The sequence below is a fragment of the Ornithorhynchus anatinus genome, chromosome 3 (genome assembly GCF_004115215.2).
Source record: "Ornithorhynchus anatinus isolate Pmale09 chromosome 3, mOrnAna1.pri.v4, whole genome shotgun sequence".
Classification (NCBI taxonomy): domain Eukaryota; kingdom Metazoa; phylum Chordata; class Mammalia; order Monotremata; family Ornithorhynchidae; genus Ornithorhynchus; species Ornithorhynchus anatinus.
Genome location: NC_041730.1, coordinates 109471852 through 109590918, shown reverse-complemented (window position 1 = coordinate 109590918; position 119067 = coordinate 109471852). Strand labels below are relative to the sequence as shown.

General features: G+C 46.6%; 1 protein-coding gene across 1 annotated transcript; it reads right to left on the bottom strand.

Annotated features, from left to right (window-relative positions):
- Positions 1-8642: 8642 nt before the first annotated feature.
- PAPSS2 (3'-phosphoadenosine 5'-phosphosulfate synthase 2) lies at positions 8643-98772 on the bottom strand. Its single transcript, XM_029060655.1, has 12 exons — positions 98594-98772; positions 35234-35339; positions 33235-33470; positions 32287-32425; positions 31292-31410; positions 29541-29654; positions 27843-27954; positions 19392-19597; positions 16227-16362; positions 12863-13131; positions 9720-9949; positions 8643-9298 (listed from the first exon to the last, which is right to left on the bottom strand). The coding sequence occupies exons 1-12, from the start codon at positions 98618-98620 to the stop codon at positions 9157-9159; spliced, it is 1836 nt and encodes a 611-aa protein (XP_028916488.1). The 5' UTR covers positions 98621-98772; the 3' UTR covers positions 8643-9156.
- Between the last annotated feature and the right edge of the window lie 20295 nt (positions 98773-119067).

The window sequence follows — 119067 nt, the reverse complement described above, 5'->3', positions numbered from 1 at the left end:
AGGGCCACCCCCGGCTTACCAACCAGACAGACCTGGCCACGGGCCCGCCGTCCCGGGCTCCCGGTCCAAAGAGCCGTCAGATAATTTGAGAAAATAAACATCACGGGAACGTGCCGGCCCCGGCCATGGATCCAGGGGGGAGGTCCTGGTGGGGAAGGGAACGGGGTCATTCTGTCTGCGGTCTGGCTGTTCCTTGTTCCCGCTCTCTCTCTGCCCTGGGGCACGTCACATCTTCAGCTCAAACTTTGACCACTTTGTTTTCATTCATGCCTGGGTTCCCGATTGGAAACCTTCTGAAGCAGGACCTGCAAGGTCTCAGAAGAAAACCTCACCCGTCCGACTTCGGCTTACTGCTTTTCCACCCTCCCCTGCTGAATTGCAGCCCGATGAATCAATTGAGCACTTACTGTAGGCAGAGCACTGCGTTAAGTGCTTGGGAGAGTGCAATACAGCAGTGTCCTGCCCAATCCTCCTGTTTTTCGAGTCAGATATAGTCAGGGAAACGTGCAGAATCTTTTATCAATCCATCAGTTGGTGCTACTTATTGAGCGCTTACTGCAGAGAGAATAACTATACTAAGCGCTTGGGAAAGTACCGTACAACATCAAAATGGCTGGATTCCCCTCGTTCTTCGAGTCAGAGCCGTTCAGAGACATGCGGGATCTGTGATGATGATCACTGTGGCATTTGTTCAGTGCTTATTGTGTGCCGAATACTGTACTAAGCACCTGTCAAAGCTTGTCTTCCATACAGGTAGCTGTGGCATCTGTGGCCTTTGTGTGTGGAGCCTCTGTCCTGCCAGTGTGTTTTGCTGTCTTAGAAGCATCACCACTAGTGTTTGCTTAGCTCAGCACCATGGCAGACGCTTGGGATTCTACCAGAGTTGGCTCAAAGACAGTCACAGAGGTAAGAATCCCTGTCCCTCACTGTAGGATGTGCCAAATTGTACATTCGAAGCACTTAGCACGGTGCTCTGCACATAGCGCTCAATAAATTTGATTGAATGAATGATCAGCAAGTGAGTGGTCGGCCCCCTTAGCCGTGTTGTTGCCACAGAAAGGCCCAGAGAGGTGGTGGGCCTTGAGCCTCACCCGTGGGTGATAATGATGCTATTTGTTAAACGCTTACTACTTGCCAAGCACTGTTCTAGGCGCTGGGGTAGATACAAGGTTATCAGGTTGTCCCACGTGGGGCTCACAGTCTTAGTTCCCATTTTACAGTTGAGGTCACCGAGGCACAGAGAAGTGAAGAGACTTGACTAAAGTCACAGAGCTGACAAGTGGCAGAGCGGGGATTCAGGCCCACCACCTCTTTCCACTAAGCCACGCTGCTTTTCAGCATGTGTGTCCAGGGGGACAGTGAGCGGCCAGCTGGGGCTCCTTGGCATTTTCCCATACGGTGGGGGGCAGTGGGCAGTGGACAGGGGATGGGTATGGTAGCGAGAGAGAGGGAGTGAAAAAGCTGGTGATGACCAAAGACCAGATAGTGAACAGATTGGCTCTTATCTGGGCTGTTCCTTTCAGGACAATGTTTGGGTTTTTTTAAGGTATTTGTTAAGCACTTAATATGTGCCAGGTTCTGTACTAAGCATTGGGTAACAATAATAATAATAATTGTGGTATTTAAGTGCTTACTATGGCCAAGCACAGTCCCTGTCCCACTTGGGGCTCACAGTCTTAATCCCCATTTAACGGATTAGGTATCTGACGCACAGAGAAGTGAAGTTATTATTATTATTATTATGGTATTTGTTAAGGGCTTACTATGTGCCAAGCACTGTTCTAACTGCTCGGGTAGATACAGGGTGATCAGGTTGTCCCATGCGGGGCTCACAGTCTTAATCCCCATTTTGCAGGTGAGATAACTGAGGCCCCGAGAAGTAAAATTGTTTGCTCAAGGTCACAGCAGATAGTGGCAGAGCTGGGATTAGAACTCACGTCCTCTGACTCCCAACCCCATGCTCTTTTCACTAAACCACAATGAAATGACTTGCCCAAGGTCACACAGCAGATGTGTAGCGGAGTTGGGATTAGAAACCAGGTCCTTCTGACTTCCAGGCCCGGGCTCTATCCACTAGGCCTTGCTGCTTCTCTGCTGGGTAAAGTCTAATGAGGTTGGATGCAGCCCATGTCCTGTGGTAAATCATCAGCATCATCAGTGGTATTTATTGATCGCCAACTCTGTGCAGAGCACTGTACTAAGCGCTCGGGAGAGTACAATTACAAAGAGTTGGTAGACACATTCCCCACCAATAACAAGTTTACAGTCTAGAAGGGGAGACACATTAACATAAATAATGTGCAATATACAATTTATATGATAAGTAAATGAGTGTTGTGGGGTGAATATCAAACATCCAAATGACACAGGTCCAGTTGCAAAGGAAGAATTCTACTGACCTCAAAAGATGCCCCTGAGGGGTATTAAACCCAATCTCCTTTGAGTTCATCGCAGGAGGTTTGTGTCGTCAATTATGTAACCCTGTCCTGAACTGAGATGGCTTGATAAAATGAAGAAGATCTGTTACTGAGACAGCTTGCTCCTTTTTTTTTTCCTCACCCCGTAAACAAAGATGTCCCAATGACCGTCTACACAGCTGTTGGGCAGGTGGAGAAAGTGAGAGAGTGAATTTGATGAGAGAGGTCTCACAGCAGCGTGGCTTATTGGAAACAGCACCGACTTTGGGAGTCAGAGGTCATGGGTTCGAATCCTGGCTCCGCCACTTGTCAGCTGTGTGACTTTGGGCAAGTCGCTTCACTTCTCTGTGCCTCAGTTACCTCATCTGGAAAATGGGGACTAAAACTGTGAGCCCCACTTGGGACAACCTGATAACATTGTATCTACCCCAGCACTTAAAACAGTGCTTGGTACATAGTAAGCGCTTAACAAATACCATTATTATTATTAGTCCCCATTTTCCAGGCACAGGCAAGGTGACTCGCTCAAGGTCACAGAGCAAACAAGTGTGCAGAGTCGGGTTTAGAAACCAAGTCCTTCCGAGTCCCAAGCCCGTGCTTTATCCAGAAGGCTGCGCTGCTTCTCTGGCTGGCCCCTGGGATCCTTCTCCCTTCCCTCAGGCCCAACAATAATAATGTTGGTATTGGTTAAGTGCTTACTATGTGCCGAGCACTGTTCTAAATGCTGGGGTAGATACAGGGTAATCAGGTTGTCCCACCTGAGGCTCACAGTCTTAATCCCCCTTTTACAGATGAGGGAACTGAGGCACGGAGAAGTAAAGTGACTTGCCCACAGTCACGCAGCTGACAAGTGGCAGAGCTGGGATTCGAACCCATGACCTCTGACTCCCAAGCCCTTGCTCTTTCCACTGAGCCACGCTGCTTCTCACAAGCAGCCCTGGGTTGGAGAGATAGAGGTGAGAGAGAGAGCAGGACACCCTTCCCACCTGGAAGAGTTCCAGATAGAGGGGGAGCTGGTTCCTGGCAGTCATCCTGCTCTGTTCCGCTCTGGTTCCTGGAATTTTCCTGGCTGCAGCCCGGGATCTGCCGGCTGTGCAGTGACAAGGAGAGTGGCACACCCTGACACGCAGTCTCTGTCCCACCACCCGCCCTGGCCCCCTCTTCCATCCCCCTGCCTGTGCCTCTGCCTCAGCAGGACCGGGAACTATGTCCACATCTGCCCCGTGGGAGAAGCAGCCTGGGAGGAAGGAAGGGAGGAAGAAAGGAAGGGAAGAGCTGGAGGATTCACTCACAATCCGGGCAGTGCAGCTCGAGGCCTCATCCCGTGTTCCGGAGTCTCCAAACCAACTCACCTGCTGCTCCCCTTCAACCCCGGGGAGTGCGGAGGGGCAGAAAAGGGCTGGATAGTTAAAGAGGTCAGGTGGCCTGTTCTGGGGCTGCCCTAGGGACTGACTGCTCCAGGGATTGATTACTCCAGGACTGCTTCAGGATTGTTCTGGGATTGCTCTGGGGACTGCTCTGGAGACTGCTGCAGGGACAGCTCCAAGATTGCTCTGGAGACTGCCCCGGGGGTGCTCTGAGATTGCTCTGAAATTGCTCCGGGGATTGCTCCAGGGACTACCAGGGGACTACTCCAGGGTCTGCTCCGGGATTGCTCTGAGTTTGCTCTGGGGGCTGCTCCAGGGACTACTCTAATATTGCTCCAGGACTGCCCTGAGATTGCCCTGGGGACTCCTCCGGAGACTGCTCCAGGGATTGCTCTAGGATTGCTCCGGGGACTGCTTGGGGACTGTCCCGAGACGGCTCCAGGATTGTTCTGGGATTGCTGTGGCGATGGCACCCGGGACTCCCCTGCTCCAGAATTGTTCTGTGGACTGTTGATGATGACAGTGGTATTTGTTAAGCGCTTACTACGTGCCAAGCACAGTTCTAAGCACTGGGGTTCACAGTCTTAATCCCCATTTTCCAGGTGAGGTAACTGAGGCAAGGAGAAGTGAAGTGACTGCCCAAAGTCACACAGCTGGCAAGTGGCAGAGCGTGGATTAGAACCCATGACTTGTGACTCCCAAGCCCATGATCTTTCTGCTAAGCCACGCTGTTTCTCATGCACATTCTCGTGCTTCTCATGACTGCTCGGGGATTGCCCCAGGGACTGCTCCAGGATTGTTTTGGGATTGCTCTGGGGACTGTTCCAGGGATTACTCCGGGTACTGCTCCAGAATTGCTCTAGGATTTCACTGGGGACTGTTTGGAGACTGCTCTAGGGTTGTTCTGGTATTGCTTTAGGGACTGCTCAAGGAGAAGCCATCCTTGGGTGCTGTTGGGAAGGGAAAAGCATCGATTCCACCTTTTCTACTGCTCTGTGTGTGTGTGTCCCATCGGCTCTTATCGGGACAGGAAGAAGAGGGAAGCGGACATGGGAATTCTTATAACTCCCCAACCTTGTTTTAGTAAAGAGTTGCAGTATCTCCCCCACCAAAGTTTTCTTTGAAACAACCTGCAGAAGTCAGTGCTTTCTGTGAATCAGTCAGTCATATTTATCGAGCACTTACTGTGTGCCGAGCACTGTACTAAGTTTATGGGACATAATGCAACAATAAATAGATGCATCTCCTGCCCACAGTGAGCATCCAGTCAGGAGGGGGAGACAGACATTAATCATAGTAACACTAATAATTATTATGGTATTTGTTAAGCGTTTACTATGTGCCAAGCACTGGTCTAAACGCTGGGGTAGGTACAAGGTAATCAGGTTGTCCCACGTGGGGCTCACAGTCTTAATCCCCATTTTGCAGATGAGGCGCAGAGAAGTTAAGTGGCTTGCCCAAGGACACACAGCAGACAAGTGGCGGAGCAGGGATTAGAACCCATGTCCTCTGACTCCCAAGCCCGTGCTCTTTCCACTAAGCCACGCTGCTTACATTACTATAAATAAATAAATGACAGATATGTAAATAAGTGTTGTGGGGCTGGGAGGGGACATGAATAAAGGGAGCAAGTCAGGGCAATGCAGAAGGGAGTGGGAGAAGAGGAAAGGAGGTAAATAAGTCAGGGAAGGCCCCTTGATGCATTCATTCAATCGTATGTGCCTTCAATAAGATTTTGAAGTGGAGGAGAGTAATAGATATGGTTTTATTTCCTTCTTTTTCATCCCCCGACCGTGGGGGCTAGAGGGCAAGAAGGATCATAGCCAAAGTGGCAAGGAGCAGTCAATGATGAGTTTGGGAGTGAAGGACTGGATGTCTGCAAACTGGATAATCAGGCCCAGGCGGGGCTGGAGGGATTAGGCATTTTAGAGAGGACCCTCAGCAGGCCAGGAATTATTCTTCAGGTTTTTCCAATTACCAGGTAATTACTGCTGACTCCTCCTCCCTCCAGCCTTTCCCAGGTGGGCCCAGGGAACCCCCGCCCCTGGTCTCAGAGGGGCGAACCAGTCCTGCCACATTCCCTAGAAGACAGCCATGAGGGGGTCTGAAACCCGGGATGGGCAGGGATTGTCTCTTTTTATTGCTGAATTGTACTTTCTAAACGCTTAGTACAGTGCTCTGCACATAGTAAGCGCTCAGTAGATACAATTGAATGAATGAATGAAGAAAATGGACATGCCACGACGGGGGGCGGTGGGCGGGAGGATGACGATTTTGTCAGAAAAAATGTGTTCATTTGGAATCCAAAAACAAGTTAAGCAACTTCGTTCATCTTCTCCTCAGAAAGAGACGGCGCGGCTTTGTGAACTGCCAGAGGAGGAGAAATGAAATCTGGGCCGAGGCTCCTCCTCAGGTTGCTGTGTGTACATTTATACGTGTACACACACACACCAAAAAAATATACTTTACCTTGCCAGTTGACCACCAGCCTGGAGCTGATTTTTGCATGGCTAAATTCCATAAACATGGATGAGAGAGAGAAGCTGCCTCTTAATTAGGGTGTTTTCCTACTAGGCTGCTGCTCTACACCTTCCAGTTCCACAGATTTACAAAGGCTGGTAGCTCAAGATGCAAATCATTCAGAACCAGTTGTCCATTTGAGGCTATTTATTCAAATATTAAAAAGCAAGAGTTTTGAACAATGAAGTAATCATTTGCACTAAATACAAGTGCTAATAGAACAGATTGCCAAATTCTTAATATATTATAAATCATGAGCTCTATCAGTTAAGGCACTAAATCCAGTCTCAAGTTTTCAATAAATACATTATAAAAAGATAGTACTGAATGTTTCCGTTTAAAAGTGTACAATCACAAGGCGAGTTTAAGAATGATAAACAATTATACTTTGCTGGTAACCCTAGATTTCATACAGCCCCATGAGAAAATCCATTCATTGAAAGATTAGACGCGAGAAAGCCAAAGGGAAAGCCTGAAAGCCTTCCCCATAGGACGGGGCATTTGCTTTCTGGCCCAGGTCAATGCCGGAGATCCCACAGGCCTGCTGAGGGTTTATTTCAGCTTCTCCCCACAATACCCTAAGGCCTGGGGTTCAAAGGCAAAAGAATATCATTAGTCCCTTTACAGAAATAGTTTTGAAGCCAAGCAAAAAGGTGGAAAGACCCAAACGCCAACAGTGCTGTGCACACTGTGGGCACTCGATAAATGATGATAAACATAAACAAGTGTTTCCACTTCACCCAAAGGCCGCAGCAAAGGAAAAGCATCTAGAGAGCAAGTTTAGCATCTGCCTTAGCCCCGAGCCTTTCGTTCGAAATCTGGCACAGCCACAGAACAATGGCTAATATTAGCCAAATTTAGCGCTTCTTGTTGACAAGGTTCAATGTATTTGTTAAAATCCATTCATTAATCTCTGTCTCCTCCTCTAGACTGTAAGCTCCTTGTGGGCAGGGAACATATTTACCAACACCGTTGTATGGTACTTTTCCAAGTGCTCAGTATAGCGCTGTATACACAGTAAGCGCTCAAAGTAAATGGCATTTTCCCCTTTCTCCCAAGTGTTTAGTACAGAACTCTGCACATAGTAAGTGCTCAATATAATTGATTCATTGGAAACATTGCCTGGGATCAGACGTGTTTTCTAAAAAGCGTTGCGTAGATTTCTAAGATTAAATTAGGCCTGTGGTTTGGTGTGAACGTTTGCCTTTTGGTTGTCTCTATTAGGTTTTAAGAAACCTTCCTCTCCCTAACACCCTGAGAGTAATTCCCTCTGGGTTCTCAGAGTCAGCAAACCCTGCAGAGCCAGCTTGGAGGCAAACTCCTTGTCTGTTTTCCTGTAGTGACTGCTGCCTGATGCCAGCAGAGCAATAAAGAGTGGGGATGTCTTTCAGTCATCAATCAATTGATAATAATAATAATAGAATTTAAGCACTTACTGTGTGCCAAACACTGTTCTAAGTGCCAGGTAAGTACAAGGTTATCAGATCAGACCCAGTCCCTGTCCCACATGGGGCTCACAATCTTAATCCCCTTTTTACAGATGAGGGAACTGAAGCACAGAGAAGTTAAGTGACTTGCCCAAGGTCACACAGCAGACACGTGGCGGAGCTGGGAATAGAACCCACGTCCTCTGACTTTCAGGCCCATGTTCTTTCCACTAGGCCATGCTGCTTCTCTAATTACTGCATGCTTACTCTGGGCTGAACACTGTACAAATTCTTGGGAGAATACAATAGAGTCGATACAATCCACAAGTTTATGCTGTAGTGGAATAATAATAATAATGATGATGATGATAAGAATGGTAGTACTTGTTAAGCGCTTACTCTGTGCCAAGCACTGTAATAATAATAATGTTGGTATTTGTTAAGCGCTTACTATGTGCAGAGCACTGTTCTAAGCACTGGGGTAGATACAGGGTAATCAGGTTGTCCCACGTGAGGCTCACAGTCTTTATCCCCATTTTACAGATGAGGTCACTGAGGCACAGAGAAGTGAAGTGACTCGCCCACGGTCACCCAGCAGACAAGTGGCAGAGCCAGGATTCGAACCTATGACTTCTGACTCCCAAGGCTGGGCTCTTTCCACTGAGCCACGCTGCTGTACTAAGCGCTGGGATAGATTCAAGATAATCATATCCCACTTGGGGCTCACAGTCCAAGTAGGAGGAAGAACAAGTATTGACTCTCCAATTGCAATCGAGGGAACTGAAGCATAGAGAAGGTAACTGACTTGCCCAAGGTCACACAGCAGACATGTGGCAGACTGGGTTTCGAACCCAGATCCTCTGACCATGCTACTTCTATAATTGTTATTTTTATAGTATGTGCTACACACTATGTGCCAAGCACTGTACTACGCACTAGAGTAGGTACAAGATGATTAGGTCAGGAAGTCCTTGTCCCACGTCGGGCATCTGGTCTAAGTGAAGAACTCTGTCCGTGTAGGAAAGCCAATGGGGAAAATGTAAAGTAGTAAGTAGTATTTACAGTTTGTCCCACTTGGTGTGGGGCAAAGAATTAGGCACTTGAGAAGTACAGCTGTAGCAGTGACCTGAAGTGAGGGCTGATAGATGTTCTGGGCTGACTGACAAGACTGCAGTTAGCCCTGAAATGAGACGCGGGGCCCTAGCATAGCACCATTTAAAGAGAATTAATGAAAACAGAAATGTACGAGAATGTGGTTTTCCACAGGACAAAAGTTGGTTGTCAGTTGTGAATTTTCCTTTTGGATCTTTCATTTGATTTGGAACTGCAGGCCCGGTTGGAGCCAAGGAGCAAACAATGAGCTATAATTAGAAGAGAGAGGGGAGAGGAGGGCCAGGCTGGGCGAAGCTGCTGGGGCCAGCCACTTTAGCTGTTCTTTTCCAGGGATTGGTAATATTCAGTCAGGACTTTCCAGGCTTTGGGGGCCATGAAACCATCTGGAGGGTTTTCTCCTTCCCGGGCGAGTTTCCTCATCCGCGTTCCCGAGATGAAGTCAAATTCGCTGTGCCTGTTGCAAAACGGTGACTGGGTGAGCAGAATCCGCCCGAGCGATTCCTACCGCACACCTGGCTAGCTACCTGGGAGTCACGCTTTCCCCATCAGCTCCCTCTAAAACCTCCTCAATCGTCGGGAATGGGTCCCTCGGCCCCTGAAAACCCCCCAAAACAGAGGAAACCCGGGTAATCTCACCACAGCCGGCCTGGTAGTCCCATGGCAACGGCTTTCCCAAGAAGAAATAGAAGGCCAGAGGGGTTACTGCTGAAGAAGTTTGTTCTAGGGGGTAGACCTTTCCCACTCCCTCCTTCTGCACTGTCTCTTCTTCTTTCATCTCCTTCCAGTTCTCCTCCCCGTGTCTCCCCACCCAATCTCTGCCTCCACTCCCCAACCGCAGGAGGCCGGGTGAAATTCCGGCGCTCCGAGAGGCTCACCTGGCTGGGTCGTAGAAGGCCATGGATTTCTCCACTTTGTTGTACGCCGCCACTCGGAAGGGGATGATTTCCACCGAAGTCAGGCCGGGGGCCATGCTCAAGACCTTCCCCCCGTGGGTGGGCTCATACAAGTCTTTCTTGGTCTCGGGATGTGGCATGCCCGCAGGGTCCCGCCCCACGATGTAGAAATTGGCTCCTGCGATCATCCGGGCCCTGCAGTGCCACTGGACCTGAGAGGAGGTGACAAACACACTCGTGAAGCACAGACCTGCAGAGCTCCCGGGGAGAGCTGGTCACGCTGTGTTGGACCGAGCAGCGTGGCGTAGTGGATAGAGCCCGGGTCTGGGAGCCAGAAGATCACGGGTTCTAATCCCCGCTTCGCCACTTGTCTGCTGCGTGACCTTGGGCAAGTTGCCTCACTTCTCGGTGCCTCAGTTACCTCATCTGTAAAATGGGGATTAAAACTGTGAGTCCCATGTGGGACATGGACTGTGTCCAACTCGATGATCTTGTATAGACCTTTGTGCTTAGCGAAGTGCCTGGCAACCAGAAAGCACTTTAAAAATACCACAGTTATTATTATTATTGTTATTATTATTGCATCTACCCCAACAGTGCCTGGCACATAGAAAGCTCTTAACAAATACCATCTTTTTATAAAAGCTACTGACCTAGCCTGGGTTTTTCTGACAGTCTCATTCTGCCCCTTAGAGGCCTTTCAGGCAGACAGAGGAACCAAATAGACCTGGAACCAAAAATGTCTGGTTCACAGTGACAGATTTCCCTGTAGGTCTCACTCTTGAGTGGCATATTCGGGTGAAGGTGGTGATTTTTCCAACAAAAAATAAACCGAAAACGTTTTCCACGGGGAAGCCGAGGCCCTTGGATGTGTTTGTTTTCCATTGCAGTCTGTGCCCTCCAAACTGTACAAAGACCTTGCCGTTGGCCGCCAAGGCTACAGCATTTCTTGTGCACCCGAGGTGGCTCGCAAGTCGCAAGTGCTTATGCAAGAGATGCTTTTTTTGCCAGATAAGGAGTGGTGATAAGCTAAATGCCTGTGGAGATCACATGACTAAGCCACCCATAGTAAAGACCAAACTTCAGCAGCAAACCACCTCTCTACTTTTAGTCGCTTCGACACTTACCTGATGCCCACATCCCCCCTTCGAAAGCCAATCCTTCAGTGGGTTTCTGGAAGGACGATCATAATACTAATAAATTGTGGTATTTGCTAAGTGTTTATGTGCCCACCACTGCACTAAACGCCAGGGTAGATAATCAGGCTGGACACCGTCCCTGTCCCACACAGGCCTCACAGTCCAAGTGGGAAGGAGAACAGATATTAAAACCCTATTTTACAGATGCGGTACCTGGGGCAAGGGCAGTTAAGTGACTTGTCCAAGGTCACGCAGCAGGTAAGTGGCAGATCGGGGATTAGTACCGCTCAGTATGGAGTGAAATCCCCAGCCCATAGATTGTAAGCTCCTTGTGGGCAGAGGTCATGTCTCCCAACTCTGCTGTATTGTTCTTTCCCAAGGATTTAGCATAGTAGTGAGCACTCAGTAGGTACCATTGATTGATAAATACTAGTCCATTCATACTCTTGTAACAAGGGGGGAGATAATTCTTCCTGAATCCCACATTAAGGAAGCCGCACCAGCCGGATGCATCCATATAACTGTTTTTCCCAATAAATCAATAAATATCAATAAATATCATTTTCCCCAGAGAGCCTGGCAGAAGATGTGGTAGGAAGAACCACCCTATCAATCAGTGGTATTTATTGAGCGCTTGCTATGTGCAGAGCACGGTACTAAACACTTGGGAGAATATGATACAACAGAAGACGCTTTCCCTACCCTTATTGAGCTTACTGTTGTGGAGACAGACACTAAAATAAATAATTTATAATATATCATTTCAAGATATGTACATATGTGCTACGCTGGAGTGAATATCAAAGGGGGAAGCAGCATTAGAGAAGCAGCATGGCTCAGTGGAAAGAGCTCGGGTTTGAGAGTCAGAGGTCATGGGTTTGAATCCCGGCTCTGCCACTTGTCAGCTGTGTGACTGTGGGCAAGTCACTTCACTTCTCTGTGCCTCAGTTTCCTCATCTGTAAAATGGGGATGAAGACTGTGAGCCTCATGTGGGACAACCTGATTACCCTGTATCTACCCCAGTGCTTAGAACAGTGCTCTGCACATAGTAAGCGCTTAACAAATACCAACATTATTATTATGGCCTAGTGGAGAGAACACGGGCCTGAGAAGCAGGAGGACCTGGGTTCTAATCCTTGCTCCACCCCTTGTCTGCCATGTGATCTCAGGCAAGTCACTTCACTTCTCTGTGCCTCAAACTTCACTTCTCTGTGTCAGCCCACACAGTTTGCTCCTCTCATGCTAGCCTTCTAACTGTGCCTTCATCCCATCTATCACGATGCTGACCTCTTGCCCTCGCCTACCTCTGACCTAGAACGCCCTCCCTCCTCATAGCTGACACTGACAATTACTTTTCCTGCCTTCAAAGCCTTATTGAAGGCACATCTCCTCCTAGAGGTCTTCCTTGACTAAGCCTTCCTTTCTTCTTCTTCCACTCCCTTCTCTGTTGCCATCACTCGCTTCCCCTTCCAGCCCCACAGTGCTTATGTGCATATCTGTCATTTATTTATATCGATGTCTGTCTCCCTCTCTAGACCATAAACTCATTGTGGGCAGGGAAAGTGTCTGTATATTGCAATATTGTACTCTTCCAAGGCTTAGTACAGTGTTCGGCACACAGTAAGAGCTGAGTAAATACGATCGACTGACTTGTCCGTTGTGTGACCTGGGGCGAGTCACTTCGCTTCTCAGTGCCTCAGTTATCCCATCTGCACAATGGAGATTAAGATCGTGAGCCCCATGGGGGACAGGAACTCTGTCCAACCCGATGAACTTGTATCTACTTAAGTACGGTGGCTGGCACATAGTAAGCGCTCAAAAATACCATTAAAAAATAATGCCTAAAGGTCAGAGATCCAAATGCCTAGATGAGTTTCAAGTTCCCCACCAGGAATCTATCCAAGAGACAGAGGAGACGGTAGAAGCGGTTTTGGGGGGGAAGGGGCCAAGAGGACATAGTCTGCCCCGAGCAGGGTCCGCCTCACCTCAGTCGGGCCGGCGTAGAGCATCGGAGACGGGAAGATGGCGATGGCGGTGGAGCTGGGCTCGAGGACTCCCTCCTCCAGCACGGCCGCGTGCTGCTTCATGCGCCACTCCAGGGGCACGTCGTCGTCCTTGGTCCAGCCGCCCAGCGGGTGCAGGAGGAGCACCGGCTGCTTGTAGCCGCGCTCCAGCAGGCGACGCCGCGTGTCCTGCATCAGCAGCGCGTGGCCGTTGTGGACGGGGTTGCGTAGCTGGAAGGCGAAGACTGCATCTGCAATGAGAAGGGGCACGGCGTCCCAGCGGGATGTGGGCGCGGAAGGGAAGACGCGATGAGCAGCGTGGCCTTGTGGATGGAGCATGGGCTTGGGAGTCAGAAGGACCTGGGTTCTAATCCCGACCACACCACTTGCCTGCTTTGTGACCTCGGACCAGTCACTTCACTTCTCTGGGCCTCGGTTACCTCATTTGTAAAATGAGGGTATTAAGGCTTTGAGCTCCATGTGGGACAGGGACTGTGTCAAACGTGATTATCTTGTATCTACCACATCGCTTAGGACAGTGCCTGGTATAGTAAGCGCTTAAATATCATCACAAAAAACCAAAACAACAGTCTTCCCCCAATTGGTCACTTCTCCAAATCTACCTCTCAAGGAGGAGGAATCGTAAAAAGGGCGTGATGCCCAGCGTGGCCTTGTGGAAAGAGCTCGGCAGTGGGAATCAGGAGGCCTGAGTTATAGCCTTGGCTTTGCCATTTGCCAGCTGAGTGGCCTTGGGCGAGTCACTTTACTTCTCTGTGCCTCTGTTTTTCTCCTGTGTAAAATGGGACTTAAATACCTGCTCTGCCTTTCCCTTAAACAGTGACACCCATGTGCGGGGCAGGGACTGTATCTAAACTGAAGTGCTTAACGCAGAGCTCTGCACATAGTAAGCACTCAGTAAATACTGTTGGTGAATTAACTTGTATTTGCCCCAGCGCTTGGCACGTTGTAAATGTTTAGGTGCCACAGTTGTTATTAAAGCCTGCTTTCTGGACCCTTCTCACAATAGCTACTTGAAACATGCTTTCTTAATAGCTTGAGAAGCTTTGGATTGCCCCTCCCTCAATTCAATAAAACGGCAGTTCCAATAATTATAATAATTGTCATATTTGCTATGCTCTTCATATGTGCCAGGCACTGTATTAAGCGCTGGGGTAGATACAAGCTAATCAGGCTGGACACGGTCCCTGTTCCCTCACAGTCTTAATCCTCATTTGACAGATGAGGGAACTGAAGCACAGATACATGAAATGACTTGTCCAAGGTCACAAAGCAGACAAGTGGCAGCAGCGGGATTAGACTCCAGGTCCTTCTGACTCCCAGGCCCGTGCTCTATCCACTAGGCCGTGCAGCTTCTCAATAAAATGCCAGTTCCATCTTTTCATAGCAGCATGGCCTGATGATACAAATCAGGAGATCTGGGTTACAATCCCACTCTGTCACTTGTCTGCCACGTGACCGTAAGCAAATCACAACTTCTATGTTTCTTAATTTTTTCCTCTGCATAATAGGAATTTAATTGCTATTCCTCCTCCAATTTCGACTATGAGTCTCATTTGTTTTGTTCTGTTTTGCTTTGCAGTCTGTCTCCCCCGTTCAGACTGTGAGCCCGTTATTGGGCAGGGATTGTCTCTATATGGTGCCGAATTGTACATTCCAAGCGCTTAGTACAGTGCTCTGCACATAATAAGCGCTCAATAAATACGATTGAATGAATGAATGTGGGAACAGGTGCTGTATCTGATCTAATCGTATTGTACCTGCCCTTGTGCTTACGGCACAGTGCTTGGCACATAGCAAGTGCTTAACAGTCAATCAATCAATGTTATTTATTGAGCACCTACTATGGGCAAAACAGTCAGCCAATCATATCTTTGAATGCTTAGTCTGTGCAGAGCACTGCACTACACGTTGGAGAGTATACAATGAAACAATAGAACAGACACATTCCCTGCCCACAGGGAGCTTATTAAGAGACTTACAACAGACTTGGTAGATGCAATCCTTGTCCACAGGGAGCTTATAGTTGACGGCAGGGGGGGAGGGGGGGACACAGACATTAAAATACATTATCGATAGGGGAAATAGTAAAGTGTAAGAATATTTTTACCTATTTGTGGCGAGCATTGAAGTACTTAAGGGACACACAGTCAAATGCATAGTAAATCAGTCATATTTATCAAGCGCTTACTGCGTGCAGCACACTGTACTAAGTGTTTGGGAGAGTACAGTATAACAGAGTTGGAAGACACATTCCCTGCTCCACACTAGGCTTACAGCCTAGAGGGGGAGACAGACATTTACATAATTAAATTACAGATATGTACATAGGTGCTGTGGGGCTACAGGAGGGGTGCAAATCCACGCAAGGGTGACACGGAAGACAGTGGGAGACGGAGAAATGAGGGGTTAGTCGGGGAAGGCCTCTTGGAGGAGATGCGCTTTTAATAAGGCTTTGAAAGTGGGGGGAGTGATGGTCTGTCGGTTATGAAGAGGGAGGGCGTTCCAGGCCATTGGCAGGACGTGGGCGAGAGGTTGGTGGTGAGATAGATGAGACTGAGGTATAGTGAGTAGGTTGGCATTAGAGGAGCAAAGTGTGTGGGCTGGTTTGTGGTAGGAAAGAAATGAGATGAGGTAAATAAATAATAAATAATGATGGTATTTGTTAAGCACTTACTATGTGCCAAGCACTGTTCTAAGCACTGGGGTAAACAGAAGGTAATCAGGTTGTCCCATGTGGGGCTCACAGTCTTAATCCCCATTTTACAGATGGAGTAACTGAGGCACAGAGAAGTTAAGGGACTTGCCCAAGGCCTCACAGCAGACAAGCGGTGGAATCGGGATCGTAACTCACGTCTTCTGACTCCCAAGCCCGTGTTCTTGCCACTAGGCCTTGGAGGGGGCAAGATGATTGAGTACTTCAAAGTCAACGGTAAGGAGTTTTTCTTTGATGTGGAGATGGATGGGCAATTACTGGAGGTTCTTGAGGTGAGGGAGATGTGGAATGGATGTTTTTTTAGAAAAATGATCCGGGCAGCAAAGTATGGAGCGGAGTGGGAAGACACAGGAGGCAGGGAGGTCAGCGAGGAGGCTGATGCAGTAAACAAGGCAGGACAGGAAAGTGTTTGTATCAACATGGTCGATGCAGAGGGAAAGGTGGACAAGGGAAATAAAGGACTTAGTCTGGGAAAGCCTCTTGGAGGAGATGTGGGTTTCTTAAATTTTCATTATTATTCCTAGTTTCAAAAAAAATTAAGCAAAGCTTTATAGGTGAAGAAAGGCCTTGGCTGGGGAAGATAGTGGATCCAGTTGGAACAGTTCTACCCACCGGCATTCATTTCTTTAAACTTCTGTTTGAGTTCCAGTGGTGTTAGACGGTAAAGATCCAAGCCGTCGTTCCATCTGATCCTCTCCAGCACATGCAGGTCTCCCCCAACCAGCCAATCTCCGCTTGCCAGGACCATCTTGGAAGAAAGGAAGGGGTGTTGTCAGGGAAAGGCAGCTGAATGCAAGAATCCCAGTGATCCGTGCTGTAGGCAAAGCCCATTATTTTCTAATGTGCCCAGTTGGGTTCCCAAGAGCTGCAGATGATGTTATTTGTTAAGCACTTAATATGTGTCAAGCACTGTTCTAAGCGCTGGGGTACATATAAGCTAATCAGGTTGAATGCAGTTCCTGTCCCACGTGGGACTCACAGTCTTCATCCCCATTTTACAAATGAGGTAACTGGGGCACAAAGAAGTTAAGCAGCTTGCCCAAGGTCATACAGCAGAGTGGTGGAGCCAGAATTAAGACCAAAGTCTTTCTGACATCCACTGACATAAAAGGGAACTTAGAGAGAATCAAGCGGGGATGTATTTTCTGCATTTCTCTTGTTGGAATTTCACTGATCCAAGCATTGGCTTAAGAAAATCTCCCCCCAAAAGATACTCTGGATGGGGAAGCAGTGTGGTCTAGTGGTAAGATCCCGGGCCTGGGAACCAGAGGACCTGGGTTCTAATCCCAGCTCTATCACCCTTGTCTGCTGTGTGACTTGGGCAAGTTGTTTGATTTTTCTGGGCCTCAATTCCCACATCTGCAAAATGGGGATTCAACACCTGTACCCCTCCTACTTGGACTCTCAACCCCATGTAGGACCTGCTCATTTAGTATCTACCCCAGTGCTTAGCACCTAGTACTTAGTACCCCAGTAATATGTGCCTGGCACAAAGTAAGCGCTTAACAAGCATCATTATTATTAGTAGCAATATTATTATGCCACAAAGAAGGTAATGTTTTAAGAATGTGAAAGAATGGAGCTAGATTTCCACTAAACCATCACCCTCCCCCCGCCAACCCCCTGCATGCCCCCCCCCACCCCACACACCTACCTACTTTTCAACTAAATCTTTCCACCCCAGTCCCTCCTCCCTTATCCCAAGGTGAGGTGATGCAAGGAAGTGAGGAAGTCGATCTTGATCCACTGGACTTCTCAAACTGGACAATGAGTTTCTTTGGACAAAACCGGCCTAAGATTTCCCTGCATCGCATGGTCCGATGGACATCGAGTCCCCCTCCCTTAGTTGTGTGACACTTGGACTGGATGGAGCCCCATCCCAGAGTGAGGTTATTTAGGGAGACCCCTCTGGAGACACCAGGCTTCAGTCCAGGGTAGCTGAAAATAATAATGATAGTGATGTTTGTTAGGTGCTTACTATGTGCCCAGCACTGTACTAAGCACTGGGTTAATTTTATTTTTTTTAATGGTATTTGTTAAGGACTTACTGTATGCAGGCACTGTACTAAATGCTAGGATAGATGCAAGATAATCAGGCTGGACACAGTCCCTGTCCCCTATGGGGTTCACAGATTAAGAGGGAGGGTTACACCTGGACACTAGTGCTGAGTGACCAGAGCATCCCAAACAGGCCAATTGAATTTTTAATTTTAGATCCTCCTAAATGATCAGCTCAGATTTCCTTAGCCAAAGTGAATCTTCATTGGAAAAAAATCTAAGCACTTCAGTCACCTTGAAAATATCCTAACACTTTCTGTGGTTGGGTTTATCAGTGTGTCCTATCCTACCTGGGCTTCCCTGCTTTTGGAAAGACCCTGTATTAGACTTTCTGCCCTCTGGGAATGGGGGGCAAGGCCCAAAAGCCCTGCCAAACGCTACTGATGTATCTGTGGAGGCGTGCCTGGCACCCTCCCCAGCTCCAGTCAACCAGTGACCTCTCAGGCTCCAATGAAACGAGTAATTGCCTTCCCTCACCGGCCCAGGGCTCCCTGCCCAGCTCAAATCTAGATATCTTTTGGAAGGAAAAAACAAGACCATGTGTCATCGTGCTTTCAAGGAAATAAGGCTTTGTTTTTCTCAAACCAGTGAGATTGTGAGTTAATATGTGTGTGTGTGTGGCGGGGGGTGGCTTGTGTTTGTTTCCAAATGCTTCTTCATAAGCTTTCCCAGAAATAAAGTTGGCAGATTTTAATACCATCACTCTAGAAATGCAGCACTTCCTCCTCTGAACTATGGGATCTAGATCTTAACTTTGGTGGTAGACGTGAGAAGTAGCGTGGCCTAGTGGAGAAAACACAGGATTGGTAGTCAGGAGACCTGGCTCTGCCACTTGCCTGATGTGTGACCTTGAATAAGTCATTTGACTTCATTGTGCCTCAGTATCTTCTATAAATGGGGATTAAATACCTGTTCTGCCTCTCCCTAGACTGTGAGCCTTGTGTGGGATGGGAACTTTGTCTGACCTTGATTACCTTGTATCTAACCCAGTGCTTAGTTCAGTTCAGTTCTGGGCACATAGTAAATGCTGAACAAATATTGTTATTGTTATTATTATTATTATTATTATTATTGGAGTGAGGTGAGGGTGGATAGGGGCTCGGTAATCTATCTGGGGAATCATCCTATTTTCAAAATTTCTGGGCTGATGTGATGGAGAAAGGGAAGAGGGAAAGATGAGAGGGAGGGAAAGAGAGAGGGAGAGAGAGAGGAAGGAAAGAAGAAAGGGAAGAAGGAAAGAAGAAAGGAAAAGAGGAAGGGAAGGAGGGAGGGAAGAAAAGGAAAGGGAAGGGAAGGGAAGGGAAGGGAAGGGAAGGGAAGGGAAGGGAAGGGAAGGGAAGGGAAGGGAAGGGAAGGGAAGGGAAGGGAAGGGAAGGGAAGGGAAGGGAAGGGAAGGGAAGGGAAGGGAAGGGAAGGGAAGGGATGGAGGAAAAAAGCAAGGAGAGAACATGTTCTTTTGGGCAGGAAGTCACTCCTCCCCCATTGAGTGGAAGTCCACCATAGAGCAGACTGGTGAGGTGGATGACAGGCCAGGGTCAGGGCCATCCCAGATGACTGCCTGGGAATACTGTGGGGAAAGAGAAGCCTAACAGCTTTCCACACTGCCCTTCTCCTGCCCTGCTCCGCGACTGCTCTCCACAGCCAGCCTTCCCCTTTCACTGGCTCCATCCTCTAAGAGCTGAGGAAAGACCTGGCCTTGCCCGGGCCCCCCGGACTTACTTTGATGTGAGGGTGCTTTTCACAGGTAGTCCCCCAAACCCGGGCACAGCGTTCCTCCTTTCTGTGTTCAAAGAACTCGGGGTCTCGGAGGATGGCCACTTTCCGCCCATTGTACTCCAGGGCGAACTCGGAGGCCCCCTCCAGCCGCTTTCTGTCGTCCTCAACGACCGGCAGCACGATGGGGATGGTCAGGTTAATCACGCCGTCTGTGGGAAGATGGGGTGCCACGTTAGTTGATGCCCTGATTGGAGGGGTGGGAAAAGGTGAACGAAGCAGGGAGGCCGAGGGAGTGAAGACTGGCAGAGGAATAGGCCAGGATGGACACCACACACTTTCAGAGTGTTGGCCAAGGCTTGAAAGTTGGGGGTACACCCCTTCCGGACCCTCCACCCTATGGCACCCGCCACATCCACTTCCTTCCCCCTCAGCGGCTGTCTTAGTTTTGCATGGCATCATTTGACTGGGGTGGTGCCAGGGCACAGCGGAGGGCACAGCTGCCCCAGGGCTCCTCCCACATTGCCTAATACCACACAGCTCACTGATTCTGACACTTTAGAGCAGCAGTGTGACTAGTGGAAAGATCCTGGCCTGAGAGACAGAGGACCATGGTTCCAATCCCGGTCCTGCCACTTGCCTGTGTGACCTTGGGCAAGTCACTTCATTTCTCCGTACCTCAGTTTCATCTGCAAAAACCTCTTCTCCCTCTCTCTTCTACTGTGAGCCCCTTGTGGGACACGGACTGCATCCAACCTGCTCATCTTGCACCTGTTCCAGCACTTAGTGGGGTGCTTGGCACATACCAAACTCCATAATTACTGTTATTAAAATGGGAATTCAAAACCTGTTCTTCCTCCTTTGAATGAAAGCCCCATGTAGGACAAGGACTGTGACTGGCAGGATTATCTTGCAGCTACCCCTGAGGACGGCACACCCTAAGCACTTAACGAATACTACAATTTCTACTGGCTTTATCCCAACGGTTCAAAAGCATCTCCCAAAGCATAGACCCAAGAAAAAAAATCGCCCTATATCAATCATTATCATCAGTGGTATTTCTTGAGTGCTTACTGTGTACAGAGCTTGTAAAAAAAAAAAAAAAAACCAACAGAGATGGTATTCCCGTTTCCTGCCCACAAGAGCTTACATTTTGCCCTTTTCTCTAGTTTCTCTCCACACCCCTAGCCATGTATCAGACTTTTTTTCTTCCAAGAAAGACTTGGATGGTCAATTTCTAGATCTGATTCTGACTGGGGAGAGAGGGGAAAACTGAATCCCTCAGTGACACCCTTTTCCTCAGAGTAGGCACTTGGGGCCGTAAACAGCTATTTGGTGGGTGAGGCCAGGAGCGTAATTTTTCTCCCTCCTCTGATGGGTCTATAGCCCAGGGGTTGCCCCGCTGCCTCAAAGGCGGCCTTGGGGACGTAGCAGCGGGAGTCCCGTATCAAGCTGGCCATCCTGCCCAACTCAATCTACAGATGACACGATCTATCTGCATTGTGGTCAGGGAGCATTCTGTCCGCTGCCCACTGTCTCTCTTCCACCTCAGGCTCCTGGCAGCCTAGGACAGGTGGTGGGTGTGATCCCTACAGCTTTCACTCCCCCCATCTCCATTCTGCTCCTATGCGCAGGGGCCAGAATCCCCTGGCTCCTGTGGTGCCTTATCCCTACACGGCTCCCCATCATCCACAGGGAGGGTCAGTTGAGAAGTCTGGGCCTAACTTCAGTGGATAGGCAGGCAGGTAGACAGGCAGCTAGAGAGGCAGGCAGGCACCCAGAGGGTGGGCAGGTAGGTGGAAGACAGGCAGGGAGGAAGGCAGGTAGGCAGGTGAACAGGCAGGTAGGTGAGCAAGCAGGCAAGCAGGAAGGGGAAAAGGCAGGCAAGCAGGGAGATAGGTGGGCAGGCAGGCAGGCGGGTAGACAGGCAAGTAGGTAAGCAGGTGGGCTGGTGGACAGGTGGCAGGTGAGTGGGCAGGCAGACACGTGGGCAGTCAAGCGGGCAGGCAGGCAGAAAGATGGGCAGGCAGGCAAGCAGACAGACAGGAAGGCAGGTGGGCAGGCAGGAAGACAAACAGGAAGGTGGGCAAGTAGGTAGGAAGACAGGTAGATGGGTGGGCAGGTAGCCAGGCAGACAGGCAGGTGGGCGGGGCAGACAGGCAGGTGGGTGGGGCAGACAGGCAGGTGGGTGGGCAGGCAGACAGGCGGGCGGGCGGGCAGGCAGTGCCATGGCTCTCCCTGTGCTGCGGGGAGGTGTTAGCCTGGGCCTGCTCCACCAGGAGCCTTGTCTGCCTTGGAAGTGAGTGCCTGCCCCCTTCCTCCCATCCATGGGCTCTACTAAGCCAAAACCAGGGGACCCGCCACATGACTTCCACAAGGGCAGAGTCACACCTCGATTCCGACTTGGGCTGCTTGGCCGAGCAGTGACATAAACCTTGTGGAGAAAACTAGCTCAGATTTTCCCCAACCCTGCTCCAGGCCAGGCAGGGCCTTGGTTATCGGTGGGTGGTTGAGGAAGGGGAAAGCTGCTGGACTTTTTCACTTTTGAAATTTGGTGATGCTAGATTGTAGGCTCCTCAAGGGCAGGGATCTTGTCCACTAACTTTTTATTTTATTCTTCCAAGTGCTTAAGCGCTTGAGGGCAGGGATCGTGTCTACCAACTCTACTGCACTGTATTCTCCCAAGACCCCAGTACTCGGCACATGTAAATAACATTTTCGATTGACTGCTCAGCACGGTGCTCTGCATCCACTAAGAGCTCAATGGAATAGCACTGATTGATTGAAAAATAATCCCTGTGGCTGGGAAGGTGGAGAGGATCCAGTGTGAATTCTGGCAGAGGCAAAATGAAGAGAAAACCCAATACGGCAATAATAAAAAAAATAATAATAATATCGACTGTGGTATTTCTTAAGTGCTTACTGTGGGCAAACCACTCTAAGCGCTGGGGCAGGTACAAGATAATCAGGTTGGACACAGTCCCTGTCCCAAATGGGACTCACAGTTTAAGTAGGAGGGAGGGCAGACATTGAATCCCCATTTTACAGATAAGGAAACTAAAGCACAAAGCAACCAAGTGACTTGCCCAAGGCCCCACATAAGGCAAGGGATGGAGGAGAGCCTAGAACCCAGGTCCTCAGACTACCAGACCTGTGCTCTTGCCACTAAACAACACTGTTTCTAATGGGAGCCTGGAAATGTAACTAAAGGGAATTCTCCTCAAATATGAAATATCCAAAACACTGGACAAAAATGGCATTCCTTCCTTCAGTAGAACTGATGAAAAATTCCAGAGCTTGGAATTCACGTCTGGGGTAGGCTTCTGAAAGCAAACTCTTCAGTCACTGCCCACTTTCCTGTAACAAAGCTCTACAAAATTTAAGAGTGCCCTAAAGAATCTGAAGGATTGAGAGAGCAAGGTACTAGTGGCCAATAAAAAAGCCAGACCTAACACAATGTCTGAAAACTGTGCCAAAGTGAACTTATAAATTCTCAGTCCAGTACTGCACTTGATAATCAACCAGTTAATATTTCAATAGTTTTATTTAAGTAAAAAAAAACACCCAAATAAATTATTTGAGTCAAATTAACCTTATCATCTAGGTGAGGAAAGGAGCAGGACAAATCGGGAAATTCAGGTGGTGTGGAAGGCTGTCTGTCTGTCTCTCTCTTTCTCCACCCCACTCCACCCCACCTAGACCCCTTCTGAGGTCTGGAGGGACTTTACGAGATAGCCAGGAAGAAGGGGCTGAGAAATATTCCCAGATATATTGAACCTGATCATTCATGGCTTTGAGGAAGAGCTCAGTCTGACTCCTTATTCAAGAGGGACAGGTAGTTTTCCCACACTGAAATCAGGTCTAGCAATCTCCCCCTCCCACCCAATCCTCTTCCACACCTCTTTTTCTCTCCTTAAGAGGTTTATTTTTCCATCAAAATGTGCAATTTAAGCCTTATTTAATTCATGTTTTTTATGGTATTTGTTAAGTGCTTACTATGTGCCAGGTACTGTACTAAGGGCTGGGGTAGATACAAGTTCATCGGATTGGACACAATCCATGTCCCACATGGGGCTCAGTGTATTAATCCCCATTTTACAGAAGGGATGACTGAGGCATAGAGAAGTAAAGTGACTTGCCCAAGGTCACACAGCAGACAAGTGGTGGGGGTGGGATTAGAACCCAGGTCCTTCTGACTCCTAGACCCATGCTCTATCCACAAAGCCACGCTGCTTCTCATGCCTTTCCTCTATAAAATTTACATTTTTTATTCTGCACTCAGTCTCCCCTTTCCAACATGTACTTTACCTTTGATATTCAACAACCATTTTTTTCTTAGTGGATAAGATATGAATCCCACTTTTTAAACAGAAGTTATTCTTTTTCACAGTTGATCCATCTATTTATGCACTACTTTAGACTGCTGAGTTACACATTACAGAGGGCTATATTTTGATTCCAAGAGATTAATGAGGGATGTCACAGATTAACAAAATTACTCCAGGTACCAGTGAGGGTCCATTAAATGAAAATAAAAGTAAAGGCCTGTCACACCCATGAATTCTCATTTGCTTCTTTGAGAGTATGCAAGGCAAACACAATCACTGTCCATTTCCATTATTTCCAATTCTATAATTGTCTACTAAACATTCCATCATTAGCACCGAAATTAAACTCATGCACAATTATGCATCTCAACCAAATATTATGGTTCATGTTCAATGCAGTCAGATGCTTATTTAACTTTTGTCTAAAATGGAGTTGTCCTTAATGCATCAAAACTCTTTTAAAATGTTTCAAGAAAATTTCTCTCAGATGTCAATTAGATGAAACACAGGCCGAACAATGAAAAATTTGCTGCAAAAAATTAAAATGAAAGTTTTCTCCTGACATCCAAATAGATTGGAATGACCATCAGCTGCATCTGCTTCTACAACTTCTATTCCAGCCAGGATTCAATCAGTAAAAAAAGATATGGGGGAAGTTAATTCATTTTAACTGGTTGGATCATGAACTGAAGGCAACTTTAATTGGCTAATTTGGCTTTAATTTGCCTCCAATTGATATGAAACTAAACAATTTATCTTCCACAGGGAAAACTATTAAAATACAAACCATGCTGGATGGTACCTGAAGGAATACAAACACAATTAACAAGCCTGTTTGCTTCCCACCAAAACAACTTTAAAATGACAGTTTTAGGAGTCAAATCCATTAAGAAACTTTATATAACATCTAACACGTTTCCACCTTATTCTTTGTTCCCGGTGAAACGGAAATATATTAAGACACAAAATCACTAGCGACAGGGTGGACAAAAAGTTGTCAGTTCCCTTGGCAGAGATTGTGTCACCAACTCTATTTCTTTTAAATGGTATTTGTTAAGTGCTTACTGAGTGGCAGACACTTCACTAACTGCTGGAGGTAGGTACAGGATAATCAGGTTGGACACAATGTCCCACATGGGGCTCACTGTCTTTATCCCCTTTTTACAGATGAGATAAATGAGGCCCAGGGAAGACTTGCCCAAGGTCACACAGCAGACAGGTGGCAGAGCCAGGTTTAGAGCCCGTCCCTCTGACTTCCCGACCTGGGTCTAAAGTACTAGGTCAAGCTGCTTCTCATTGTTTTGTTCTCTTCCAACCACTTTGTTGATCTGCTCCACATTCACTAAGGACTCAGTAGCATTGATAGGAATATCAGGTTTATGTAGCCACATCCTAGCCCAGTGTTCCCACCTCAGGGAAAAGGAAGAAGGCAGCAGAGCATAGTGGATAATAATAATAATGTTGGTATTTGTTAAGCACTTACTATGTGCAGAGCACTGTTCTAAGCGCTGGGGGAGATACAGGGTAATCAGGCTGGCCCACATGAGGCTCACTGTCTTCATCCCCATTTTCCAGATGATGTAACTGAGGCAAAGAGGAGTTAAGTGACTTGCCCACAGTCACACAGCTGACAAGTGGCAGAGATGGGATTCAAACCCACGACTTCTGGCTCCCAAGCCCAGGCTCTATCCACTGAGCCACGCTGCTTCTACAGGCCTGGGAGTCGGTGGGACCTGGGCTCTAATCCCGGCTCTGCCACATTTCTGCTGTGTGTCTATTGGCAAGTCACTTAATCCCGACTCTGCCCCTTGTCAGCTGTGTGACTGTGGGCAAGTCACTTCACTTCTCTGTGCCTCAGTTTCCTCATCTGTAAAATGGGGATAACTGTGGGCCTCAAGTGGGACAAGCTGATTACGCTGAATCTACCCCAGCACTTGGAACAGTGCTCTGCATGTAGTAAGTGCTTAATACCAACATTATTATTATTATTATTATTAATTATCTCTCTGTGCCTCTGCAAAATGGGACATGGGCTCTGTCCAACTTGATTAGCTTGTATCTACCCAGCTCTTAGTACAGTGCTTGGTACATTGTAAGTGCTTAACAAAAACCTCAGTGTGGGCAGGGAATGTCACTGTTTATTGTATTGTACTTTCCCCAGCACTTAGAGCACAGTGCTGTACACATAGAGTATAGTGCTCTGCACACAGTAAGCACTCAATACATACAATTGAATGAGTGAATGAACAAATACCATTAAAAAAAAAGGGCTAGAGGGTCTCCTCCAGGCCCTTAAGCAGAATGTGTATTATCTATGATTTATTTATCTTGATGATATTTACACCAGACTACTTGTTTTGTTTTGTCCTGTTTTGTTTTGTTGTTTGCCTCCCCCTTTTAGGCTTGAGCCAGTTACTGGGCAGGGATTGTCTCTATCTGTTGCCGAATTTACATTCCAAGCGCTTAGTACAGTGCTCTGCACATAGTAAGTGCTCAATAAATACTATTGAATGAATATCCCTGTCATACATAGACCAGTGTGCAGTTAGGATTTCCAGAGCCCAGGAATGGGACAGGGCGAAGGGTTGGAGAGTGGGGACAAGATGAGGAAAGTGAAACCCCTTTGGATCTCAAAAATGCACCTGCTTTGCCTTTCTGCTTTTGTAATTTTTTTTTTCCACACTTCCCAGTGCTGTCTGGGCCTCAAACTGGACCAGAAACAAAGACAAAGCTCACTGGAAAGACATATTAGGCTAAATTTAAGATTGTGAGCCTCCTGAGGGATAGGAACCATGTCTAATTCCCTCCTATGTATCCTCTCACAGTACAGTACAGTGCTAAGAGAGAAGCAGTGTAGCTCAGTGGAAAGAGCCCGGGCTTTGGAGTCAGAGGTCATGGGTTCGAATCCCGGCTCTGCCACTTGTCAGCTGTGTGGCTGTGGGCAAGTCATTTCACTTCTCTCTGCCTCAGTTCCCTCATCTGTAAAATGGGGGGTAAGACTGTGAGCCTCATGTGGGACAACCTGATGACCCTGTATCTACTACCCCAGTGCTTAGAACAGTGCTCTGCACATAGTAAAGCACTTAACAAATACCAACATTATTATTTTTATTATTAGTGCTCTGCACCCAGTAAACACTTAATAAATAGCACCACTACTAACTACTACTGCAGATACAGGGCCTGTGTCATTGAGCTGTGATATTAGCTTGGTTTCGTGGAAAGAGCACAGTCTTGGGAGTCAGACCTCATGGGTTCTAATCCTGACTCCACCACTTGTCTGCTGTGTGACCTTGGGCAAGTCACTTGACTTCTCTGTGCCTCAGTTACCTCATCTGTAAAATCATAGATATATACATATCAGCGAGAAGGGGAAATGAATGGATTAGAGCATCTCTCCCAGGCTGTGTATTATTATTATTATTGTTATTATTATTATTAGTGTATTTGTTAAGCAATTACTACATATCAAGGCACTGTTCTCAGTGCTGGGTAAGATAAAAGTAAATTTGGTTGGACACAGTCTCCGTCCCACATAGGGCTCATAGTCTGAATTGGAGAACTGTAGTTCTCGATTTGGTCCTTGACCAAAAGGAAGCAGCATGGCCTGGTGGATAGACCCCGGGCCTCGAGTCGGAGGTTCTAATCCGGGCCTCGAGTCGGAGGTTCTAATCGCTGCTCTGCTGCTTATTTGCTGTGTGACCTTGAGCAAGTCACTCAACTTCTCTGTGCCTCAGTTCTCTCATCTGTAAAATGGAGCTTAAGACTGTGAGCCCCATGTGGGACAGAGACTCCATCCAAACTGATATGCTTCTATCCATCCCAGTACTTAGTACAGTGCCTGGCACAAAATAAGTGCTTAAACAACACCACAATTATTAGTAGTATTATTATCATCATTATAAGGAAAGCTGATGGAGAACCCAGTAGCAGACCGGGCAGCTCCCCCAAAAAGGTGTTTTTTAGAAAACCAAATCTGACCACAAGGGATCCATCTGTTTTCCCATTAGCCTCCTCAATATATTGGCTAAGGAACACTGCCTGGATAAACCTTTTCAAATGGCCTGGCAAGGCTGGGAGAGAAATGTATTTCCTTTTCTATGAAGCTTTAGGAAATAAAGAATCATACCGTCGAGCAAAGTGCCAAAGTGAATTGCCTGCAGGTACTCTTTCTCTCGCATAAAGCCCTTGAGGGGTGAAGCCCATCCTTCGCTCAACACTTGAACCCACTGAAGATCCAGCTGCAAAACAGAGTTAAACACATCAGCATCTCAGGCCGACCAGCTGTTTCTGACAGAGAAGAGGGGACGCGTTAGTTAGCCTTTCCCTCCGAGCGCCGGACACAAGTGCTAAGGGCCATCGGAGAGATCCTGAAAGGACACAACAGTAAAGGACACATGCCTTAGACCCTATATGGTTCAAAAATTGAGCCTCCTGAAAAGACAAATGCACTTTTGCAGGCGCCTCAGAAACGCTTTGAAAACCTAGGCCTAAATCCTAGTTTGTGGAACCTTCTCATTTCAGGGCAGAGAAAAGAGAAAAAGAAGTTGGGGTATTTAAGTGTTTATTATATGCCAAATACAGTATTAAGTGCTGGTGGGGCACAGTCTCTGTCCCACATGGGCCTTATAGTTTAAATGGGAGGAAGAACACATACTTAATTCCCAGTTTTCAGCAGAGGAAACTGAGGCCCAGGGAAGGTAATTGACTTGCACAAGGTTACCTAGCAGATAAATGGTTGATCTAGGATTGGAACCCAGGTCCTCTGACTCCCAGGCCTGTGCTCCTTCCACTAGGCCATGCTGCTCAATAGACAAGGTGAAGCGGATTGATGAATTGACTGATTGAGGATCAGGGCCCCCTGAGGACCCCCCTCCCAGGCAGCTGCGTTTCTCTGCACATTTCTGTCACCTTGAGAAGCAGCGCGGCCCAGTGGAAAGAGTACGGGCCTAAGAGTCAGAGGACCTGGGTTCTAATCCCAGCTCGGCCACACGTCTGCTGTGTGATTTTGGCCAAGTCATCTAACTTCTCTGTGCCTCAGTTTCCTCATCCGTAAAATGGGGATTAAATCCTGCTCCCTCCTATTGAGATTATGGACAGGGACTATGTCCAACCCGATTATCTTGTATTAGAGAAGCAGTGTGGCTCAGTGGAAAGAGCCCGGGCTTGGGAGTCAGAGGTCATGGGTTCGAATTCCGGCTCCACCGCTTGTCAGCTGTGTGACTGTGGGCAAGTCACTTAACTTCTCTGTGCCTCAGTTCCCTCATCTGTAAAATGGGGATTAACTGTGAGCCTCACGTGGGACAACCTGATTACCCTGTATCTACCCCAGCGTTTAGAACAGTGCTCTGCACATAGTAAGCGCTTAACAAATACCAACATTATTATTATTATGATTTACCCTGGCGCTCGGGACAGTGCTTGGCACACAGTAATCGCTTGACAAATACCTCTGTGATTTTCATTATCACCTACCGTTTCTCAGGTTGGTCCCATCAGTTCTCTTGGGGGTTCATGGGCTGGACTGCTCAGTGGGTGGCTCACCCACACCTCTCTGTTTCTGCCCCTCGCTGCCCTCCCCTCCTGCCACAGGGTGAACAGGAGAAGGGATGGGAAGTAGCTGGCAGTTTGGCTGGCAGCCTAAAGGAAACATTGAGTTGGGAAAGAGGCTGCTGCTATTAGCCAAAATGAGGGCCGGGATTGGCTGGTGGATTTCACTTGGCCTTGTCCATTCCGCTGTCCACTTGAAATATGGCCCAGATTTCAAGGCAATCGGGAACGGTTTTAATTTGCTGAAAATTATTTGATCAAATCTGAACGCTCTCACCTTGGAAATGATCAATGATGGCAGCTTTTCAGCTTCACCTCGGGCCAGATCAAGTTTGTTTTCGGGTACAAAAAGTTCATGGATGCCCTTTATGATAGAATGTGGGACGATGCTCTGCAGTTAAAGAGAAATGATCCAGGTTAATTAGAAACCGGGTAATGTCCTCTGGGGGTCTGAACAGTGGTCCATTCGACCCAGGGCTCTGTCTCTGACAGTGGACCAACGATGCTCTGAACTTCATTCTAACCACCGGTGTGGTCGAGGAAGGGAAATGATCACAAAATGGGGCTAAGCTCGTTAAAGACAAGTGAGAACAACTTCCAACGTGTAACTTCAGAGGTGTGGATCCTGCCTGGGTTACACTACTGACATTTTGCATTACACAAACTTATATGAAAGCTTCAAACAGAAACTCTCGACCATTAGTTTAAAAGTGATTGACTCCCACCCTCCTACTTTCCACTTTCTTCTCCTACTAGACTCCAGGTCGCAATCTTCCTTCCCGTCAGGCTAGCCTAGTTACTGTGTCTGGTTCTCATTTCTCCTCCAACTGAACCTTGCTCATGCCCTGCCCCTTGCACGAAACTACCTCCTCCTTCAAATCCACCAGACACCACTCTCCCCATCTTCAAAGTCCTAAAATCACAACTCCCCCAAGATGCCTTCCCTGATTAATTTTCCTTTCCCCACAGATTTTATCCCAACTACCACTTAACTTCCAACTACATACTTGTGTGCTCTCCCAAGTGCTTAGTACAGTATTCAGCACACAGTAAGCTCTAATATAATTGGTTGATTCTGAATATATCAATTTATCTACCTTGTTATTTAAACCCAAACACATACAAACACACACTTCTCTTTCTTCCCTCTATTTTTAATTTATTTTCGATTCTGTCACTCCCGACTCAATTGTCAGGGCCTTGAAAGCAGGAATTATATCCACTGATTCCACTATCTTCTGAAGGTTTTTCATTCGATCACATTTATTGAGCACTTACTGTGTGCGGAGCACTGTAGTAAGTGCTTGGAAAGTACAATACAGTAATAAAGGGAGACAATACCTGCCCACAGTGGGCTCACAGTCCAGAGGGTCTAAACTAGTCTGGAGGTGCTTCACACGTTAGGTTTACTATCAATACTACTGATTAATCAATCGCTTGATCGAACCTAAGGGGTCAGGGTGCAAAGACTGATGAACATCCCACGGTCCTGTAACGCCCTCCCTCCTCACCTCCGCCAAACTAATTCTCTGCCCCTCTTCAAAACCCTACTTAAAACTCACCTCCTCCAAGAGGCCTTCCCAGACTGAGCTCCCCTTCTCCCTCTACTCCCTCTACCGCCCCCCCCCCCCCGTCACCTCTCCTCAGCTTAACCCTCTTTTCCCCCCATTTCCCTCTGCTCCTCCCCCTCTCCCTTCCCATCCCCTCAGCACTGTACTCGTCCGCTCAACTGTATATATTTTCATTACCCTATTTATTTTGTTAATGAAATGTACATCGCCTCGATTCTATTTAGTTGCCATTGTTTTTACGAGATGTTCTTCCCCTTGACTCTATTGCCATCGTTCTTGTCTGTCCGTCTCCCCCGATTAGACTGTAAGCCTGTCAAACGGCAGGGACTGTCTCTATCTGTTGCCGACTTGTTCATTCCAAGCGCTTAGTACAGTGCTCTGCACATAGTAAGCGCTCAATAAATACTATTGAATGAATGAACATAGCCAGAGTTTCCTTTTCTACCATCCAACTCACCTGTTCCTGCAGCAGCTCCACTACCTGGCTGATACAGTCACTCACTGAGGACAAGTTGGTCTTCAGTACGAGTTCAGGCGTTTCGGGTTTCTCATAGTCGGAATCGATTCCCGTAAATCCTGCAAACCATGAGAGTGGAAATGGCTGGAGATTGGATGCAATAACAAATTGACTCGAGACTGTTAAGTCAGAGAGGGATGGCGATCTCCCAGTTGGAGAACATAGATTGGGAAATGATTGACGGGTGGGCCCGAGTCCCAGCTGAAGAGATTCTCTCTCTCAAAGATGTTCATGTTGTCGCAATGTCGGCAGTGTCATCCCTGAACAGAAGGTCCAATATTCTGTTCTGCTCGGAGGGCTACAGAGGGAGATGCTTCACAGAGTGCCTAGCACAGTGCCTGTATAATTAGGAAGGGATTTTGAAGGACTTGCAAAGTAGTGTGGCCTAGTTGAAAAAAGTACCAGCCTGGGAGTCAGAGGACCTGGGTTCTAATCCCAGCTCTGGTCCTGTCTGCTGTGCGACCTTGGACAAGTCACTTAATTTCTCTGTCCCTCAGTTACCTCATCTGTAAAATGGGATTAAATCCTCCTCCCTTCAATTTAGACTCTGACCCCAGTCTTGGACAGGCACTGTTCCTAACCTAGTTTATCTCATATCTACCCCAGGACTTAGTGCAGTTCCTAGAAACTACTAAGTTTATAACAAGTACTGTAAAAAAAAAAAAAAAGATTAAAAACCCCTAAAAAAGGGCAGTTTCAAGTCCTTTTTCCCTCCTGGCAACCGGACATTCAACTTTCAGATGAGCATGTACCTGTCCTGATTTTAACTGACATTATCAACTCGCCTTCGGACATAAAGCAATTACGATCATTAACAAAAATTATCAACCCCATTTACTTTGGGGCATCCGTGACAATATTGTTCATATGTGGTTATCGGGCAGGGATGAGAAAGAGACAGTAAGAATAGATGTATTACCAGTTGTTTGTCATACCTTTGATTTCTCCTGCTCTAGCTTTTTTATAGAGGCCTTTCACATCTCTGCTCTCACAGATATTGAGCGGAGCATCTACAAAGATCTCAAAGAACGGGAGCCCTGCAGACTCATGAATTTTTCGGGCATTCTCACGATCCTTTAAAACACAACAGAAAATCATGGAAATTGAGGTACTGTGAAATTCTTAATGTGTTTTTGTAACCTGTGGCTCTCCTCTAGGTCAGATTGTTGGCTCCTGTTGGGCAGGCAAGATGTCCAGCAATTCTGTTATATCATACTTTCTCAAGTACTCTGTACACACTAAGTAGTCAATAAAAAAACATTGATGAATTGACTAATTAATCAGTCTATTCCTTAAAGGGAAATGTAGAAACATACACTAAAGGCACAGGGTGCTCCCTCTGGGATTTTCATGGAAACCTTAAAAAAAAAGAATATCATCTCTTTACTAGAACAGCAGGGTCAACCCTCTTTTAATTCAGCTCTCTAAAGCACCTGCAAAAAGCAAGCCCATTACGGAATGCATCTGCAGCCTGTTGAAATTCCTTCAGAGAAACATGTCTCTCGAATTTTAAAAGGATGAGGGCCACGCCTTGAGGGCCACCTCATAAAATAAAAAATCGGAAATTGGCCACTACAAAACTTATGTCTTTCATTCTTCAGTTTTCCTCCAAATTGAAATTAAAGAACTCTAGTGTGTTTTCCCAGCCCAACTTTTCCTTCCTTTCAAATGAAGCCAAATGCAGAGGCACCTCTGAACATGAGAGATTACGGCAACTCCTTCTGGCACCTGGAACGAAGGCATTTTCTCTTAGCTCTTAAGGAAGAGCAGAGGGACGGGAAGGGAACCAACAGATTGGAAAATGCCCCCCTAGAATTCCACTCTCAGCTACGGAAGCGTTTGGATGACCAGGTGCCGGTTGGGAATTCCAAACTTAAACTTACCTTCGCGAAAGGGGAAATAAAGCTGGTAATGCAAACCAGACCGGCGTCAGCAAACAGCTTGGCCACCTCGGCTATCCGACGGATATTTTCCTCTCGGTCTCCCGAAGAAAAGCCAAGGTTTTTGTTGAGGCCGTGGCGCACGTTGTCGCCATCCAGCGAGTAACAAGGAATGGCGTGAGACACCAAGTACTCCTCGAGAGCAAAGCTGATTGTTGTCTTTCCAGCACCAGAGAGACCTTTTAGAAAGGACAGACAAGGCAGTCTGAGTTAGACGGGAACCCAAAGTGGAGCCGGATCTAGGGATGCTTTATTGGAGCAAGATATCTGTTATCCAAAGAAAAACACTGAGAACTCACCAAACAAAATTAGTCTCGGTGCCTGGTGTCTACACTGCACAGCAAAAGAGCCCAAAATGGTACTTCTGGTATTTAGTTTGGAATAGCAGTAGTAGCAATAATACGATTTTCTTATTATTTTATTTTATTTTTGGTATTTGCTATGCACCCTAAGCACTAGGGTAATCAGATTGGACAAAGTCCATGCCCTACATGGGGCTCACAGTCTTCATCCTCATTTTACAGATGAGGTGACTAAGGCACAGAGAAGTGAAGATCACTTAGACAGACTTGCTTCATACCTTCTTATGAAGCAAAAGCTCCTCACTATTGGCTTCAGAACTGTCCATCACCTTGCCCCCTCCTACCTCACCTCCCTTCTCTCCTTCTACAGCTTAGTCCGCACACTCCGCTCCTCTGCTGCTAACCTCCTCACTGTGCCTCGTTCTCGCCTGCCCCCCCGTCAACCCCTGGCCCCCGTCCTACCTCTGGCCTGAAATGCCCTCCCTCCTCACATCCAACAAACTAGCTCTCTTCCCCCTTCAAAGCCCTACTGAGAGCTCACCTCCTCCAGGAGGTGTTCCCTGAGTCAGCCCCCCTTTTCCTCTGCTCCTCCTCCCCTCCGCATCATCCCTACTCCCTTCCTCTGCTCTACCCCATTTCCCACCCCACAACACTTGTATAAATTTTTTATATATTTATTATTCTATTTATTCTATTAATGATGTGTATATATCTATAATTCTATTTATTTATTTTTATGCTATTGATGCCTGTCTACTTATTTTGTTGTCTGTCTCCCCCCTTCTAGACTGTGAGCCTGTTGTTGGGTAGGGATTCTCTCTATCTGTTACTGAATTGTACTTTCCAAGCGCTTAGTAGAGTGCTCTGCACACAGTAAGTGCTCAATAAATACAATTGAATGAATGAAAGACTACACAGGTCTTTTCAAGGTGAAGTTGGACACTCTGAACTCTAGGCACTGACGGCCTGTCTAAACTCTGGGCACTGTTCTGAGGCCACCAGGATGGTAGTGGATTTGGCGGGATGGGAAGGAAAGAAGCTAAATCTAAACTGGTCCCCTTCAATAATGTGATCCATCAGGATTCCTGGGCCAGTTCTGAAGCGGGGCTAGTGACTCCTAGCTCCAAAATTGTTCATCTTGGCTGCTTGTGCAATCCCCAAAATGTCAGACTGGCTAATAGCATCAGATTTGCCCCAGGGCAAAGTGGATATTCAATCTGAAAACAAATCCATAAATGATTGTGCGCTTTGACACAAAAGGCCACTGGCTATGTAACCTTGCATAAACAGATGTTTAAATTATGGCTCATGCCCATCTAAATGCATGGGCATACAACAATATAAATCCCAAGTTTATAGACCTCATGAAAATTGTGCTTTCCTTGATCTGCAGGGGTGTCTTTGAGGTGGAGCCTCTTAATAAGCCACAAAACAATTTACCAGGATGTGAAAACATAAGGCTGTGGAGAGCCCATCTCCGAACATCTAAAATCTGCTGGGTTGCCAAATGTTTGATGTCTTAGCTGGCACTCGGTTCGCTTGGGCTCCTGACGTTACTCCTTAAAGAAGGTTAAAATTAAACTCAACATTGTAAACACATTTCCCAGGTGGATTTTTGGTGAGAAAGGGATATGAGGTACCTGTCAACCAGACCGTACATCCTCGAAATCCTCCCCTCGTGCCCACCACCTGTCCTCTCTTACTCCTGCTCACGTGATGAGCTTGGTACACCACATTGGTGGATTTCTGGAAAACACAAACAGACAAAAAGATCTCTGGTCATTCAGTACATGAGTGAAACACCAAGTAATAGAATCGCCCTTCACCCTAATACCCTCTTCCTCCTCCTCTCCCCTGTCTCACCCCCTGTAATCCCTCCTCAAGCCTATATTTGATAGGCTGAATATGCATTTTTTTAATTCCACTAGTTTAAAAACTAAAATTGTGAATTTTTTTATGGTATTTGTCTGTTCCAAGCATGGAGTAGGTATAGGTTTATCAGGGGGAATACTGTCCCTGTCCCACATGGGGCTAAAAGTCTAAGTACTGTGAGCTCATCCCTGGGCAGGGATTGTCTCTGTTGCCGAATTGTACATTCCAAGCGCTTAGTACAGTGCTCTGCACATAGTAAGCGCTCAATAAATACTATTGAATGAATGAATAAGTAGGAGGGAGTAATGTAATGCTCTGAAAATTGAAAGACAATTCAAATATTGCATAGATGTCATTGACAATGCTTGGCTGATTGAGTTCAAGAAAAGGCAGTTTTTACAATCTGCAGATTTATTGTATTTGCCTATGTCTTGAAAATTTTATTAACCACTTCCCCATGCCCAGAAATGTCCTCTCATTCTCCAAAGATGCCCCTGGCTAAGGCCAAAGGAGGAATTATTTTAAGGCAAAGGGCCTGATCCCACTCCTTGAAACCAACCCATGGCTCTACATGTTCACAATAAAGGCTTATTAATAATAACAACAGTAGAAACAATAATAATTATGGTATTTGTAAAGTGCATACTTATGTGCTAAGCAATGGGGTAAACCCAACACAATCAGATCAGACACAATCCTTGTCCCATGCGGCCCTTATGGTCTAAGTGGGCAGGAGAAGAGGGATCATCTTTATTTTATATATAAGGTAACTGAATCCCAGAGAAGTTAAGCAATTTGCCCAAGGTAACAGAGCAGGCAAGTGGAGGAACTGGGATTAGAACCCAGGTCCTCTGACTCCAGGTCTGGGTTCTTTCCACTAGCCCACATTCAAGCCCTTCTGCTTGCTAGCAGTCAGGCTAGAGTGGAATTATCTTTTTATCCAACAGGAGCAATATGGTAATAGTTATAGAAGCAGCATAGCTTAGAGAAACAGTGTGGCCTAATGTGGTCTCCAGGCCTGGGAGTCAGAGGACCTGGATTCTAATCCTGGCACCACCTCCTCAGGCAAGTCACTTTTCTGCGCCTCAGTCACCTCATCTGTAAAACGGGGCTTAAGACTGGTAGCCCCATGTGAGACAGGCACTGTGTCCAACTGATTAGTTTGTATCTTCCCCAGTGCTTAGTACAGTGCTTGGCACACGCTGAGTGCTTAACAAATACCATTTTAAAAAATAGCAATGGTATTTCTTGAGCTCCCATTGGATGCAATGTCTGTGTTAAGGGAATGTGTCTGTTTATTGTTGAACTGTACTCTCCCAAGCACTTAGTACAGTGTTCTGCACACAGTAGCTGCTCAATAAATACCACTGAGTGAATATTAAGTGCTTGGGACAGTATAAGAGAATCAAGAGATCAGCTCCCTGCCCAGAGAGAGTTTACAGTCTACTGGAGGAGATGGATATACAGCTGTTTACAAATGGACTCAAAGTCTGGTGATAAACTAGATCTGTGTACTCCGTAGAACTTCAACACTCACCCCAGCCCCACAAAACTTATGTAAATATTCTTACACTCTACTACTTCCCCTAATCCTAATCTATTTTAATATCAGTCTCCCCCATAAATGAAAAGCTACCTGTGCATCTGCCAACTCTGTTGTATTGTACTTTCCCAAGCATTTAGTATAGTGCTCAGTACCTAGTAAGCACTCAACCAAGCAAGGGTATTTATTGAGGGCTTAGTATGTACACAGCGCTGTAATAAGCACTTGGGAAAATACAATAGAGTTGGTAGGAACATTCCCTGCCCAGAAGGAATTTAAAGTCTACAGTCAATAAATACCATTGATTGATTGACTGCATTGCCTTCAGCGGGAAGTGTCATTATTGATATTCTGTGAATCAACCAAGTTCAAATTTTGGAAAAAAAAGGGGGGAGAGTTGAGCTTTCCATAGATCTCCAAAATGAGATATCTGCAGATCTCTGCCAAGCAAATGGTATGGACCCTCCCCCAGGCTGCCCTCCCCCGATCTCTCTGGTCTACACGTCTAGTAGGGATTCGTGTACAATTCCATAATTCTTTTTATTACTCACAGTTTGTCGTATTTGCAAATTCCAACCAAGCTCAATAGATATCCTGTGCTTACAATATAAGCACAAACAAATACGATCTTATAAACCGTCACATACCACTCACTGACGGAAGGCCCGAGGGAGAAGGAGCCTTCAGTTGTCTGGGGTTTTGTGAGGGGAGGCTCTGCTAAGTAAGAGCTTAAACAAATGGAGGCTCTTGGTTTCTGACCTTTTGGCTCTTCAAAATAGCCGATGGGTGACAGTTTGAGGCAGTTGCTCAAGAATCCTGGCTTGCGAAGAGCTCCGAAATGTTATTGTGAAATCTCACTACCAGCCAGTAACCTGCTTCAGACTGCCAGGACTCCCTCCCCCTTGATCAGATAGTAGTTTGTCATCTTGACGTTTTAAGGGACTCTTCTGGCCCTGCACAGTTACCTCAAAAAGTTTGAAATATAGGCTGCTACTTTTCTCCCCTCGGCTCCACCTCTTCAGGACCTCAGTGGAGGAGGCAGAGCCCTCGCTAAGAGAGCACACACCCAGCTGAGGAAAGCGCAAGCGTGAGTGTGAAACACATATTTTTTCCTCAAAGTGTGAGATGGACAGGATATGTCAAGATTAGACACCTTCTGACCCAGGAAATTCTGAATCCACAAGAGTTTGAAATTGAACACTGCCAAGGGACAGCGGGTCTGCAACTCTCTCAAACTCTGGGTAAAGCCAAAAACAAAAAAATCCAGCAAAACATACCCTGTCATCGTGAGGGAAAAAACCTTGAAAAGCAGGGCAATCTGAAACATCCAGTGGGGGAGAATGAACTCTACAAGACCTTTCTCTTTGTGGAAATGACAATCCCTAGTTAATTTTTCTTCTACTGAAACATAATGTTCACTAAACCCAACACGTGATTCTTTTGGAAATCCAGTCTTATAAACCCAGAACCTTTCTCCCTCCACCTCCCCGCACCTCCACCTCCTTTCCATACAGTTGTTTAATGAAATAATTGTTTTTAGCACACTGTAGAGACAGGTCTGAGGACCTGCAACTCCAAAGATCTTTCTGCTGGGAAATCTATCAGACACACCAAACATCTGACAACCACCCAGTGCTTGGTTTTTGGAACAGAATCACATTCTAAGTTAGCTGGAACTGGGTAACTCACATGAAAAGAGCAGTCACATGATATCCCAGAAGCATAAGTAATGAAAGGATGTCACATTGTTCACCGCCTAATCTAATTAGACATGTGCTAATGTAACCAGGCTTTTACCATTAAGCACTCAGAGGGTCTGACCTCAGGGATATTATCAAGAGGCTTCCTGATTGTCTGGAGGGGACAGAAGGATTTAACAAATTCTTTAGTTCTCTCTGGGCCTTGGTGTTTCTGTTTGCCATAACTGGAATGAATCTCCTCTGAAGTTTAACCCATTCAAAGGAGGGGGGAACACAGTATCGTATTTGTGATAAAACTGTCTTCACTTTGTAGATGCCCCACCCTGATTTTTGAGGTGAAAATACGAGGTTATTTTTGTACTACATAATTGTAGAGAGAGCTGTGCATGCTGGCGAAAGAGGAAGAGCAGAAGGGTGAGAATGAGAAAACATAGCAAGAGGGGTAGTTAATTCATTAAAACTGCTAATGGAGAGGAGAAGCAGAAGGGTAAAATCTGATAAGGTGGGGCGAGTTAATTCGTCGAGTGCTTACTGAAGGCAGCATTTAGGTGACTGAAAGAGAACTAAGAAACAGTCTCAAGTGCCCCTTTAACCTTCCTCTTCCTCGTCCCCTTCTTTCTGCCTCTTCCTTTTCTTCTCTTTTCTCTCCTTCCCTTATCACTAGGCTTAATTATGAAATCACCAACTCATATTAGCCCCACCCTTTTTAATGATACAAAAAATGTGAAAAAGGAGGGCAAATGTGCAAGTAAATCAATTTTTTACAACAGTATTTGTTAAGCACTTACTATGTTCCGAGTACTGTATTAAGAGCTGGGGCAGATGCAAGTTAATCAGACTGGACACAGTCCATGTACCACATGGGGCTCCCAGTCAATCCCCATTTTACAGATGAGGTAACTGAGGCACAGAGAAGCAAAGTGACTTGCCCAAGGTCACACAGCAGACAAGTGGTAGCACGTGGATTAGAGCTCAGGTATTTATTGAGCGTTTACAGTGTGCGAGAGCACAATATAACAAAGGTGGCAGACACGTTCCCTGCCCACAAGAGGTAAATACGGTATTTCACATGCTCTGAGAGATCTGCTGGATACCAGGCGTTCCCGGTTCAACATCTTTCCTTCTCCACTCTAGAGTTGCATCCCCAGCCTTTGTATATTCCAGATGCTCGGGAGTATTCTCTCCGGACTCCCCTTCTCCTGCCTTAGCCCCTCCCAAGGTCTAGATAAAACCCCTCAAGGACCATCAAACTGAAGTGAGGTCCTGGATAAGTCAGAAGCCTCTTTGGAGGCCCCCTTGGGAGAGTTTCGGGAAACAGTGCATTCTGCTACTTTCCCATCTTCCTCTGGGCTCCTTGCCTAGTCCACAGTGCTCAGCTGGAAATGCAGTGTGACCATGAGGGGATAGCGGGAGCCTGGCACTGGCCCTGCCCAGAGCTCTGTTGGGACCAGTATTAACCCCTTTAAAAAAAATCCTTTACAAGCAACGTATAAAGGCTGGGGAGAGCTGAACTCATTGTCAAGGGAGGGTTGGAAATCTTGTTATGGGCAGGGAATGTTTATTGTTATACTGTACTCTCCCAAGTGCTTAGTACAGTGCTCTGCACACAAGCACTCAATAAATTCAATTAAATGAATGAATGAGGCTGCCCAGACGGCCCCCTCCCAGATGGGTTGGGTGGAATAGGGCTGTTTAGGGAGTGGGGGGGAATCTGTCAGGTGAGTACCCCCCCCACACACACTGGTGTTGATGTGGCCTGCTAGAATGGCTCGAGGAGCTCTGAAGCGAACACCATTTCCTATGGCTTGGGCACATCTAGTTTTCCTGGTCGGAGCTCCATGGACAGGCCCGACCGCTACAGCAAGCCTGTGCAAGAGCCGAAATATCCATAACGAAATATCCTGAATAGGGAACGTCCTTTGAAATTCTACTAGATGCATATCTCTTCGACGAAGCCTTTCCCAAATTGCCACCCGCTGCCCAGTCATACCATTCACTGCTGCTACTCCAACAATTATGTCTAATCTGAAAATCTCTTGTATATAGATTTCCTTTATTATGTACTCTTAAGCTTTTATCTCTGGCATTTGCTTTTTGCTTAACTGTTGTTCGTTTAAATCCTGTTTAAGTCCTGTTTCTCTCATTAGATTGTGAATTTTTTGAGGGCAGGGGCCGACTTCTTCTTGGAGTGTTGCTTGTTCAATTTATTTTCCCTTCACTTTTCTCTTCACTCGTAAATTATTCTGTGCCTGCTCGCCATCACCCCACCACTCCTCCTCCAAAAGCACTTCCCTCTCATTAGCCTCTTACCCTCATGACTGCACAGAGAAGCTACTCAACAGAGTTTATGGTGGGGTAAGACAAGCGCTTAGTACAGTGCTCTGTGCATAGTAAGTGCTCAATAAACATGAATGAATAAATTAGAGGAGGTAATTACTGATGAAAGTTGAATACAGTGGAAAAAGCCTTTGCTTTCTTTTTAAGTTTTCAAGATTGGCCCTCAACACTTCCCTCTCCACTGAAATCAACTTATCTCCCCCACCCTCTGCTGATCTCCATCTCCTACCACTAACCCGTTACCCTGGATCACCACCACAGTCCTCTTCCTCTGCTGCCGAGCACAAGCCGCAGAGGGCTTCTGGTGGAAACCCAGATAGCACACCAACTATATCCTCACCTACTTTAACTCTGCCCTCTCCTCCACCCAGCAACATTATTTCTCCATCCATATTGACTCCCGGCCCCTTGACCCTTGCCACTTGTTTCAGAAGTTTAATTTCCTCCTCAAACCTCCTGTTATCTCTTACCCTCCATCCCTTGTCCCTAATGACCTGACCATTTGTTTTATTGATAAAATTGAAACCATCAGGTGTGGTCTCCCTAAAATCTCCCTTGCTCCTCTCCAGTCCCTCCCTTCTCCTGCTCCTTCTTCAACTCTCCCATCTTTCCCAGCAGAATCTCTAGATGAGATTTCCCACCTCCTCTCAAAATCCATGTCCGCCACCTGCACTTTCAACCCCACCCCTTTACACCTTATCCAAACACTTGCCTCCTTCCTTCCTCCTTCCTTGACCCCCATCTTCAACAGTGCACTCTCCAGTGGCTTCTTCCCCACTGCTTTCAAACATGTTCATGTTTGCTCTAACCTAAAAAAAACCCCTCCTTTGACCTTAAGGCTCCCTCCAGTTACTGCCCCATCTCCCTTTTACCATTCACCTCCAAACTGTTTGGGCAAGTTGTTTACACCTGCTGTCTCTACTTCTCCCTTCCCTCCAATCTGGTTTTCACCCCCTTCATTCCTTGGAAATTGTCCTCTGAAAGGTCACCATTAACCTCCTACTTGCCAAATCCAGTGGCCCCTACAGAGCACTTTACTAGGCTCAGTGGCAAGAGCCTGGGCTTGGGAGTCAGAGGGCATGGGTTCAAATCCTGGCTCTGCCACTTGTCAGCTGTGTGACTGTGGGCAAGCCTCTTAACTTCTCTGTGCCTCAGTTACCTCATCTGTAATAAGGGGATTAAGACTGTGAGCCTCACGAGGGACAACCAATTACCCTGTATCGACCCCAGCGCTTAGCACAGTGCTCTGCACATAGTAAACACTTAAATACCAACATTATTATTATTACTAGGCACTTGGGAGAGAATTATCAGACACGTTCCCTACCCATAATGAGCGTACAGCTAGAGTAGGAAATAGACATTAATATAAATAAAGTTATAATATGTAATTGAAAGGTACATATATAAGTGCTTTGGGGTTGGGAGTGGGGCAAATATCAGATGCCATGTTATTTCAAATGTCTTCATCTGTAACAGACTGGCACCCTCCCCACTTCCAAAGCCTTATTAAAATCACATCTCCACAAAGAGGTCTTCCCCCACTATGCCCTCATATCCTCTCTCCCTTCTGTGTCATCTATGCCCTCGGATCTGCATCCTTCAAGTACTTGATATTCACTCAATCGTATTTACTGAGCGCTAAACTACGCGCTTGGAAAATACAATTTGGCAACAGAGACAATCCCTACACAATGGGCTCAAAGTCTAGAAGGGGAGAGACAGACAACACCACAAAACAAAGCAAGTGGACAGGCATCAATATTGTCAATGTAAATAAATAGAATTATAGATATGTACACATCATTAATAAAATAGAATAATAAAATAATAAATATGTACATTTCTACACAAGTGCTGCAGGCCAGGGAGGGGGTAGAGCCAAGGGAGGGAGTAGGGGCGATGGGGAGGGGAAGGGGAGCAGAGGAAGAGGGGAGCTCAATCTGGGAAGGCCTCCTGGAGGAGGTGGGCTTTCAGCAGAGCTTTGAAGGGGGGAAGTGTGCTAGTTTGGCAGATGTGAGGAGGGAGGGCACTCCAGGCCAGGTAGGATGTGGGCCAGGGGTTGATGGCGGGACAGGCGAGAACGAGGCACAGTGAGTAGGTTAGCAGCAGAAGAGTGGAGTGTGCAGCAGAGTGTGGGGGCTGGGCTGGAAAAGGAGAGAAGGGAGGTGAGGTAGGAGGGGGCAAGGTGATGGAGAGCTTTGAAGCCAATAGTGAGGAGTTTTTGCTTGATTTGAAGGTTGATAGGAAACCACCGGAGATTTTTGAGGAGGGGGGTGACATGCCCAGAGCGTTTCTGTAGAAAGATAATCTGGGCAGCAGAGTGAAGTATAGTCTGAAGTGGGGAGAGACAGGAGGTTGGGAGATCAATCCCACAGCACTTATGTACATATCCGTAATTTATTTTAATGTCTGTCTCTGCCTACCAGACTGTAAGCTCCTTATGGACAGGGAACATGTCTACCAACTCTGTCGTACTGTCACTCCCAAGTGCTTACTACAGTGCTCTGCACACAGTAAGTACTCATTAAATATCACTGATTGGCTGATATTCAGCCAGCCCTAAACATATATTTACTAAGTCACCTAAGCAGTTGGTTACACATTCCTCCTTCCCTTCTTCCCACAGCACTTCTGTATGGAAGTTTCAATTCTTGCTTCCCTCTACTTGTAATTTATTTTAGTGTTGTCTCCCTGTACTAGATTGTAAGCTCCTTGAGGTCAGAGATCATGTCTCCTAACTCAACTGTACACTCCCAAGGGCTCAGTATAGTGTTCTACATAAAGTAACTACTACTGATTGATTTGTTGCATTACTGGAAAATGTACTGGATCACCACAGACCACTGGCAAGTCTGCCTTAATTTCTCACACTGTAACAACACAGCACTTACTATGTGCAGAGCACTGTACTAAGGACTTGGGAGAGTAAAACAGAATTAGCAATGTCCTTGCCCTTAAGTGCCTGTGAGAATACAATATAACAGAGTTGGTAGACATGCTCAATGGTTCCCAATCCAATATTGTAACATAGAGGTCCCCAGCTTCAAGCCCTGGAATGCAATTATTATGAAGAATTCTCTCTCATCCTCTTCCACTCCCAAGACCATGAACATCTGCCATTTCAGTTCATGTTTTTTATAGAAACAAAGTCCTGGAGATTCTGAGTGTTCTTCAGACACAAGATGAAAATTATTTGGGCTTTTGAGAACTCCTCAAAACAGGTAATTTTAGAACGGTAAATAGTACTGACATTTCTGAGTGTTTTATGTAAAGCACTGTGAAGTAGCCTGGCCTAGTGGATAGAGCCCGGGCCTGAGAGTCAGAAGGACCTGGGTTCTAATCCCGGCTCTGCCACTTGTCTGCTGTGTGACCGAGAGCAAATCACTTCAATTCTTTGGGCCTCAGTTTCCTCATTTGTAAAATGGAGATTAAGACTGTGAGCTCCATGTGGGACAGGGACTGTGTCCCATCCAATTTGCTTATATCCACCCCATCACTTAGTACCGTGCCTGGCATGTAGAAAGCACTTAAATACCACAATTATGATTATTATTATCGCTAAGTACTGAGCAAGGGTATTACCCATTAGGGTCCCTGTTTCATGAGGAGTTCACAGGCTAAAAGGAGGGAACTGAGGACAGTCACTAAGGGAAAGAAATAACAGGGTACATTCAGTAAAAATGACCTCTCAACCATAAAAAGAAGCACCAGCAAAGCAATGGTACCTCACCAATCAATGGTATTTGAGTGCTTACTGTGTTCAGAGCACTGAACTAAACTTTATCACTGCTACCAAGAAGCCACAACCTTCTCAACACTGTAAAACTTGTTACAGGGACATCTGTCCACTCTTCCCCTCAGAATGGGCCTGCCCCTGGTGAGGGCAGGGAGGGTGATGTCAATCATCAGTCGGTGGTATTTACTGAACTTACTGTGTACAAATCATTTGGCACAATACAATACCACAGAACTGGCAGAGTCCCTGCTCACAAAGAGGTTACACTCTACAGGGCAATACAGACATTAAAATAGAATAGGGATAGGGGAAACGGTATATTTATATATGTATTGGGGGGCTGGGGTGAATATCAAAGTGCTTAAGGAGTACAGCCAAGTTCAGAGTCAGTGTAGAGGGTAGAGTGGAAATAAAGGGTTTGGTCTGTGAAGGCCTTTCAGAGGAGATGAGATATTAAGAGGGTTTTGAAGGGGGGGAGAGTAGTGGACTGTTGGATGTGAAGGAGGAGGATGTTCCAGGCCCATTGGCGAATGTGAGAAAGGAGTCAGTGGCAGGATTGAAGAGCTCGAGGTACAGAGAGTAGGTTGGTGTTAGAGGAGCGTAGTGTGCGGGTTGTGTTGTGGAAGGAAATCAGCCAATTCAGGTAAGAGAGATAATCGTCTGTCTTAAAGCTAGTACTAAGGAGTTTCTGTTTGATGCAGAGGTGGATTGGGAACTGCTGAATTGACTACCAACTCCATTATATTGTACTCTCCCAAGCACTTAGTATGGTGTTCTGCACACAGTAAGTGCTCAAAAAAAACAATTGATTTATTGATTGACTGATCGACTGGAGGTTTAAGGGGAGACATGGAGTCAACAGTTTTTCAGAAAAATAATCCGGGCAGCAGAGTGAAGCATGGACTGGAGTGGGGGGAGATGGGATTCAGAGAGGTCAGTGGGGAACTTGTTGCAGTAACCAAGATTGGATGTGATGGATCAGCTTGGTAGCAATACAGATGGAAAGGAAAAGGTAGATTCTATAGACGATGGAAATGTAGAACTGACAGGATTTGGTGACAGATTGAATGTGTGGGTTGAATAAGAGAGATGAGTCAAGGATAATTCTAAGGTTATGGGCTTGGGAGCCAGGGAGAGTGGTGATACTTTTTATAGTGAAGGGAAGTCAAGAGGGAGGACAGGGTATGGGTGAGAAGATGAGGAGTGGGGACAGTCTTTATCATTGGTATTTATTGGGCATCTGCTATGTCTGAGCACATAATAATTCCTTGGGAAGGAGTGGAAGACCTATATAGTCCCCACCCTTGAATCATTTAGAAACTATTTCGGAGAGACCAGCAGACACAAATTAAAAATACACACTAGGAACATAAACAGAGAGTATAAACAAACTGAGAAGTGGGCAATTGAATATATAAATATGCATGAGGGTTAAGAATATCTGATGGGATGACATGGGATGCGGTGGGATGATGGAATCATCTCATCCAAGAGGCCTTTCCAGACTAAGCCCCACTTTTCCTCATCTCCCGCTCACCTCTGCATCACCCTGACTTGCCCCCTTTGCTCTCCCTCCACCCCAACCCCACAGTACTTATGTACATATCTGTAATTTAATTTATTTGTATTTATGCTGGTCTCCCCAACTCTAGACTATAAGCCCATTGTGGGCAGGAAATATGACTGTTTATTGCTGTATTGTACTCTTCCAAGCACTTATTACAGTGTTTTGCACACAGTAAGTGCTCAATTGAATGAATGAGTGATCAGGTAGATGGACAGACATCTGTTCTCCCCATCAGCAAGGCCCTTCTCAAACCTCATCTCCTCTAGAAGACCTTTCCTAATTAATCTCTCATCTCCCCACCCTATTTTTCCCTCCTGCTGTCACTTCAGCAGCTCTGTATCACCTAAGCATAGGGGTACTCAGCTCTCCTTCTTCCTGTTTATTATTGTATTTTGCTCTCCCAAGCACTTAGTAGAGTGCTCTGCACACAGTAAGTGCTCAATAAATATGATTGATTGACTTACTACTGACTCCACAGGACCTATGTACCTATCTTTGCATTTTATACTCTATTTCTTTTCCCCTACTTGAAATTTATTTTAGTGTCCATTTCCCCTGCTAGATTGTAAACTCCTTGAGGACAGGGATATCATGTACTCCTTCAAGCACTTTGTAGAGTGCTCTGCACAAAGTAAGTGCTCAATGAATGTCATTGATTGATTTATTAACTAGGAAGGAAAATGAGGCACTCAGCTTTTCATACTTGAGTTTGAAGTATATTCAGCTCATTCAGATGGAGGAGGAAATTGAAGATCGTAAAACAGGTAAGAGGATACGGTTGGAGATGTAGTTTTGGAAACCATCCACGTAAAAGAATTAGTTGAGAGCGGATGAGTGGATAGCTCCCAAAGGAATAAAGTGTAAAGCAAAGTGAGTAGAGGACCAAGAATAGAGCCTTGTGGGTCAATTACAGCTAAAGAGAAAGGGGAGAATGAAAAGCCAGCAAAGGAGACTGAGAAAAAGCTTTCAGGGAGATACTAGTAAACCAGTATTAGCACTGAGGAAAGAGTATTAAGTAAAAAGTACTGTGTTGGGTAAACCTAGGCTGGAGAGAGTTTCTAGGGGGAGAATGATTAACCAAATCAAACCGAGAGATCAGGGGCATTGGGGCAGAATAGGTAGGGCCCATTAGATTTAGCCGAAAGAAAATCATTGGAGACCTTGGTGAGGGTGGCTTCCTTTAGAGTAAAGGAGGCAAAAACCAGATTACAAGGAGCAAAGAAAAGTGCTGGTGGAGAGGAAAGAGAAGGCTGTGCAAGAAAGCCGTGCACGGCCTCAACTATCGTCTCGACACAGATGACACCCAAATCTACATCTCCTCCCCTGTTCTCTCTCGCTCCCTCCAGGCTCATATCTCCTCCTGCCTTCACGACATCTCCATCTGGATGTCCTCCCGCCACCTAAAACTCAACATCTCCAAGACTGAGCTCCTTATCTTCCCTCCCAAACCCTGTCCTCTCCCTGACTTTCCCGTCACTGTAGACAGCACTACCATTCTTCCCATTTCACAAGCCCGCAACCTCGGTGTCATCCTTGACTCCGCTCTCTCATTAACCCCACACATCCAATCTGTCACCAAAACCTGCCAGTCTAACCTTCACAACATAGCTAAGATCTGCTCTTTCCTCTCCATCCAAACTGCTACCTTGCTGGTACAAACTCTCATCATATCCCAACTGGATTACTGCATTAGCCTCCTCTCTGATCTCCCAACCTCCTGTCTCTCCCAGGAGAGTCTCTCCCCGCTTTAATCTACACTTCACTCCTCTGCCTGGATTATCCTTCTACAGAAACACTCTAGGCATGTTACTCCCCTCCTCAAAAATCTCCAGTGGTTGCCTGTCAACCTTCGCATGAAGCAAAAACTTCTCACTCTTGGCTTCAAAGCTCTCCATCACCTTGCCCCTCCTACCTCGCCTCCCTTCTCTCCTTCTACAGACTAGCCCCCACACCCAGCTCCTCTGACGCTAACCTCCTTACTGTGTCTCATTCTCACCTGTTCTGCCTTTGACCCCTGGCCCACCTCCTCCCGCTGTTCTGGAATGCCCTCCCTCCTCATATCCGCCAAACTAACTCTCTTCCCCTCTTCAAAGCCCCACTGAGAGCTCACCTCCTCCAGGAGGCCTTCCCACACTGAGCCCTCCCTTTCCCTCTGCCCTTCCTCCCCTCCCCATCGCCCCTACTCCCTCCCTCTGCTCTACCCCCTTCCCTTCCCCACAGCACTTGTGTCTATTTGTAGATATTTATTACTCTATTTATTAATGATGTGTATATCTATGACTCCATGTATTTATTTTTAAGGTATCTGTTTTGTTTTATTGTCTCTCCCCCTTCTAGACTGTGAGCCCATTGTTGGGTAGGGATTGTCTCTGTTGCTGAATTGTACTTTCCTAGTGCTTAGTATGTGCTCTGCACACTGTAAGTGCTTAGTAAATACGAGTGAATGAATGAATGAAAGCAGCCCATTCGAAAGATAGGTTAGGAACAGAAGGGAAATGGAGTGATAGCTGGAGCTGCAGGTGATTCACGGAAAGGCTTGTTTAGGAGATTTAAGCGTGTTGAAGGCAGGCGACAAGGAGCCAGAGGAGAGAGGAAGAGGGTCAAGGTAGTGGAAAGAGAGGAGGGGATGGTAGGAGCAAGTGCTTTTCAGAGAGGTGAGAGGAGACAGGGTTCAGAACATAAGTCGTAGATTGTAAGTACACTGTAAGCTCATTGGCAGGGATTTTGTCTACCAACACTGTTGTATTTTCCCAAGTGCTTAGTACACTTCTCTGCCAACAGTTTATTAAGAGCCGAGTTGTTTCCGATTCATAGCAACTCCACGGATGTACTTTCTCCCGAACGTCCTGTCCTCTGCAAAAATCTGCAACCTTTCTAATGGTTCTTCTGTTATGGTTGTTATGGTCTCTATCCATCTAGCTGCCTGTCTGCCTCTTCTACACTTTCCCTGGACTTTTCCTAGCATTAGTGTCTTCTCCAGAGAATTAGTCCTCCTGATTATGCATCCAAAATATGCTAATCTAAGTCGAGTCATTTGGTCTTCCAAAGACCACTTTGGTTTAAATTTGCTTCCAAATCCATTTGTTTGTTTTTCGGGCAATCTATGGTATTCACAAAAGAATCGATGTTCTTTCTATCCTGTTTTTTCACTGTCCAGCTTTCTGATCCATACATTCTCACTGGAAGGATGTTGGAAAATATGGCTTTGGAAATCGGAATCAAGCTGGGGAGCGACTGATTTCTGTGAATGACATGATTTTTTATTGCCAACACCTTTATCTAACCTAAATGACAACTGTAGACATGGACTTTCACCCTGATGGAGTAAAAAGAAATCAAATAGACTATATTATTTGAAGAAAGAGATGGAGGAGTTATATTTTGGCAGCAAAAATGTGGCCTGGAGCTGATTGTGGAACAGATTATGAGCTGTTAATGTGTAAACTCAGGCTAAAACTTGGAAAGATCAATCATGCCTTACAGCTGCACAAATATGACCTGCCAACAGTAAGTGCTCAAAAAATATCACTGATTGAATGACTGGTCAGGTATATCGTTATCCCTCTCCAGCCAGCTGTCCCAGAGTGCCTCCCCTCCCCTTACTGCCACCCTCATCTCCATGGCTTAGTGGAAAGATCATGGGTTCAGGAGCACATCCTGGCACATCCTGAGCCACAGGATGTGGGTTCTAGTCCCAGTTCCGCCACTTGCCTGCTGTGTGACCTTGGGCAAGCTGCTTAATTTCTCTGCACTTCAGTTACCTCATCTGTAAAATGGGGATTAAGACTGTGAGCTTCACGTGGGGCAACCTGATTACCTTATATCTACCTCAGTGCTTGGAACAGTGCTTGGCACATAGTAAGTGCTTAACAAATACCATTATTATTATTATTATTATTATTATCTAGAGAATGGGAGGGAATGCCATGAACATAACTGCAGATCAGTCTCAGTACAGGAAGCCATGGGACTTGAAAGTTCAAGTTCAATAACAACTGTGGCTATTTACCAAGCACTTTTGTGTCAAGCACTGTACAAGATAATCAGACCCCACATAAGGCTCACAGTTCCCATTTTCCAGAGGAGAGAACTGAGGCACAGAGAAGTTCAGCCTAAGGTTACACAGCAGACAAGTGGTGGAGCCTGGATTAGAACCCAGATCCTCTGGCTCCCAGGCCCATGCTCTTTTCACTAGGCCTCACTGCTTCTCAAGGCAAAAGGTTGAATTTCAGGATGGAGGAGGCACAGCTTGACCAGACAAGTGTTCTGCCTGATGGGGCCTGAAAGAAGATCCAGGTCAGGTGAGGGTCCCAAGCGGGACCCAGATGAGGGGTCAGCACCAAAGCAAGGTCGATACATGAGGAGTAGCCCAGCCTTTGCAACAGCCTGAAAGGAAGGGAGGAGACATAGCAGAGGGGTTTGAAACCCTTGGGGACCATAGGCCAGGGTCCGGGCGGGGGGGGAGGGGGGTGGGGAATGAGGAGGGAAAGAGACAAGAAAGCAGGGAGGGAAGCTGGGACAAAGCAACAGACAGAACAGGGTCAGATGAAGACCACACCCCTCGCCCCAACATACAGCCCTCATTGTTGAAACCGTTCATTCTACACAGTATTTCTGATGGCATTTCTAAAGGGAGGACCCAGCCTCCAAACAGAAACAGAAGTCTGTCTAAGGAAGGTAGATTGACCAGTCTAAATGGCAAGTCAACTCTGTTTCAATTAAGAACTCAAATTACGGCTCATCGCTGGGAACCAACAAACTTCACCCTGCGGAAACACTATCTTGTTCCAGTCGATAAGCAGTGCTGGGTGCCATCCCACTGAATAAGCCAGCAATTCCTTCAAATTACCACTTAGCTGATGTAGAAGCAGTCTGGATCAAATCCAGAAAATATGCCTTTAAGCAAAGCTGCTTTGGTGAGCAAGTCTGTGTTTGGCCCATTTACACCCTTCATAATTTTGTAAACTTTAATTATATCCTCTCAGTCTTATATTTCCAGGCTGAAGACTCTAATCTTTTCAGTCTGTCTTGACACAGAAGCTTTTCCATACTCTTGGATCACTTTGGTTGCCCTTTCGTGTAACAGTGACAATGATAATAATAATAATGATATTTGTTAAGACTTACTATGTGCCAAGTACTATACCAGATACAAAATAAACAGCTCAGAAACAGTCCCTGTCCTAAGGGACTCGCAGTTTAAGTAGGAGGGAGATCAGGTATTGAATCCCTCATTTTAATTGAATTCCTCATTTGTAAAATGAGGAAACTGAGGCACAGAGAAGTTAAGTGAATGCCCAAGATCATCCAGCAGGCACGTGGCAAAAAAGGTGTCTGTCTAATCCCAACCCTTTCAGGGTTTTCCTATTCACGATGCAGTATTCTGTGGTATTCTGGTTTGGATGTGTCCTATAGTTCAGTTGTTATTTTTCTACAATTCTGAAGCCTCCTGATTGTCAAGTGTTGTGGCACAAGACATGGCCAATTGTCCCAATTAACTCTGAGATTAGTGAAGGTTATGTCATCACTGAAACTGAAGAGAAGGCACTGACTGAACTGGGCTTTCTTGTCTGACACATAGCTCTGCAGCCAACTTTGTAAACCACACACATACTTCCTGGCCCAAGCTCAATTTTCAGTCAACTTTAGCTCTTTTTGCCATGAATATAACCTAGACGATGCTCAGGAAAGCAGAGAGTGTCCGGGAAAACAGCTGTGTCAATCTGAGAAACAAAGAGACTTTCAGCTTGGAGACTTTTTTTGCAGTCTGAAATGCTAGAATCACTATTTGCTTTGAAAAGTCTGTGTTAGAAAACCAGCCTCCTGGCAAGCATTTCCAATTCTGTCCCGGGGATATTTGGAAGTAAATTTGGAAGTAAATATCCATGGTGTGCTCAACTGTCACACACATTGTACCCAATGAGGACTGGCTAGAGATTTCTGAAATCCATAGGGCTTCGTCTACCATAAAACACTCTCCCCCTATGATGTCCAGGGCAGGAAGTGGAAACCTGAGCAATGTCCCACAGAATTTAGAAAGCAATCACAGTCATTTTCTCCAGCACCACTATGATCCTACTGCTTCCCAATGAGGAAAGAAGAGGTTTTTCCCCAAAAGCTGACCCAAGGCCTTGTCGACGGCCTAGCAAGAAGCCAGACAAATCACTGCTTGCCCACACAACCTAGAACCTCATAGCTTCCCTGGCACGAGCACGGATGGTGGGCGTGGACAAGGCAGGAGCTACAGGGGCCCGTCAGCCCTGGTCCCAGTGAGAAAATGGGATTTAGGGAGGGGAACTGGTAGCTGGGAAACAGGGGCTTCCTCTTCTTTTGCCACAGCAGGTTCCAAAGGCCAGACAGTAGCCTGGGTCATTGACTCAGATTTCCCTCAGTAAGGGCCTGGGTGATCACCCAGAAGAGATTGGGTTGGCTAGGGATTGTCGCTTTCTGTTGCCGAATTGAACTTTCCAAACACTTAATACAGTGCTCTGCACACAGTAAGTGCTCAATAAATAGGACTGAAAGAATGAGTCAGAGAAAACCTGATGGCTCTAAATAAGAAACAGTGTTTTCTGTGTGTGGACTCTGATCTCTGCCCTAATCTATTCTGCTCTGAGTTCTTTCCTCCCTAAACTGGTGGGGGTCAAGTGTATTTTTTGAAGATAGTTTTGTTCATTCTTAGGTAAATATCAACCCAGAGTACACTCAATAAATGCCATAGATAGTTCAATATAAGGTGAGTGGGGTTTGGGCCACACAAGAGAGGCTAACATTTTTAGAACTAGTGTCTATTAACCCCAACCTGATAGGCAATATTTTAGGCCCCCTCCTCCTTCCCCACCCCCCTCTATGCTGACAATCTCACTCTGGAAAACTGGAGACAATGGAGAGTGCTGGAGATAGTGTAGGTTGATCAGAAAGGTAATAGCCTCTGTCATTTGCCTGCTATGTGACCTTAGGCAAGTCACTTAACCTCTCTGTAACTCCCTTTCCTCATCTGTAAAGTGAGATTTAATACCTCTTGTCCCTTCTACTTAAGATTGCATGCCCCTTGAGGGTCAGGGACTGCATCCAACCTGATTATCTTGTATCTATTCCAGAGCTTCATACAGAGTAAGCATTTAGCAAACACTAGTCTTCTTAGACTATAAACTTGCTGTGGGAAGGGAACGTGTCAGTTATATTGTAATTTCCCAACCACTTAGTACAGTGCTCAATAAATGTAGTTGTGACCACAGTTATAATTATTAAAAGAAGAAAAACAAAAAAATGATCCCAGTCTCAGAATTCTTCATCAAGCATGAGCACACTTCTCAGAAGATCCAGAGAAGAATGGGGGATCCCTCTGAACTGAATTTAGGGCTGCTCTGTTGTATATACTACCAAGTTAGGGCTGACGGGATTCCCCAACCCAAACTCAACATCACCCAGGGCAGACGTGCAGTTAGAAAGCAAGCATGGATGGAGGTGAGGCCATCCACTATCCACTCCCCAATAAGCCCCTATAAACCTCAGAAACTGCAACTGAGCTGCGCTCACAAACACATGAGAGACAAACAAGATTTTAAATAACACAGACTACTGAGGTCATTGCCTACAGTAGCTCCTGAATGTTTTTCAGACTGATCAGAGGAACATCCTCCTAAAAACCAGTGCTAATCAGATGGCCATGGGGATTAGGGCTTGAGTCACTTGAGAGATCCTGGATAACCTGAGTTTAAACAGAAATTTTCCACCCGTGACATCTCTAATCAAATTAACCCACTTGACCCTTTGTTTTTATCCCAGCTGTAGCTTAGGGAAAAAACATAACTTACCATAGGTGATGGACCCTTCCTTAGGCCTCTCAGTAAGGACTCAGATTCCAATCTCAGCTCAGCCTAGCTTCCAGTGAGAGTTAAGCTTTGGGGTTTTTTTCTATTTAAAAAAATGATATTTAATAATTATAATAATTTTGGTATTTCTTAAACACTATGTGCCAAGTACTGTTATAAGAACAGGGGTAGATACAAGGTAATCAGGGTGTCCCACATGGGGCTCACAATCTTAATCCCCATTTTCCAAATGAAGTAACTGAGGCAATGAGAAGTTAAGTGACTTGTCTAAAGTCACACAGCTGACAAGTGGTGGAGCCAGGATTAGAACCCATGACCTCTGCCTTCCAAGCCCGGGCTCTTGCCACTGAGCCACGCTGCTTCTCAGTGCTGCTTCTTTAAAGCTCTTACTATCTGCCTGGCACTGTACTAAATACTAGGGTAGATATAAAATTACCAGATTGGACACAGTCCTTGTCCCACATGGGGCTCATAGTCTTAATCTGCATTTTCCAGATGAGGTAACCGAGGCACAGAGAAGTAGAGTGACTTACCCAGGGTCATACAGCAGACAAAGGGTAGAACCAGGACTAAAACCCATTCCTTCTGACTCCTAGGACCATGCTCTATCCATTAGGCAATGCTGCTTCCCTTTTCTTCCTCACATCCCATCTCTGAAACACCTGGGGACTTTCAGTCTATTGGCTAAGAGCTAATTCCTTTCCAGTCATTCTAAAACCCCCTGGAAGGACTGTATCATCACTCCAAACAGCAGGTGGCTCTTCTTAGGTCTCACTACCAATTTCCTGGTATTCCTCAAAAAAACTGTTGTTATCCCCAGGTTCTGAGAGATCTTTCCTTTCTTCTTACCTGTTTGCCTCCATGTAAACTTTAATTACAGTCTGTGTTTCTTCTGGCCCGTTTCCTCTCCAGAATTAATTTATTTTTTTCACAATTAGAATTGCCCTGTTGCTCTAATTCAAATCTCTCACATTTGTTTAACCAGTTTGCTTTATTAATATGTTTGGAAATGAACTGACTTCATCGAGCCCTGGCCATGTCGTGGTTTTTGGCCTCAGGTGTTCCCAAGCTGCTTCTTGGGTGTTGGCTTAGGCCACTCATGCTTTCCCTAGCCCTCTTAATGCTCTTGGGCAACTTGTGCCTGGTTTCTTGGAATCACGGATCTATTCTGCCTCTACAGCCAAGACTCTTTGCCAGAGTTGAGCAGTGGGACTCTGGGGGATCAAAGCTACACATGTTACCAACTCCATTGGTCAATTAAACAGCACTGAGTGCCTGCTGTAAGCAAAGCACTAAGTGCTCAAGAGAGTACAATAGAGTTATTAGACAGGTTGGTTTTTTTTGGGGGGGGGCGTTTAATGGTATTTGTTAAGTGATCACTGTGTGCCTGGCACCAACTAAGCACTGAGGTGGAGACAACTAATCAAGTTGGCAGATAATCAAGTTGGACACAGTCCATTTCCCACATGGGCTCCTAGTCTCAATCCCCAGCTTACAGGTGAGGTAACTGAGGCACAGAGAAGTTAAGTGACTTGCCCAAGGTCACACAGTAGACAAGAGGCAGAACCAGGATGAGAACCCAGGTTCACTGACTCCCAATGCTCTTTCCACTAGACCGCACTGCTTCCTAGAAACCTCTGTTTTAAAATTTAAAATTTTAAAACATCCGAGTTCATCTCCCTCTTGCTAAGGAGGTGTAGCCTCTAATGAATAGATTTTCACTCTTTATTCACCACACCCCTTAGGTATGTATCCATAATTAATTAATTAATTAATTTAATATTTAACTGTAAGCTCCTAATGGGCAGCAAACATGGCTACCAATTCTGTCAGACTGTACTCTCCCAAGTGCTTAATACAGTGTTCTGCAAATAATAAGTGCTTAATAAATGATTAATTGATTGACTGTCAAGCCCCCACATGGACTTGTGCGATGGGGAGAATGGACGGGCCTCCTCCTCCTTCCCCCAAGGCCCTACTGCGGGACACACAGAGCCATTTGAGGGGTTCCTGAGGCTGGGAGCCACTCACATGAAAGCAGGAGTGCTTCCACTCTGCACCCCTTGCAGCTGCATGGGGAGGAAGTGGACCCTGGGGTAGCGAGTCTCACATTTGCTCTCTCCTCTGCACTTTCAAGGGGGGGGCTGAAAAAGCCTAGCCGGCATGCCGGTGATCCCTGCCGTCCATAGGGCAGCTGGTTTCTGGGAAAGGGGAGAGGGGTATTAGGGCAACAACCATGGTGGCGAGCGAGTGGGCATTCTGGAGTGGGACAGGTACCTGGCCAGTCACACAACTCAGGGTCCCAGAGCAGAGTAAAAGAGGAGGGACGGGCCTGTGGCTGCTGTTGCCCGGACAGCAACCATCCACTACTGAATAAGCCTCTATAAACCCCAGAGACCACACTTGAGCTGCACTCACAAACCAGCATGAGAAACAAATGAGGTTTTAAACACAGAATATTGAGGGCAAAGCTTGCGAAGTCACTGTCTACAGTAGCTCCTGAAGGTCTTTCAGACTGATCAGCTTCCCTATCTGATCTAGCAGACTGATCTGCTACCCGCAGTCTCCCCTCACCCGTGCCCCACACCCTGGAACGTGTGTTCCAGGGCTTGTTAGGCTGGAGCTGAAGTCCAGTCCATTCCAGCTTCCTTGCAGCTCAACAACTGCAGCGGATGACCATAGCGAGCAAACTACAGTCATCTGGGTGAAAAAAGATGACGTGCATAGTGTCCCACAGGGTCGACCTGATTAACCCCAAAACTTAAGCTGACATCCTTTGTTAATCTTCCTATTCAGGGATGAGGAAATGTCACCCCTAAGAATTTAGGATTTGGAAACTTAATCCTAACTGGCAAGAAAAATAGGGACATGTCAAACGGTTGCAGTAAACCAGAACCAAGAGTAGGAGAACAAAGAAGCTTTTCTTAGAAAACAGACAGGGTCCACGTCTTCACTGCTTGAATGATAAGAACATCTGAAGCAGGCTTTGTGGTGGTCTGATTTAAGGATTCTTTTTTTTTTCAAGTTGATCAGATCATAATTTCATTACAGTGGAAGTCGATCAGATCATAATTTCAGTACAATGGAACACCACTTCTCTACTGCAACTTGGAGGTGAGGGTTTCCACAGCATTTTCATTTGTTCATTCATTCATTTGTATTTATTGAGCTTTACTGAGCAGAGCACTGTACTAAGCACTTGGGAGAGAACAATACAACAATAAATAGATACATTCCCTGCCCTTAACGAGCATACAATCTAGAGTAGGGGAAACAGATATTAATATAAATAAATTACAGGTATAGACATGTGTTGTGGGGCTGGAAGGGTGAACAAAGGGAGTAAGTCAGGGCAACACAGAAAAGAATGGGAAAAGAGGAAAGGAGGGCTTAGTTAGGGAAGGCATCTTGGAGAGCTGTGCCCTCAATAAGGCTTTGAAGCAGGGAAGAGTAATTTTCTGTCAGATTTGAAGAGCGAGGGCATTCCAGGCCAGAAGTAGAATGTGGATGAGAGGTCGGTGGTGAGATAGATGAGATCAAGTGAGAAGGTAGTATTAGAGGAGCGAAGTGAATGGGCTGGGTTGTAGTAGGAGAGTAGTGAGGTGAAGTAGGAGGGTGCAAGGTGATTGAGTGCTTTAAAGCCAATGGAGAGGAGTTTTTGTTTAATGCGGAGGTGATTCATTCATTCAGTAGTATTTATTGAGCGCTTACTATGTGCAGAGCACTGTACTAAGCGCTTGGAATGTACAAATCGGTAACGGATATGAGCAATGACTGGAGATTTTTGAGGAGCGGGGAAACATGTTCTGAACATTTCTGTAGAAAAATGTTCTGGGCAGCAGAGTGAAGTATGGACTGGAGTGGGGAGAGGCAGGAGGCCGGGAGGTCAGCAAGGAGGCTGATGCAGTAATCTAGGCAGGATAGGATGAGTGACAACATGGTAACAGTTTGGATAGAGAGGAAAAGGTGGATTTTAATGATGTTGTGACAGGATTGAGTGATGGATTGAACATGTGGGTTGAATGAGAGAGAGGAGTCAAGGATTATGCCGAGGTTCCGGGCTTGTGAGACAAATAGGATGGTATGTGCTTATGTACATATTTGTGATTTCTTTATATTAATGTATGTCTCCTCCCTCTAGACTGTAAACTCACTGTAGGCAGGGAATGTGTCTACCAACTCCATTGTATTGTTATACTGTACTCTCCCAAGTACTTAGTACAGTGTTCTGCACACAGTAAGCGCTCAGTAAATATGATCGATTGATTGGTATGCAGGCTTAGCTTGAGAGAGCTCTTCTGAGCTCCACCCTGCTCTATTGTGAAGAGAATCCGAGCTCAGCTTGGGGAAGCAAAGGGATTATCATCACTGCTCTAGTTTACCACACCATTGTCTCGCTCAACCCCACTGACTTGGCCTTAAATGTCTTCAAGTTGGTATGAGAATTGGGAATTTATTTATTTTTTAATGGTATTTGTTAAGGGCTTACTATATGCCCTGAGGCACTGTATTAAGTGCTGGGGTAGTACAAGATAATCAGGTTGACATAGTCCCTTGTCCCACAGTGGGCTCACAGTATCAATCTCCATTTTACAGATGAGGCAACTGAGGCACAGAAAAGTGATTAGCCCAAGGTCACACAGCAGATGAGTGGCAGAGCCGGAATTAGAACCTAGGTCCTCTGACTCCCGGGTCCATGCTCTTTCCACTAGACCAGGCCATGTTTCTTGTTACAACTGGGACTGTTTAATATATATAAGAATTAAATGGTAATAATAAGAATAATGATAATTGTGGTATCTGATAACAGATTGGACATAACGTTTATTCCACATGGGGCTCGCAGTCTAAGGAGGAGGGAGAACAGGTATCCCCATTTTATCCTCATTTTACAGCTGTGGTCACTGAGGCACACAAAAGTTAAGTGACTTGCCCAAGGTAATTCTGTTGTATTGTACTCTTCCGAGTGCTTAGCACAATGCTCTGCATAGAATAAGCACTCAATAAATACCACTTATTGATTGATTGGTTACACAGCCAGTAAGTGGTGGAGCAGGAATTAGAACTCAGGTGCTCTGACTCCCAGGCCCAAGCTCTTTCCATTAAGTCATGCTGCTTCTCAATAAAATTCTGATTAATTCTGATGAAAAATAAGATGGCCATATGGCCCATTAGACTTTCTGCTGAACATTTCTGCAGTCAAATGTGGAATTCCTTTCCCATGTTCAGTTAATGTTTGCATTATTCTAGAAATTCCAAGGATAAACAAAACCACAAAAAAATTCGCTCATTTTAAATGTTCTGACACTGCCTTCTGGATTGAGTTAACCAAAGGACTTTTCACGTGGGATTTAGAAATCTATTTGCTCACTTCCCTTCTCTGAAAAGATTCACAAAGGGAATTCCACATCTCAAAATAGCAAGCCCTTTCTTCACTCTTCTTCAAGTTGCCATCTGTAATTAGGATGCTTCATTTCTGGGGTGGAGTTAAATTTAGGGGGAAAAAACCCCTTGGTTTAACAGTTGAGTAATTAAAATAATGCACCTGAAATTTCATTTCTCTGGGTTGTTGTTTTGAAGAGAAGATCGGGTTGGAAGATTGTGCAATACAGTGAAGCAATACTTAAGTCTACATTGCAATATTCCATCCACCTCTCCTGACCTCTCCATTTTGTAACATAGTCCCGAGAGCTAAGGAAGCAGACTCTAGATCTGACCTCTCATTTATTCTAAAACTATACGGTCCAACTCATAATCTGGTGTTCTCTCTTTGAGGCAGATAGGTATGCTTAAAGCAAAACTGCCAAATTGCGGAGATTTATTCAATAGTATTTATTGAGCGCTTACTATGTGCAGAGCACTGTACTAAGCGCTTGGGATGAACAAGTCGGCAACAGATAGAGACAGTCCCTGCCGTTTGACGGGCTTACAGTCTAATCGGGGGAGACGGACAGACAAGAACAATGGCACTAAACAGCGTCAAGGGGAAGAACATCTCGTAAAAACAATGGCAACTAAATAGAATCAAGGCGATGTACAATTCATTAACAAAATAAATAGGGTAACGAAAATATATACAGTTGAGCGGACGGGTACAGTGCTGTGGGGATGGGAAGGGAGAGGTGGAGGAGCAGAGGGAAAAGGGGAAAATGAGGCTTTAGCTGCGGAGAGGTAAAGGGGGGATGGCAGAGGGAGTAGAGGGGGAAGAGGAGCTCAGTCTGGGAAGGCCTCTTGGAGGAGGTGATTTTTAAGTAAGGTTTTGAAGAGGGAAAGAGAATCAGTTTGGCGGAGGTGAGGAGGGAGGGCGTTCCAGGACCGCGGGAGGACGTGACCCAGGGGTCGACGGCGGGATAGGCGAGACCGAGGGACGGCGAGGAGGTGGGCAGCAGAGGAGCGGAGCGTGCGGGGTGGGCGGTAGAAAGAGAGAAGGGAGGAGAGGTAGGAAGGGGCAAGGTGATGGAGAGCCTTGAAGCCTAGAGTGAGGAGTTTTTGTTTGGAGCGGAGGTCGATAGGCAACCACTGGAGTTGTTTAAGAAGGGGAGTGACATGCCCAGATCGTTTCTGCAGGAAGATGAGCCGGGCAGCGGAGTGAAGAATAGACCGGAGCGGGGCGAGAGAGGAGGAAGGGAGGTCAGAGAGAAGGCTGACACAGTAGTCTAGCCGGGATATAACGAGAGCCCGTAATAGTAAGGTAGCCGTTTGGGTGGAGAGGAAAGGGCGGATCTTGGCGATATTGTAGAGGTGAAACCGGCAGGTCTTGGTAACGGATAGGATGTGTGGGGTGAACGAGAGGGACGAGTCAAGGATGACACCGAGATTGCGGGCCTGCGGGACGGGAAGGATGGTCGTGCCATCCACGGTGATGGAGAAGTCTGGGAGCGGACCGGGCTTGGGAGGGAAGATGAGGAGCTCAGTCTTGCTCATGTTGAGTTTTAGGTGGCGGGCAGACATCCAGGTGGAGACGTCCCGGAGGCAGGAGGAGATGCGAGCCTGAAGGGAGGGGGAGAGGACAGGGGCGGAGATGTAGATCTGCGTGTCATCTGCGTAGAGATGGTAGTCAAAGCCGTGAGAGCGGATGAGTTCACCGAGGGAGTGAGTGTAAATGGAGAACAGAAGAGGGCCAAGAACTGACCCTTGAGGAACTCCAACAGTTAAAGGATGGGAGGGGGAGGAGGCTCCAGCGTAGGAGACCGAGAATGATCGGCCAGAGAGGTAAGAGGAGAACCAGGAGAGGACAGAGTCCGTGAAGCCAAGGTGAGATAAGGTACGGAGGAGGAGGGGATGGTCGACAGTGTCAAAGGCAGCAGAGAGGTCAAGGAGGATCAGAATGGAGTAGGAGCCATTGGATTTGGCAAGAAGGAGGTCATGGGCGACCTTAGAGAGAGCAGTCTCAGTAGAGTGGAGGGGACGGAAGCCAGATTGGAGGGGGTCTAGGAGAGAATGGGAGTTAAGGAATTCTAGGCATCGATTGTAGACGACTCGTTCTAAGATTTTGGAAAGGAAGGGTAGTAGGGAGATAGGACGATAACTGGAGGGGGAAGTGGGGTCAAGAGCGGGTTTTTTTAGGATGGGGGAGACGTGGGCGTGTTTGAAGGCAGAGGGGAAGGAGCCCTTGGAGATTGAGTGGTTAAAAATAGAAGTTAAGGAAGGGAGGAGGGCAGGGGCGATGGTTTTAAGAAGGTGAGAGGGAATGGGGTCCGAGGCGCAGGTGGAGGGGGTGGCACTTGCGAGGAGGGAGGAGATCTCCTCTGAGGATACTGCAGGGAATTTATAAATTCTCACCTATTTTGGTATTATCGTGGGAAATATTACAGGGCTGTGATCAATTCTGTGCTAGCGAACACTTCAATCATCCCAACCCCAACAAATTCTTTGGCCATTATTTCAGGTCAAAACTGCAAAGATCCATAAGGTCCAAATATATGGGTCAAATTACATTTTGAGGCCTGAATTTTCAGGATAATTTGTTAGTGGAAGACCTGTGCTATCTCCACAGCGGGGCATTGTTGGAAATGTATTCGGAAAAAAATCCTATATGCGCTCTTCCCATTTCAGATTCTTCACGTGGGAAACTGAAGGGCAGTTCAGGTGACCTCACCAGAATCCCAGGCCTCAAGGCTATCTGGTGTACATAAACTCGAACCGCAACATTAAGCAGTGTGGCTCAGTGGAAAGAGCCCAAGCTTGGGAGTCAGAGGTCATGGGTCCGAATCTCGGCTCTGTCACCTGTCAGCTGTGTGACTGTGGGCAAGTCACTTAACTTCTCTGTGCCTCAGTTCCCTCATCTGGAAAATGGGGATTAACTGTGAGCCTTCCATGGGACAACTTGATTACCCTGTATCTACCCCAGCGCTTAGAACAGTGCTCTGCACATAGTAAGCGCTTAACAGATACCAACATTATCATCATTATTATTATTATTATTCCTCAGGTAACGTGAGATTATCTGGTCAGCTGCTCCAGAGTCCTACAGTTTCGAGGCAGGGCATGGCTCATTTTGAAAACAGGCTCAGTTCTGCCATTTTGAGTGATTTCACTGCACATTTGGTTTAGAATGCAGATAGGGAATCAGGCAACCCTCAGCCAATCGCTTTGGCCTGTTGGTTCCTGTGGTACCGCCAGAAATAGCTTGTAGGGATCCAAGCGGCGTCAGAAATGGTGAGTATGACAGCACAGAACTTCCTTAGCTTGGCGTTTTGCAAAAATGTTACCTTTATGTTGGAGGAGATCTGGGCGGGCGCAGGGATGTGGGGGGGCTTTTTGAAACTGCCAAAGACCATCCTACTGAATGTCGAGTAAATACAGTTTCTCAATCTGTGCAATTGCCTTGTGGCTGCTCCAGAAATGGGCAATTTTGGTGAAAGAAGACATGGGTATTTGGCCACTGTCCTAACAGGAAGCTATTTTATCCCTTCCGAGGATTCTTGTGTCCCTTTTCTGTTCCCTGAGACAGGTGTGAAGACCCTGTAGTGAGGCTAGGGGCTGGGTCTTTTTTCTATGAGAATTCATTATTCTTGATGCCAAAGTCAAGAAAATTGTGCCGATTTTTCTCAGGATGGGGTGTTCATGCCTTATCACAACGGTCTAGTCTGTGGTTGATTTCACCAGTGAAGTAGAACACAGGAAAAGGGTGAATCAGTAGAGGTTTCTGCCCAGGGCTCTTGAATGTATCTCCCATCTCTAAACTGTCAAGTTAAACTCAACAGAAATGCCTTAAAAACATCAGGAGCTACTATCAGCAGGGCAATCTCTTGTCTGCCTTCTGTTGCTAATGAAATGGACTTATCTTTATCCATGCCAAAGAAAAGGAACAGTTTGAAAAACATATGCTTCATCTCTCTGCAAACAGTTTCCATTTCTTTACATGCATTTTAAGGCTGCTTTGGGAAGCCCAACTGCTTACGATCCCAGTATACAGGAAGCTATGCAGGTCAAGTGTGTTTTTTTGTGGGGGATGAGGGGCTGGATTTTGGTGTCCATACCACTAGGCAACTCTTCTCTCCCTCCTCACCAGGTGCTGGAAGAAAGCAAACAAGTAGTCTCCCCTTTCCTACTCCTTCTCCCCACCCACTCCCCTGCAGGTGATCTGGTCGATTTGCATCCTGCCCCTCCAGATGGAACCAGCCAACCAGCTAAGGGCTTCTGGGCATCCCCTCTTCCCATCCCTGACCCAAGAAGGATGAAGGAAGGAGTGATGAGCATTGTACCACTATTTTACAGCTAAGGAGGCCTAAGCTAATACCTTTAAATTCCTACTCCCAACACTCTCCGCCCAAAGTTATGCCACCTCCTGCCTCTTCTCGCCCCTTCCCACTTCTGCTCCCTCCCTCCCACCTCTGCTTCCCCTCCTCAGCTTGCCCCTTCTTACCTTGGCTCGCTCCCTCTCCCTCTCCTCCCCATCTCCTATCTCCCTTTGCCACCTAGGGTCTCTGCTGGCCTCTAAGCTCCCTGAGGGCAGAGGGCACAAAGTAGAAACTCAGTAGATGCTAATCTCCTCACTTTATATCCAATTCCCATATCAACATTTTCACACCACCTAAACCCTTGAGTACTCTGCAATCCCTCCAGCTTCTCTCCCTTTCCCCTCTCCTGCCATAGCATTTGTGTATGTATCTCTAGCCTCTATTACATCCCCTTCTCTGTCATTTACTTGTAATAGTAATAATAATAATAATGATTGTTCAGTGCTTACTATGTGCAAAGCCCTGTTCTAAGCATGGGGGAAAGGGGGAAGAGATACAAGGTGATCAGATTGTCCCAAGCAGAGCTCATAGTCTTAATCCCCATTTTACAGATGAGGGAACTGAGGCACAGAGAAGTTAAGTGACTTGCCCAAAGTCACACAGCTGACAAGTGGCAGGACTGGGATTAGAACCCATGACCTCTGACTCCCAAGCCCGGGCTCTTTCCACTGAGCCATGCTGCTTCTCAGGCCCCTCCCCTCATATTCAGGTACCTTGAAGGCAGGAATCATGTCTGTTAATTCTAGCACACTCTATTAAATGCTTGGCTCCGAGCTCTGTCCATAGCAGGTGTTCAATATTTTTTTTGGGGGGGGGGGTTTAATGTAATTTGTCAAGTGCTTATTCTGTACTAAGTGCTGGAGTAGATACAAGCTAATTAGGTTTTAGCTACTCCATAGGGCTGATAAACAATCCCCATTTTACAGATGAGGTAACTGAAGCACAGAGAAAGAAGTTAAGTGACTTACCCAAGGACACAGAGCAGACAAGTGCCAGAGCCAGAATTAAAACCCAGGTCCTTCTGTCTCCTAGGCCTGTGCTCTTTCCAGTATACCATGCTACTGACTGCAGAGACAAAAACTTACCAAAACAAATGGGCTCAAGCTCACAAAAAAATCCTGTCTGCACAAACGATAATAATAATAGTAATAATCAAGTAATCAGAGGTTTTTAATGACTGCTTACTGTGTGCATCATCATCAATGATATTTACTGAGCACTTTCTATGTGCAGAGCACTGTACTAAGAACTTGGGCATGTGCAGTACAACGCAGTTGATTGACACATTTCCACCCATCTTCTTCTCCCTGCGGAAAAACGATGAGCCTACAGTCTACAGGGGCAAAAATAATAATGATATTTGTTAAGTACTTCTTTATAATATTTTCTCTCACTATATGTCAGGTGTTGTACTAAACGCTGGAGTACGTATAAGATAATCGGGTTGGACACAGTCTCTGACCCAAATAGAGCTCTTTAGGCATTTGGTATTCACCCCACCCTCAGCATTTATGTACATATCTGTAAATTTTGTATTTATGTTAATATCTGTCTCCCTTTCTAGTCTGAAAGTTTGTAATGGGTAGGGAATGTGTCTATCCACTCTGTTCTATTGTACTCGCTCAAGCACTTAGTACAGTGCTCTGCATACAGTACTCAATAAATATCACTGACTGATGGATTGATTAATGCCTGAGTTTCTTGATGGAGGGATTGAGTTTTTTCTTCTTTTTACATTGTCCCCTTCTCCTTCCTCTTCCCCAGTGACCTATTTACAAGAATACCTTAAGAAGGTTCAAGAAGGGTTTGAGGAGATTTATAGTTGATAGAGGCAAGAAGATGATTGCAGAGGACAGTAAGAAACACTAGATGTTTCATCCACACTCATAAAAGCCAGAGGTCATCATTGCATTTTAATTCCAAGCTTCCTTTGGTGCCACGGCTGAAAACAAATGATGAGGCTGGATGGACCATTTATTTAACTAAGGATGGCACTGCTTAGGACACATGATCCACTGTTCAATACCAATGACAGAACAGTCACACCTCACCCCTCTGGTACTAAAACATTCCAAACAATGGACAATGCAAGGGATCCTTCTATCCGAAACCATTCTATGTCCGACTAGTGAAGGATTGGAGCTTGTCCAATATCAAAGGCCATAAGCGTATGAAAAATGGGTCCTTGCCTATATTGTGATTCTGGGGCCAGATCACCTGGGGCCGGCAGGAACCCAGACAAGGAATTGTGGTGTCCAATCCTTGATAGGTTTGTGGAGAGAAGCTGTGAAGACAATTTTCTGGCCATGAGCCAGCACTGAGGGATCCAGGAAGTCAAACCCTCCAGGGCTTTTATATTCAGATCTAAATTCCCTCTAGACTGTAAGATCATAGTGGGCAGGGAACGCATTTACCTACTCTGTTACATTGTACTCTCCCAAGCACTCAGTACAGAGCTCTGGTCACAGTAAACCGCTCAATGAATATGATTGATTGATCCAAGTTTGTCCATTTGGGCTTGAAATGTTATAGGTACCAGGCTGGGTGTCTGGGTTAGAGAGAGTTTTAAAACCTACCCAGTGGTAGATGGCTGGGAAAGGGACGCTGGATCTCTTTTTTCCTATGCCCCTATCAGTGCTAAACCTAAAGGGCTTTTTCCTTTTTCCATTCTGGATAAACCTTCCAAGAACTGATAATCCATTCCTGAAGTCGCTGAGGGAAACAGTCTGTGTGAGCTATAGGGTGGCCTACACTAGAGGCAGCCCAGTAGGCTCTAACAGTGGAGCAGACTGTTTCAGTCAATCAATGAATCAATTAATCAGTGGTATTTAGTGAGCTCTTACTGCATGTGAACCACTGTACTGAGCACTTAGGCGAGTGGTCAATCAATCGTATTTATTGAGCACTTACTGTGTGCAGAGCACTACTCTAAGTGCTTGGGAGAGTACAATATAACAGTAGGTAGACACATTCCCTACCCGCCGCGAGCTTACAGTCTAGAGGGAGATGATGACAGCGAGTTGGGGAATAGCGAATTCATTCAATAGTATTTATTGAGTGCTTACTATGTGCAGAAAACTGTACTAAACGCTTGGAATGTACAAGTAGGCAACAGAATGAAGCAAATGAAGAGAGCAGGATGGTAAGGTAAGGCCAGATGTTTGAAAGCCTTGAGCTGATTAGAAGGAGTTTGATGTGATGACACAGGGAGACAGTGGAGGGTTTTGAGGAGAGAAAAGATGTAGGCTGGGCATTACTTCAGGATGATGATCCGAGGAACGGCATGTAGTACGGATTAGAGCTCGTCGTGGGCAGGCAATGTGCTAGCCAATCTGAGAAGCACAATACAGTAGGGTCGGTAGACATGATCCCTTCCCTCGAGGAGCTTACAGTCTACAGGACCGTAAAATGTGCACCAGGGAGATGTGAAACAGCTATGTAAAATAGACAGATTCTGTTCTGAATTTGCTTTGGGTTTTGTTTTTTCACCTGCAGGGGAAAATGTGAGCTTCGAGAGCTTTGTCAAGTAGGTCTCTCGCTGATAGGAAGAATGATCACGCATTTTTAAAGCAGGGTTTTCCCTGCCTAAAAATGTTGCTTAGCATAAGTAACAGAGAATGCTAAATTCATTTCTTTTTATAATGGGAATCAACTAATTGCTTAATCTGGTCGTTCAGTGCAGCTCTTCTTAGTCCATATTGTGATGAACTACTTTTAGTGGTTCATAAACAATTTCTGGCCTTGCCTGAACAAAGCTAGTAGCAAGTTCAAAAATTCCACAGAATGTACCTGCTCCTAACTGGGTCTCCCACTTCAGCCTGCTAATAATGATAAGAAGGTTTACTACTATTTATGCTGCAAATTAAGTCAACTATATTAAGATATAAAAGTGCTTACAACCTGTTCTCCTTCTTACTTCACCTGTGAGCCCCATGTGGGATAGGGACTGTATATACCCTGATTATTTTGTATCTACCTCAGCACTTAGTACAGGACTTGGCAAGTGGTCTAGCGGAAAGAACACATCTCTGGGAGTCAGAGAACCTTGCTTGCAATCCCAGGTCCACTACCCGTCTGCTGTGTGGCCTTGGCCAAGTCACTTCACATCTCTATGCCTCATTTACCTTATCTGTAAAATGGGGATTAAGACTGTGAGCCCTTTGTGGGGGGGATTGTGTCCAGTCCAATTAGCTTGTACCTACTCCAGTGCTTAGTACAGCACCTAGCACATAGTAAGAGCTTAACAAATAGCATAAAAACTGCTTAACAGTTCCACTATTATTATTGGTCCTGTAAACTGTAAACTCTTTTTTTTTTTTGCTGGGGGAATGTGTCTATTTCTGTTGTACTGTACACTTCCAAGTTCTTAGGACAGTGCTCTGCACCAAGCAAGTGCTGAGTAATACCATTGATGATGATGATGATGATGCTCTGCACATGGTAAGCAGTCGATAAATGCCATTGATTGATTATTACTATTATTATTGAGTTTGGGCAGATGGTATTTTTTTGTGAGATTGTGCCCACGTGTCTAGATAAGTTCTTGTCTCTGCAGTACGAATTTTGTGGGTTATTAGGGCTACAAGATCCTTAGTTGATAGTGGCCAAACTCACTATGTCTCTGCTGAGGGTCCAGCCCCTGGGATACTGAACTGATGAGATCTGCAGAGGCCCAAATTTCTACATCCAGTCTGGCCAACTCGGGGCCTTCAGAGGGCCTATGCCAACTCCTGCTTTTAGCTTGGGTCTGTATATTTCCCAAGCACTTAAATGTAGTGCTCTGCACATAGTAAGCACTCAGTAGATAGGATCATTTGACTTATAAGTATGCCAGGCCAAACCAGAAGCCCACACCACTCTTCCACACTTCCACACCCACTGTGCCCAGAAGTAAGTTTGGGATGCCTTCTGAATTGGCTTTGCACACTTCCACTTTAGGGGTGCTGTGGGCCGACCCTTCACCCTGTAACCTGGAGTGTGGGACTGTGGGACTGGGGAGGGGGAGGGGGGCATGATCACTTTGCCCCTGTTCAGCTGTGCTCCTCTTCGTGCTGATCCATCCTGCATTGGGAGCTCAGGACCTGAATGGTTGCTGATCTCTACGGAATCCATCGGTCCCGGGACCAGGCAGCAGGAGGGTAGTGAGTAGGGGAAGACCTTCTTTCAATCAGTAGTATTTATTGAGTTCTTACCATGCACAGAACACTGTACTAAAAGAGCTTGGGAGAGAACAGTACGATCCAGTCGGTAGACACGATCCCTACCCACAAGGAGCTTTACAGTCTTTGACCTTCTTGTCTCTCTACTGACTTAGCACAAGAATGGTGGCTTGTTAGATTGTGGGCAGCATGAGGGACAGGGACCGTGTTTAATTCCCACCTGTGTATTTTCTCAGTGTTTAGAACAGTGCTTGGCACATAGTAAGTGCTTAACAAATACCATAATTATTAATTATGATTATTATTCTCCCAGAGCTTAGTGCAGTGCTCTGCACACAGTAAGTGCTTAATAAATATTATTATTACTACTACGTAAGAAGCATGGTCCTTCTGGTCCTGACTTTCTGGTGGTTTGGTGGAGACTGTGTGGTTTTAACTTTTTAGGTTTTATTATTATTGTTATTATATTTGTTAAGTGCTTACTATGTGGTAAGCATGAGGGTAGATAGAAGATAATCAGGAGAGACACACTCCCATATGGGGCTCACAGTCTAAGTAGAGGGGAGAATAAATATTGGATCCTCATTCTAAGGAAGGGGAAACTGAGGCAGAGAGAAGCAAATTGACCTGCCCAAGATCACAGAGCAAGGAAGTGGCAGAACTGGGATTAGAACCTAGGTCCTCTGACTCCCATGGTCTTTCAACTAGACCAGACTGTTTTCACAATCTCTACCCAACTCGTTCACTAACTTCATTCATTCATTCATTCATTCATTCATTCAATCGTATTTATTGAACGCTTACTGTGTGCAGAGCACTGTACAAAGCGCTTGGAAAGTATAATTTGGCAACAGATAGAGACAATTCCTACCCCACAACAGGCTCACAGTCTAGAAGGGAAAGAGAGACAACAAAACAAAATGGGTAGGCAGGCATCAATACCATAAAAATAATACATAGAATTATAGATATATATATGCATCATTAATAGAATAAATAGAATAATAAATATGTACAAATATACACAAGTGCTGTGGGGAGGAGGGGCAGAGGGAAAGGGGGACTCAGTCTGGGAAGGCCTGCTGGAGGAGGTGAGCTCTCAGTAGGGCTTTATAGGGGAGAAGAGAGTTAGTTTGGCAGATGGGAGGAGGGAAGGCAATCCAGGCCAGAGGTAGGAGGTGGGCCAGGGGTCAATGGCGGGACAGGTGAGAACGAGGCCCAGTGAGGAGGTTAGTGGCAAAGAAGTGGAATGTGCGGGCTGGACTATAGAAGGAGAGAAGGGAGGTGAGATAGGGAGATAGGACAAGGTGATGGAGAGCTTTGAAGCCAAGAGTGAGAAGTTTTTGCTTCATGAGAAAGTTGACAGGTAACCACTGGAGATTTTTGAGGAGGGGGGTGATATGCCCAGAGCATCTCTGCAGAAAGATAAGCCGGGCAGCAGAGTGAAGTATAGACTGAAGAGGGGAGAGACAGGAGCTTGAGAAATCAGAAAGGATGCTGATGCAGTAATCTAGTCGGGCTATGAGAGATTGTACCAACAAGGTAGCGGTTTAGATGGAGAGGAAAGGGCAGATCTTGGCGATGTTGTGAAGGTGAGACCGGCAGGGTTTGGTGACGGATTAGATGTGTGCGGTGAATGAGAGAGCAGAGTAAAGGATGACACCAACGTTGCAGGCTTGTGAGACAGGAAGGATGGTAGTGCCATCCACAGTGACGGGAAAGTCAGGGAGAGGACAGGGTTTGGGAGGGAAGATAAGGAGCTCAGTCTTGGAGATGTTGAGTTTTAGGTGGCGGGTGAACATCCAGGTGGAGATGTCCTGAAGGCAGGAGGAGATACAAGCCTGGAGGGAGGGAGAGAGAACAGGGGAGAAGATGTAGATTTGGGTGTCATCTGCGTAGAGATGATAGTTGAAGCCGTGGGAACGAATGAGTTTACGAAGGAAGTGCGTATAGATGGAGAACAGAAGGGGACCGAGAACTGACCTACCTAATGATCTCCTTAACTAACCATATGCAACTTCTATATTGTACCGTCTTGCATAGGGTCATTCATTCAGCTGTATTTATTGACTGCTTATTGAGTGCAAAGCACTGTACTAAGACTCTATTTATTGACTCTATTTATTGCCACTTGACTATTTATTGCCATTGTTCTTGTCTGTCCGTCTCCCCCGATTAGACCGTAAGCCCGTCAAATGGCAGGGACTGTCTCTATCTGTTGCCGACTTGTTCATTCCAAGTGCTTAGTACAGTGCTCTGCACATAGTAAGCGCTCAATAAATACTATAAAAGAGCTTGGGAGAGTAGAGAACAATAAACAGACACATTCCCTGCTCACAACAAGCTTGAACAGTCATTACCCAGAAAGTATGGCTGACTAGCTGTGTAGCAGATATTACAGATCCGGGTGAGGCTTGTTAGGCCTGACGAAGGCTGGCTCAATCAATCAGTCCGTCAGTGGTATTTATTTATTTATTCAGTTGTATTTATTGAGTGCTTACTGTGTGCAGAGCACAATACTAAGTACTTGGAAAGGACAATTCAGCAATAAATACAGTTTTACAGATGAGATAACTGAGTCACAGAGAAGTTAAGTGGCTTGCCCAAGGTCACACAGCAGACCAATGGCAGAGCCGGGATTAGAACCACGTCCTCTGACTCCCAAGCCCGTGCTCTTGCTCCTAAGCCATGTAGAGCCTCTCTGGTAATTTGGCTCCCCCCAAAACAACTGTCTTTGCCTGCAGGAGCCCAGCTGTACTATGCTGTTTCTGCTCTTTTTCTGGCTACAAGTCTGACTGCTAGAGGGAAGTTGGCAATACCATTTTTTACTAATGCAGTTGTTCTTTTGTTTTGCCTTTCCCCTGATTTTAGAACGCTGGGAATGTTGGAACTCCCGGACGGCAGTCCAAGAGGAAAAGGAGCATTTACCTGGATGGGAGCTATCCAGACCGAGTGGAAATCATTACCTCCAGCTGCATGGGCATTGCTGGCCAAGTGCCTTCCTCTGTCCCAGAAGCTTGTATTTTTCAAGCTTCTTCAACTTGACAGATGAAACATACACAAAAGTCCTTGCTCTGTCTTGGGGCAAATAAGTGTGCTCTTCAAGGACACAAATACACACCAGAAAATGTATCAGAGGTTGTTGTCTGCCTCAGAGGTTGTTGTCTGCCCTGCAGATTCAGTCCAGGGTTATGGGCAGATGATAAGGGTGCAGAAGGTTGAGATCGTGTCCTAGCTTGCAGCAGGAAAACGCTAGCTCTTGCCAAAGACTTTTTATCAGATTTGCGGATGTGAATGTTGCCCAAATTCACTCCCAAGGCCGGGCTGTGTCCCACAGTGCTGCTGATGCCCAAAGAATCAAATAGCCCTCGCCAGTAGATGAGCATGTCCTTTGAAAGCTTGACCTTAGGCCCAGGTGGAAGCGATCATAGGACTAAGGTGAAAGCATTACACTTTCATCGGCTTTCCTATCCCTTTATGAGGAGCAACGTAGCTTAGTGGACAGAGCACGGGCCTGGGAGTCAGAGGCCCTGGGCGCTATCCCCGGCTCCAGCACGAGCCTGCCGTGGGATCTAGGGCAAGTCACTTTGACTGAGTCACTTTAACTTCTCAGTTACCTCATCTGTAAAATGGAGATTCAGTACCTGTTCTCCCTTCTACCTAGATTTTGAGCCCTGTGTGGGACAGGGACTGTATCTGATCTGATTATCTTTATCTTCTTCAGCGCTTAGAACACTGCTTGACACATAGTAAATGCTTAACTCCTGGTATCATTATTTTTATCATCCCTCATCCCTAATTTATTTTAATGTCTGTCTTCCCCGTAGACTGTAAGCTCTTGTGGGCAGAGTTCACATCTACCTATTCTGTCATATTGTACTTTTCCCAGCACTTAGAACTATGCCCTACACACAGGTAAACAATAAATTCCATCAGTTGACACTGTCAACTGCTGGAGGAGTTCCATCGGGTCGTTTACACTGGGACTGTAAGCCCGTCAAAGGGTAGGGACTGTCTCTATCTGTTGCCGATTTGTACATTCCAAGCGCTGAGTACAGTGCTCTGCACATAGTAAGCGCTCAATAAATACTATTGAATGAATGAATTTTTCTTTTGTAATGGCATTTGACGAATGCTTTCTATCTGCCAGGCCCAGTACTAAGCATTAGGGTAGATACAAGATAACCAGGATGGACACAATCTCTGTCCCACATGAGGCTCGCAGACCTAATCCTCATTTTAGAAATGAGGTAACTGAGGCCCAGAGAAGTTAAGTGACTTGCCCAAGGCCACACAGCAGACAAGCGGCAAAGCCGGGATTCGAACTTTGAATTATTTTTAGCAATCCAAGGCCAGGCACGATCACCAGTAACAGAGTTCAAGAGCTCAGTGACAGCCCTGTGACGTCACTTGACACAACTCCACCCGAACTGTCTGATTACAGGCAGAGGTCATCGAGGAGATCACATTTTACAGTCCTCTAGGCTGTAAGCTCGCTGCGGGCAGGGAATGTGTCTGCTTATTGTTATATTGTATCTCTCAAGCATTTATTACTGTGCTCTGCACCCAGTAAGAGCTCAATAAATACGACTGCCTGACTGACTGAGATAGCCAAGTAGCTGAAGTGGGTCAGAGCACACAGGGCAAGCAGAAGAAACCCAGAGCGGCACACCCTAGCACAGCCCGGCAGGCTGGCGGGCTGCAGCAGCAGCCACCAAGGATTCATTCATTCATTCAATCGTATTTATTGAGTGCTTACTGCGTGCAGAGCACTGTACTAAGCGCTTGGAATGTACAATTCGGCAACAGAGACAATCCCTGCCCAGCAACAGGCTCACAGTCTAAAAGGGGGAGAACAGACAACAAAACAAAACAGTCGGGCATCAATACCATCAAGATAAATAGAATCATAGATATATACTCATCATTAATTAAAAAAGAGTAGTAAATAATATATAAAAATATACACAAGAGCTGTGGGAGGGGAAGGGGATAGAGCAGAGGGAGGGAAAAGGGGGAATGGGGAAGGAAGGAGGGGGAGAGGAAAAGGTAGGGCTCAGACTGGGATCTACTTTAATGTGAAGTGGCAGACACGGGATCTGCTCAGTCCAGCACAGCAGAAGCGGGGCATCCTGCGGCTTGGGCTCTACTTAGCTGGATGAGGGATTGAGGGGTTTGGGTGACAATACATTTGTCCCCCTTCATTCTTTCCCCAGCTGCCCCTCTCTTCTGTGTCATCTCGACTCACTCCCTCTGCCCCCCGCACCCAACAGCATTTATGTATATATCTATAATTCTATTTATTTATATTGATGCCTGTTTACTTATTTTGGTGTCTGTCTCCTCACCTCTAGACTGTAAACCCGTTGTGGGCAGGAATTCTCTCTCCTTATTGCTGTATTGTACTTTGCAAGCACTTAGTACAGTGTTCTGCAAATAGTAAGCGCTAAATAAATATGAATGAATGAATGAATGAATTGCTCAAATTCCTGATGCACAATGAGCTGGCCTGGAATACATGCAAGTAAGAAGGGCAGGTGGCAAAAGGCAAAAGGCAAAAGCCTGAGCAGAGCACAATTTCTAGTTCTGCAGCCAAGGCAGGGCAGCTTTTTGACAGCCCAGCTGTGGAAGGCAAAAAATCCTGTTTCTAATCCTGGCTCCTTCACTTGTTTGCCATGTGTCTTGTGCAAGTCAATTCACTTCTCTGCACCACAGTTACCTCAACTGCAAAATGGGGATTAAGACTGTGAGCTCTGTGTGGGACATGGATTGTGTTCAATCTGATTATCTCACCTCTACCGCAGGGCTTAGTACACTGCCTGGCACATAGCAGGGGCTCAACAAAACATTGAAAAAAAAATTCAGGGAATTTTCTGGGGGTCCAGACCTCTCGGTGGCAGCCACGCACTTCTTCCTAGTTCAGTGTAATAGGGAGGTGCCCCCCAAAGTGCTGAGGGAGGCCTGCCCTCACCCTACGCCTCCATCCCTAAACAAATCAGAAGCAGGCACAGGGAAGTGAAGTGATTTGCCCAAGGTCACACAGCAGGCAAGAAGCAGCATGGCCTAGTGGAAGGAGGATGGGTCTGGGTGTTACAGTAATAATGATAATAATAATGATAATGTCGCTATTTGTTAAGAGTTTACTCTGTGCAGAGCACTGTTCTAAGCGCTGGGGTAGACACAGGGTCATCAGGTTGTCCCACGTGAGGCTCACAGTCTTCATCCCCATTTTACAGATGAGGTAACTGAGGCACAGAGAAGTTAAGTGACTTGCCCACAGTCACACAGCTGACAAGTGGCAGAACTGGGATTCGAACCCATGACCTCTGACTCCCAAGCCAGATTTTCCACTTTTTATCATGGTATTTGTTAAGCATTTACTATACTCCAGGCACTGTACTAAGTGCTGGGGGAGACACAAATTAATCAGGTTGGGTACAATCTCTGTCCCACATCTGATTCACATTCTTTATTCCCATTCTACAGCTGAGGTAACTGAGACACAGAGTAGCAAAGTGACTTACCCAAGGTCAAACAGCAGACAAGTGGCAGAGCTAGAATTAGAACCCAGGTCCTTCTGACTCCCAGGCCCATGCTCTATCCACTATACCATGCTGCTTCTTGCCTGCTGTGTGACCTTGGACAAGTCACTTCACTTCTCTGTGCCTCAGTTACCTCATCGGTAAAATGAAGATTAAATGTTACTCCTTCTGACTTAAATTGTGAGTCCCATGTAGAACGGGGTCTGTGTCCAACTGGATTATCTTGAATCTACGCCAGAGTTTAGCAAAGTGCCTGGCTCATAGTAAGTGCTTAACATGTACCACAAAAAATTTTAAATTAAAAAAGGACCCCAGCCCTCGCCCTAGGCCTCCTTCCCTAAACAAATCAGATCATTAGGTCCTGATATTACCAGGAAGTCTGCTCACATTACAATATGCACATTTCACAAACCTCTCCCAGAAAATAGTTTGGATTTGTTTGAACGATCTCACCCCTCTATCCCATGCAGTTTTCTGGTCTGATCTTTTCTATTTTCTAGCCATTTGTCGTTCTAAAATTCATTGTATTTCAAGGGAAATCTGCCAGGAGAACACGCCCATTGTCCATGTCCCTAGATATAAAAGGTGGCACAGAGCATCGTGGCAAGAGACAATCTCTCTAATGTTACAGTGCTCCTAAACACCATATTGTGAACTCGGGCCTTCTGGAACACACTGTGTTCTAATCTTTGGAACCTTGTTTGATTTCAAGTCTGTAATGCCTATTCAAAAACTTAACCTTCTCTGTAAATAGATTGTATGCGGACGTCCAGTTACATCAAAGATTCAACTGCAAGTATAGGCTCGTTGAGGACAGGGAATATGACTGTTTATTGTTATATTTTACTATCCGAAGCGCTTAGTATAGTGCTCTGCACACAGTATGCACTCAATACTAGAGTTGGAGAAGCAGCGTGGCTCAGTGGAAAGAGCATGGGCTTTGGAGTCAGGGCTCATGAGTTCGAATCCCAGTTCTGCCACTTGTCAGCTGTGTGACTGTGGGCAAGTCACTTAACTTCTCTGTGCCTCAGTTCCCTCATCTGTAAAATGGGGATGAAGACTGTGAGCCCCACGTGGGACAACCTGATTCCCCTATGTCTACCCCAGCGCTTAGAACAGTGCTCGGCACATAGTAAGCGCTTAACAAATACCAACATTATTATTATTATTATTAATAAATATGATTGAATGAAAGCTTGAAATTCTATTGAAGGAAACTTACCAAGTATCTCTGTTGAAATGCAGATACAGCATTGAATACTGCTCTTTCTCCAGGTTCTATTTTGCAAGTACATGACCTCCAAAAGGATGAGAAGTTCTCAATAATATGCCTATGGTGGGTGCCAGGCAGATATTATTTAGGGAAATAGACAAAGATAATGGATTGTTTGAATCAATGCAGAGAAGAGAATGTGCTTCTTGGGAGAATTCCTTTGTGTCCCATAGGTTAAATAAGGGACACAGTGAATTTCCAGCCCAGGAAAGGTTTAGCTCTGAATTTCCTTTTCTTTTTTTAAAAAGCTGCATGCGTCTTACTCTAACTTGCTTTATTGTGTTGGTTTTCTTTAGAACATAAAAACAGAAACTCTTGCAAGACAAATGAATCACTGAATGCAATGATAGTACCATATTTACTCACAAAGTTGCCCCCTTTTTTTGCATAATTTTGGCAACCCCCCCAACTCGGGAGGGGTTATTATACGAGGTCATTAAAATCAAGTCAGGCAACAAGGGGAACAGGAGAAAAGAGGGAAGAAGAAAAAAGGAGGAGGGGAGAAGAAAGAGCAAAGTAAGAGGGCCTAGTAGAAATCAATAAATTAGTCATATTTATTGAGCGCTTACTGTGCACAGAAAATTGTACTAAGCACTTGGGGAAGTACAAGATAATAGAGTTGGCAGACACATACCCTGCCCACAAGGAAGAGCACAGACTTGGGAGCTTTAAGAAGTAGGTTATAATTCCGGCTCTGGCACTTGTCCGCCGTGTGACCTCGGGCAAGTCACTTAACTTTTCTGTGCCTCAATTGCTTCATCTGTAAAATGGGGATTAAATCCTATTCCCTTCTACAAAGACTGTGGAACAGGGACTGGGTCCAACCTGATTTTCTTGTATCGACCCCAGCCCTTGGGACGTAGTGAGTACCATAATTATTGTTACTATTCTCACTAGTAGAACACTTTGAAAATGCATTTCTTCTCTCTACTGCACTCTCCCAAGTGCTGCAAACAGCAGTCATTGTATGAATTAATGCCACCTCCCTTCTCCTCTACTTTCTCCTGAATTCTCACGTCTCACTGAAGAAACTCCCTCCCCAGGGAAGGTTGCATCTGTAGTGTTGCCACATTCTGACACGTATTTCTACCCCAGCGCTTTCTGCTACCACCGCTTATAAAAATCATCTTTGATTTTTGCCTCAAAAATCGGTGGAGTGGGAGGAATTATGCAGTGGGGGCAATTATGAAAATGAATATGGTATGTTATTCATGTGACAGAACAACCCTACCCTTGTCGGTGGAAATGAAACAATCTCAGAGTACATCACCAAGTTGTGACCACTTCCACAGAAAAAAAAAAGTAAAGCTCTTTTCTCACCATCAGTGAGGAAGCATGTGTTTAGCAGATTTAAGTACTAGATAGAGGCCAGAGGCACTGACCACCTGACTCCTCCTCCAGCCTGTCCATCACCTCGGCCCATAACGTGGGCACTGATGATTGAGCCAGTCTCTGTGCCATTGCCCTGCTTACTGATGACCCCCTGACACTGTTTCTAGCTTCGAGTCATCTCTCATGAATAGAAATCTCAGGTTCTCTCTGCTCCCCTCCATAGGGTAAATATGAATTTGGTTGGGCTGATGAGCCAGAGAAAGAAAAGCAGGTTTTAGAAGCAGAAATCAATCAGTCAGTCAATCATATTTATTGAGCACTTATACAGAGGATTTTACAAAGCTCCCGGGAGAGTACAGTAAACAGAGTTGATAGACACATTCCCTGCCCACATGGAGCTGCCCTTTCCCACAAAGAACTTACAGTCTAGAGAGGGAGGTAGACAACTAGAGGGGAAGACAGACATTAAAATCAACTATGGATGCATACATAAGTGCAGTAGGGCTGAGGGTGGGGCAAATAAAGGGTTAAAATCCAAGTGCAAGGGAGATGCAGAAGGGAAAGGGAATAAGAAATATGGGGGCTTAGTTGGGGAAGGCCTCTTGGAGGAGATGTGGCTTTCAAGGGTGGTGAGACTGATGATTGTCAGATATAAAGGGGGAGGGAATACCAGGCCAGAGGCAGGTCAGCGGCTCAGTAGACGAGATCGAGGTACTTGGAGTAGGTTAATGTTCTGGGCTAAGTGAATATGCTGGGTTGTAGTGGGTAATCAGTGAGGTAAGAAGGGAAGGGGCAAAGCAGTTGAATGCTTTAAAGCCAATGGTAAGGAGTTTCTGTTGGATGCAGAGGTGAACTGGCAACCACTGGAGGGCCCTGAGGATGGAAAACATGGACTGAATGTTTTTTTAGAAAAATGATCCGAGCCGCAGAACGAAGGATGGAGTGTGGAGAGACGGGAGGCAGGGAGGTCAGCTAAGAGTCTAATACAGAATTCAAGGTGGGATAGAATAAGTGGGTCAACATGGTAGCAGTTTGGATAGAGAGGAAAGGGTGGATTTTAGCCATGTTGTGAAGATAGAACTTAAAAGATCTGGTGACAGATTGAATGCGTGGGTGAAATGAGAGATGAGTTGAGGATATTGTTTTATTGTACTTTCCCAAGAGCTTAGTACAGTGCTGTGTACACAGTAAGCTCTTAATAAATATGATTGAATGAATGAACAAAGGTTAATGCCAAGGTTATGGCCTTGTGAGGCAGGGAGGGTGTGGGGCTGTCTACACTGACAGGAAAGTCAGGGGAAGATAGAGTTTGGGTGGGAAGATGAAGACTTCTGTTTTTGACATGTAACACTCTAAATAAGCACACACAATGGGTGTCTAAGCTATATACCAGATGATGATGATGATGATGATGATAATTTTAATAACATTTATTAAGTCTTTATTATCTGCCAAACACTGTGCTAAGCACTGGAGTAGGTGCAAGGTAATCAGATGGACACAGTCCCTGTCTCACACAGGACTCACAGTCTAGGAGGGAGAGAGAACAAGATCCCTATGTTACAGATGAGGAAGCTGAGGTTGAAGGAAGTTCATTTACCTGCCCACAGTCACACAGCAGGCAGGTGGCAGAACTGGGATTAGAATCCAGGTCTCTTGCCTCCCAGTTTGTATTCATTCCTCCAGTCCACGCTGACAGAAACCGGGAGAACTTGGTACGTGTCCCACTTACGGCACTGGGAAGCAGCATGGCCTAGTGGACAGAGCACAGGCTTGGCAGTCAGAGGACCTGGGTTCTAATACCAGTTCTGTCATTTGCCTGCTGTGTGACAGAAACTTCTCTGTCCCTCATCTGTAAAATGGGGATTAAATAACTGTTCTCCCTCCTACTTAGACTGTGAGACCCCTATGGGACAGGGAATGTGTCTGACCTGATTATCTTGTTTCTACCCCAGTAGAACAGTGCCTTGCACAGAATAAGCACTTAACGATTACCACCGTTAATACCGGTTTATGTGAAAATCAGGTAGTTCCATTCATTGAGGCCTCGGTTTCCCCATGATTAACACCATGATTTATGATTAACAACAACTGAGGACTGAGGACTGTTATGATAAAGTTTCTATGTATAAGTGTATATCTAATGTAAACTAATGTTCTAAAGATATTTGTAATGTGTGTAAGCTAATGTATAAAGCTTCTGAAGTTCTGGGTCAGAAAGAGATTACGGAATATAATGTGCTATACTGCTATATCCATATCTTTTTTAATATGTCTCCCCCTCTAGACTGTAAACTCCCTATGGGCAGGGAACATGTCTACCAACTCTGTTATATTATACTCTCCCAAGCACATAGTAATGTACTCTAAATATAGTAAGCACTCAATAAATGTTTAATTGATTAATTGAGAGAAAGCTCTCCAGGTGAATTGTGTTGTAGTACCAGCTTAGACTTTGAGCCTCATGTGGGACAGCATGCTTTACTGCATCAGCATCCTTTCTGATCTCCCAACCTCCTGTCTCTCCCCACTTCAGTCTATATTTCACTCTGCTGCTTGGATTTTCAATCTACAGAAAAGGCTCTGGGCAAGTCACCCCCCCTTTTCAAAAATCTCCAGTGGTTGCCTATCAACCATGAAGCAAAAACTCCTCACTATTGGCTTCAAAGTTCTCCATCACCTTGCCCCCTCCTACCTCACCTCCAGTCTCTCCTTCTACAGCACACCCTGCACACTCCGCTCCTCTGCCGCTAACCTCCTCGCTGGGCCTTGTTCTCGCCTGTCCCGCCGTCGACCCCTGGCCCACGTCCTACCTCTGGCCTGGAATGCCCTCCCTCCACACATCTGCCAAACTAGCTCTCCTCCCCACTCAAAGCTCTACCGAGAGCTCACCTCCTCCAGGAGGTTTTCCCAGAGTCAGCCTCCATCTTGCTCTGCTCCTCCTCTCCTCCCCATCACCACTACTCCCTCCCTCTGCTCTACCCCCTTCCCCTCCCCACAGAACTTGTGTATATTTGTACATATTTATTATTCTATGTATTTTATTAATGATGCATATATACCTATAATACTATTTATCTCTTTTGATGCTATTGATCCCTGCCTACTTGTTTTGTTTTGTTGTCTGTCTCCCCCTTCTAGACTGTGAGCCTATTGTTGGGTAGGGATTGTCTCTATCTGTTGCTGAATTGTACTTTCCAAGCACTTAGTGTTGTGTTCTGCACACAGTAAGCGTTCAATAAATACAATTGAATGAATGGATGAATGAATGAATGACCGTGACTGACCCGATTAACCTGTATCTACCCCAGCACTTAGGACAGTATTTGACATGTAGTAAGCGCTTAACAAAGGCTATTTAAAAATATTGCTTTTGGTTGGCATTTAATAATAATAATAATGTTGGTATTTGTTAAGCGCTTACTATGTGCCGAGCACTGTTCTAAGCGCTGGGGTAGACATAGGGGAATTAGGTTGTCCCACGTGGGGCTCACAGTCTTAATCCCCATTTTACAGATGAGGGAACTGAGGCACAGAGAAGTGAAGTGACTTGCCCACAGTCACACAGCCAACAAGTGGCAGAGCTGGGATTCGAACTCATGAGCCCTGACTCCAAAGCCCATGCTCCTTCCACTGAGCCACGCTGCTTACTAAGTGCCAGGCACTGTGTTAACTCTCAAGGTAGATACAAAGTAATCAGTTTGGATACCATCCCTGTCCCACATAGGGCTCGCAGTCTTACCCCCCATTTTATAGAGGTGGTAACTGAAGCACAAAGAAGTAAACTGATTTGCCAAAGGTGACGCAGCAGACAAGTGGCAGAGCAGGGATTAAAACCTTGAACCTATGATTCTCAGGTCTGAACTCTTTCCCCTAGGCCATGCTGCTTCTCACACAGCTCTTCCAAGCTCCCAGCGTGTTCTACTGCAATTAATTGTCAGGGTGGTGTTGTATGAGGCCTTATGAGAGAGACCACTTCCCTGTGAAAGATTGCTTCTGTTCCGAGCTAAGGAAATACCAACGAAACCCAGATGCCGATGGAGTCAGGCCTGTAGCTTGTGGGGTTTTTGCAACTTGTAGCTCATGAAGGCACGTCTGTGCAACCCTCACATAATGAACAAGGTTAAGTCTAGAGTTACATGTTACTCCCGGAGTTTATTTCTAAGGAGACTTATTCCAAGATCACCCACTGCCACAGTGAGGCTTTGTACCACTGAGGTGAGATATTCAGTGCAGTTCCAGAGACCACACTTCCCCCAGATGACTACCTAGCCCACTTACCACTTTTAAACAAGACCTATTGAGATCCACATTCGGTAAACATGATAGATCGGAACACCTAAAACAAATGTCTACATGCCGAGCACAATGAGCATTTACCTGGCGCTTCACTCTATCGGTCCAGGTCAAGCTGAGTAAAATCACATGAAGAGTTTTGGTGATTATTAAGGAGATTTGGACCAGAAAACTAAATGGGCATTTTTCCCTTCAATCCCAGGCTTTAGGGTCTATTTTGCTTGGACAACTGATTCCTCATTTCTCCACTTTCCCCAGCCTCAAGGTCCTTCACGGACTGGAGAAGGCAAGCATGTTTAAATCCAACAATATCTCTTCGTCCCAAGGAAAGATTTAAATGGGCACTCTTGCTGACTACAACATCTCTACCCTGAAAATTCTTGCAAAAGCTTCATTTTACAGTTTACATCAAACTAGAATTGTGTGTTCCTAAACATTCAGGGAAATATATGGGTGGGAGTGACAGAGGGATATGTGGATAGATTTGAGGCAATAGTTAATAATCAGGCTACAATTCAAATGGTCTCTGCTGTTTTTTCTAATTCCAGCATCTTTTCCCCAATATCCTGAGATTAAACCCAGCTGTCAGTCCTTCCATTTAACTCATAAGAGAAAACTAGATCATTTATTCTGGGCCCAATGACTGTATCATGGTTGAACAGTTAGCATAGTGGAAGGTTGGGCGGTGCAGTTCCACTGAAAATCAACATCAAAGATAAATTCTCTGCTTCAAACAGACAACTTTGGCTGGAGACGGACTTTGCATTCAGTTTGCTCCTTTGTGGTTTCTCTTTGATCTACTTTATAGTTCTTGTCCCTATCTATGTGCCAAAACGAGCACTGTAAATACCCAGGTAGCACTTGAATTGCAGTCTCGGATTCCCAGCAACTAAAATGCTCTCCGTTGCCAGAAATTTGAGGCTGCCAGTGAAACTGAGAGATCGGTCTAACTGGGCCCATCACTAATGTTCAGAGAAAGTGATTACCTAATTGATCACCATGGGGATTTTCCTGTTCATGGAAGGTTCCCCGCCCTTTAACTCTGACTCCACCAAATATTCCTTGTGGACAGGGGTCGTCGCATCTACCAACTCTCTTTTTGTACTTTCCCAAGTTGTTAGTATAGTGCCATGCACACAGTAAACGCTCACTAAATACCACTGACTGATTGGGACAACAGGGTGGGGCCTATTCAGATACACTGCAGTGCACAGAAAATTACCAGTCCAAATGAGCGGTAACAGTTCACGGAACCCAATATTGTATTGTACTTTGGTAAACGGTGGGGGAAAAAGTGTCAGCCCCCAAAGCTGGGTCCCAAATCCTGCCATTCATCTTGACTGACAGCTGCCCTCACCCCAGATCTCCTGAACTGGGACCAGGCAGTTCTAGGATTCTGGAGTTGGCCTGAACTTCCACATAGAGAAGTTTACGGGCAGGTTTATTGAGAAAGTGATTGTAGCAATCCTGGGAGAAACAGTATTTATCAAGCCAACCTACTCAGAGCAGGGATTATTTCCTACTCACTCCACTATACTCTCCCAAGTGCTTAGTACAGTGCTCTACAACACAGTCTTGTCTTACGCCGTCGAGTCGTTTCTGATCCATAGCAACACCACGGATACATCTCTCCCAGAACGACCCGCTCTCCATTTGCAATCGTTCTGGTAATGTAGCCATAGAGTTTTCTTGGTAAAAATATGTAAGTGGTTTACCTTTGCCGCCTTCCGCGCAGTAAACTCGAGTCTCCATCCTTGACTCTCTCCCATGCCACTGCTGCCTGGCATGGGTGAGTTTTGACTTGTAGCAGATTGCCTTCTGCTCGCTAACCACTGCCCAAGCTAGGAATGGAATATGCCTCGGCTTGACTCTCCCTCCTGTAGCCGAGACTGCTAAAGGAAACTCTCCAGGCTGCACATAGTAGAGCACTCAATAAGTATCACCGATTGACTGATTGACTGACTTTGCTTCATTCGAGCCTCTCCCATTATAACTTCTGCTCATGCCCTCCCCTTCTGTCTGTAACAACACCCTCCCACTTGGCATCTGGCAGACCACAGCTCTCCACAAATTCAAAACCCACCTGGAGGTTTTCCCTGATTAATCTTTTCTTTTTTAAATATGGTATTAGTTAAGCACTTACTATGTGCCAGGCACCGTGTTAAGCACTGGATTAGATACAAGCTAATCAGGTTAGATGCAGTCTCTGTCCCACATGGGGCTCACGCTCTTAATCCCTATTTTACAGATGAGGTAACCCTGGCATAGAAATGTTAAGTGATTTGCTCAAAGTCACACAGCAGACAAACGGTGGAGCCGGGACTAGAACCCAGTTCTTTCTGACTCCCAGACTGTGTCCCTCCCAACTGCCACTCCAGCATTTCCAACATCACCCAAGCACTTAGATACTCACTCTCCCACATATCTGGGCTTTGATGTAGGGATCTTTATTCTCTATCACTTCCTCCTACCTGTAATTCATTTTACTTTTTCTCTCCCCGGGTGAGACTGAAAGCTTCTTAAGAGCAGGGATAATGTCTAATATTGTGCAAGCACTCAGTGTAATGCTCTGCACACAATAGGCACTTAATAAATGCTATTGATTAATAGCACCTCCTGAGTACAATGCACTATGTTAAGCACTTGGGAAAAACTGTGAGCTCCCTCTAGACTGTGACCTCTCTGTGGGCAGGGAATGTGTCTATTTATTGTTGTCTTGTACTCTCCCAAATGCTTATTACAGTGCTCTGCACACACTAAGTGCTCAATAAATATGCTTGAATGAAGTACAATGGAAGCACAAGACATGTCCCCAGGGCTCGGTGAGAATAAGCTACACCCTCAGCTCTCCCCAGGCAGGCCCCTGGCCCCCAAGAGACCCTGGAAACAGCTGCCCTGGAGATGAGGCAGTGTCCAGGGCTGCTGGGGATACTGTATAGACCCCACAGAGTCAGTCTGCTCAGCTGCCCAATTCTCAATCAATCAATTGTATTTATTGAGTGCATACTGTGTGCAGAGCACTGTATTAAGCAGTTGGGAGAGTACAACAAAACAGAGTTGGTAGAGAGGTTCCCTGGCCACAGTGAGTGCTCCCAAGCCCAGAGCAGCTTTTCTACACAGCTGCTGCCTCAGGCCCACTAGCAGCAGGCAGTACCTCTTTATCAGTAGGTCCAACCCAGCTGGCACTGTGGTCACTTTGATTTCATCAAAGACGGCAGCAGCAATGGAGAAGTTGACATGGAAATGGGGGGGGTAAGTAGCCTCTCTTTTTCCTTTTCCTCTCCCCTCCATTCCATCTTCTCTCCTCTCTCCCCTTCTCCCTTCCTTTCTCCCCTTCTCCCTTCCTTTCTCCCCTTCTCCCTTCCTCTCTCCCCTTCTCCCTTCCTCTCTCCCCTTCTCCCTTCCTCTCTCCTCGTCTCCCTTTCCTCTTTCCTCGTCTCCCTTTCCTCTTTCCTATTCTCCTCTTTCCTTCTTTCTTCCTAGAGAAGCAGCATGGCTCAGTGGAAAGAGCACGGGCTGGGGAAGTCAGAAATCATGGGTTCAAATCCCTGCTCAGCCACTTGTCAGCTGTGTGACTTTGGGCAAGTCACTTAACTTCTCTGTCCCTCAGTTACCTCATCTGTAAAATGGGGATTAAGAATGGATGCCCCACGTGGGACAACCTGATAACCTTGTATCCTCCCCAGTGTCTAGAACAGGGCTTTGCACATAGTAAGTGCTTAACAAATGCCAACATTATTATTATTATTTCTTCCCCCCCACCTACTTTTTGTCCCACTCCCTCAAAGCCCCACCTCCTCAATGATCCACCCCAAATTCACCCCCCACAGACCAAATAAAAAGTTGGCACCTCCCCACTCACAAGGACTTGCTCTGATCTGGAACGTGCCAACCAACTCTGTTACATTGTACTTTTCCAAGAGCTTCTTACAGTGCTTTGCATGCAGTAAATTCTCAAGAAATATAGTTGATTGATTCACTATTGAGCAATAGTTGTAATTGTATTTACTAAACTCTAATTGTGTGCAAAATACTGAACTAAGCAGTTCAGTGTTAGACACGGGCCAGGGGCTCAATCTAGGAGTAAGTGGGGCAGGGGAGCTGGTAATAGATACATAAGGAAGTTAAATAAAAAATAACATCAATATGAGACAAGGATGGTGAGAAATACGAGAGCAGAAGAGCACTGTGGATCGAGCAGCTGTGAGAGGCAGCATGGTGTAGTGAAGAGCTGCATGCTGCAGTGGATAGAGCAAGGACCTGGGAGTCAGAAGGTCATGGGTTCTAATCCCAGCTCTATTTCCCTGCTGTGTGACCTTGGGCAAGTTGCTTCACTTCTCTGTGCCTCAGTTCACTCATCGGTAAAATGGGGATTGGGACTGTGAGCCCCACAGGGGACAGGGAATGTGTCCAACTCAAATTGCTTGAATCAACTACAGTGCCTGACACACAGTGCTTAACAAATACCATCACTGTTATTAGTTCTAGGTTCATCCCAGTTCAATCCAACAGTCACAACAGACCAGCCTCAGCCACAGCCTTCCCAGTGCTGGAAAAGTTGAGAAGGCCAAGGGCTTTCTCAGCTCTCTCCTCTCGTCCCTCCAAGGGGTGGAATCCGGAGATGCCAAATAGAACTGTATGTCTTGGGTTACATTTCATTGGTAAGAATGAGTAAGAATTCATAGAGAAGCAGCGTGGCGCAGTGGAAAGAGCACGGGCTTTGGAGTCAGGGCTCATGAGTTCGAATCCCAGCTCTGCCACTTGTCAGCTGTGTGATTGTGGGCAAGTCACTTAACTTCTCTGTGCCTCAGTTACCTCATCTGTAAAACGGGGTTTAAGACTGTGAGCCCCACGTGGGATGACCTGATTCCCCTGTGTTTACCCCAGCGCTTAGAACAGTGATCTGCACATAGTAAGCGCTTAACAAATACCAACATTATTATTATTGGTCAGTTACAGAACCAAAGTCTCTTTAGGGACCAACAAAACGGCACTCAATCACAGAAATGTTTATGGCCTAGAACGATGACTTTCGATACTCCTGCCTGTGACTTAGTCATTTAACTTCTGGGCTTTTTGTCCAAGTGTAAACAGTACTCAGCATTCCTGGGAGGGCATGAGTAGAGCGCTGCATAAATACGCCAAACCAGTGGACCCTCTACAAGGCCGGGATCCCCTGGAAGGCCCCAGAAGATGGCACGCCCTGAACTAGAGGCTCCAACGGGAAAGTCTTGCTACCCTGAATGTCATCTGGGGGAAGGAACCACCTCCAGGCCCAGACTTCCCCCTTCCCCTGAGGCCTCTTGGAGCTGGGGTGGGGGGAAGAATGTCAGCTGCCCCCTCTCCACCGCGCTCCTGAGAAAGCCAATGGGCTCTGAGCTGAAGGCTTCCACGGCTTCTCAGAGTGGGTTGGGGGGGGTGGAATCGTGGCCTAGTGGGTAGAGCACGGGCCTGGGAGTCAGAAGGACCCAGGTTCTAATTCCGGTTCTGCCGCTTGTCTGCTGTATGACCTGGGGCAAGTCCCTTAATAATAATAAAGATGTTGGTATTTGTTAAGCACTTACTATGTGCAGAGCACTGTTCTAAGTGCTGGGGTAGATGCAGAGTAATCAGGTTGTCCCACGTGAGGCTCACAGTTGATCCCCATTTTACAGATGAGGGAACCGAGGCACAGAGAAGTTAAGTGACTTGCCCACAGTCACACAGCCGACAAATGGCAGAGCCGGGAGTCAAACCCATGACCTCTGACTCTGAAGTCCAGGCTCTTTCCACTGAGACATGCTGCTTCCCTTAACTTCTCTTTGCCTCAGTTACCTTATCTGTAAAGTGGGGATACTATGAGTCCCATGCGGGACAGGGACTGTGTCCAACCTGATTACGTTGTATCTACCCCCAGCACTTAGTAGAGTGCTTGGCACATAGTAAGTACAAATACCATTAAAAAAAACCCCTCTGGTTCCAGCGCCTCACCATGGTGCCTTTCTCCAAACCACCACTACAGCTGGACCCAGCTCATAGGCATTCAAGCTGAAAAGGTCCAGGAGGAAAGGAACCACGGATAGGGTAGATGCTGAGCCCCACAAGAGACAGGGCCCATGTTTAATTCCCACCTCTGCATTTTCTCCCAGCATTTACTACAGTGCCCCCAGTAAGCACTTAATAAATACTATTACTATTACCATAAGAGACAGCATGACTTAATGGAAAGAACATAGTCTTGGGAGTAAGAGGTCGTGGGTTCTAATCCCAGCTCCACCACTTGTCAAATGTGTGACCTTGGGCAAGTCACGTGGCGCAGTGGAAAGAGCACGGGCTTTGGAGTCAGGGCTCATGAGTTCGAATCCCAGCTCTGCCACTTGTCAGCTGTGTGACTGTGGGCAAGTCACTTAACTTCTCTGTGCCTCAGTTCCCTCATCTGTAAAATGGGGATTAAGACTGTGAGCCCCACGTGGGACAACCTGATTCCCCTGTGTCTACCCCAGCGCTTAGAACAGTGCTCTGCACATAGTAAGCGCTTAACAAATACCAACATTAACTTCTCTGTGCCTCATTTCTCTCATCTGTAAAAGGGGATGAAGACTTTGAGCCCCACGTGGGACAACCTGATTACTTTGTATCTACCCTAGCCCTTAGAACCATGCTTGGCACATAGTAAGCACTTAAATACCAACATCATTATTATTATTATTATTATTAATAAGAGTGGCTTGCCCAAGGCTTGATGGATACTGACTTGGCCCTGTCGTAAATCCCACAGAGAGACTACCCCAACCGACATAGCCCATGCACAGACAGGTATCTAATTCCACTCTGGCCAATTATTCGCCGTTTATGAGTAGTAAATTTACAGTAGAAAATGAGTGGGTGTGAGAGTGGAGAAAGGTGGCGTATTCCTTTACGGGAAGTTTTTGCTGCTTCCTCTTTCATACAAAGCAGTTGGGAATTTGCCTAAGTATGATTAATTATTACAATTGCCTAGAGATATTAGTGGAGGATCAGCTCCCAAATATTTTACAAATGAAGGAGTTATACTGGTTGGGGGTTAAAAACACAGCGCTGTTTGTTATCTTATTTATGGTCTCTCCTCAGTGCTGTTAAACACATAATCTGCCCACACAGAGGAGCACACATGATTTTGTGACCTTTTCCTGAGGTAGTCTCTCTGGAAAGATTTACTTTTATTCAAATGAGCGCCCTTCTGATCATTCCCCGGTACCCAGAATTTCATACTGGACAAATGAAGAGTCCTCAAACCAAACAACCTCATTTCAGTGAAAAATAACTTGGAAATATTGCTGAATTTGGGCTTGATTTCATTTGATTCCTTATTGGAGGCATTGATGTTCTTTAAAAGTCAACATTAAACATTAGTAATCAAACCAACCAGCGAGCAGATTATTGATCAAGGGTGCCCAAATTACGCCTATTGTGCTGTGCTTCACATACTCGGAGGTTTGCAGATTGTCATTATTATTTTGCGACCAAAGTGACAGGGCCCCTGGCCACATTGCCCAGAAACAGGGAGGTGTTCTCTCCAGACCTGCACCTTCTCACTGTGTCTCGCGCATTGCTTTCTTTCGCCATCTCCCCTTGTCCTGCTGGAATACCCACTCTTCATTCCCCGCTTCTATCACTCTCCCACCCCCTTTGAACACCAGTCCAGTTAAAGTTGGGTCTCATGGCCACAATACAATTTTGGTCTGTGACTCTTGCGTTCATGAGGTTTGTCCACCCTTGTTGTATAACCACGATTTAAGCAAAGAATCCTGCCTTTCCTGGAAATACTTAAGACTTAGGTGAACTATTCTGGATGGAAGAGAGGAACTGGCTGATTCAAGAATAAGAAATAACAGCAATCAAGGCATGAATGATACATGGAATTGGACTGGATATTGAAGAATGAAAGTAAGAACTGATCGTACGTGGTGATTCCTGCGTATAGTGGCTCCCGTGTACGCTCCCTTTGTTCCTCTCCCCTTCCAGCCTCACAGCATTTATGTACATATATTAATGTCTGTATCCCCCTGTAGACTGTAAGCTCACTGTGGGCAGAGAATGTGTCTGTTTATTATTGTATTGTACTCTCCCAGGCTCTTTCTACAGTGGTCTGCACACAGAAAGTGCTCAATAAATACGATCAACTGATTGGATGAGATACCAAGGCTAGACCAGAAATGAGGGGGCAGGCGAAGGCAAGATAATGGCAGAGGGCCGACAGTGGATAATGGTGGAGAAGGAAAGTGTTCAATAGTTGTCTCAGAAAGTCTGACTCGGTCAGGAGACTGAGAAAAATAGCAACACTGGTCCCCCTTTGTGGCTCTAGGGGCCAGGAAACAACTTCTGGAGCCAGGAAACATAACTTCTGAGGAAAGTCTTCCCTCCATGGCCCCAAAAGGTAGGTTTCCTCATCCCTCCACCTTGTCCGACAGTCTCTGCTCACATATGGTTAGGCCCATTTGATGGGAGAATTACTGTCCATGGACCAGAATCCTGGTCCACGCCACCAGGGGCCGGGCACTATTGTCCAGGGCCGGGGATACCACTCTGGCCACATGTGCCAAGTCAGCGAAGAACCCAAGGGAGATATTTGGGCACCCTAGGACAACTTCACACAGGCCCATCGTCACCCCCTGTGGGAGAGAAAGGAGGGCAGAATGCTGGGGCAGCAGGGACGAGACTCAACTGTGCAAGAAGGAAGGGAAAGGAGACATTTTTTGACATTCCGGGAATAGAATGGGTGAAGACACCAAAGGATAAAATTCAGGGGAAAACTGCTCAAAAGCCTTAGTCACATGACCAAGAACAAAGGCTCTGAGGCGAACAGCACTCCTGGGTGGGAGGAGAGAGAAAGGAACGATGGAGAAAAAGCCATCAAGAGTGCTTATAAAAGTGAATGTAATTGTAACTCCCATGTCCCATAGAGTCGCCTTTGGATTCACAAGCCCGGTGACCTCTAGGGAGCCTCTGCATCCCCTCCCGGGCTACTACTTTGACCTGGAGAGCCTTCCTTGAGCCACCTTTGGGAGGGAGGATGAATTAATCTTTAACCCCTCTCAGCTGCCATTGTTGATGAACGTGGTTAATGAGCAGTTCCAGAGGTGGAGTTTATGAGTTATGCTTCTGAAGAATAGCACTAAGGTCATTGATTCCTTCCATATGGTGCCCTATTACCTTGTATTCATTGAAAACACAAATCGTTGTCATGCTCTAGGTAGCCAAACACAACCTACAACACGACATAACAGAAGCAGCGTGGCGTAGTGGATAGAGCATGGGCCTGGGAGTCAGAAGGACGTGGGTTCTAATCCCGGCTCCGCCACTAGTCTGCTATGTGACCCTGGACAAGTCGCTTCATTCTCTGTGCCTCAGTGACCTCATCTGTAAAATGGGCATTAAGAGTGGGAGTCCCATGTGGGACAGAGACTGTGTCCTACCTGATAAGTTTGTATCTACTGCAGCGTTTAGTATAACGGCTGGCACAAAGTAAGTGCTTAACAAACACCATTAAAAAAACCCAAAAAACTAATTAGTAGGTAGCGAAATGAAGAAGGATTGATGTACTCTCACCGTGGAAGGGAAAGTATGCATGTTGGAAAAAGTAAGCGTTATGCATTTTTTTCGAAAGTACCATCCCTGCGGGGTCAAGGAGAGAGAGATTGATAATAGCATAAAACCGAAGATGTCTGGAGCCTTCTAGAGTGGAAGATCTGGGATTGGTAGAAACTGTAGAAAGGAGAAAAGATGAGAAGTAAATAGGAAAATGAATTATTTGCTTTAACTAGGCCAAGTGACTCAGACAATCAAGAATATTCACTCACTCCTTAATCAGCAAAGATAAGGATCCAGAGCCTCTAGTCTAAACACACTCATGGATGACTTGGCCTTCTGGATATCTTTGCCATCTCCTTCACACCTTCCTCTCTCCTTTGCCCCACCACCATCTGTCCTTTATTTGCCCAGAAATGCCTGCTTTGATTTGAATGGGAATCATTTCACAACATTTGCAAGTTCGCAAAAAGTTTGGGGAGATTGAACAGCAATTTGTAAATGGTATTTATTATTATTAATAATAATGATGGTATTTGTTAAGCGCTTACTATGTTCCGAGCACTGTTCTAAGTGCTGGGGTAGATACAAAGTCTTCAGGTTGTCCCACGTGGGGCTCCACAATCTTAATCCCCATTTTACAGATGAGGTAACTGAGGCACAGAGAAGTCGAGCGACTTGCCCAAGGTCACTCAGCAGACTAGTGGCGGAGCCGGGATTAGAACCCACGTCCTCTGACTCCCAAGCCCGTGCTCTTGTCACTAAGCCATGCTGCTTCTCATTTATTTATTGAGCACTTACTGTGTGCAGAGCACTGTACTGAGTGCTTAGGACAGTACAACAGAGTTGGTAGACATGATCCCTGCCCTCAAGGAGCTTCCAATCTAGCCGTGGAGACAGATATTAAAATAAATTACAGATAGGAGAAATAGGAGAGTATAGGGGAATGTGCACAAGTTCTGTGGGACTAAGGGTGGGAAGGGTGAAGGGTATCAAAGTGCTGAAGAGATACAGATCCAAACGCATGGACAACGCAGGAGGGAGGGCTGCTGGGCTGAGGAGTTTCCCCGCAGCTCTCTGTCTCTCTGAGATCACAAGTAGATCCTGGCTTAGGCCAAACAATTTTCAACCTGGACTGAACTAAGCCATGAGCCATTAACAGTAATGATGGTACTTATTAAGCACTTACTATGTGCCAGGCACTGTTCTAAGTGCTGGGGTAATAATAATAATGATGATGGTATTTGTTACACACTTATATGTGCCAGGCTCTGTACAAAGCACTGGGGTGGATACCTTTCATTCAATAGTATTTATTGAGCGCTTACTATGTGCACAGCACTGTACTAAACACTTGGAATATATAATTCGGCAACAGATAGAGACAATCCCTGCCCAGTGACGGGCTCACAATCTAAATGGGCGAGACAGACAGCAAAGCAAAACAGAATAAAACAAAAAGAAGACAACATCATCAAGATAAATAGAATCAAGGAGATATACACCTTATTAACAAAATGAATAGAGTAACAAATCATATATACAAATGAGCACAGTGCTGAGGGGAGGGGAAGGGGGAAGAGCCGGGCAGGGAGGAGAGGGGAGAGGGAGCAGAGGGGAAGAGGGGCTCAGTCTGGGAAGGCCTCATAGAGGCGGTGAGGTCTCAGGAGGAGGTGAGTTCTGATACAAGATAATCAGGTTGGACACAGTCCCTGTTGAACATGGGGCTCACGGTCTTAACCCTCATTTTAAGGGCGAGGTAACTGAGGCACAGAGAAGTGCAGTGACCTCTCAGCTGCCTTTGACACTGTTGACCATCCCCTTCTCCTCCACACCTTTTCTCACCTTGGCTTCACGGACTCCGTCCTCTCCTGGTTCTCCTCTTCTCTCTCTGGCCGGTCATTCTCGGTCTCCTTCTCAGGCTCCTCCTCCCCGTCCCATCCTCTAACTGTTGGGGTTCCTCAAGGGTTGGTTCTTGACCCTCTTCTGTTCTCCATTTACACTCACTCCCTCGGTAAACTCATCCGCTCTCACGGCTTCAACTATCATCTCTATGCAGATGACACACAGATCTACATCTCTGCCCCTGTCCTCTCCCCCTCCCTTCAGGCTCATATCTCCTCCTGCCTCCAAGACGTCTCCACCTGGATGTTTGCCCTCTACCTAAAACTCAACATGGCCAAAACTGAGCTCCTCATCTTCCCCGCCCCCCGAAGCCCTGTCCTCTTCCTGACTTCCCTATCACTGTGGAGGGTACAACCATCCTTCCCGTCTCTCAGGCCCGCAACCTCGGTGTCATCTTTGACTCGTCTCTCTCGTTCACCCCACACATCCAGTCCGTTACCAAAACCTGCCGGTCTCACCTTTATAATATCACCAATATCCGCCCTTTCCTCTCCACCCAAACAGCAATCTTACTGTTACAGGCTCTCATAATATCCTGGCTGGATATTGTGTCAGCCTTCTCTCTGATGTCCCTTCCTCCCGTCTCTCCCTGTTCCAGTCTATTCTTCACTCCGCGGACCGGCTCATCTTCCTGCAGAAACGTTCTGGGCATGTCACTCCCCTTCTTAAAAACCTCCAGTGGTTACCTATCAACCTCCGCACGAAACAAAACTTCTCACTCTAGGCTTCAAGACTCTCCATCACCTCGCCCCCTCCTACCTCTCCTCCTTCTCTCTTTCTACTGCCCACCCCGTAGGCTCCACTCCTCTGCCGCCCACCTCCTCACTGTCCCCGATTCTCGCCTATCCCGCCATCGACCCCTGGCCCACGTCCTCCCGCAGTCCTGGAATGCCCTCCCTCCTCACCTCCGCCAAACTAATTCTCTTCCCCTCTTCAAAACCCTACTTAGAGTTTACTTCCTCCAAGAGGCCTTCCCAAACTGAGCTCCCCCTTTTCCCTCTGCTCCCTCTGCTTCCCCTCTACCTCCCCTTCACCTCCCCTCAGCTAAGCCCTCTTTTCCCCCCTTTCCCACTGCCCCCTGCCCAGCATTGTGCTCGTCCGCTCAACTGTATATATCTTCATTACCCTATTTATTTTGTTAATGAGATGTACATCACCTTGATTCTATTTATTTGCTATTGTTTTAATGAGATGTTCATCCCCTTGATTCTATTTATTGCTATTGTTTTTGTCTGTCTCCCCTGATTAGACTGTGCGCCTGTCAAAGGGCAGGGACTGTCTCTATCTGTTACCGATTTGTACATCCCAAGCGCTTAGTACAGTGCTCTGAACATAGTAAGCGCTCAATAAATATGCGCTTAGTACAGTGCTCTGAACATAGTAAGCGCTCAATAAATATTACTGAATGAATGAAGTGACTCGTCCAAAGTTAATGATAATAATAATAACAATAATAACTGCGGTATTTTTAAGTGCTTACTATGTGCCAGGCACAGTTTACGCGCTGGGGTGGATATAGAAGCAGCGTGGCTCAGTGGAAAGAGCACGGGCTTTGGAGTCAGGGTTCATGAGTTCGAATCCCAGCTCTGCCACTTGTCGGCTGTGTGACTGTGGGCAAGTCACTTAACTTCTCTGGGCCTCAGTTCCCTCATCTGTAAAATGGGGATTAAGACTGTGAGCCCCACGTGGGACAACCTGATTCCCCTGTGTCTACCCCAGCGCTTAGAACAGTGCTCGGCACATAGTAAGCGCTTAACAAATACCAACATCATTATTATTATTATTATATAAGCAAATCAGGTCAGGTACAGTCCCTATCTCACATGAGGCTCCCAATCTTAATCTCCATTGTACAGATGAGTTAACCGAGGCATAGAGAAATTAAGTGACTTGCCCAAGGTTACACAGCAGACACGTGGTGGAGGTAGGATTAGAACCCAGATCCTTCTGACAGGTCACTGGATAGTGCTCTACCCACTAGACCACCTACACAGCAGACAAGTAGAGTAGTCGGGATTAGAACCTAGGTCCATCTGACTTCCAGGTCTGCGCTCCAGTCTTTAGGTCACGCTGCTTCACTGTGCCCGCAACGGGTTTAGGTCTGTTTGGAAGAAGAGGAGGCCCTTCGTCTCAATTCTGAGGAGCTAGTTCAGTGTTTTGCACATAGTAGGTGCTCAATAAAAACCATGGATGATTGATATCTAAGTCACCCCAGCAGCCCTTGCGAGCAGCCACACACCTACAGCAATGGCCCACAGCTTCTGCACTGAAGCCCCTGGACGATCCCAAATGAGAAGGGGGAGGCCAGTCCAAATCAGGCTGGGGCAACTCACCCGATCAGTCAATCAATCACCCCTCTAGACTCTAAGCCCCTTGTGGACAGGAAACCTTTCTACCAACTTTGTTGTACTGGAATCTCCCAAGCACTGAGTACAGCGCTGTGCATACATTCAAGAAATATCACTGACTGATTGATAATCAATCCAGGTGGGACTGAGGAGGTCATGGGTGTGGGCCGAGAGGGCTACGCAGGCTAGACCAAGACCCAGCCCGTGCGAGGCAGAGATTGGCAGGGCTGGTTGACTTTTCCTTCTGTTCTCCGACTCCTGTCCTCTTCTGCCTCGCTTACATATTTTGCATTTAAACTTCCAATCTGGATTTAAGGCATTTGTCCTCCGCTCTACCCCCTGTTCTCTCTCCATAATCTCCTACTGCATTCGCCCCCAGGTTAATCCCCCTGTTTGCCCACTGCACTCTCCCCAGCTCTGCCCACTGAACTTTCTCCCAGCTCTGCCCACTGTACTAGCTCCAACTCTCCCCAGCTCTGCCCACTGTGCTCTCCCCAGCTCTTCCCACTGCTTTCTCCCCAACCCTGTCCACTGTACTTCCTCCCAGCTCTTCCCACCGCTCTCTCCCCAGCTCTGACCACCGTGCTCTCCCCCAGCTTTGGCCACTAGTGATGCAGGCCGGCTGCAGGCTTGAAGCTGTCCCCCAGCTTCTCCCCGGGTCAGCCTGCTGGCACTGGGCCCTCAGCCCTTCAGCTCCTCCAGTTGTGCAGACCGAGAATTCACTCCTCCCGGCTCACTCGTTTGAAACCTGGAGGATGACTCGCTTCGTACCGTGTCTGATTCTCCCAAGCGCAGTACTAAGTACAGTGGTCTGCGCCCAGTAATCAGGCAATAAATACCATTGGTGGCTTAAGCCATTTTTGAGCTCAGTGTGTGGTGGGGAGGCCCATTTTTCAGTTATTCAGAGCAGATATGAAAAGCACGGTGCACCCGACTGACCCTAGCCACCCGAGAGTCACCGAAGAGGCAGTCATCAGTTGGAGCAAATTGGGCAGAACCAAAGTCTGATGGAACACCCCGAATGCAGGAGCGAGTGACCAGCCCGGTTCTGACTATTTTAATGACCCAGGGACTACTTGAGCAGCATGGCGGAGTAGATGGAGCCCGGGCCTGGGAGTTAGAAGGTCATGGGTTCTAATCCCGGCTCCGCCACTTCTCTGCTGTGTGGCCTTCATTCATTCTGCTGCGAGTCGCTTCATTCATTCAATCATATTTATTGAGCCCTTACTGTGTACAGAGCACTGTACTAAGCGACTGGAAAGTACAATTCAGGAACAAATAGGGACGATCCCTATCCGACAAGGGGCTCACAGTCTAGAAGGAGAAGTCACAGGAGAAGCAATGTGGCTCAGTGGAAATAGCCCGGGCTTGGGGAGTCAGAGGTCATGGGTTTTAATCCTGGCTCCGCCGCTTGTCAGCTCTGTGACTCTGGGCAAGTCACTTTATTTCTCTGGGCCTCAGTTCCCTCATCTGGAAAATGGGGATTAAGACTGTGAGCCCCGCGTGAGATAACCTGATCACCTTGCATCCCTCCCAGAGCTTGGAACAGTGCTTTGCACATAGTAAGCGCTTAACAAATACCACCATTATCATTATTATTATTAGAAAGGGCTCTCTGGGCCTCAGTTACCACATCTGTAAAACGGGGATTGAGACTGGGAGCCCCACATGGAGTATTTATCGAGCACTTACTCTGTGCAGAGCACTGTACTAAGCGCTTGGAATGGACAATTCGGCAACAGATAGAGACAATCCCTGCCCAATGACGGGCTCAGTGTCCAACCCGATTGGCTTGTATCCACCCCAGCGCTTAGTACAGTGCCTGGCACATAGTAAGCGCTTAAGAAATACCATCGTTATCAATTATTATTATAATTTAGATGCTCTTGCTGGAGAGGGCCGGGACCTAGGCTTCCTTTCCCCGGCGGGGGGGAGGGACCAGGCCTCCCCGGCCCCCGGCCCTGGTGCCCACCTGGGTGGGCACCACCGGGGGGGTTGGGGGGCACGATGGATGGAAAGTGTTGTGGTGGGGGGGCCGGAGGAGGGCATCCCGCCCTGGGGGGGCATCATGGGGCGGGGGGGCACTACGGGGCAGGGGGACATCACGGGGGCAGAGGGGGCATCACGGGGACAGGGTGGCACCATGGGGCAAGGGGACATCACGGGGCAGGGAGGGCACCACGGGGCGGGGGGGGGGCATCACGGAGGCAGGGGGGCATCACGGGGCAGGGGGGCACCACTGGGCAAGGGGGGCATCACCTACCGTCCCCTGCTCCTTGGTGTCGGACATGCTGGCGGCGGCGGGGCGGGGCGGCTGGGCGCCGAGGAGGAGGAGAAGGAGGAGGAGGAGGAGGAGGAGGACGAGGTCCCAGAAGTCAGGCGGCGAGGCTGGGCGCCGAGGATGAACTTCTGAAACTCAGGCGGCGGCGGTGGGGTGGGGCGGGGCGGGGCGGGGCGGCCGAGCTCGGAGGAGGAGGAGGGAGAGGAGGGAGAGGAGGGAGAGGAGGGAGAGGAGGGAGACCCCCCCAGAAGTCAGGCGGCGGGGGCCGAGGAGGAGGATGAGGTCCCAGAAGTCAGGCGGCGGGGCTGGGAGCCGAGGAGGAGGAGAAGGTGGAGGAAGGATGAGGTCCTGCGTGCGGAGCTCCTGCGAGGGGCGGCGGAGGGTGGGGAAGGAGTATAAAGGCTCGGGAGACACGTCGCACTTCCCCTGGCCAGCCCCTCTGCCGCCGCCCTCCTCCTCCTCCTCCTCCTCCTCCTCCTCCTCCTCCTCCCCCTCCCTGCCGCTCCTCCCTCCTGCCCCCCGCTCCCTCCCCAACCCTTCCCTGCTCCCGGACCCTCCTCGTCCCCGCCCCTCTTCCTCCTCCTGCTCCTCCTCCTTTCCGCTCCTTTTGCTTCTGTCGGTGTCCCACCCCCACCCCCGGCCCCTCTCCTCCTCCTTCCCGGTCCCTCCTGCTCCTCCTCCTGCTCCTCCCGCTCCCTGTCCCTCCTCCTGCTCCTGCCGCTCCCTGTCTCTCCTCCCTGATCCTCCCTATCCCTCCTCTCTGTCCCTCCTCCTGCTCCTCCCGCTCCCGGTCCCTCCTGCTCCTCCTCCTCCTCCTGCTCCTCCCGCTCCCTGTCTTTCCTCCCTGCTCCTCCTGCTCCCTGCTCCTCCTCCTTGCCCCTCCTCCTTGCCCCTCCTCCTTGTCCCTCCTCCTTGTCCCTCCTCCCGCTCCCTGTCCTTCCTCCCTGTCCCTCCTCCTGCTCCTCCCGCGCCCTGTCCCTCCTCCTCCCTGATCCTCCTCCTTGTCCCTCCTGCTCCTCCCGCTCCCTGTTCCTCCTCCTGCTCCTTCCGCTCTCTATCCCTCCTCCCTGTTTCTCCTCCCTGTCCCTCCTCCCTGTCCCTCCTCCTGCCCCTCCCGGTCCCGGTCGCGGTTCCCCCCATCCCTGCCCCCCATGCTCTCCCGGCCGCGGGGAGCAGGTCCTGCCTAGCCGTGGCCCCCGGACCCCCGGACCCCCGGGACGTGCCCACCCTGCCCTTCCGGCTCTGCCCGCCCAGACCCCCGAGCCTCTCTGCTCCACACCCCGAGGCCGATCTCTTCCCCCAGACAGGGCCTCGGGAACCCCCCACCCCCGGGCAACGCCCCCCAAAACCCCCAAGCCCTCCCTACTCCCACACCTCCCCCTCACCTGAAGGCATAGCAATAAAAATAATTGGGTATTTGTTAGCCGCTAATTATATCGGACACAACCCCTCCCCCCCCAGCCACACCAGATAATAATAATAATAATGTTAGTGTTTAAGCGCTTACTATGTGCCGAGCACTGTTCTAATTGCTGGAGTAGATACAGGGTGATTAGGTTGTCCCATGTGAGGCTCACAGTCTTCATCCCCATTTTACAGACGAGGTAGCTGAGGCACTGAGAAGTCAAGTGACTTGCCCACAGTCACACAGCTGACAGGTGGCAGAGCCGGGATTAGAACCCACGACCTCTGACTCCTAAGCCCGGGCTCTTTCTACTGAGCCACGCTGCATCTCTACCAGCTGCAGAAACTGAGGCACTCAGGAGCTCCGTGACTTGACCAAGAGTGACCCACAGGCACGAGGCAGAGCTGGGACTCTCTGTCAGTCGATCAATCCATGGTAATCACTAATCACTTTCTGGGTGTGCAGAGCAATGCACCAAGTATTTGGGAATGTACAGTACTCACTGAGCACTTACCCTGTGTGCAGAGCACTGAACCGAGTATTTGGGAACATACAGTGCTCACTGAACACTGTGTGCAGAGCACTGAACCAAGTATTTAGGAGAGTAGAGCACAATTGGGTCTGTAGACTCCATCCCTGACCAGAGTCAGTTTACAGTCTAGAGAAGGAGACAGAACACAAGTCTCCTGACTCCCGGCCTTTCTCCAGTCGACCCATCAGTGGAATTTATTGAGCGCTTACTGTGGGCAGAGCCCTATACTAAACGTAGCACTATCCCTCTCCACAAGAGTTTACAATCTACAGGGGAAGACAGGCCATAAAATTAATTACAGATAGGGGAAATGGCAGAAGGTAAGATTATGCGGGACTGAGGATGGGGTAAATATCAAGTGCTTAAGGGGTACAGCTCCCGGTGCACAGAGGGAAGGGCAGGTAAGGGAGACGAGGGCTTAGTCAGGGAAGGCGTCCCGGCTGATGTTAGGAGGACTTCGAAGGTGGAGAGGGTCTCCTTGCTACAGAGCCAAGGGTAGGGCCTACTGCCCTGCCCTGCCTTCTCTTTCTCACTCCTGGAGTGTCCGAGCCTCCAGCGGTCAGGAGCATTCCTTCCAAATCTTGCTGCTTTCTCTTTCTCACTCCTGGAGTGTCCGAGCCTCCAGCGGTCAGGAGCATTCCTTCCAAATCTTGCTGCTTTCGTGTCCGGGTGGTCCAGGCTATAACAGGATCTGAAAAGCTTTCTAGGGATTCCTGAGTCACTGGCAGGCCGCTCCGGGTGGAAAGTCGCTTCACTGTCCCCGTCATTTCCGGCTCGTGCTTGGGCAAAGCAGGGAGATCTGAAGCCCAAGCTGAGCAGAGCCAGGGAAAGCAACAGCAGAGAGGGTGGGGAAACCCTCTGTCCCCATCTGACAGGACGAGACAGGATAATTGTTGCTGAATTGTACTTTCCAAAGGCTTAATACAGTGCTCTGCACACAGTAAGCACTCAGTAAATACGATTGATTGAATAAATGAGTGGAAGGAGGGGATGCTGTCTTCCGGTGACAGCATTTCTGCCTCTGTAGGCCTCCTCCTCTGCAAAGAGCACAGGTCTGGGAGTCAGAAGACCTGCATTCTAATCCCAGCTCCACTACTTGTATGCTGTGTAACCTTGGGCAAGTCAATTAACTTGGCCGGGCCTCCGTCACCTCATCTGCAAAATGGTGATTGAGACTGTGAGCCCCGTGTGGAACAGGGACTGTGTCCAACCTGATTACCTGATATCTACCCCAGCACTTTGTACGGTGCCTGGCACATAGTAAACACGTCACAAATACCATTAAACAACAGTGAAAAAAGTCCCGCCAACACTAGCCGGGGGAAAGGCTAGGAGGTCGGGTCCAAACTGAGACCTCCCCCGCACACACTGGAAGGCCAGGCACCTAGTTAGAAATGCCTGTGGAGAACCTGGATATTTCTCATCTGTCCCAAATAAGCCCAGCCTCAGCTCAGCCAAAGCAGTCTTTCAGGGATTGAGCTGAAGTAAAAATGGCCCTGTCCTCCCCTCCAGGAAGGCTGTGCCTCAAGCGTGGAGCTTGCCCCACTGACTCCTGAGAGTTGGAAGGCCCTGGAGCCAAGGGGACAACTTTGCAAATGCAAAAACTCTGTGTGATATTTCTAAGATTGCCCCATGAAAGACCTAAGGGAAATCCAGTCTGATTTTTCCACCTCTGATGGAATGTTGGAGAAACTCTATGATGGTTCATTCATTCATTCAATCATATTTATTGAGCGCTTACTGTGTGCAGAGCACTGTACTAGTGCTTGGAATGCACAATTCAACAACAGAGACAATCCCCGCCCAACAATGGGATGGTTCCTTTCCTTGACCTGATTACGAATGAACCATCTAACCTGACTACTTTTCCCTCTGATAAGCCTTTTGGATCAATGGATCTGAACCCTTCTTGACTTACTGACATTCATTCATTCATTCATTCAATTGTATTTATTGAGCGCTTACTATGTGCAGAGTGCTGTACTAAACGCTTGGAATGTACAATTTGGCAACAGATAGAGACAAGACATCTTCTGGCTGAACAGTTTCCTTGTGACAGTGAATTCCACATGCTCACCACTGTTCTGGAGCAACCTTCAACTTCCCTGGGTGTCCCTAGTCCCAGTGGTGTGAGAGCTTTAACCAACTTTTCTTTTTTCACACCTTCAGTGGTTTTGAAACATTCCCACTAGACTGTAAGCTTCTTGAGGGCAAGGATCCTGTCTACCGACTCTCTCGTATTATAATCTCCCAAGAACTTAGTACAGTACTCCGCACACAGTTAAGCGCTCAATAAATCCAATTGAATGAATGAATGCTCTGCACACAGTAAGTGCTCAATAAATATCACTGATCAATCAATTGATTGATTAAATCAGCTCCATAGGTGGCCACTGGAGACAAGCATTCTGCAGAGCTGGTGCAAGTCACCTCTCTAATTACATTCTTCCCCTTGAAAAGTGGTCATGTGTTCTTACTCGCTATCTCCTATCTTTTTAGTCCCTTTTCCATCCAGAAGACCTACCTTCATTTCCTGGAAACTCTAGTTAAAAGCCCTTGCTGTGGAACCTTATTTATTTATTTAGATTAATGTCTGTCTCCCCCGCTCTAGACTGTAAGCTAACTGTGGGCAGGGAACATTTCTGTTTATTGTATTGTACTCTCCATAGCGCTTAGTGAGTGCTCTGAATGCAGGAACCACTCATTAAATACTACTGAATAAATGAATGAATGAAAGCCTCTATCCATATTTCTGCTGACTCTCTCAAAGAACTTTAAATTAGAGAGGCATAATAGCTCTAAAAAAACCAAATGGCCATTCCCCCGGCAGGTTGTCTAAATGCTCGCTGATTCTAAACTTGATGAAAGATTTTACCAGTCTGCCAGTAGTAAAAAAGAGGTTCATAATCTGTAATTTCCAGGATCATCTCTGGATTTCTTTTTATGAATGGAAGCTACACTGATGATGCGGCAAAGTAGCCATTTATAATAGTATAATGCCCCTAGTTCTGCAACTTCCCCTGACTCAGATGGCTGCCATCTGGCCCTGGGGTTATTTCTAGACTCACACTGGTCTCACACTTAACTGGCTTGCTTTTATTCTGATGGAGACTGGTAGCCACCCCTTGGCCCTCCTTGGCCTAGAAAGAGAAGCAGTATGTCCCAGTGTCTAGACCGCAGGCCTGGGTTCTAATCCTGGCTCCACCTGTCTGCTGGGTGACTTCGGGCAAGTCACTAAACTTCCCCATGACTCAGTTATCTCATCTGTAAAATGAGGATTAAGACTGTGGGACTCATGTGGAACATGGACTAAGTCCAACCTGATTAGTTTGTATCTTCCCCGGCGCTCAATACGGTGCCCGGCACGAAGTAAATGCTTAACTTTAAAAAAAAGAAAAAGGAGCAATTTTAGAGGCTTAAGAGAGCCACCCAAACCTGACTGAGGCTAGAGACTAACCGGATTTAACTTGGTGCCAGCCTGGATGAGAATTGTAACTTGTTTGGTACCCTCGTGGTACCGTCACTTAACATCTCTGTGCCTCAGTTACCTCATCAGTAAAATGGGGATTAAGACTGTGAGCCTCACAAGGGACAATCTGATTACCCTGTATCAACCCCAGCGCTTAGAACGGTGCTCTGCACATAGTAAGCGCTTAACAAATACCAACTTTATTATTCATCCTGATTGCTGGGTTTGGGATGCCAGGAAAATTCCAGCCTTGGCTCTGAGATCACTCGGCTGGGCAAACCGCTCCTGCTGCCATCTGGTGGGAACCTCGGCCTTCAGAGACAGACCTGCTTCATTCTGCCATTTGACGGGGGGCCCGTGGGTGAAACTGGCATTTAACCTATTTGTACTGATCGCTATTTGCCAACTATCACTGCCGTGAAAGCAGAGCTTTGGTTTTACTTTATGCACAGTAGGCCGCACACCAGGGAGAGGGAAAAGAGGGAAGCAAAGGTTTATTATTTTTACTACGATTGTTTACTACGTAGTAGTAGCAGTTTACTATGGCATTTCAAGATGAAAGGTTGGTATTTTTTTGTTAAGTGCTTACTCTATGCAGAGCACTGTTCTAAGCGCTGGGGTAGATACAGGGTAATCAGGTTGTCCCACGAGGGGCTCACAGTCTTCATCCCCATTTTACAGATGAGGTAACTGAGGCACAGAGAAGTTAAGTGACTTGCCCACAGTCACACAGCTGACAGGTGGCAGAGCTGGGATTCGAACCCATGACCTCTGGCTCCCAAGCCCGGGCTCTTTCCACTGAGCCACGCTGCTTCTCTAAAGGAGTTTTCATTTTTCAACAGAGAAAACTGTAATTTAAAATCACTGGATTCCTCCTTTCAGTGCTCTGTCAGTACCTGAAGAAAGATTGCTACCACTGTGGCATTAGAGCCAATGGCGAATGGACGAAAGCGTTCATTTTTTCTAAAACATAATTTTCATTTTTCAGGATTTGGAGGTGAAAACCTGGTCCGGGGGAAATTTATTAGGAATACATTCGAGACGGGAGCAAAATGTCCTCCCAAAATAATAATACATGTGGTATTTGTTAAGCATATTCTCTATGCAAATGCTGTACTAAATGCTGAGTTAAATACAAGATAGTAAGGTCAGAACTCCTGTCCCATATAGGACTGAGAGTCTAAGCTGGAGGTAGAACAGATATTGAATATGAGACGGAGGCACAGAGAAGTTAACTGATTTGCCCAAAATCACTCAGCAAGTAAGTGGCCGAGACAGGATTAGGACCCAGGTTCTCTCTGACTTCCAGACACTTGGATCTGTACCCTTTATGTACTTGATAGTCACCCCACACTCAGCTCCTTGGCACTTACATGCATTTCCATATTTTTTTCTCTATGTTAATATCTGTTTCCTCCTCTAGACTATAGGTCCCTGTGAGCGGAAAGCGTCTCTACCAACTCTGTTGCATTGTACTCTCTCAAGTGGTTAGTCCAGTGTTCTGCACATAGCAGGTGCTCAATAAATACCATTGATTAACTGATTGATCTTTCTACTAGGCCATGTTGAACCTTATACTCTGAAATCAGGAAACAACTTGCTGGATGGGTCTGCACAAGATTCTTGGCTTTAAGGAGAAGAGTTTTCTGTAGAAAATATTGTATATGACCCATATCTGCATGGGGCTCAAGCCTCACACTAGGAACTCATCTGTGATACTATCAGTGATGGAGGAGTGAAAGCAAAGCTTCCACTGACTGAAAACTAATCAACAGGGCAAACTGGCACCCATGCCTTGATGGGTCAATTATCCCCTGACCAGAGTGCTCAACAACAGGGAAGGAGTTCAAGGAACGGAACGCCGCCACTCCTGATGAAGGGCCACTTGACTTTTTACCAGCCCTGGCTCCGCCTTGAGCTACTGAGGACAAGTCCATGTCCAAGTCCCTCAACAAGTCCATGGCCACAGCCCTTGCCAGCAGCAGCCTCCTCTTCCCAGCTACCTGCCTTGGCCCCCTGGACTCTGCCTGAAGAGGTCCCCGGGCTCACCCCAGATGGATCCCCAGGCTCTCCTCAGATCTATTCCCGGGCTCAACACAGACTGGTCCTTAAGCTCCTCACAGATGGTACCCCAAGTTCACCACAGATGGATCCCCAGACTCTCAACAGAAAGGTCCTCAGGCTCTCTGCAGATAGAGAGGCTTGCCATAAATGGATCCCCAAGCTCATCACAGATGGATCCCTGGTTTCTCTGCAGACAGGTCCCCCGGCTTTCCTCATATGGATCTCTGCAGATGGATCCTCAGACTCACCACAAATTAATCCCTGGGCTCTCCACAGATGGAGCCACAGGTTTGCCACAGATAGAATCCCCAGACTCACCCCAGATGAGTCCCGAGACTCTCCAGAGACAGGTCCTCAGGGTCCACAAAGATGAATCCCCAAGTTTGCCAGAGATGGATTCCCGGTTTCTCCACAGACAGGTCCCCAGGTTCTCTGCAGATGGGTCCCCGGACTCACTAAAAATGGACACCTGGGCTCTCTGCAGCTGTGGGTCCTTTGGCTTTCTGCAGACAGGTTCCCAGATTCTCTGTAGATGGATCCCAAAGCTCATCACAGATGGGTCCCCGGGCTCTACACAGATGGATCATCAGGCTTGCCATTGATGAATCCCTGGACTCTCCACAGAAGGCTTCCCCAAGCTCACCACAGAAATCCCCAGATTCAATATAGATGGACCCCTAGGCTCCCCACAGGAGGATTTCCCAAGCCTACCATAGCTGGATCCTCGTGCTCTCCACAGGCTCAGCACTGACAGGTCCCCAGGTTCACCACAGATGGATTTCCTTGGCTCTTTGCAAACAAGTCCCTGGTGTTTGTGCAGATGGCTCTCCCCAGACGGGTCCTCATTATGATCACGGTCAGGTCCCGTCTCTCCCACAGTCAGGTCCCCAGGTTGGCCGCAGACTGATCTCTGGCCTCTCTGCAGATGGGTTCCCTGGCTGATAGTTGATAGGTTCCCTTGTCAACTCCAAAACCAAGTACAGCTTGCTGCCAGGGAACCCTGACATTACAGTGTCAGCCTCAGTGACAGATTCTTCACCTTCCCCTCGCCTGAAATGTGAATGGATAGCCCAGCAACCTTCAGAGTCCAGGTAGGCTGGCAACAACAGCAGGGGGAAGGTGGCACAGGAGGGCAGGTAGAGTGGCCACCAGTGGTACTTGAGACCTCTGGACATTGAGACACACATCACACCATCTGTGGTATGTCGGATGTGCCGCAAAAGGTGATGACAGGTATATGCCATTTGACGGAAGTACGTTGAATATGAGCAAATCTAGAACTTTTCTAGGAGGGTGTTCATGACACCCCAGCACCACTTGATCAAGAATCCAGTCAATGAACAGAGACACCATGTCTAAGCCATGAAACTTGGTGGCAGGAGCTGTGGTGGAGGGAAGCTAGAAATTTAAAATAAAATTACCAGACCTAAAGACTCTAGTGTCTGATCTAGAAGCAGCGTGGCACAGTGGAAAGAGCACAGGCCTGGAAGTCAGAGGACCTGGGTTCCAAACCCAACTCTGCCACATTTCTGCTGTGTGACCTTGGGCAAGTCACAACTTCTCTGTGCCTCAGTTACCCCATCTGTAAAATGGGGAAAAAATCTTACTCTTAGCCTTTGAGCCCCACGTGGGACAGCGACTGTGTCCATAGAGAGTGCTTAATAAGTACCACAATTAATTAATTAATTATCTATCTCAGACAGGAGAAAGATCCACTGAAAAATGGATTGCCCATTATAACCCCAGTTAAGCCGGTGTGGGCATGGATTGTCTCCCTTTGTTGCTAAATTGTACTTTCCAAGCACTTAGTATGGTGCTCTGCACACAGTAAGCGCTCAATAAATATGATTGAATGAATGAATGATTGGCCACTGTAACTCTGTGTCCTGGTCAAAGCAAAGGCCCCAGTATCAAGGTCCCAGCCCACCATTTTTTAGCTGTATCATAATAAATTGGATCAAAGAGTGCTGGGGGCAAAATCCCTCCTAACAAGTCAGACAACATCAGAGCACTTACGATACAGTCAGATCCTGTGAAAGTGTTTCAAGCGGCAGACATGTTCTTGGAACATTAATATGTAGTGAGTAATGAAGGGCGAGTCTCTTAGTGTATTGAATCTTGAAATCTGCATACCTACCAGGGAAATACGATGTTATTTTTCCAAGTCTCCATCAACTCCAATGCCGAACCGAGCGAGACATACCAGTGTTGTAAAACCTCTTGCCATGTAATCACATTGTCAGGAACTTTCCTCTTGGCCTTATTACCCTTTAAATGTGGCCCACGTAACTCCAACTATTAGCAGGACAAAGCGATGGCCATCGGAGGCGGAGGCATTAATGGATGAGGGAGGCCAATTCCCCGGTCCCCTTTCCCAGCACAAGGCTGTATTATTAATCTTCAATAATCTTCACACTGACCCTGTAATATGGGCAAGAGGAAAGTTTTACTCACTTCATAAATGGGATGATTAAGGCACAGCGGTGAAATGCCTACAAAATGTGTAAGAAGATCAGTCAATCAATCAATCGTATTTACAGAGATAAACTTATTGTGTCCAGAGCACTGTACTAAGCATTTGGGAGAGTGCAAGACAATAATGTTGGTAGACACGATCAAGACAGACATTAAAATAAGTTAAAGATATGGAAGCAGCATGGCCTAATGGATAAAGCAGGGGCCTGGGAGTCAGAGGACATTGGGATCGAATTCTGGCTCTTTGGGAAAATCACTTAATTTCTCTGTGCTTCTGTTCCCTCATCTGTAAAATGGGGATTAAGACTTTGAGCCCCATGTGGAACAGGGACTGTGTCCAACCCAATTTGCTGTATCCACCCCAGATTTCTAGATTGTGAGCCTGTTGTTGGGTAGGGATTGTCTTCATCTGTTGCCGAATTGTACTCTTCAAGCGCTTAGTACAGTGCTCTGCACACAGTAAACACTCAATAAATATGATTGAATGAATGAATCCAAGTACAGTGCTCGGCACATACTAAGTGCTTAACAAATACTACAATTATTATTATTAGATATGGGAAGCAGCAGAACATATGAAACTCGGTGCTGAGGACCAAAATAATAATAACTGTGGTATTTGTTAAGCAGAGAAGCAGTGTGGGCTTAGTGGAAAGAGCACAGGCCCGCAAGTCAGAGGATGTGAGTTGTAATCCAGGCACTGTCACATGTTTGCTGTGTGACCTTGGGCAAGTCACCTAACTGCTCTGTGCCTCAGTTACCTCATCTCTAAATTGGGGATTAAGACTTTGAGCCTCCTGTGGGACCGGGACTGTGTCCAACCCGTCCAACCCAACATCCCTTGGCCTCCTTCAAGACTTGCTCCTCCCCACAGAAAAGTTAACCAGCTTTCTTCTTTATAATAATTATGGTACCTGTTTAACACTTACTATGTGCCAACTACTGTTCTAAGCGCTGGGGTGGATACAAGCAAATTGGGTTGGACACTGTCCCTGTCCCACATGGAGCTCCCAGGCTCAATCCCCATTTTACAGATGAAGTAACTGAGGCCCAGAGAAGTGAAGTGACTGCCCAAGGTCACAAAGCAGGCAAGTGGTGGAGCTGGAATTAGAACCCATAACCTTTTGAATCCCAAGGCCCATGCTCTATCCACTAAGCCATGCTGCTTCTCTTTGTGGCTGGCACTCAGTTCGTTCATTCGATTGTATTTACTGAGCTCTCACTATGTGCAGAGCACTGTACTAAGTGCTTGGGAAAGTACAATACAACAATAAACAGTGACATTCTCTACCCATCCTAAACGACGATTCACTCAACAGCAGCATTCAAGATCAAGGGGGAAAATCTTCGGGACAATCTGGACTTGGATTGGTGTCCTCACTTCTGGCTTGGGCCCAGTTTCCTCCACCCCTCTGAGGTGACTCTTGGCTTCATCTCCAGCAGCTTATTGGAAAACTATCAGAGCTAATCTCCAGCCGAAACACTATGTTTCTGTATGTTGCTCTATAGGCCCGGACGTCAACTTCAGCCTCGTACTTTGTGCTATATTATTGCATCAAGGCAGAAATGGTGGGTTCTGGTTTACAGATGATCCTTGCTCTGGTAAGCTCTATTCTTCATGAACTTTCTGTTCATCTAGGATCATTTCTTAAACTGAAATTCTCTCCTTGCAACAATTTCAGTCAAAGATTCTCCTTTCCCTTTTATTCTCCCTCAAAGTCTTATCGATCTCTGAGGGCCAATTTTTCAACTGGATTTTCCACTGTAAACTGTATTGGACCATCCATTTCACAAAGATGATGTTCCCAGGAAGAAGTTAAAGAATTTGCTTTACCTCTACAAATCTCTTTCCCCAGCCTCCAGGGTTGGTCTCCAAGAGTTATTTTATGACCATCTGTGCTCTCCAGAAACTCCAGGAAAAGGGGCCTTCAGTTTTCCTGTCAGACACTTGTGGATGCCAGGGAGATTGAGGCTCCTTTGCTCAGGGCAGGTTTTGGCTGGGTGCCAATAACCGCTCAGTCCTGGAGGCTTCTAACAGTTTGGCAAGAGGAGTGAATCTGTAAATGATTTTTTAGTATTGCCCTCAATAAATAGAGACTGCAGAATTTAACTAATGGGGACACGTTAACCAGACTTCAAGACCAGACTCATCATTTAAAAGTGGAAGACCATAAACAATACCAAAGAGAGTTAGATTAACAGTTTAGGGTGTCCAGGACTCTGTCTCTGATAGTAGCATTAAAGCACTGTCCCACTCTAGACCTTAAACTCGGATCGGGCAGGGAAAGTGTCTGCTAATTCTACTGTACTCTCCCTAGCACTTAATACAGCACTTTGCACGTAGTAAACACTCAATAAATATAATTGATTAATTGATTGACTGATTGAAAGCACACTTAGGGGAACAGCCATAGTTATGCATATTTGACATCCAGCTACAAACCATCTAACATGTAGTGCTTAGCACAAGTGTTCTGCCCACAGCAAGTGCTCAATAAATACCATTAGTTGATTGATTGATTCCATCACTTTCTCAATTTATTAGGAAACTCATTTTTAGTTTGCCGCTAGAAAATAAAAACAATGCACAACTAATATCTTTCAGAAAGATGTCGGTTATAATAAAAGGAAAGCGCAAATGGATGGGGAGAAAAGAATAAGAAAGTATTTGTGCTGCTGAATACGTATATGAACCCTTTATACAACATTATTAATTGTAGTTCAGATGTTTGTGATAACTCTAAGACAAAAAGTCCATGGGAAAATAATTGTTATCTATGTTTGAGAAGACTTACCTAAGATAAGAAAAGGACAGAGTAGGCTGAAAAGACTTGCTGTCCTGTACCAAGCAAGAATGCTTTTGGAGACATTCCAAGAATCATCAAGAAGCCCTCAGCCACTTCCTAGAAATCAAGTAAACCCAACCAGCTTTATGACTTTACCAGGATTTGAAATACCTTCAGTTACTTAGTGTGTCAAGCAGTCTTCCTGCAGGACATTCACCTGAATTCTTGAGTGCTTGCAGTTTTGTTTGAAAGATCAGCAAATGCTCTTGAGGGGAAAATTTGAAATGTTCTACTCAAAAACTTTTTGTTTCCTTTGATTTTACTCATTCCAGTATGCTCCTAACAATGAGTATTCCTGATCTTCATTTTCCATTTTACCCACCTGATGTAAAGGGACAATCAGTGTGGGTGGAAAACTGATAACTTAGGAATTAAAGCTGACGTTGAACCGCTCAGGAGACATCTCCTAAGCTCCTATTTTTGTGTGTGCAGAATAAAATGGTGGCTTGAGTTGCTCAGTCTGAGACTGAGAGAAGAGAGAAGACAGAAGAGTCTGAGAGAAGAGAAGGAGGGAAAAAATGATCTGGTTGACTTGTTTCATGCAGACCACCACTCAAGGAGTTCATTTAAGCTAAAAAAACAAAACCTACTTTGCTTCCTGTATTAGTGCTCAATCGAGTGTTCTGCACACAGTAAGCACTCAATAAATACAATTAATCGATTGATTAATTGATTGACTTTCCCATCACTGTAGACGGTACTACCATCCTTCCCATCTCACAGGCCCATAACCTTGATGTTATCCTCCTCTCATTCAACCCACATATTCAATCCATCAGCAAATCTTGTCGGTCCCACCTTCACAACATCACTAAAAATCCGCCCTTTCCTCTCCATCCAAACTGCTACGACATTACTACAATCACTCATCCTCTCCCTCCTGGATTACTGCATCAGCCTCCTAGTTGACCTCCCAACCTCCTGTCTCTCCCCACTCCAGTCCATACTTCACTCCACTGCCCAGATCACCTTTCTATAAAAATGTTCAGGACATGTCACTCCCTCCTCAAAAATCCCCAGCGGTTGTCCAGCCACCTCCTCATCAAACAAAAACTCCTCACCATTGGCTTCGAAGCCCTCCACCACCTTGCCCCCTCCTACCTCGCCACGCTTCTCTCCTTCTACAACCCAGCCCACATACTTAGCTCCTCTAGCGCTAACCTTCTCAGTGTGTCCCGATCTCACCTGTCTCGCTGCCAACCCCTGGTACATGTCCTGCCTCTTGCCTGGAACACCCTCCCTCCTCAAATCTGACAATTACTCTCCCCCCCTTCAAAGCCTTATTGAAGGCACATCTCCAAGAGGCCTTCTCAGATTAAGCCCCACCTTTCCTCATCTCCCACTCCCTCTGCATCATCCTGACTTGCTCTCTTTGCTCTTCACCCCTACCTGCTCCCACCAGCCCCACAGCACTTATGTATATATCTGTAATTTATTTGCATTAATGTCTGTCTCCCCCAATCTACAGTTTGTTGTGGGCAGGGAATGTCACTTACTACTGTTGTATTGTACTTTCCCAAGTGCTTAGTGCAGTTCTCTGCACATAGTAAGCACTTAATAAATACGATTGAATGAATGAATTATGTGGTTGATGATGATGGTATTTGTTAAGCGCTTACTATGTTCCAAGCACTGTTCTAAGCACTGGGGTAGATATATAGCAGCCAGGTTGTCCCACAGTGTTAATCCCCATTTTACAGATGAGGAAACTGAGGCCCAGAGAAGGTAAGTGACTTGCCCAAAGTCATACAGCTGACAAGTTGTGGAGTCGGGATTAGAACCCATGACCTCTGACTTCCAAGTCCAGGTTCTTTCCACTAAGCGACAGTGGTCTAGTGGAGGGAGCACAGGACTGAGGATCAAGGAATCTGGGTTTAAGTCCTAACTCTGCCACTCACCTGCTCTACAATCTTGGGCAAGTCCCTGAACTTCTTTGGGTCTCAGGTTCCTCATCTGAAAGTGGGGAATGAATACATGTTTTCCCTCCCCCTTAGATTTTTGAGTGCTGTGAGGGATGGGGACCATGTCTGACCTGATTATCTTGCATCTACTTCAGTGCTTAGCACATAGTAAGTGCTGAGAAACACCATTAGTAATTATTATCATTATTATTATCATTATCATCATCATTATTATCCCTGCGGGGGATGAGGGACTGGGAAAGAGAGGTAGGGTTGAGGGTGATCACAATCAGAGTTTCAGTTCCGACTGTGCCATATAGGAGATTTTGGGTCCATCCCTTACCCTCTCTTTGTTCAGTTCTCCTATTAGAAAAAGAATGGAGGTAGTCTCTTTTCTTTTTAGAACATAAACGGAAGTGAGACCTTGAGCAGCACAGGAGAAAAAGCAAGTAGATTGAAGACATCGGTAGCATTATTGCCTCAGTTTCTCCACATCATGATGATGTGCTCCAGCCCAGTATCCTCTCAGGTGCTCAAGATCTAAGGTGAGAGAAGTATGTTAGAATAAGCGTGGCTCACTGGAAAGAGCACAGGCTTGGGAGTCAGAGGTAATGGGTTCTAGTCCCGACTCTGCCACTTGTCAGCTGTGTGACTTTGGGCAAGTCACTTAACCCCTCTGTGCCTCAGCTGCCTCATCTGTAAAATGGAGATTAAGACTGTGAGCCCCTCGTGGGACAACCTGATTACCTTGCATCTCCCCCAGTGCCTACAAAAGTGCTTGGCACATAGTAAGCGCTTAACAAATACCATCATTATTATTATTAGTAGTATTATTATTAAGTTAGAGCAGAATCTACACTGCAGGGACCGTGAAGCCTTTGTTAGAGTAGGCTTGTGAGAAACACTGACTCACTTCTCCTTCTGTCACTCCAAGAGCCTGAAGCAGGAGCCTAGGTCAAAAACCCGCAGGGCTTTTCTAGCTGACTGAGCTGAAAAACTAGAAGAGCCTGGTTAAAAAACTTTCCTACTGCAATCTGTGTTAGGTTGGGTTGGAACATTTGACTTTCCTTCACTTTCGAGTGGACCCCTCTGCGGCATTCAGTTGTCAGTTAAGTTCTTGCTTTGAAAACCTTTTCCGCCTTCCAATTTTGGCAAATCTTAACCAGCTTCCGGGCCATTCCAATGGCCACCTGTCTCTCCATTCTCCCAGTGTGGGCAGAACACATTTCTACCAACTCTGTTCTGTTTGTACTCTCCCAAGTGCCTGTGACTGTCTACATTCAGTAGGTGCTCAGTAAATTTGATTGACCGACTGATCCTGGGTCATTTTCTACACCCAACTCTCTTGTCAAGTCAGTTTCAGAGAGGTCTGACCACAGTGTAGCTGGAGTCCCAGAAACAATTAATTCATTCATTCAATAGTATTTATTGAGCGCTTACTATGTGCAGAGCACTGTACTAAGCGCTTGGAATGAACAAGTTGGCAACAGATAGAGACAGTCCCTGCCGTTTGACGGGCTTACAGTCTAATCAGGGGAGACGGACAGACAAGAACGATGGCAACAAATAGAGTCAAGGGGAAGAACATCTCGTAAAAACAGTGGCAACTAAATAGAATCAAGGCGATGTACATTTCATTAACAAAACAAATAGGGTAATGAAAATACCCGTCACCGGGCAGGAATTGTCTCTATCTGTTGCTGAATTGTACATTCCAAGTGCTTAGTATAGTGCTCTGCACATAGTAAGTGCTCAATAAATACTATTGAATGAATTTCCTCCACCTCCTCTGCCACTCATGGACATCCCTGATGAGCAAAGTAAGGGAGGCACTAGGATGAGGAGGAGATGGGGAACAGGTTAAGCTATAGCTTGACAGGACCAGATGACCCAAAGTGGGATAGCTAGTGATTATAATAATAATAATAATGTTGTTATTATTAGCATTATTATGGTAACTATGGTACCTGTTAAGCACTTACTATATGCCAAGCACCGTTCTAAGCACCGGGGCAAATACAATTTAATTAGGCTGGACACTGTAACATGGGGCTTACAGTCTAAGAAGAAGAGAAGAGGAACTGAATCTCCAGTTTACAGATGAGGTAACTGAGATACAGAGAAGTAAAGTGACTTACCCAAAGTCACACAGCAGAAACGTGGCAGAGCCGGGAGTAGAACCCAGGTCCTCTGACTCCCAGGACCGCGCTCTTTTGTGCACACTGTCCTAATTGCCGGGGCAGGTCCAAAATAATCAGTTTGGACACAGGCCCTGTCCCACTACTCACAGTCTAGAAGTGTTTCAATTATCAATCAATTAATCATATTTATTGAGCATTTACTGTGTGCAGAGTACTGTACTAACCACTTGGGAGAGATCAACATAACAATATCATGACATAATAATAATAATGTTGGTATTTGCTAAGCGCTTACAATGTGCGGAGCACTGTTCTAAGCGCTAGGGTAGATACAGGGTACTCAGGTTGTCCCACGTGAGGCTCACAATCTTAATCCCCATTTTACAGATGAGGTAACTGAGGCACAGAGAAGTTAAGTGACTTACCCAAGGCCACACAGCTGACAAGTGGCAGAGCGGGGATTCAAACCCATGATACCTGACTCCCAAGCCAGTGCTCTTTCCACTGAGCCACGCTGCTCCCTGTACCCAGTGAGTTTACAGTTTAGAGAGGGAAATAGACACTATTATAAATAAATAAATTAAGGCTATGTACATAAGTGCTGCAGGGCTGAAGAGGTGTGAATAAATGGAGCAAATCAGGGTGACGCAGAAGGGAGTGGGAGAAAAGGAATTGCATAGCCTCCATAGCCCAGTATGGCCCACCTAAAATGTCCCATTTTGCCATATTAACAACCTGCCTAACACTGCTTTCTTTCCGTGCTTTTTGCCTTGTTCCAGTTTTTTATCCTTTGAACAATGACAATGTGATTGTGCCCTTCGACTTGCATATTCTGGTCAGGAATGGGGTGTTCCATGAACAGTGTTAGTTCCTATTACTTCTAATCTCTTCAAGGACCTGTTAGCTCCACAGCCAAAGTACAGTTTGTTCCTAAACCTCCCACAGTGCCTTAGTTAATAATATGAGAATCACTTGGATTAACTATGATTTATACACCTTGTCTGCAAAGTCTCTCCTCGAACTTTAGAGGACTGCGTTTGTGAAATCAGAAATTTGTGGAAAGAAACGTTATAAATGCAATCAAAATTACTCAGAGAATGGTTCTCAGCATTTATATGTTCTTAATGTTCAAAGCAGGATTACCAACAGCAGCCTCTCTAATAATTCATTAGCTAATCTTCACAGCCCCCTGTCGATTGGGAAACAGAGTCACTGTTTTCCTGATAAGGAAACTGGCTGGGAAGTAGTCAGTGCCAAAATAGGATCCACATAAAATATTGTTGAGGTTTTATAAGAAAAGGAAGGTAAATTCAGAAGGCATTTTAAGAATTAGGCAGGAAAAGAGGACAGAGAGTGGTGGAGAGAGACGCCGTGAAAAAGGGACAGACACAAAGAGAAAAACCGAGGGAGAGAGACATAGGAAAGAAAGGAATGCCGAGAGGAAAAAGAAGAAGGTTTCCTGGCAGGGACAAAAGTTCCACACAAATGCGGGAGAGACAGGTCCATAGGACAGAGGAGCCACACCTACATACACATTCACATCCACACCCACACCCACTCATACACAGACAGCCATACTCCAAGTTCATCACAAATCCTTGATATGAATCCCATCGCACGCACAAACACACCCCCACACACTCATACACAGACACCCTCACTCCAAGTTGACCTTGAATGCTTGGCATGAAACCCATCACGCACACATGCACACACACACACTCATATTCAGACACCCTTAGTCCAAGTTTAATCGGGAATGTTTGTCACAAATCCCATCCCCCCCGCCCACACACACATATATGCACACACACTCATACCCAGATAAACATCCTCCAAGTTTCATCACAAATACTTGGCATGAATCACCATCACACACACACACATACTCATTCACAGTTATCCCTACTGCACATTAATCACAATTGCTTGGCACACATCCCATCACAGACACACACTCATACAGAGACACTCCCTCTTCCAAGTTTCATCAGGAAAGCATGGAATGAATCCTATAGTCACCTGTACTCTGGGACAGAGAGAGTTGGGCAGCAGCCTGGAGAAGCCCAAGGGCTGGAGTGGCTAGGACTTCGGAGCTTGACTCCTGCTGAAACTATTCATCTCTTCCTCCCCGCACTTCTGATTAGCTCTGCCCTGCTAACAGCTTCGAAGAGTTCTGACTGCTGCTGCACGTTTGCCTCCCCTTCCCATCTTTTTATCATTATTATTATTGTAATTGTAATATTAGAGCTGAGGTATTTATCGAGCATCTGTTCGGTGTAGAACCCCAGAATCCCCAAGTCAGATAGATGTTCGGCATAGGCCTTTCTGTCCTGAAGTGGAATCATAGGCAAAGGCCCTGGGCTTCTCATACTAGTGCGTGGTATGGACTGTAAGCTCATTGTGGGCAGGGAACGTATCTGTTATATTGTTAAATAAGCCCTTATTACGGTGCTTTGAACACGGTAAGCACTCGATACTGTTGACTGACTGACAAAGTCCGAACAGCTGGTGCTTGTGGGCAAATGAGTAGAGGGAACACCTTTCCTGGAGCTTAGAGCAGCTGCCACCTGTCTGCTGTGTGACCTTGGGCAAATCACTTCACTTCTCTGGGCCTCGGTTACCTCATCTGTAAAGTGGGGATTGAGACTGTGAGCCCCACATGGAACAGAGACTGTGTCCAACCCGAATTGCTTGTATCCAACCCAGTGCTTAGTATAGTGGCTGGCACATAGGAAGCGCTTAACAATTTACCATTATTGTTATTATTATTATTATTAGCATGTACAGGTGGACCTTCTCACACGTATCTCACACACAACCAGGGCAGAGGCAAGTGCAGGCGGCCAGAGGAGTGAAGCAGCAGAGCGAGCTGTACGTGCCGGTGGGAGCCGGTGTCACTCATCTTCTGCATCTACAATGATGAGAATGTCAGCGGGAGGGCAGGGCTTGGGTGGGGAGATGAGTTCTGTTTTGGACATATTTAATTTGAGGTGTCTGTGAAGGCAGAAGGTAAGGCGTGACTGCAGAGGAGGAGGAGGGGGATCAGGACTGTCAATCTGGTCAATCTGAGAATCGTCTGTAATAATGAAAATAATGGTAGTATTTGTTAAACACTACTACGTGCCAGGCACTGTTCTAAGTTAAGGAAGACCATGTTCTATGGTAATCAGGTTGGACACAGTCCCTGTCTCACACGGGAATCATAATCTCAGTCCCCATTTTGCAGATGACGTAACTGACACACAGAGAACTGAAATGACTTGCCCAAGGAACTGCAGCAGACCAGTTGAGGAGCCGGGATTAGAACTCAGGTCTCTGACTTCTGGGCCAGGGCTCTTTCCACTATGCCATGAGCCCATTATTGGGCAGGGATTGTCTCTATCTGTTGCCGAATCGTATATTCCAAGCGCTTAGTAGAGTGCTCTGCACATAGTAAGCGCTCAATAAATATGATTAAATGAATGAATGAATGAATGAATGAATGAGTTCTCTAAGGGAGTGGATGTAGAGAAGGGGATGGAGCCTTGAGGACCCCCCCAAATGGTCAGAGGGTGGGAGGCAGAGGAGGAGCCTGAAGAAGTGAATGAGAAGGAGCGGTCGGAGAGAAAGGAGGAGAATGA

Bases quoted from the DNA above. Each gene is read 5' to 3' on its own strand.
- PAPSS2 (XM_029060655.1), bottom strand. From the start codon at position 98,620: ATGTCCGACACCAAGGAGCAGGGGACG. The intron at 29,655-31,291 runs GTGAGTTGGATG...CTTTAACTGCAG, and splicing joins TGGAGCTGCTGCAGGAACAG to AGCATCGTCCCACATTCTAT. The intron at 16,363-19,391 runs GTAAGTCCGGGG...CTTTCTTCCAAG, and splicing joins AAAAGCACCCTCACATCAAA to ATGGTCCTGGCAAGCGGAGA.